The following is a 142,109-nucleotide window of genomic DNA, read 5'->3' on the forward strand; positions in this document are numbered from 1 at the left end:
CTGTTGTTTTATTATTAAAATAAATAGCGGGGACATTGTATAACGGTGGTATTGTAATTAAAATTTCAGATAATCTATCGATCAATTTTAAAATGAATCTGTCATGAGTTAAGCTATTAGGTTAATGTGAAATGTCTGAACATTTTTAAATTGTACATATAAGCCCACTATTACTATTAGTGGATTAATCTGATATATAACACGTGCATATACTTCTCACAATCAAATTAGCCTAAGTCGTTTAAAGTAATCTCTGATAAGTTTGCATGAGAAAATTTAAATTGTTTAAATTTAAATGTTTCGCCAATCATTACAATCTGGGTCTTTAGTGATCTCTAAACTTGCTCATTACGTCATAAAAATATAATGTAGCCATTAATAAAATTAATTATCATATGTCGTAATATTTTGCCATTTTATTTGTCATCAGATTCCAAAAAATACAACGTTAAAATTAAAGACCCGAGGAGTGCATTTAAGGGTTAAATTAAATAAAAGTTGCTTAAAATGCTCTGTTGCTTATTACGTCCAGATGTAGAGTCAGCATTTTTCATTGAGTCATGTTCCCACCTCGTGTGAACTTGCTATGATCACTGACACTGATTCTTCTTGTATGGGACGTAGGGATGGGAGATGATGCTGCTATGTGCTATCCCTGCTGATGTACTGTACAGCTCAATCCAATTAGGGTTCACCTCCGGGCTGTGATGATGCACTCCAGCCTCAGTCGATGCTCCTCGCTCGAGCTCCACGCGTGACACCACTTATCGTTATAACATTATCATGGCTTCGTGGCGAGAATAATCCACACTTTATACTGTTACCTTTTTACTTCATTGGCCCGAGTAGTTTGTGAGCTTTTCATACGAAAATGAAGAAGAGCGGCTGTCCGAACAGGGCTTCAACATGCATCTCTTCCTTAATCTGATGGAGGAGGAAATCAAAGGCTGAAATACTTCTTTTAGTAGGCTACTTGCATATAAAGAAGAAGAACGGAGGAGAGGTAAGATCATAATTTAATTCGCTTCAAAGATCGGTATATCGAAGAAGATGGTGCTATCCGAACGGCGGGTTGTAAGATTGTTTTCTTCGTGCTATAAAACTCCACGCACACGCGCGTGCCACAACAGTTACACTTTCACCAGGTGCACCCAAAATAAGCTACTAGTTAAGGATCAGACGGTTATCATGAAATACCACAATGAATTATTTTAGAAATGAACGGTTTTTAACCCTCATCCTAAAGTAGGCAACAATTTGGTTTCCCGTAACGGACATCCAAACGTTTCCTATTGGTTGGCTAGGAAAGTTTTCTTAACGTTCTCTTTAGGTTCCCTGGACGTTACGCTAATATCTTCATTTGAGATCTTTCTGTTCGCGCCTTGTGAATGTTTTTTGAACTTGTACACGAGCTGATTTTTACGATAGAAATTTGTTGCAATATTAGGGCACACCAATTTAACCTTGTGAGGATAAGGCATAAGCTGCTGCGGGATAAGATGGATGTGACAAAGTGTTAAAGCAAACTTCACCACGGGACAGTATAGTTTTGGTAACATCCCAGTAATGCACATTATGAAATGTTGGCCTATATAGTTTTCTCTCTGGTTGGAAGTTTTAAATAGCCGGCTGTTACGAAGTCTTTTAAGAGCAGGAAATAGAAGCCCGCTAAATAGTCCTACCGGGATTTATCATCAAGACATCCTTAAATACTCAATCGCATTATCGTCTGTCCTCAGAGCAGAAGTATAGCCAGCTTGACATTTAAACGCTCCATAAGAACCACACTGTAATTGTCATTCAATGGATTTATCTATACATTTGTTTTTCTAGATCTGTGAATCTACATTATGACTCTGGAAGTCATTGCATGTGCTTTAAAGTGTGTATTGTCTGTGTTACACTCTTAAAATTAAAGGTACTGTATAGAAACACTGTTTGGTTACATAAAGATTTTTTTTAAGAACTTTACATGAACCATACATAATTAAGAACCTTTGACTAAAAGGTTCTTTGGGGAACTATAACATGGTTCTTTAAGACATCACTGTGAGTAACTCATTTTAAAGCCTTCATTAAGATAATGTAACTTATACCACGGGACTGTTAAAGGAAAACACCACAGTTTTTCAATATTTTACTATGTTCTAACCTGAACTTAGACAAATGAATACATATCTATATTTTTCAATGTGTGCACTTAATCTTTGTACAGCGTGTTGTGAATGTGTTAGCATTTAGCCTAGCCCCATTCGTTCCTTAGGATCCAAACAGGGATGCATTTAAAGCCACCAAACTCTTGCATGTTTTCCCTATTTAAAGACTGTTACATGAGTAGTTACACAAGTAAGTATGGTGGCACAAAAAAAACCCTTTAGATTTTTTAAGCGGATAAAAAATGAGGAACTATATTGTATGGTGGAAGAGCACTTAAGGGGGTCGGACACCGGATGCTCAGCACAGTGCAGCACTGCGTCGAGTCGCTTCTAGGACTCAAAGGTATTGTACACTGGAAGTGCACATTAAATAGCGCAAGCTTTGTCAGATAGCGTCTATTTAAAAATGCTAAATATACGTTAGCAGCCAATGTTAATCGTTAATGATTTGGGTAAAATATTATGTTATTTAATGTTAAACTATGTGAGTGGGGTTCTGTGGCGCGACAGGGATTTGAGCAACTTTCTGAGTTGTAGCTGAGCGCCGCGGACAGGCGGCACCGCGTATACTCTTAGAAAACAATGCAGTGTTTCCCATACATTGATTTATCTGTGGCGGGCCACCACAGATTAAAAACTGGCCACCACAATTAGATTTTTCATGATTCCCATTTACATTTTAATTTTACTATTTAAAACGTCTTAATTCGTTGTAGTGTGCGCTTAGCGCGCCTCCTTACTCCCTCTCTCGTTGCGTGCAGCGCCTCAACAGTGTGCGGCCCTCCCCTCTCTCTCATATTGCATACAGCACGCTTCTCTCACATAACAGTGAAAAGTATTTTTAACTGCGCGTTTCTCCGTGTACTTTCTTTTTTGCGTAAACGTCAACAGTCACGGATGTTACTGACAGGGAGGACTGCTGATCGAGTCATCATGAGTGACTTAACAAAAGGTTACCCCCTTTAGTTTGCAGCACCTCGACCTCAGGCGCAGTAACATCATCACTCCTGACTACTCCCTCAAACTTTCGGCAATAGTATTGCGCCCGAGGTTGAATAGCTGCAAACTAAGTGCTCTTCCACCATACACTATAGTTCTCATTTTTATCTGGTTAAAAATCGCACCTTTTTTGTGCCACCATACTTACTTGTGTAACTACTCATGTAACCGTCTTTAAATAGGGAAAACATGAAAGTGTTTGGTGGCTTCTAAATTCATCCCAGTTTGGATCCTAAGGCATGAATGGGGCTAGGATAAATGCTAACACATTCAGATTGTGCTGTACAAAGATTAAATGCATGCATTGAATAAAGACAGGTATGTATGAATACATCTGAGTTGAGGTAGGAACATAGTAAAATATTAAAACTGTGGCGTTTTCCTTTAAATGCTTTATTCTGATTGGTTGAGAAATGTTCCAAGGGAATGCATTATTTTTTGATAAACGCACATCTAATCTGTCAAATGTCTTAACCACCAGAGCAATGTCTGTGGTAACCTTGGTATAAGCGGAATAATTGAGTCCGGTCCGCTTCACGTCGTGCCCCATTACCACCTTGGTTGTGCATTATTTTAGAATATTTCAACGTTGTCAATTATTCCATACATACATATAATCCTCTTCCATCTGTACATTGCGTGGTATACAGGCTGGTTTTAGCTTAAAAAAGTTTATTGGTATATTAATTTTTGGAGCATAAAGTCTATATAATAATAGTGTGTGGTTCATGGTTCTACAAGAAATGATTCTATTTGGGGAACCTCTAAATTGTTTATCTATGGAATCCATGTGAAGATTTATTAATACATTTTTAAAGCCTTCTGTCCTGTTTTTCAGTCACAGAGTTACATCTTATTTCATTTCAGGTGTGACCATGAAGGGCCTTGTCTGAGGTGGATTCACCACAGTTCTCCTTGTTGGCATCTTATATAGCATAGCATTCGAGTAGCACATTATGGCTGAGAGGGCAAACTTTGGGACTCAGAAAGTCTCAAGGCCGCAGGGCTCGCTCCCGCCGGAACCCATCGAAATAATCCGGACAAAAGCCAGATCCAGAAGAGTCCGGATCAACGTGGGTGGACTGGTCCACGAGGTTCTGTGGAGAACCCTTGACCGCCTGCCAAGAACGCGTCTGGGGAAACTTAGAGACTGCAACACCCATGAAACCTTAATGGAGATCTGTGACGACTACAGTCTGAATGATAACGAGTATTTCTTTGATAGGCACCCGGGTGCCTTTTCCTCCATTTTAAACTTTTACCGGACGGGCAAGCTGCACATGATGGAAGAGATGTGTGCTTTGTCTTTTGGTCAGGAGCTTGATTACTGGGGCATTGATGAAATCTATCTCGAGTCATGCTGCCAGGCACGCTATCATCAAAAGAAGGAGCAGATGAACGAAGAACTTAGGAGAGAGGCCGAAACCCTTCGAGAGAAAGAAGGAGATCAGGTGGACACAGGCTGCTGTCCGGATAAAAGGCAAAAGCTCTGGGATTTGCTGGAGAAACCAAGCTCTTCTGTGGCAGCCAAGGTAGGCCAAGCACATGGCTCATGCATACACCACGCACAAATATCTGAGTATACCCATCCCACAATGATGGCAAAGACATTTCCACCTAAATCTGAGCATCTGAACAACAAACCAGCACTTCTATTCACCATATGTAATTATAGTGCAAAAATATTCAATATAAAATGGATTATCAGATTGTCTTACAATGAATAATCAAGGGTAATGTTTACAGTAAAAATCCAAAGCTGCAGTGACATGATGAAATCTAAAACCCAATGAATTTATAAATATAACAGAATCCATATGCTCTTTCCTGGATGTCATGATTGACGTATTAGCCCAGGGGTTCATATTGTACCAGAAAAGAAGATGCATATTTTTTATTGGTACATAGTTCTTTGTATTATGGCCACACTAGAGGAAATTTGTATGTTCTTAGTTTGAAACTATTTTGGCTGTCAAATTCACCTGAGATGTGTGTCTGTTTATGATTTTTATTTTTGCAAATGTGGTGAAATGCCGAGGATCGATAAGGATGCATTACACACTATGATTTCCATAGCACTTACAGTTTGTATTTACATTTCAAAGCCATTCTATAAAACAATAACTGTATGGTGGTCATATTTAATTTACGGCAGAGGATATTGCTTGTTAAATAACAATGTTATCATCTAGAGAAGTTTTGGAGGAATTGTGCTTTCTTACACATTAATAGAACGCCTTGGTACCAATGCATTGATAGAAGGTTGTTGAGGAAATTGAAATGGTTTTTCACAGCTGCTCAGAGGGCTTGCCTTCACTCAGTGCCCAGTCCCAATGGCACTGATCGCCTACTTACCAGAATACAGCCAGGGAAAGCAGTCAGAAGAGCCATTAGTGAAATGCTTTAATGTACAGGATTTTTTTCGTGCCCTTTGGCTCGTGAAAAAAAGAAGCTTTCTTAGAGGGAAGCATCCTAAATAAACAAAGTTAAAGAATACATTTAAGAAAACTTATAGGATCCTGATAATGTTAGTAATAAAAACTCTATTGTGAATATTAAAGGATAAGTCCATTTTCTTAAAAAAAAAAAAATCCAGATAATTTCAAAATGTTGATGTCTTTCTTTATTCAGTCGAGAAGAAATTATGTTTTTTGAGGAAAACATTCCATGATTTTTCTCATTTTAATGGACTTTAATGGACCCCAACACTTAACAGTTTTAATGCAGTTTAAAATTACAGTTTCAAAGGACTCCCAAACAAGGCATAAGAGTCTTATCTAGTGAATTGATTGTCATTTTTGGCAATAAAAATCAAAATATTCACTTTTAAACCACAACTTCTCGTCTTCCTCCGGTCGTGTGACGCGACCTAATGTAATACGTCATCATGTCAAGAGGTCACAGATGACGTATCGAAACTACGCCCCAGTGTTTACAATTGTGGAGAAAGAGGACCGTTCTGCTTTGTTGTATGTTGAATGATAGTAATTAATGTCTTTGTGTCAATTTATTGTTTAACATGGTCTGCAAATGTGCGATTCATATATGTAACGTGCAACCTTTCGACGTCATTACACAATTACGTGAGGTTGCGCTGGCTCGTCACACAGCCGGAGGAATAAGAGAAGATGTGGTTTAAAAGTGCATATTTTTTATTCTCTTGTCAAACATGACAATCGTTTCACTAGATAAGACCCTTATGCCTCGTTTGGGATCGTTAAGAGTCCTTTGAAGCTGAGTTAAAACTGCAATTTTGTGTTGGGGTCCATTAAAGTCCATTAAAATGAAAAAAATCCTAGAATGTTTTCCTCAAAAAACATAATTTCTTCTTGACTGAACAAAGAAAGGCATAAACATTGTGGATGACATGGTGGTGAGTAAATTATCTGGATTTTTTTTTAGAAAATGGACTAATCCTTTAATAATAAGAAATATAAGCATTGCAATCATGGTAACAAGCATACTGTTATGGATAATATGCAAAATAGTTTACAATTAATTATGGAATCATTTTGCCTATAAATGTTCCGTTATAGGACATTTTACACAAAAATAGCGCTTAACCTTTGTGCCAAACATTTAAAGGGATAATTGTTCACCATAATTGTTCACTTGCACCCTATGTGAAACTCAAAAAAGTTTATATTTACATTTGTTGGATGTATTTTACAATTAAATCAACATATATGTTCCCAGGGCATCAAACCCATGACGTTTTGCACCAATGCTCTACCAATTGAGCTACATGAACAGGGGGAAAAGGGGCAATGATAAAGGGAGTATATTAGATCAACAGTTCAAGCCTTATTCACTTTGTATGGAAAAAGAGCCAAGTGAGCATTTTTTAATATTTTTTCTCTTCTGCTCAATATCAAGTAAGTCATAAAAGCTCAAAATTACATGAGCGTGAGTTTTTATTTTTTGGTTGCGCTGTCTCTTTAACATGAAACATTTGGAGTTTGCATGTTCCCCTTGTGTCCACGTGGATTTACTCTGGGTAATCTGGTTTTCAACCACAGTCCAAAGACATGCTAGAGTGTGTTTCCCAAAAGTACCATTGCTAACCTGTTAGCAACTTAGTTGGTTGGCAATGGGAAATTTCATTGCAAACAACAAAGTTGCTAACTTGGTAAGCAACTATTGTTTTGGGAAATGCACCCCAGGTTAGGTTAATTATAGTTCAAATTTAGGATGACCATACATGCCATTTTTCCCGGACACGTCCTGGCAAGGATTTTGGGTCTGTCTTCCAGAAATCATATTTGTCGAGCGCATACATCCTCAGGGTACTCACATTTTAGTTTAAAACATTATAAAGTAAAGATTTATTTCTCTTAAGACATACAATCATTGTATTTTTATTCTTACCTTGAAATGTAATGGTTGCTTTTTTTGAAATAGAACATGAAATATTAAACCTTGATGTATAGGTCAACCAATGCGACATCCTGAGGATGCACCCGAAATCCTGGACAGGATGTGTCCAGGGAAAATTGCATGTATGGTCACCCTATTCTAATTGCCCTATATCAAATTTTCTGGATTAAGTTGTGTATTGGTTCTTGCCATGAATATAGCCATAGATTCTACAATGGCGTTAAGAAATAATACATAAATAAATATGAAACACCGAGTGGATATGACGACACTGTAACTTGTAACATAACGTAAAGCTAATAAAGGAAAATAAGGTACAGCAGAGTAACATAAAGTGAAAGGAGCTGAAAAAGAAAGTTGGAAACTTTAGAAAGCAGAGGTGAAAGGAGAGACAGTAATACTCACAAACATACATTAAACTGTCATTATCATATTTAACTGCATCCATCTCTGCCACACATGCTTGCTCAGGCATTTTTGTTATTAATGTTTCCTGACCATAAAGGACAGGGCACATCATTTCTCTGTGATTTATTGTGTGTGACAGATCTACTTCAGCATTATTGGTAGGGGGTGCGACCGTGCACGTGGAGTAGCACGTTCTGCTCTAACAGAGAGGGATGAAGGTTAAGTCACTGCCACTATGATTTGTTGCCAGTCAATGGTTTAAATGAGTCAGCACAAACAAACAGCATCTATTCAGTCCACACATATCAGCTATAATGTATGCGGTGTCAGGTCAGGATCGGCTTTATATTGACTGAAATCACCTTCGACTAAGTTCAGTTCATCATATCACTGCCGTGTTCGTTGAAGGAGTATGTTGAGGATTGAGGCAAAGCTAAAAAGCGGGCACAAATGCAACAGCCCATGGCAGATATCTTCTCACACTATTATAGCCAGCAGCAGCATATAAAGTTACAAAGTAATTCAATTTAGTTAACTCCAGTTTACTGTCAGGTAATAAATGCAACTCTGAAATCTTTGTAATGTTTTGTGTGCATAGATCCAGGACGGTTTTATGGGAGACGGTTTTTACATCGCAGGCGTCCAGCCGTAACTCACAGATTTTATGTGAACACTGTCAATGACAAATTAAATTCTTAACCTTGACCTCTCTACCATCACTTCTGTTGCTTGGTTATCTGAGACTGGATGTGTTTTGAACACAACACGAGTATGACTGTAGGCTATAATTGAGGGGTTTCCCAATGTATGGTCACATCATATGAACTCAATGACCCTGATAATAATTTTCTATACTGTGACACTGTGGTCTTTAAAATGGCATGTTTTTGTACAGCTTATGTCATTGTTTTGAAAAATGAATATTTGTGACATTTCAAGTGTTGGGAAGTAAGCTGTTAAATTGTTATTGCTCATTTTAAAACACTATTCAAATGGTAATATACTGTATTTTCCTTTGGACAAAGCTAACAGTAACTTGTTTAGCTATCTCAGTGAGGCAATGGAGTCTTAATCTCCTTTGGTGATTTACTTATAGTCTGTTCCTACAAATAGACCGCTGAGGACTCTAGTTTGTCTGGCTTATGACTATAGTATGTAATATGGCCACGTGTTCATTAGAGGATGCATTTTTTTCCACGTTAGAGAGGATATTCCTGTGGTAGGGGACTTTGATATTTTCTAAACAATTTTCGGAGTTTCCGGATGCAGCAGGAGCCTTCTGAATTGCCTGGGGATGAATATAATCCTTTACGATTTCCTGTCAGTGGTTTGAGTTTGCTGGGTGAGGAGTACGTTTGGTTTCTGGTGTACTATGCAGGCTTTTTCTTCCTGTTAAGATGTCCTATTTCCCCTGATTCTCACCTTACACATGTATCTCAGAGTACTTAGTGTATGTCCTTTATAAAAGGTCAGAGACCTACACAAACAGTAAAGGTGCTTAAAAGGTTTTTCGCAGTCATGCCATATGAACCATTTTGGATACTCAAAGAACCATTCAATCAAAGGTTCATTAAGGAACCATTTCTTTCAAACCTTTTTTATAGTCTAAATAACCTATTTCATTACAAAGAACCTTTTGCAAATGAGAAAGGTTCTTTGGATGTTAAAGGTTCTTTATAGAACCCTACAGCCAAAAATTGTCTTTTTGTGGCATTGTGAAGCAACTTTAGGCTGAGCTACTTTAAAGAAATCAACTTGATTCTAAACCAGATTAAAAAGAAAGTAAGCTGGACTAACACAGAAAACAGAAAAAAATTCTAATCAAAATCTTACCTAAGACTTTATTTTGCTTATGAAAAGAACGTATTACAGTTTTTTTTTACAATCGCTGGATACATTTCTTGATACTATGGTGACTTTTTGCAAACTTTTTCACGCAGTTCTCTTAACCATCTTGACACAGCAGTTCATTTCATATGCAAAATGCATTCAAAATCTTCTTCAAACATGTTTCATCAGTTCATTCTTCCATAACACTAAAGGTTGTCAGTCAACAAACACACTTGATCATCTATAAAACAATGACCTAAAAAACACTAACAACTGGTAGCATTAAACAATGTTTTCTTATTTAAAAGATGGACAACTCTTTACTGTAGAATTCTCTGCAATATATGTATGTAAATATATAAATATATTTTTTTTTCCAGTTACTGCAAGTTTTTATAGATGGTAATGAAGTTAGGTAAAGTAGTAACACATGCAGATCTTCAACTATAAAAAGTGGATCAACTTAAAATATTACTTCAATTGGTAACACCTAAAAAGTTATTTCAACATACATTTTTCATTTTACGTTTTTTTATTTAAACATGTTAAAAAACAAGTCAAATTTTTTTTGTTTGTTTGTTTAGATGTTACCGACTGAATTAAATTTTTAAGTTGATCCCACTTTTATTTTTTACAGTAAGGCATGTTTGTTAAAACTAGTTATATTTCAACTAAGGTCTAGTCCTGGTTTAAGATAATCCCTGTCCGGGAAACCACCCCTTTATGATTTAATTGTAATTAATAATTGATTGTTTTTCATCAAATCTTAAACCCATGCAATTTCCTCATAAACCATCAGGGGCTCGGGAACCTCATGGAAAACCCTGCCCTAAACTGGAAAAAATTTCTGTAGAAATTACAGTTTTACTGGGTATTACTGGCAAGTAGCTGCCAGTAACTTAATGAAACATTTTCAGTATTTATCTTCTACAGTAACTTACTGGCAACCAGCTGCATAATTACAGCTAATTTTTTACAGTTTACTTTTGTGCATTTTCAGGCTAAACTAAGGTATGTATTTTAAGGTATGTCAGTGCAAGTTGTTTTCAATTTGGACAGCTCATTTATTTTAGTCTAGGACTAGTCTAACCGCCCTAAAATGTAAATAAAACACTTACATAAAATATAGATTTTATTAGTTTAATCTGTATGTCATGTGACCATTGCACAACACTAAAACATATAAGAAACTAAGAATTCCTGCAAACTTGAAACTAATAAAGGGTTAATTGTAACACAGAGCTTTACATACAGGGCCGATCAATCTGTGCTTTTGGTCTTTTTCTCTTACTATCAGAAGTTGATCTCCTGTGAATTTGTGGAAAGTTTTGATTTGTTTTGGTGAAGATATTGAACAAAAAGTGTTTAAGATGCCTGGAAGTAAATTTCGTCATCTTAAGTTTTTTTCAATTTCTGAGTTGGATGTGTAAGGCACAAAATCCAACCTTATGTTATTTTAATCACTGTCTTGTGACCTTAAACATAACACCATTTTGAAACATGTCAGCAACTCCTAGTAACTAATAGCTGGGATTGAAAACATTTTTACACAGCTGGGTTAGTTAATATTAAACCTCAGTTATACCATGATAATGAAATGAAGACAATGTATGTGTCATGGTCTTGTCAGACCTTCCGTGCTAGATTGAGGTCTGAGTACATCTGACAGGACCATGAGAGTATTATGTTCTTTGTGGGGGACATGTGGAGTCATATTGTGTGTGTGGCTTCCACATGTTCCCAGTGTCTTTTCGCTGTCGTGATCTTGCCAGACCTTAGTATAGGTTCAGGTCTATGTTCTGAGGGCAAGGTCATGGCAGCATTGTGGTCTGTGTGGGAACACGTGTTTTTCACATTATGTATCTGTGTCACGTGTTCCCAGTGTCTCGTCACTTTTACCCTGCTCCCTTATGTACTCGTGTCTTACGTAATTAATTATGTTCACCTGTTCCCCATTGATGTGGTGTCTTTATAATGCCCTCTTGTTCTCTGTCGTGTGCGCGTTCGTTTTGGAAAACTCTATGTTCATGTTGAGGTCTGTTCCTGTTGTTCCTGTGTTTTGTGTTTCATCACAGTATTGTATTTATCCTCTGTTTTACCCCCACGTGGGTGTTTATGTTCTGTTTCATTAAATACATAGTTTATTTTTACACATCTCTTGCGTTTGGGTTCGTCCTTAAGTTCTTCCTTTTTCGGTGTATAACACACCGTGACAGTATGTGAATTAAATACTATTCATCAGAATGATAATCAGGATAATACAATATCAAGGGAAATAACTCACAATTATGATTTTTTTTTTGTCTTAATTGTGCAGCCCTTTCAAAAAATATATTTATTGATGCATAATACAAGGATGGTTAGATGAATGATCATGGATGAATGAATGTGTGGATATCTATCTATTATATGCAGATATATAAACAATATCCACCTTTAACATATAAACAGAATTTTATTGAATTATTTGTGTTTAAACAAACCCCCTACTTGTGTTACAACAAACTCTCTGTTTGTTACAATTAACCCCAATAGGGTAAGTTGAAACATGTGCACTCCTCTCATGGTTGGTGTAATTGTATAATAACGGTAGGTCCCACAAACAAACTTTAAGTGTTCCTTTGTAGCAGAGATGTGTGTGTTGATTGTGTAAAAATGATCTAACTTAAATAGTTTTTACAGTTTGTTTTTTTGTAACTGGAACAAAACGTTGTGATTATTAAACCTCTTGATTACTTTGCAAGTTTTACGCTTAAATCAAACAGTGCTAAATAGCACTAAAAGTGGTTCTTGGCTCGTAATCATAGAGGAACCATTTTAAGTGCCATATAGCACCGATGAAGTACCTGTGTAGCACTGATGTAGAACCATGTTGTGCTATGTAGAACCATATGTGGTGCTATAGTGGTGCTGTATGACCCCCTTATGGTTCTTCATAGGTGCTTTATAGCACTAAAAATTGTTCCTCTATGATTACGAGCCAAGAACCACTTTTAGTGCTATTTAGCACCGTTTGTTTTTAGAGTGTAGTGTGCGGGATCTTTTTGTTTTTGTCTTTCTTCCTACACACCTATACCTACAGGTGTGCAAGGGTGGTTGCTTAATGAACCAATAAAAGAAATTACCAAATGAAGGTCCGATAACAGGTACTATGTCAAATATTATTGCTAAAAACGGATAAAAATAAATATTTTAATTGTTTTACATTTTTGCAAATGTGCTATTGAATTATTGAAATATTATAACTTCACTTAAAATCTCAGGGGGCACTTCAAGTAAATAATTTAGGTCAAGGGGATTCGGCTGACAAAAAAACCCTGATCTAGAGATATCAGATATCTTACAATATAAAGATGTGTTCACTGTGGATTGTGTTTGGTCCGCTTTTCTCCTGAAGCGCCTGAGGTGTGAATAATTTATGTGTATTTACGGTAATTGCTCTTGACATGATACTCTCAGCACCACGGATGGAGCGGATGCTCTCTTAACCCATCACAGTGATGGCAGAGGGGCAGAAAAGCTCTTTCTCTGTGGAGGATCTGTTACTGAATAAAGAGACTTTGGATTTTGGCTGAGACACTTGGTCTGCCTGTGGAAGGACATACCTGTGACATTATTCTGATGTAAGAGTGAATCTTGGATTCCCTCTCAGTTCAAGAGGCATGAAGCGAGCATAAAGGTTACATTTGGTGCTCCTGTAAGAGCCGGTTAGATCTTATTAACCAGTGAGATTGCATTTATCATTTTAGAATAATTCATCTTTCGCCCACTTCAATGGAGGCGTTATTTCGCAATACACTTTCGGACTGCGGTTGGTAAATTGATCTCCTCTTAAGATTATGGACTGGCCAGAACTGTTTTCCGTGCAGTCATGCGCGTAATGTGATGTAAAGAGAGAGATAAATGTTTAATATACTCTCTGACTCTGTATACTTTTTTATATGGTGCACCTCAGCTAACAAAAATAAATAAAACAAGATGCAATGCAATCGAAATGCAATTCTTTTTGAAATCCAGAAAAAATTATTATTTCACTTTTTTGAAAGTTGGCTTAAACAATGAAATTTAAAGTTGACATGTACTGAAATTAAAAGAGACAGCTCTGAATTGAAAGTAATTGTCATGTTATGTAATCCAGTACATTGAAAGGAAGAGATGAGCCTATGAGACTACTGTACATACTTGGGACAAATCCTATGTTTTTCTTTGCCGACTCAGAGAAGATTTTGTCCCCCACAATGTCACACAATTATGTTGTTAATCCTGAGAAGGGATTTATCTTTAGTCTGAGATCAACCTTCTGTTCCACTCAAAGGTATAAAGTTGCATTTAGTGGGCATCTGCTGCTACAAGTTATAGACATGATCTTATCTTCAAAATGAAGCTTTATTGAACTTAAAGCACATTTTACCTGTAACATGACTGACAATCAATAACTATAGAATCCACAATCCTCATTCAGAATGTCCAAATTCAAATTCACAGTATGAGTATTAAGACTTGAATTTAGGAAACATTTAAGGGGGTCTGAAATCTGCCTTTGTATTTTTTTGCAATGTGTAAAGCCCAATTCAGAGGTATGAATCTGTCATGTGACAGTCTTGAATAAGGATCTTTTCTGACATTCATCAAAATTGTACATTCAAATCTAAGTTAGGAGTTGAAAGACAAGATTTTCTAAATTGAATGAGTATTTTGATTGTGAGAATGCAAAAAAAAAATGAAGTAGGTTTTTTTACTGTACGTACTCCATATGATCATAGAAAATATAGGTTTTAAAGGGACATTCCACTTTTTTTGAAAATATACTCATTTTCCAGCTTCCCTAGAGTTAAACATTTGATTTTCACCGTTTTGAAATTTATTTAGCTGATCACCGGGTCTGGCGCTAGCACTTTTAGCATAGCTTAGCATAATCCATTGAATCTGATTAGACCATTAGCATCACGCCTAAAAAAAAATAACCATAAAGATTCGATATTTTTCCTATTTAAAACTTGACTCTTCTGTAGTTACATCGTGTACTAAGGCCGACGGAAAATTAAAAGTTGCAGTTTTCTAGGCAGATATGTCTAGGAACTATTCTCTCATTCTGGCGTAATAATCAAGGACTTTGCTGCCATAACATGGCTGCAGCAGGCGTAGTGATATTACGCACTGCACGAAAATAGTCTTCTGCGATTGAAAGTAACCAAGGGGACTATTTTCGGGCAGTGCGTTATATCATTGTGCCTCCTGCAGCCATGTTATGGCAGCAAAGTCCTTGATTATTACGCCAGAATGAGAGAATAGTTCCTAGACATATCTGCCTAGAAAATCACTTATTTTCATTTTCCATCGATCTTAGTACACAATGTAACTACAGAAGAGTCAAGTTTTAAATAGGAAAAATATCGAAACTCTTTGGTTATCTTTTAGGCGTGATGCTAATGGCCTAATCAGATTCAAGGGATTGTGCTAAGCTATGCTAAAAGTGCTAGCGCCAGACCCGGAGATCAGCTGAATGGATTTCAAAATGGTAAGAATCAAATGTTCAAGAATCAAAAAGCAATAAGCATATTTTCAAAAAAAGTGGAATGTCCCTTTAATAGGTGTAATTCTTTTTCAAACAAGAACTTTAATGAATATCAGAAGAATCAAATTGTTAACATATTGATGTACAGTTAAAAAACTGAATATAAAAAAACTTTTTTAAAGCATTGGTAAACCTAAATAACCTGATGTTTTTATATATGATAGATATGCAGACATGCATGATTTTCTTTTCCTGTGTCTTGTTGGGTCTCTTTAGTGTCTACATTAATCAGTTAGTGGGATTTCATTTCATTGCCTTATCTGCTCCTGATTCAGTGTCTTTCTTTCTAGCATTTCTTTTTATTAATTTAAAAATGTTCTTTCATGACAATTATTAAGGCATCAGTAGGTAATACTGTTGGGCTAACAGTGTTCTTAAGCAGTTTCTGTGCCATTCATACGGTGTGACAGCAAAACACATGCTATACACTCCACCCACCCAACCCCGCAGGAGCTAAAGCCTTGCCACAGGCAGTGGCGCTGCCAGTCTTGCAGGATAAGACAGAGAGCTTTATCCTCTGAACTCAACCTCACCTTGAACCCACTCGTGATTTCTGTACTGTGAAATGTGTTTACAAGGACATACGGCATGTCTGAAAGATTGTTTGGGTCTTGAATAAGGGCAGATTTCTTAGATTGTGTTTTAAAAATAGACAGTGCCAGTTGGACAGACTGAATAACAGGCTGCGCACTGTGTTTAAGTAGAAGCTGCCTGCCTACCCCAGTGAATATTTTGTATGTGAGGATGCGGCAGTAAGTGGTAGGCTGAGAGTAAGCCTGTAAATCACAAGCAGTCATCAGGGCTACATTATTGACTAATAACTATAATCGCGACCCCCTGTTTCCTCTCTCCCCCGCACATGTGAAGACACTGTCAAGTGCAGGCTAGTCATCGCACCGTCTCACAGTTTCCCAGTGGCTGGAAGATCCATTAGCTTCATATGTTTAAAGATAAATTGCCATACTAGATAGTATGTCCCTTACTCAGCAAACATCCCTTGAGGAATGTGGGGGTTTGTGCCATATAAATCCGTCCTATAAAAACCCACAATCATAGGAACACCGAACAGATCACATGTCACCGTTTATAAATAGCCCCTTAATATTGATCAAAACATTCTTGGGTTTCCAGGCAGAGTTTCTTCTTCCTTCGCTTCGGCAGTTATGCCAACAATGTTTTTTCTAGAAATAATTTAACCTTTAGTCAGCATAAGCATTGACTTTTGAAAACCTGGAGATTTAGTTTTTGTTGTATTACTCCAAATCATAACTGACAGTACATCAAACCCCTTTTGTAACCAGATCATTATTTAATCCTGAGCTTTTAAAGTTATATAATGCCTTTTAAATGTGTTCAGTTATGTGTCAGCAAAGTGTTGCTTTACTAAGGAGAAACAGAAGAAAAGAGCCAGTCTGGCAGTAGATGCTAATATTGTTTGTGCACAGCGTAACACCTTTCACTCAGAGTAGAGCTGAAAGCATGGCCTGTTATAATTGTTTTCTAAAGAACACATTACTAAGTCATCTGAGCACTAGAGAAAGGTTCGCAGATATGAAGAAGATGGATTTAACACTTTAATTCCTGGCCGGGATGCACTTCAGATTAGAAAATGGTGTCTGTGGAAAGGAGCTGTCCGTGGTGCTGGCCTCATGCACCAAACTGCTTTAGATATGCATTCGTTCTCTTAGTGAAAAAAATTCCTCATTCATTCATATTTCTTTAAAAAAATGTTTTAGTACAGTTGTAATCGATGACTCCCATTTGAATTTTACAATACAGGTAAATCCACATCACTGTGCAGATTAAAAGGCAAATCCTCATGTTTGGCCAGATTGCCATATACATTTTTTATGAGTATTTTCGGATCCTCGGTTTAACTGGGTGCCAAGACAATAACTCTTGTTGTTATTGTCTAAAAGCCAGATGTTCTCAGGACCAAAGAGTAGCTCCAATCCACAATGCAGGATATTTGAAACCAGCCCGACGCTCTCCTCCCTCACTTAACATCATAGCTTTACTCTATAACTCAAGATACAAAAACAATGTACAATTGCAAATGTAACACAAATATGTGTGTTCCCATAGCTCAGCTGTTATAGAGCATTGTGTCAGCAGTGCAAAGTCATGGGTTCAATATCGGGGAACACATATACTGATGATATTGTATATGCTCTGTAAGTTGCTTTGGATAAATGTAATTGTGATTGACAAATTTGTCAATGCTTCTGCATTGCTGCATTATGAGCATCTTTAAAGCAACACCAAAGAGTTTTTTTTTACCTTAAAATAACGTTTCCAAAAAAGTCATTCATCCACTCGAATCAGTCTGAACGGCACTTTCACATTGGCTTTGCAGCCCTCTATCGGCCAAAACCGCACTAAAGAAGTTTCCAACCGTCGGGTCGCGGTCCTGTAGTTCGCGTGAAAACTACAAACACGTTCTTTATGGCAGACCTACAATCCAATCAGAGCCAGCTTTGCTGCAGTAGGCTAAATTATTTACGACAGTGGCAATGGACAATTACGCTTCCAACCTGTAGGGGGAGCAAAGAGCAAAAACTCTTTAGTGTTGATTTAAAGAGGACATATTGTGAAAATCTGACTTTTTTCGTGTTTAAGTGCTATAATTTGGTCCCCAGTGCTTCTATCAACCTAGAAAATGTGAAATAGAACAACCTAGTTACTTAGTTTTGGTAAGCCATTCTCTGCAAGCATGTGAAAAAAATAGGTCACTGAAATTTGGCTTTCCCTGTGATGTCAGAAGGAGATAATACCGCCCCTTAATCTGCACTATCCAACCACGGCTCTGCCATTTAGTACAGAGATCAGCTCATTTGCATTTTAAAGGACACACCCCAAAACAGCTAATTTTTGCTCACACCTACAAAGTGGCAATTTTAACATGTTACAATAATATCTATATGGTAAAACTTTGAGCTAAAACTTCACATACATACTCTGGAGGGACCAACTATTTTTTTTTACATTTTAAAAAAGTCTTGTGAAATGTCTCCTTTAAAGGGATAGTTCACCCAAAAATGTCATAATTTCCTCACCCTTATGTGGTTTTGAACCAGATTTTTTATTCTGAAGATATTTTGATAAATGATGGTAAGCACACAATTGACAATTCCCATTGACTTCTATAGAATTCCTTTTTTCTACTATGGAAGTTGGGTGCTATTGAGTGTCGTCAACTGCGTGGTTACCATTATTTATCAAAATATCTTATTTTGTGTTCAACGGAAAAAAGGAACTCATACAGGTTCAGAACAGGGTAAGTAAATTATGATTTTCATTTGTGGGTAAACTATCCCTTTAAATCCATAAGAAACACACTTAACTAATGTAAACGAAAGTCTCTGTGACATCAGCAAGAGAGACGGGTTTAAAATAGGGTTAGGTGACTTGAAGGATGTCTCTGTGCTCCCTGTACGCACAAGCCCTGGTCTAATGCCAGAAATCTCCCAGTGTTGAGATCACTGGCCATGTAATCCGCAGATGAGGACAGTTAGCTAATCCACCTGCATCTCTCGTTCAGTACTTATCGTTCTTGTCTTTCGCGCGTTGAGAACAACCTCCGCTGCGTGTGTCAGCAGAGGCGTTACACTGTATGACGTACCTCCATATAAATGTTTCTCCTAGAGCCTCTGTGAATGTGATTAATGAGTTTGCCACAGCGACACATCAGGCTGGGAATTCATGTCCTTCAGACTTAAAGTCAAAACATTGAACTGGTTTTGTGGGACTATTCATACCTTCCATTTTAGTAAGAAGCCGTGAAATACAGCAGGTTTATTCAGGTTTTAAAAGTAATACGTTTATGGCAAATATTAAAAATAGACAGTGTGCATTGTTATAGTCATTTAGATATTTATTTTGTTAGAATTTTTAAGCATATCTAATGTGTGATAGTTGTGGACAACTGTTTGATATTTGGTCCTGTGGAGTTATCTCAGTGACACCTTTTTAACACTCAGCTTCATGTGTACGTTAACCCTCTGCCTGGATGTAGTGTCTTTACTTATAGGAAAACGCCACTGTTTTTCAATATGTTATGTTCTTACCTCAACTTAGATTAATTAATACATTCCTATTCTTTTTTTAATGTGTGCACTTTTAATCTTTGTACAGCGCTTCGTGAATGTGTTATTATTTAGCATAGCCCCATTCATTCCTATGGCTCCAAACAAATGTTTTATTTTGTGACACCATACTTACTCGTGTAACTACTCATGTAACAGTCTTTAAATAGGGAAAACATGGAAGTGTTTGGTGGCTTCTAAATTCATCCCTGTTTGGATCCCAAGGAATGAATGGGGCTAGGCTAACTGCTAACACATTCATGAGGTGCTGTAGAAAGCTTAAAAGTGCATGCATTGAGATAAGATAGGTATGTATTAATTTGTCTAAGTTGATGTAAGGACATAGTAAAATATAAAAAATGGTGGTGTTTTCCTTTAACTGAACCTGTACAATAACACACAGTTTCTATTCAGAGACTCTTTCCTCAGGTTTCCTGTGTATTAGACAAGGCCAATAACTTCCAACAGCCTTTATATGCTTATTGTCTGTCTGTTTACCAACACATTTGTTTGCCACCTATGAGCGCCTTCTTGACCAATATAAGGACTACAGAACACTGCAAATGCCATTTCTATATTTTAGCGATTTTTCCATTTAATTAATGTGTCTGAATAGTTTGGCTTATACATCTGTTTCTGAATACATCTGGCTTATGTTAATTGTTTTCATGCTGCTTTATAAATAATTTAATTAAAATTGGACCAAATTGTAATAAGTAGAGAAAACTTTGATTGTACTTAAAAATTTAAGTCAGCAATTAAACTTAACCCTCCTATTATGTTTAGGGTCAAATTGACCCCAAAGCTACTTTGACATCTCTGAAAAATATGCTAATTGTATTTTTAAACCTTTAAACCTACATTTTGACTTTTCCTTGATACTTTTGGACTTGAAGTTACTTTAAGTCACTTCGATTAAAAGTGTCTGCCAAGTATATAAATACACATACAGTACACACAGTGTTTCTGTAAAACTAAACCAATGAGTGTTATTTACTATTAATATGTGAAAAACTGGTAAAACTGTTCTCAATTAAAATAAATGTTATATTTATTTTCATTACTACTTTTTTATACTAAACATACACTAAATGTATGTGCTATAAAAAAGTATTGTTTTCATAGAAATGAATCTATTAAATAAACAATTTATGTATATAAAAAAACAAAAAGTTATGTTTTTTCCAACAGTTTTATTTTAAATTTGAAGCTATTTAGCATATATTAAACTATTTGGGGTCAATTTGTCTCCAAACATTAAAAGTGTTGCTAAAATTGTACCTTTAAGGTGCAGTACCTTAAAATTTTTAGAAGGATCTTTTGACCGAAATGCAAAACAATATACAAAACTATATTATCAGGGGCGTATAAAGACCTTTCATAATGAACCGTTATGTGTTTGTTACCTTAGAATGAGACGTTTTTATCTACATACACCGAGGGTCCCCTTAAATGGAAGCAGCCATTTTGGGCCGCCATGTTTCTACAGAAGCCCTTAACGCAGTGGTTCTCAAACTTTTTTAGCGTGCGGCCCCCCATGTGTAAGGCGCAATCCTTCGCGGCCCCCCCAAAGAAAATTTATGACAAAAAACTGTTCTAAAACTCAACTTTTAATTAAACGAAACATATTAAATGATAGAAAGTATTGCTGTTGGTTAGTAGCCTTATTTTTTTAGGTTTAATTGCACAGAATTCATGATAAATAAATTTATTGGGCACCATCTTGCGGCCCCCCTGGGGGCCCCGGACCCCAGTTTGAGAACCACTGCCTTAACGGACAAACTTTTTTTACTAAGTTGTCTCCGACGATGACATGTTTGTCCAGTGGTGGCTACAGTAGCTTCACTATGTGTTTCAAAAGCAAGGGGTGAGCTGTGGACTGAGCCGTTGGTTGCAATTCAACACCTCACCACTAGATGCCACTAAATGTACACACTGCACCTTTAACAGGAGTGTTTAGTAGTTAATTTTGACATAATTGATGTTTTTACATTGTAGATATAATAAATAACCCACAGTACTTGGGCAGCATTTGCTTTACAATTAAAATGACAGTGGTGTGATAAGCAAAGTGATGCCATCGTGGTTATGGATTTGTCCTATAGTTTCTCTACATTGAACAGAACCAGAGAACATCCGTGAGAGTTTGGGCATTTGATAGGCTTTCCACACATTTGGCAGACATTCACACTGCACATTAAAGCTATGAACCCTACCCATAAGAAACTTGAAGACTAACCCTCTTTTTAAACTCATAAAGGACTTTTAGTATATCCTATTTTACTGTAATGTTATTGTTGGAGTCCGAGCATCTTATTATTATTTAATTCCATTTGTTATAGAACCGTATGGACCTTGATAAGGATGTTCACATTGTCACCTGTGTGGGAGGACATTTCAGGATAATTGTAATAGGATTGAGTTTCTATGTATAGTAAGGATATGGAAAGGTTAGGGACAGTTAGTCAGTCTTTCCCCTCTCATCCACAAGGAAAGAATCAACGTGTAATCTCTTTAGTCTTTCTTAAACATTGTAATATAATGTACTATAGTAAAGGACAGTGAGCTTGTGGATTGCATCAAAGTGCTGATTGTGTGAAATCAGAGACATCATTTCCTGATAAATTATGCACTTTTATAGCAAAAAAAGACAGTTCATGGGTAACATTATAAAGAAGTTGGTTGCTGAATTTGATGTATTATGTATATGTACTATAGCATCTTTTTCATAACAGTGTTTGCATCTTCCATAATGAAAGAACTCTGTCATGGTCAGCAGTTTTATTCTTATTAATCCACCCTTAATGCAGTTCCAGTGAATGAGTAAGCGATCTTCACTTTATTGCGTGGTGACTTGTAGTACACCAAAGTTGTTAATTTTTTATCCTGACAAAATAATTTAAAAGGACATAAAGGAATAATCCACATGCTGGCTTTCAGTCTCTAACTCACATTTCACTTAATCACTATAAAATGTTAAATGCAGCACATTCTTACACTTTATTAAAGCATAAAAGAAATGAAAGTATGATGAATGATGTAACTGGATGGTGGCTGGCGCCATATAGGATAAAGTACATACAGCAGTTTTGTTTATACAACAGCTGAAATAAATACAACAGCTGAAGGCAGTCTAAAGAAGCCTGGCTTTTTCCTAAATTACAAGACATTTATAAAGTAAGAGCTGCTCCTCAGTGTGTAGTAAATATACACTTGGAGAACTTGCATTTGGTTTAATTTACAAGGTTCCCATTAAAGGCATAGTTCACCCAAAAGTCATCATTTCCTTCATGTTGTGTCTAACAATCACACAGTTAACGCTACACATTGACTTCCATGAAAAACAAGTACTATTGAAGTCCATGAACATTAACTGTTTGCTTACCGTCTATGATCAAAATAACTTCTTTTGTGTTTTTTTTTTTTTTTTTTTTTTGAGGAAATAATGACAGAATTTTCATTTTTGAAAATAATAACCAACATTATTTTTCACAAACATCCGTATTATACACACATTTTTTTAAAGAAAACATTTCACAAGACTTTTAAGATTTTAAATAAATATTTGGTGTCTCCAGAGTCCAGAGTACATATGTGAAGTTCTAGCTCAAAATACCATATAGATAATTTATTATAGCATGTTAAAATTGCCACTTTGTAGGTGTGAGCAAAAATGTGCCATTTTTGGGTGTGTCCTTTTAAATGCAAATGAGCGGATCTTTGCACTAAATGGCAGTGCCGTGGCTGGATAGTGCAGATTAAGGGGGCGGTATTATCCCCTTATGACATCACAGGGGGAGCCAAATTTCAGTGACCTATTTTTTCACATGCTTGCAGAAAATGGTTTACCAAAACTAAGTTACTGGGTTGTTATTTTTTTAAGGCCTTTCATGTAATCTTTAAAAATATTTCCTGGAATGTATCAAATGAAATATTCTCAGAATTAGATTTGTTTTTATCTGCAGTAGGATAACACATTTTTGCCAACTACAAACCCTAATGTATTTGACATTTACATTGCAATGTTTAATGCTTATTTTCTTTTTACTTGTAATGCTGCAAATGTAAACATTTATTTTGTGATTTAACATGATAGCCAGAGTTTAAATATTTACAAATATTTGACTGTTGTCAAAGCAATTTTTTGAATCTATGCACAGTAGGACAATTGGTGATGCACACACATTTACCCCCTTCTCACATAAAACATGATGACTGCTTTAAACCCTGGCTAGGTCAGGAAACTTTCAGTGTGGAGTTTGCATGTTCTACCCATGTCACTATGGGCTTATTCCAGGTACTCCGGTATACTCCCACAGGCCAAAAACATGCAGGTTGGGTAAATCGGAGATGGCAAATTTGCCATCCCTGACCTGTGTAAATAAACTTGTGTGTATCAACATTTATATGGATAAACTAGTTCTCATCATGAAGATAGGCATAGATGTTGGAATGGCGTTAAGAATAAATAAACACACAGATAATGATGGCAGGGACCCCCACATATGATAAAAAGTTAGCGAGGGACCATTTCCTAAAATATATATCCATATTTTCTATTAATAAACATTTAAACTGTGTAAATTAATAGTAGTTATGATATTATACAGACAGCAAATTGTTTACTAACTGAAATAATTGGCTTCACAGTCAACTTTTATAATTTTTGTTTGGTCTTTTTCTTGTGAAAATTTCTAAGGACCCCCTAGAACCCCTTTCACTTGGGCAGTACCATTTCAAAAAGTACACGTTTGCACCTAAAGAGTGTAAATAAGTACATATTGCTATCAAATGTGCAAGTGAAATGTATACAAATATGTAACTAAATGGTACAAATTATGACCTTGGGACCATTTTTGACCTTTTTCTAACAGTGCATTTATGTTTGCATGTTGTATTTTTGGTGATCCAAGCAGGGGTGTCGTCAGGGTGTGATGGAGGAAAAATATCATTCTTTTAAGTTAGTTTTAACTTCTGAATATATTTTACACTTCAAGTAACCGAAATGACTTTTTTTACACTTACACAACAAACCCTAGGGAACTGTAGTGCGTGACAGACTGCATCTTTTATACTATGCCACCTGCTGTTAACATTAGCACAAATATGATACTTTTACTGTGGGAATACCGACCTTATCTGCACTTAATATTTCCGTTCGCGTTCAGAATCGAGCCCTTTTCAAATAGTTTAAATTAAATGTCATTGTCAGTTGATATATTTTGTATTCTGTATATGTTTGACACCCTCCCCTCTCTTTTGTTTTACAGATTCTGGCCATAATATCAATCCTGTTTATCGTTCTCTCAACCATTGCACTGTCACTCAACACCCTTCCCGAATTACAAGTAATTGATGAATTCGGACAGTCCAACGACAATCCGAACCTCGCCCACGTTGAAGCCATTTGCATCGCATGGTTCACCATGGAGTATCTTCTTCGCTTCCTGTCGTCTCCCAACAAGTGGAAGTTCTTCAAAGGGCCGCTGAACGTCATCGATCTATTGGCTATCCTTCCCTATTATGTAACGATATTCCTAACGGAATCCAACAAGAGCGTCCTCCAGTTTCAAAACGTGCGCAGGGTAGTACAGATCTTCCGAATTATGAGAATACTAAGGATTCTGAAACTCGCAAGGCACTCGACGGGTCTTCAGTCTCTTGGGTTCACCCTCAGAAGAAGCTATAATGAACTTGGGCTGTTGATATTGTTTTTGGCTATGGGCATCATGATCTTCTCAAGTCTGGTGTTCTTCGCTGAAAAAGACGAAGATGCCACAAAATTCACTAGTATTCCCGCTTCTTTCTGGTGGGCAACGATAACCATGACAACTGTGGGATATGGGGATATCTACCCCCAAACGCTCCTAGGTAAAATAGTGGGCGGTCTCTGTTGTATTGCCGGCGTGTTAGTGATTGCTCTCCCCATCCCTATTATTGTGAATAACTTCTCAGAGTTCTACAAAGAGCAAAAGAGACAAGAGAAGGCCATCAAACGTAGAGAGGCGCTCGAGAGGGCTAAGAGGAACGGTAGCATTGTGTCAATGAACTTGAAAGATGCCTTTGCTCGCAATATGGAGCTAATGGATGTTGTGATAGAAAAGAATGAAGAGAAGGGCTCAGAAAATCACATTTCTCCAAGCAAGTGGAACTTTCAAAAGAGCTCAAACTCTGACTTGGGTTCAAAAATCTATGAAGCGAAATACGAAGAAATAGATCAGTTGGCCTCTCCAGATCGAGTATTCAAACCTTGCCCAAGCCCTCAGCGCCTGAATGCCAAATCCCTTGAACAGATGTATAACCAGGTGATGACCTCCTTACCCGTAACCTGTAGCGGACCTTCGGGTGGTAAAGGAGGCAGCGTCGGTAGAGAAGAAGTGATGGAGATGAAGTTGGTTCAGAGCGAACCTCTGCTGAAAGAAAGAGTCATCACAGACATCAGAAGCATTTCGAGTGTCGACAGCTTCGCCAGCTGCGCTACAGATATCAGCGAGGTGGAAAAAAGCGCACTGCTGCCCAATATCGCGCAGGCGAGGCATCCACGTGCCCCTCCTCCACTTGACCTTAGCCAGATTACCTCTCTGGACAAACGTGCACAAAGTAGCCCATCATCGAAGAAAGGAAAGCAGCCCACGATTATCAAAGAGGGCCTCTATGAGTTTGTCCAGTGCAGGCCTGAAAGCAGCAGCGGGTCACAGGGTGAGGAAAACCAAAGCTTCGATCCTAGCGGTGAAAATGTGCGGACCCCTCCAAGAGGAAATCAAGTGAAAGCAAAGGGACTTAAAGTGAACTTCACCGAATCTGTAGACAACACGGCTTCCGACGTGCATTTAGATGACACAGCAACTCTGACACCGAAGCTACCAGCGTGCGACTCCTCACTGCTGGTAGGTTCTCCTTGGGAGAGCCCGAGGTCACCGGGGAAAGGCTTTGAAGGGGTTTCGGCTGCAAGCTCTCCACATTTCAGCCTGTCTTCTTCTGGAAGCCAAGGTGGGAGAAACCATGTCGAAAGAGCAGCTGTTACTCCCACTTCTCCTAAAAATGCAGGAAACTGTGCTTCTGCAACGGTTGGTGCCGTTGGAGCGGAAGACAGCATTCAAAGTGGACAGAAGGTGGACAACCACCTCCTTTCCCCTGATATTCTCAAGGCGTCAGGGGATGGGGGCCGGTCACCACCGTGCGAAACTAGCATGTGATGTACTGAGTAGCATTAACATGTTAATGGAAGAAATGCATCGGGAGTATGTGTGGACAGAAAGAGGCATACTGATGTAGTGAAGAGGATTTTCTTAATCATTGAAGGGTCTGCAGAGATTGACTTTATGATCCCGAGAGACGTCTGCTGCTGACTTCAAGAGTTTAGTGACATTCATTGAGAAGTTAATGAACAATACATACTCTAATAATGATGATGATGTTAATATTATTTTGTAACAGCATGACCCCTTATGTGAAGGATTAGTTAGCTGTGTCATACCTTTTGAAGCATTAACACCCAGATAACTGATAAGGTAACAGAAATGGTTCACGGTAGCATTTACAGCCCACTGAGATGAGTATATGCATTTTTAAAAAGCTGAAATGTGTTGGGTATATTTGATAGCTTTGACCAAAATGGGAACAGTGCACAATAGTAATTCATAATAATTTGACATGAAATAATAATTTTGATCAAAACATGCCTTCTTTTGATGATTTATTCAGTTCTCTCTGTAAATGTGACTCTTGAGCAAGTAATAGAAGAAAAAAATACAACAAAAAACTTATTCTGACATCTATAAACCGATGTTGATTTCACATCATTTTAGTTGCCCTGCTTACTTAGAAAATTAATTCTTTGCATAAAACATTTAGCATGTTAACTGCTATGGACAACAACCCACATCAGCAAATCTGTGAAACTGTATGGAAAGATCTTTTTGATGTTTTTTGTTGCCTTTAATTCAGAATAAGCTGAGGGAAATAACTTAGTAAAGCAACTACGCCCTCTGCTGGATAAAGGAAATGGCACTTTATTTTTATGACACACCTGACTAGATGGGAATATTGTACATTTAATTAATTAAATAATTACATTCCTCTCTTAAAGTGCAATAGAGTTGCTCTAGTACCAAAAAATGGGATGGTTCACCCAAAAATGAAAATTCTGTCATTTTGTCTAGCAATTTCTTTATTTTTGATGAACACGAAGGAAGATGTTTTGAGAAATGTTTGTAACCAAACCTTTCATGGACCCCATTTACTTCCACAGCAAGAAAAATAATATGGAGGTAAATGTAAGTGAAATGACAGAATTTTCATTTTTGGGTGATCTATCCCTTTAATTGATGTTACCAGCTGGAAGGAGAACTTTGAGCGCTCCAGTAAAATGTAAGATTTGTAAATTAACTGTATATGCAACACATTACCGGCTACATTCATTTAGTGTGGAAACACAATTATCTGTTTGTGTGGCGCAAGTCGTACATTAAACGATTAAGACAAATTAGGCACGAGCACACAGCCTGCTTTAAGTATTTAAATCTGTGCCTTTTCATAAACAGTCATTTATGAGAAGGTGTTGATATATTTGGTTCAGATAATTCTGTACAGAAAATTCTACTTTTGATAGAGTAAAATATGCAAATGTAAGTTCTCAGGTTTTTTATGTATAACCTTGAAAACCCAAATGCCATAGTTCCTGTATTTTAAGACAATCTTATATTGCAGCATGATCACCAAGTGAACAATAATGTAATAAATGCCACCACAGTATCATCTACTTGCACAAGCACACCTTGAGCAGATGGCACAAATACATTGTATGTTACATGATTCACTTTCTTCTGTATTCAGTGTTTTTCATTAAGTTTGATTTCTAGTTTGTACATCGGTATGTAAAAATCATATGTTTATAGTTGTACGTCCTTTATTTTTTTAAATAGTTAATTGCATTGTTCCAGAACCCTAGAAGGACCATAAAAAATATTTTTACAGGACACCAAGATCACATTCTTGAGGTGAGAAGTTCTTAAAGTGACTCCTAAATCATCTTGGTAAGAAACTTCATTAGTTGAGAAGGGGGCCTTCAAACAGCTATTGCATCTTATACTGTACAGACTTCAGAGAGAAATGCTTCACAGTGCATCATTAGAAATATCTACCTTAATAGTGGCATTGTCAAACACCATTAAGGTCGATCAGCTTGTGTACAACTTCAATAAAGGGATGCCAAGTTCAAAGAAACCTCTCAAAAACTGTCTTTATGTAAATGGTTTTATTTTTTTTCACAGACCAACAGGAGAAACGTTCCAAAAACCTGTGGAGAGAAAAATAATGAGATGAGAGCTGATATTTAGCAATCACTTGAACTTTAACTAGAAGGACATTATCTATGTATTAGTTTTTACTCAAGCTAAAAACTAAAACCGCTCTTTAACCATAAGAAACTTACTGAGTTTCATGAATGAATCCCAATGATTTTTAAAGTGGCTAAAGCACACTTCATCAACTTTTAAAAGGTCTGAAATATATCAGTGCATCCTCTAATGTATTCTAGCCTATTGTTTACAGGTAAAGCCATGATCAACTTATGCCAAATCAAGTCATTCCTAAAGTTCATGGTTACGACACACAATCAAAGTCTAAATATTTACTAAACACATAAGAATAAAAACGCCTATAACCTCCTAAGACCAGAGCTTTAGTTTGTCTTTTTCAGATTTCTACCAGCTATTTTGGAGTAAGTAAGAACCAATAAATATAATCAAATATTTTTTTAAGAACATGAAACTGTATTTGTTCATGTTTGTGTACAACAGGTGGACATCCAGGTCTTAAGAGGTAAAAATAACGGTATAAAACTTAGCATGACGTTTATTAGCATGAAAGAATGTCCAGCTACTATACTGGGGTTTAATGCATGATGGCGCAAGTAACCATTGTTCTGCAACACTAACATCACTCAGATCATATAATCCCAAAGTCTTCACTTCAGTCTGCATGTGCAAGCAGTAATAAAGTGAATAACTGTAAAAAAATGAGGCATCTACCCCATGTCAGGTGCTCACCAAGTGCTCTTAGTTCATTCTCCTGATCATTCTGTTGATCTGGTCCTCCCTGTTTCCTGCATCACCACCTTCTACAAAGTGGGTGGTCTTCTTGTTCATGCCTCCTCGGGGAGAGGACAGCTTGAATGGCCAGAGAAAGTTGTTGGCAGCTTTGAAGTTCTTTCCGACAGTGTAAATCTCATGGATGAGATCCTCAATGCAGATGATTCCATACTGACCTGGAGGGATTTATATCATACCTTAATTGAATCTAGAAAATTTTGCTTAAACTAACATTGGTATTTGCTTGTTACAGTCGAATAGGTGCCTACCAAGAGTCTTCTCGATAAGGGAGTTATCTGTAAGTCCAATGCGCTGTTTGTTGATCTTGCCATATCCACGCTTGTAGGTAAGCTCGCGTACAGATTTAAGATTGGGGTAGCTGAAAGGCAAGAAGAGAGACAATCAAGCAAACCTAAGTTAAACTTAATATGCAAGTATAGTTATCATGACATCACAAACAATTTTAACTCTAAACATGAAACACCTGAAAAAAAAAAGGGTATCTGCATGTTTTAACTAAATGTATATTTTTTCAGTCATTAATCAATAAACATTGCCCTCACAAATGTAAACCTCTAGTTGATGAACTAAATCAGACCTTATAAAAACATGCATAATGACAAAATGTCCTCCTATGTCCAGGTTTTACAGGACCATATGTACATACACACTGTACAACAGTAATTAAAACTAATTAAAGACAGCTTCACATACCCCCATGCAATGTAGGGCTCTGCAATACGAAGCATGTTGATGGAAGCCTTGTTCAATTTGACAAAGACACCATTGAAGATCTGGCGGAGACGAAGAAGCTGAAGCACCTTGCGGACTTTGGGGCTGACACCGTTGATACTGGAGACAGAAATTGCATCTTATCAAAACTTTAAGATGACAATTTCATGCAAGACGTTATTTTTTGCTAGGTTGTGGTTTCAGAGAATTTGGCTTATTTTCAAGAGAAATCACCATGGTCGATATGACGGGGAAAAAAGAGCAACATCATTAACCACATGCCGTGTAATCTCATGCTCACAAATGGAACTACCAAAAATTTTATTTACCCTCTGATCCTGATGACAAAAGCCAGTTTGGGTTCAGCTGGGACGTAGAAGTTGCCTGCCCTGCGAGCCATTCTGCCCATGCGGATCTCACGTCTGTACATCTGCCTGTATTCCTTGTGGTAAGCTTCAGCTCGCTTGAAGATGAGCTTCCTGGTGACTTTGCGGGCCTGTGGGTCAGAGATGAGATGTAGTTACTTCATGATGATGCTTTGACACATTTTGATAGAGGTATGAACAAGGTTAGCGGGTAAAACCAACCTTTTTGTCGGCACGCATCTTCTTCAGACGCACAGCCTTGATTGCCGCGAACCGCTTGCGGCTCTTCAAAAGGCTTTCGGGGACTGAGGGAACCTTCTTCTCTCTAAAAAAAAAAAAAAAAAAAATGATGAAGCACATGTGTCTTTTTTATATTTAGGCAGACCAGGCTATCATGACAAGCATGTGACACTTACGACACAACCTATCTGTGTTTTATAATTTCGCTTTATTGTAATATCTGGCAGCATAACCATAATATTAGTATTAATAAAATTATCTAATGTGCTGCAAGCCAACGGAATAACTTAGCATTATGCTAATGCCACAATCACCTAGCATTTAGCTACTGACATTTAAACACTTATGAACTACAAAATAATTATCTCGCGACCGTACGCAATATTAACGAACACAAACAAAGGTTTGACACATCTTATTTTTGTCACACGAACAGCTTCCACATGTTGTTATACCGACTCGAGCCAAACAGACAACACGCCATTCATATCAAATGTATTGATTCATCATACACTTTTTGTGTCCAATATCCCTCTTATTATACTTATATAGACACACACTGCTCATTCAAACTCTAAACAGCATTGTATGAGCGATATTTTAACCGATGAAATAAGATTCAAACAGCACAGAATCTGACTTACTTTTCACCCGCCATTATCCCTACAGTAAAAGAGGATTCTACGCATGCGCAGCGGCGTGTTATAAGCTGGGTCCGTCATGCTTCCGGTTAACGTTAGGTGTCTAGTTCTGCTGCCTGTATTTTTAACTAAAAAACATACTATCCTCGTTATTAAACATAATTAAAATATTATTTGTGCAACGTAATGTGTTGTACACCTAAAAAGACATTAAGTTGAGAGATAATCTGAAAATAACATTACTTTGTGTAAATATGACGTACACGCCACTACTGTTTTGCATAGCTGGCTGAATCAACACATGCGTGGAAAGTTATGAAGCATGCCGATCGTATTTAAAGAGCTCGAGATCCGCAAGCGAACATTGTTATGTGTAGACTTCATCGTGAAGCTGTAGGAATTAACTTGCGTTTAAGTTCCGACAAGGTCTTTTTGTTTCGGCTGTATTTCTGAGGATTCTGTCTTGCTTAGATTTGGTTTCACACAAACTACTGGATCATGAATATCTTCGCTGAATTGTTCGTGGTCACTTTCAAAATATTCTGGTCATTTGTGTTGGCCGGAGGTAAATGGTTTATTAGTCCACGCGAGAAAAGTGTGGAGGGTCAGGTATGTGTTATTACCGGTGCAGGTAGCGGTCTAGGGCGGCTCTTTGCGCTCGAGTTTGCTCGGAGACGAGCGACTCTTGTACTTTGGGACATAAACAGACAGAGTAACGAAGAAACAGCCGAACTGGTGCGTGAAATCTACAAAGAGATAAGCTGCACTGAAGGTGAACTCCGTTTGAATTCGTTCTTAGTTCTGAATTTGTACTTTACATAAGATACTTAACCTGCACTTGTTTTCTGATTTCAGTGTCTTCGGGCAGTGTTCAAGAGTTGCCTCTTTTTCAACCAAAAGTTTATACGTACGTCTGCGACGTAAGTAAACGCGAGAGTGTATATTCTACGGCAGAAAAGGTGCAAAAAGATGTGGGCAATATCGACGTGTTGATCAACAACGCTGGTGTTGTCTCGGGACATCATCTTCTCGAGTGCCCGGACGAGCTCATTGAAAGAACAATGATGGTCAACTGCCATGCTCACTTCTGGGTCAGTTTAATCAGTCTTATTCACAAGTTTTTGATCTCACTCACTTTTACAGCCTTTTTTAGTGTAAACCAGGGGTGTCAAACTCATTTTAGGCTGAGGGCCGGATGATAAATAACGCCATGAAATGCGGGCCGAATAATTTTTTTAAACCTTAGTGTGCTGATAATTGTGTTAAAATTAACTAAACAAACCAATTAATTAGTTTGTTTAACAAGAAAACAAGAGAAACACACAGCTCTGTGAAAACTAGATTTCATAAGGTCACACTCATACTGTATATTATACACACAAATTTACATCTGAACAAAACCCACTGGCCTTATAGGTTGAAAAGCTTTAAAGCAACACCAAAGAGTTTTTTTAACCTTAAAATAACATTTCCAAAAAAGTTTCAGTGGTTCATCCACTCAAAACAGGGTGAATTGCAGTGGTGGACGAATTACACAAATCGTGTACTTGAGTAAAAGTAAAGATACCCAGGGTAAAATATTACTCAAGTAAAAGTAGAAGTACTTGCTTAAAATTTTTACTTGACTAAAAGTACAAAAGTATCTGCCTCAAAATGTACTTAAGTACAAAAGTACTGTGATTTATTATGGCCGTATCATTTTTGTCACAAATCTCAAATTATGTGAAATAACTCTCTTGGCTAACCAATCAATTAATAAAAGGACAATAATAAATCAGACACTGATGTCTATTAAAATTATCATAAGCCTAAAACCTTAAAAACAAAAAATTTCCTTTAGCATCAAATGAAATAATAGGATTTGAGAGCAGAAAGTCTCATTTCAAGATTTATTTGCTAAATAATTTATCAGTTTAAGTGTAATAAAAACTTGACTTAAGCACAGGTTCACAATAGTTTTCAAAACATATACATAACGTTATCTAGATATCAGTCTCCCTCTCTTTGACAAATAAAACAAGCCTTACAGAATATAATTTCAGAAACGTTTCATGTGGTTTAGCATGTCATATGTATATTGTAATACATAATTAAATCTATTTATATATTTTGGAAGCAAAACTTTTGAAAATATTAATAACAATCTCAGTTAATAGGGAGCACTCCAATCCACCTGCCTGTTTAAGCATCATACACTGCATGGCTAGTCAAAATGTCATTTATATTTTACAACAGTGTTGATAGTGATTAATTGTCATTTCAAAATAACAGAGCACTGAGCTTCAAATACAATGAACTTAAGTGAAACAGTTAACTAACTTATACGGCTAAAAATAGCTTCAGCCTGCATAGCTTAAAGTTCATTCATGATAACGTCGTATATATTTTAGCAACACAATTAACAGTTTTCTGCAAGCTACTGTTAAGACTGCTAATTTAAAAATATAACCAGAATAAAAATGGCTTACCTCTACGCGTTTCCTTAGATTTGAAAGAATATTATTTTAAAACGAAATAGCACAGTTTCAAGGCAGGCAGAGAAGACACGAATGACACGTTCTTTTATTCAAGGACTTAAAAAAACTTGCGTTAATAAGGCCATTGTTGTTGTGACGGGTCAGTTATCTCCTCCGTTGTTTTTGAATGCAGTTTCATTTTCCAAACGATGCATTGGCTGGCTGCTGCACTCGCGTGACTCGCGTAGCTTACGTAAAACAGCGCGGCAACCAAAACAAGTTTAAAACGAAGCACATGCTGTACCCTGATTGGTGGTTTGACGCATCACGTGTGCATCTTAGTTTTTTTGTGCAGCTTTAGTTTGCCCAGTTACGTTTTTATCCACTGATAAATAAAAAGGAACGACCGATTTTTTAAAATGTAGTGGAGTAAAAAGTAAGATATTTGACTTTAAAATGTAGTAAAGTAAAAGTAAAAGTCTCCCAAAATAAAAGTACTTGAGTAAAGTACAGATACGCGAAAAAACTACTTAAGTACAGTAACGAATTACATTTACTTCGTTACTGTCCACCACTGGTGAATTGCACTTTCACATTCGCTTTGCAGCCCTCTATCGGCCAAAACCGCACTAAAGAAGTTTCCAACCGTCGGGTAGTGGTCCTGTAGTTCGAGTGAAAACTACAAAAACTTGCTTTACGGCAGACCTACAATCCAATCAGAGCCAGCTATGCTGCAGTATTTACGACAGTGCTAATGAACAATTACGCTTCTAACCTGTAGGGGGAGCAAAGAGCAATAAGTCTTTAGTGTTGCTTTAATTTAACTTCTTTTGCCTTAATGCCAAAATTATTTATAAACCATTCACTTTTCTTTGGAATATATTTTTAATGAGAACAGTCATTTAGAAAATGCTAGATGGGGCAGTGGCCCAAACCAAAAATGGCACTATGGGGGGTGGTACTATTATTATGGTTTTCATAAAGTATTATAAATATTATGTGTTATATCACTAGCATCAACTTAGACAAGTGATTATAATGGGAAATATAATTAAAGTGTGACAATCTGCTAAATATTCAATATGATTTACCTGCTGGCTTGATGGAGCTTTGAATCCATGTTTGCAATGTTGAACTGCTGCTAAAAGCCTCTCTTTCCGTTCTCTGTCGTTATTTTGTGATGGGTTTTTTGTATTTTTTGTCTACAAAGTGTGCCAACAACAGCAAATTTAGTGTTTATATTAACTTAGATCTGATCGGGAACATTAAATCGATTAGACAAGCATTGTAACATTAATAAGAATGTGGATATTTTGTTTTTCTTAGCTTGCTAAGTTGTTAGCACTTTTAGAACACTGACTAGAACGAACTAGACACCCGCCTAAAAGGGTTTTTAAAATATGTATTTAATATTTAATAATACTGTATAAATCATCATGCGGGCCGGATTGGACACCTTTGCGGGCCGTATCCGGCCCGCGGGCCGCATGTTTGACACCCCTGGTGTAAACGAATCTTTATTATTTTTACAGACGACCAAAGCTTTCCTTCCCACAATGCTGGAGCTGAATCATGGACACATTGTAACTGTAGCCAGCTCTTTGGGTTTGTTCACCACTGCTGGTGTAGAGGTAAATTTTGCATTTCTGGTCTCCCTATTTCTTCAGTGCATCGTTACATTTACTAAACTGCGCTTTTCTACTTTTTATTGTAGGACTATTGTGCAAGCAAGTTTGGTGCCATAGGCTTTCATGAGTCTTTGAGCCATGAAATGAAAGCCGCAGATAAGGATGGAATCAAGATGACTCTCGTCTGTCCCTTTTTGGTAGACACTGGGATGTTCAAAGGCTGTAAAATTAGGTTTGTGTTCTACATATCTTTATTCTACTTTTGAGGGCATTTATGCTAATATCTAATGTAATTGCCTTTTTCCATTTTTATAAACATAACTTGATTAAATTATTTAAATTGATTTCTGTGTTTGTTAACTGTTTTCTTATTGATTAAAACAGGAAAGAAATGGCTCCATTTTTTCCACCACTTAAGCCAGAGTACTGTGTACAACAAGCCATGAGAGCTATACTAACAGACCAACCAATGATCTGCACACCACGGGTCATGTACATGGTCACCCTCATGAAAACGTATGTATGCCACGCATATTCATACATCCAGTGTTTTCTATTTTAGTTCTAACTGTCTGTTAACAACGGTCTTTAATCTTTTATATTTTACAGAATTTTGCCATTTGATGCTGTCGTATGCATGTACAGATTTATCGGTGCTGATAAATGTATGTACCCCTTCCTGGCCCAACGAAAGGAGTCCACAAACAACAACGAATCGAAGACCGGGATTTAACTGGTTCAACTGTGAGCAATGATGCTAAATTCTGTGTAGTTCCACTGGAACAGTGACCGTTTTTCAAATTATGTTAAGGTGGCAACTGTAAAATTTGCAAATTGCAAAATGACACATTTAGAACATAATGTACCAATAAGCTTTAACCTATGAAATGTATCGTGTTACCCTAAGATTGCACAAAAATGTATTTTCCCTATTTATATGTATTCAGTTATATTTGTTTTTCATGTGGTAATTTTTTTTCTCTTAACATTCCATGATCTTGTCACTTTAGAGGATTTATCCTCCATATAACATTAAAATATGCACTGTGTGTACTGAAAGTATTTCTAATTGCAACCTTTTGTGGTCCTCATGTGTTGAATTAGCCAAGTGCCAAATGAATGTCAAAAGATTTTTAGAAAACTACAACAATTTCCTATTGTTAAATAAATAGTCACTTCAAATAAATCGTGTGCTGTCTAATTTTCTGATCAAATATATACATTTTTGGTCAATAGGCTATAAGTTTTGTCAACGTTATTTCACTTGAGTTTATATAAAATAGTAAATGTTTTGTTTTCAGAAAATTGGTTAGCCTAAAAACATTATTTTCCAAATAAATGCAAGAGAGTCAACACTGTCTCTTTTTTATTGTTAAATGTTGGCAATCATGGTCAAAGTTTTCATCATCTATATTTGAATAGTGCTTCCCACTTATTTATTTAATAATACATCCCAATGAATAACTGCAAAAATAATTGAGCATATGAATTAGTGTAAATTTGAAGCATAGAGTATTAAGTATTACATACTTTGTCTCTATTTTCCCAACAACACAAAGTAAGTTGAATATTATCAAAGTAATTTATAGTTATACAAAATACAAACCGTTTATCTGGATTATGGTTTTGAAAGTTGGAAACAAGAGTCAATTTTTATTATTCCTTTCACCTGCACCTCTATGCGATCCTATCATAGTGATGAATAGGATACTAAGGCATTATGAAAATAAATATTTTAAATAAAGAGTCTTTTCTAGCCCACGCACATAAGATTCCATGTAGAAATCACCATAGAGAAATGTTACACATCCTTGTTAGTGAAAAGGAGGGAATCACATTTAAATACCAGATTGATTGTAAAATCACACAAGGATAAATGGAAATCTTTAGTTAGTGATAGTCAAATCAGGAAAACGCACATGGTGTGTAGAGCACCTTTGAAATGTGTGTATGCAAATATATCTGCACTATGGAATTGGTTTTGACAATAGGTGTTAAATTTACACCAAAAAATGGTGCTAAATAAAAGTAGTTCACTGGTTTGTAATCATAGGGTAACCATTTTTAGTGCTAAACAAAACCTATGTAGAACCTGTGTAGCACCTGTGTAGAACCTTATTATGCTTTGGTAATCCATAAGTGGTGGTAGTCATGCTTTAGCACGCTTTTTGGTTTTACAGAGGTGGTATATAGTGCTAAAATGGTTCCCCTATTTTTTTTTATTTTTTTTTTTAGAAAATAATACTGCTGATTATCAGATATTACAGTATACTGGAAGCTGGAATAAAAGCACAAATCAAGGTAAACAGGTTGTAATTTCTTTCCACGTTTGAAGCATTTTTATCATTGAAGTTGCATCATAATAATTTACATCTGTGATGGGATTATTATAATTTAAATAGTTTTAAACAATAATCTTTTAAAATATTCTCTAGAAAGTGTAGTGGAGGACTTTTATTATGCTTTTATTTTCATATTATTATGTTTTATTTTTCATCCTATTTTTCATTTTTTAATAACAATCTGAAGCTCACAAATTGTGATTCATATGGAGATCATGTTTTTCTGCTAACGTACAGAATTATGCTCTTTCTCTCTTTTCAGCAAGTACAATGTCCAAGGAAGGACTTAAACATCATGTACCAGCATGTACTGTCCTTTATGATTATGTTTAACGGTTTTTGCGCTTAATCACTGACAACTGAAGGCTATCTTCTAAATGACGTAGAAACAGATGATTGTACGTGTTTCAGCATCTTACTATAAATGTGTCTTCAAACTTGTGATCGGGGCTCTTAGGTTTTTAAACTTCTAGCACCATGGGGGTGAGAGCCTATTCTGCAGAATATATAAAATTCAGACAAAGAAAATTCTGTCGACAGTGTGTCTGTGTGATCCTTGACTTTGACTCTTAGTGAGTATTATTTGATGCGGCTAAAATTCCACGACAATAATGGCGACGAGGATGCGGATTCCACAGCTGTAGACTCCAGGTTTGGGAGAGACTGACTGATCACCCCTGAGACAAGAGGTCTCGGGCTCCGTACCCCAGGCCTAAGGGAAGGGAGAGTCTCAACCATTTCTGAAGTCAAAGCTGACGGAATCTGGAAAAGAACCGTTGTGGTGGCATCTGAATAGATAATACGGTAAGCGTTATTTCGTTCGTGACCATGGGTCAGGGTAATTCGAAAGGGAGTACAAAGTCAATGGATCTGGAAAATGGCGTGTATGCTCGAGTGATCAAATCAAAGGGCACGGGGGCGTTGGAAAGCGTAAAATCTGGGAGAAAAGGTATGATTTTCCTCCTAAAGGAACACTGAGTGTAAAAGCACTCATTTTATTAAGGATAATCATATCATTTCTCCATATCATTGCGGATGGCAGAGAAATGAGAGCACAGAGTAAGATAAAGACCAAGGACGAACTGACTCAGACTAAGTCAGAGCTAAACATTAAGCAAATGTTTTTCCTACATCAGATTCATTACATGATGAACCTAACTTTCTTTTTTTTCCCCTCCTCCCTATGCACCTGCACGTACCCCACCTGGGGTACATTTCCAATTCACAAGGGTACCGCTTCTGGACGATGACCTCCAACCCCCTCCACAACGTCGCCCTCCACCACCACCTGCTCAACAAATCGCACAGATACAACAACCAGCTCAACAAGCCGCACAGATACAACAGCCAGCACGACAAGCACCACCTTCTGCACCCCCGCCACCGCCGATGCAAGAACTGCCACGTGGACCAGAATCAGAGATCATCCACATCCTTGACAGCACTTTTGAAGAGGACAAAGATGATGTTCAGATAAAGACGGAACGGGAGGCAAGGCCTAAGGTAACAGCAGAGAAGCCGTTCACCAGAGAAACAGCTATCTTCAGCTTTTGCCAAGATAGGAGAATGGGCACAGCCACAACATAACAACGCAATTTCTCTTCGCAAGGACAACGCTCCCGAGAGAACGGGCAGCAGAGAGAATGAGAGAAGAGGAGAGGAGATCCGAAAGAAAATGTTTGCTGGTATTGCGGACAGAAAGGACATTTGAAAAACCAATGTTTCCATTTCCTGAAAACTAAAGGGACATCCGGAATCCCAAGGGAGCGCGGGAAACCTGCCGGTGTGTAAAGAAAGGGGCGACTGAAGCCAGGAGGGGGAAGGGGAGCATCGTACGGAGGCGGGTAAGTCCAATCTTGTTTTTTTCCGCGGTTCAAATGCCATATTATCTGCTTGCTAATTCTGTTTTTTCTGACGCTGATCTGTGTGAAAGGGAAAGAAACGCTCTATGCAATGAAGAACTTGCTTTGCTTGATGTTGAACGAGAGGCATACTCTAAACTGCCTCTCGAAGAAATAATGGTTGAGGGACAGGCATTGTTGTTTTTTATGGTAGACTCTGGTGCAACCAACTCTGTCATACGCAAAGATGAATTCCCATTTGTCACCTTGAGTGGGCAGTTTAACTCATCTATGAGTGCTACGGGGCATATAGTGAGGGAAGAATTTACTGCTCCACTCTGTTGTATGCATGACGGTAACAAGCTTATGCATATGTTCCTCTTATCTGACGCGTGTCCGGTAAACCTCATGGGGAGGGATTTGATGTGTAAAATTAATGCTAGCATCTTATGTAACAACCAAGGCCTGAATATTTCTTGTTGGGATCCCAGAATGTCATCTATGTGTGTGTCTCTGTTATATGTGTACTGTATGAATGGGCCTTTCTGAATGAAGAGTTGCATGCTGAAGGGAAGATAAGATTGCCACAAGCCAGCGAGGTCATTCCAGCTGAAAACATGCATTGCACAAGCTCATGTTGTTGACATAACAGAAAGAGAGTGGCAAGAGAGATGGTTTTCTGTAAAGACAGAGGGTTTTGACTTTAACCCATATATGCTGGAATGACTCATGGTGTGTGGCACTCGTTAAATTGACAGAAAAGCAAGAACAAATTTTTGATGTTGAAAATTCGGTACCCCATGTTTCTATTGCAAAAAATACCAGTCAGCCATGGGAAAAAGCAGGTGAATTTGCAAAAGCCTGCAGCGAGGCTGTTGATTGGGAAATGTTGTCAGATAACGTGCAGTTCTCAGAGCAGATAACGGCACACAGGAGAAGTTGTGTTTCTTTTTTCATTGCTGAGAGAGAGAGAGTTGTAATTCAGAAAGCTGTCTCTGTAGACTCAAATTCACAAAACATTTTGCCAGCGCACATGACGTGTGCTAGCATTGATTTACCGCAAGAGGTTTTTGACAATGTACCTGACCACCTGTGGGCTAAAGATAAATACGATGTGGGTTTGATTAAAGGGTGTGAACCAGTAGTTATCACCCCAAAAAGTGATTACAGACCATGTAAACCTCAATACCCTCTGAAAAGGGAGGCGCGTGAGGGAATAAGGCCAGTAATTTGAGGCCTTATTGGAGAAAGGGATAATTGTTCCCTGCCCACACTCACCTGTAAGAACACCAATTTTTCCTGTACAAAAGGTCAGAGAAGCAGGTCAGCCCACAGAGTGGAGGTTTGTTCAAGACCTCCAAGCAGTAAATGCTGCGGTACAAGCAAGAGCACCTCACGTGCCAAACCCTTACACAATTCTCTCACAGATACCAGCTGATGGCCAGTGGTTTTCAGTGTAGTGGATATTTCAAGTGCATTCTTCAGAGTTCCTGTCCATTCTGATAGCCAGTTTTGGTTTGATTTTACATTTAAGGGGTATAGCGAGAGCCGCACTATTTACAAACTCTGCATTGCATTGTTCATTACAGACACTTGTGTTGGATGATGATGTTGCTTTATTGCAGTACGTGGATGACCTCTTGGTGGCGGCACCGACTCAGCAGTCGTGCACAGACAACACCATACGGCTGCTCACTCATCTAGCTGAGGAGGGCCACAAGGTCAACCCCAAAAAGGTACAGTGCTCTGTCCAGAAAGTAACCTTTCTAGGACATGAAATTACACCTATGGGTAAGTCTCTCTCTCCAAAGAGAATAGAGGCAATAGCTAACATACCAAAACCCATTACAAAGAAACAGGTGATGTCATTCTTGGGTATGACATCATATTGCAGGACTTTTATTGCTAATTATTCTGAGATGCAACAACCATTGCATGACATGATTTATGAGAAACCTTTGGCACCATCAGAAAAGGTAGAATGGACAGAGAAGGCTGAAAGGGCATTTGTGGAACTAAAACAGACATTACAGCAGGCACCCACTTTGGGGCTGCCATATCCAAAAAAGCCTTTTATTCAAATGGTGGATGAAAGAAATGGCTATATGACATCTGTTTTGTTGCAAGAACATGGTGACAAGTTGAGACCAGTTGCATATTTTTCAGGACGCCTTGATGCGGTGGCCAGGGGCCTACCAGGATGTCTCAGGGCTTGAACAGCGCACATCTCACTTGTCTGCAGCAAGATGGCTGCGTTATTCCTGTGCATTGTTTCAGATGTCTAATGTCACAGTTGAAAGATGTACAGTGCTAAACCCGGCAACATTGTTACCTACACCTGATGAAGGTACACCACATTGTTGTTTGTCTGCCCTACCGGAAGTATGCACACCAAGGCCTGACCTTGCTGACACACCCATACCTAAATGCACCCTCACATATTATGTGGATGGTTCCTCTTCCAGAGATGACAGAGGCATAAATAGGATGGGGTGGGCAGTTGTGTCTGACTTTGAAGTAGTGAAATCCGGATGCTTACCACCTCACAAATCTGCAAAGGTGGCTGAATTGCATGCACTAACACAAGCTTGTCAACTTGCTACTAATCAATCTCTAACCATTTACATTGACTGCTGATTTTACTGACAGTTTCTCTCCTATAACAAATTTTACTCCTTTCTCAAATAGCTGTGTGCAAATGCAAAGCACACACCAAGGAACAGGACGTGATCTCCAGAGGAAATGCACGCACATATGCGGAAGCATCTCTCATGACTACTAACAAAAACGTTTCTCTTACACAGATTTCCCAGGAAAAGGAAGCCGAAACACCACAGGAGTCACTAATAAGCATGCAAACATTTTCTCTTCCAACAGAAATAGCTCTATGGAAATCGTGTGGAGCAACCAAAACTCCTGAAGGGATTTGGATGGGTCCAAATCAAAAACCTTGCTTACCTAAACATTTTTATTCCCATTTTGCTAGGTTGACACATGGGGACCACGGTGACATGCGATACTCTTCAAAATGAAAATGACATGTTGCAATATTGTATTTCTATGTCCTCTGTATTTCAAAATATCTCCAAAGCAGGTTAAATCAGCCCTACCCCGTCCAGTAGAAGAACCATTACACAACATCAAACCAGGGGATTACGTGGTGGTAAAGAACCTCAGGAGGAAATCCTGGAAAGCCAGACGGTGGGAGGGGCCATTTCAGGTTCTGCTGACGACTCACACCGCTGTGAAGGTCGCGGAGCGTGCCACATGGGTGCACGCTGCCCATTGCCGGAGGGTTGGTCCTGGACTGCAAGGTGTAAACCAAAGGGAGGACGGCTAGTCGACTGCTACGGACCACTTTTTCGTATTGGTGGGAACCACAGATACCTGTATACTGCAAGTTTATACGAAGAACGACACAAGAGAACTGCAACAGCTCACAAAGTATTGGAGGACGACTCCAGTATTCTGGGTTTGGTTTGGACACACGCACACGACATCTTTAATGTGGGTAATCGACACGACGCTTGCAGCTTAATAACTGTAATTACAACACCAGCTTTGAGACCCCACATTAATTTAGACACTAAGATAATTTCATTCGAACAAGAAAGCAGGATAGCTTGGCACGACTGCACCGTGTGGTCCTACCAAACCCAAACCTACAAAGGAAATTGATCAACAAGGGCTCACGACCCCAACTCTAACTGTGCTCAGGGCTCACGACCCCAACTCTAACTGTGCTCAGGGCTCACGACCCCAACTCTAACTGTGCTCAATCCGGAATCATCAAGGGCTCACGACCCCAACTCTAACTGTGCTCAATTTCTTCAAGAAAACAAACTATTTTTCTTCTTTCAAAAATGAGATTCATGATCATACTATGTGTGTGTGCATTTTTACTTTTGCAACTGCACAGAACTATATGTACACTATGGTTAAGGGTAATAACCAGAGCTCCGTAACGATGACAGTAAATGAAGTTATGAATAAATCATAAAAAGGGAGGAGTGTAGTGGAGGACTTTTATTATGCTTTTATTTTCATATTATTATGTTTTATTTTTCATCCTATTTTTCATTTTTTAATAACAATCTGAAGCTCACAAATTGTGATTCATATGGAGATCATGTTTTTCTGCTAACGTACAGAATTATGCTCTTTCTGTCTTTTCAGCAAGTACAATGTCCAAGGAAGGACTTAAACATCATGTACCAGCATGTACTGTCCTTTATGATTATGTTTAACGGTTTTTGCGCTTAATCACTGACAACTGAAGGCTATCTTCTAAATGACGTAGAAACGGATGATTGTACGTGTTTCAGCATCTTACTATAAATGTGTCTTCAACCTTGTGATCGGGGCTCTTAGGTTTTTAAACTTCTAGCACCATGGGGGTGAGAGCCTATTCTGCAGAATATATAAAATTCAGACAAAGAAAATTCTGTCGACAGTGTGTCTGTGTGATCCTTGACTTTGACTCTTAGTGAGTATTATTTGATGCGGCTAAAATTCCACGACAAAAGAATCTCTAAAATGTTGACACATCTGAAAAACTAGACCGTAAACGAATGGATTATTTAATAAAAAGCAAACAGAAGATCCCAGTCCATGGATTAGATCATTTTACTTTCAGCCTATCTAACACAAAACAATAAAGAACCTCATGTACAAATTCTCATTAGAGACAAAGGCGTGAATGAATGTTTGGTCCATGTCCAGCAATGTATTTGTAACATGCTCTCACTGAAATATGTGTTGTCTGTTAAATTATGCAACGGAAGATGTTGTACTTCTAATAAATTATGTATTTGTGGGATTTACATTATTAAAATGTATATATAAATGTTTACAGAAAGAAAGTTTTGCTGAAATACATTGGAATTGCTAATATGGTTAGAAGAATGTAAAAGAAAAAAATAAGCTTTCATGTACACGTTTATGCAACTAAGTAAATATCAAATGAATAAACAAATGAACTTTAGTTTATATCAGAGCACTGTTGGTATGTAACTCACTAATGATTCCATGGAAAGGCCATGGAAAGACAAACGTTGCTCTATGGGGCTTCCTAATCCATTGACTACAAGACTTCAGCCAGCAGCTGGAAAATGCTACAGAGAATAGTCCAACAGATAATAAATTTCACTGACATATACCATTCCCTTAGACAGGAAATGATGCTGACTCCCACTATACTCATTTGGATGATGCCATTACATTGCGATAGAAATGCAATCTCAGAAGTGGAGATATCACATGAGGAAGATCTGAAAGCATTCATGACTTCATAGGAAAACTTTTATGATGAATTTACTATGGAACGGTGTTAACCTTTTAGAAACAGCCTAGACTACTTATAGGCTCATCATCAATCACGTTTATCATACACAGATGATTCACAATTTAAAACGAATGAAGAATACATAACAGTAATAACCCCCACGCCATAAGTGTATAAAATACCAGGAATCACTGTATTTTGCAACTTCTAGTTTTTGTTGCCTAATGCCCTACTACAATATTTTCCCCTGGTTTCACAGACAAAGCTTAAGGCTAGTCCTAGACTAAAACACGTTTGAGCTGTCTCATCTGAAATTTGGCAATGACGTTGATTTGTCTCCGTATAACCAGTAACATCTTTTTCTAAGGCATGTTTATAAAAGATTGTTAACCCTCAAGAGATCCTTAAAAAAACTTACGTAAGTGTTCCTAAGGCCAAAAAATGCCACCTTCCCAAAAACTGCTCTTAAAATATCATACATCAATATTTTTTCACTTTAAACAATTCAATCTTTTAGAACTACTTCTGCCTGAAACATACATATGAAAAATTAATTACATTTGTGGAAATTTTAACCCTTTATATGCCCATTTGTTTACATTAACCCTTGTTTTTTACAGAAAAAAAACAAAAAATAAAAAAAAACACATTTGAACTACCATGTGATTATTATTATTATTATTATTATTATACACTGGGATGGGTCAAAGATTGGTAGCAACATTGATTTTGATGCATTGTTATTTTTTGAACAGGATCAGATTTGATAAAAAACTCACACTTGTGATCCTAAGGCCAAAGAATGTCACCTTCCCAAAAACTGCTCTAAAAATATCATACATCAATATTTTTTCCACATTAAACGATTCAGTCTTTTAGAACAACTTCTTCCTGAAACATACATATCAAAATTAAATTTGTGGAACATTTTAACCCTTTACATGCCAGTTTGTTTACATTAACCCTTGATTTTAACAGAAAAAACAAAAAAAACTTATTTTCCAAAAAACACATTTAAACTACAATTTGATTATAATTATTATTATACCCTAGGATGGTTCAAAGATTGGTATCAACATTGAAAAAAAGAAGTCACCAGCCGCCACTGATTTTTTTGTAAACACCGGCCAGAATGAGCAGCCCCACATAAGCCTGCAGTTTCTCTGTCTCAAGATCTCTCCAGTCTATGACTGTCTCCCATGTAGGTCTGTCATGGCCCCAATATGCTGCACGATTTCATGCATCAGCATCAATGAAAAGCTTGAATTTAGGGCACTGATTCGGGCAGTGGCATATTGTGTATCCCTGGGATCAAATCTCTGGCTGCTGGGAAGTAGCGGAGCGTCTCCGTGTTTGTGGGAGACCAGAAGATTTTTCCATTTTTGACGTCCAACCTGCCGCCACTTCATCCATCTCCTCTCCGCTCTCACCTTCTGACAAGTCTTCTGAAGATCCCTCTAATGAATTAGACTCCAGCTGGTCTACTCCTACCTCTGAGGCCTCCGTGTCGACATCAGAATCCTCGGAGGAAGATGAGGAGCCATCCTCACTCTTGAAGTGCATGATTATTTCTAGAGCCTTATGTGTGCTGTAATGCCTGTTCATACTTATAGCAGTGTACTTGCATAAACAACATGAGCAAGAACCAAATTGAAGATTGATTTTGTTTAGGTTCTGGCTTATCATCGTTTTTTTACTGAATTCGTTTATAACTAGAATGTGGTCTTCTAACTAGAATTTGGATATGTTGAATATGCCCCTCGTGCCCAACTCAACACTGATCCGGTGACCCCACCCCGACATCACCTCCACCCCTTAACACTCAGAAACACTTTTTTTAAACACACACACAGACACACACATTTTCAACATTATATCTTTTCATTAGCAATGCGGTCTGCAGAAAACAGCAAAAATTGTGACATTTTGATGAATGCATGAAATGGTAAAAATAGCGCCACCTGGTGGACAACTATAAAATTAAAACTTGAAGGCCATAGTTCAAAATGACATATTGACATAAAGGTTTTAGTTCATGTTAAGTTAAAAGGGGGGGGGGGGGGGTCAAAAATGGTAGTTATTATGGTTTTCAATGGGGCATTTTTGTCCCTAGGGTCACATGTGTCGGTTTTTGCGTAGCTTAGCCATTTTAAGCTAATGTAAAAATTGAAACCAAAATTCTAAAATTGATCAAAAATGATTAACCTCCGGCAATTTTGGACAATATTCAATCATCACTGTCAAGATGGTTTAAAAATCAAAATGGCAATAAATGTCCCTAGGATCTCTGAAGGGTTAAACAACTTAAATTAACTAAGACCTAGTTCTGGCTTTAGCTAAGCCTTGTCTCTGAAACCAGGCCTAAACAACATTTACTATAAATGACTTCTACCAAGCAACTCTTTCAGAAAACTTTGCTGACATTCTGCTCTTAACCAGAGCTATTGTACATTACAGAAATCAGAGTTTGGTTTAAAACTTACACTTGAAGTTAAAAGTTTTTTTTTTTTTTTTGTAGTTGTTCATCAAAGAACCTTCCGTATGGTTCTTTCTTTCTTTCTACAGTTTTCACATTTACAATCTTGAGTCCCTACAAAGAACCTTTTGTGCAACATTCTGGGAATGTTAAAGGTTCTTCATGGAACCACATCAAGTTTTTTCCAGACTTCGTGTAGTAAACTTAGCTACCTGCTTTGCTAAAAAAAAAAAGTGTCTGCAATATAAATGTTTATGTAATATATCGACTGACATAACACTACTTCCCTCTAGTGGACAGATTACCATAGAACCACAAACCAGCATTAATGGTGTCTTTTTTCTGTGTAGAAATGATCCATAAACCGAAACTTTTATCTATACACAGTTGTGCAATAAAGTTTGCCCATTTTAAAGAATAATATCACTATTTACACAATAATATGCGAAATTGCTTAAAGCCACACAATATATGCTTAATTAAATAAACAATTCAAACACATGAGAGCATTTCAAAATATATTACTTTAATAAGAACATTTTTTAAATAATGTTAAATAAAGTCAAAACAAAACAAAACCATGAAGAAAAGTTTTCTAAAGCTAAGTGTAGGGAAACGTAATCTTTTTAAAAGAATCTTTCCCAGCGCAGAATATATATAACCATTAAATCAAACAGACGATTTTAATATAGCTGGATAGAGAAACGTAAAGTGATTATGTTTAAAGTTTCTCTTTGTTTATACTACACAAAATTTGTCTGTCTACAAAAACAGTGCTTAAATCTTGTCCCATAAAGCATTATATGATCACGTGATATTATCACCCTGCATCAAATCTGTACATATTCATAAATTGTACATTTACCAAAATAGTACTATACATCATACCCAACTACAATATTCAACTAAATGGCTTTTCTTGTAAACGAAACTATGGTTACAATATTCATTAAAATTATGCCCTGTTTGAAGTCCACAGTGCATTACCAATCGAGGCAAACACAGACGTTTCGACTGATCCATTACAGTAGTTATTTGTCTGATTTGCACCGACCTTTCGTTTATTTCAAACCCAAGCTGAAGTTATTATTGCACAAACAGTGAAATCCCTTAAAGATTTATGAAAAAGAACAAAACGACATGAATCCAACATAACAAAATTGGGAAAAAAATGTGCTCCTTATCTTGATTCCATCAAAATATGCTTGCTGGGTGGGTTACATTCTTGCAGCTTTTATGCACTTTCTCCAGTCAGCATACAGTTAAGTGTATGCCCAATTCATACACAAATCGCCAGGGTCTGCTGGTTCAGTCTTTATCCAATGACTTCAAAAATACTTGATGTATCTTGAAAGTCTGTTTGTTTAATGTAATACAATGGTACACTTGGATACTAGCATGTATCATCTGTATAGAAAAACAAAGAAGAATAAAATTTGTATACAGACTCATAACTTTATGTTGCTCATAACTTGGGACAATTAATGCATGAAGCATACAATTAAATATATATAGGCGGTTTCCCGGACAGGGCTTATCCTAGTCCCAGACTAAAATGCATGCTTGAGCTGTCTCCATTTAAAAATACCTTGTACAGACATATTATCTGTGCCATTGTTTTGTCTCAAGATGCACACCATGTTCTTTTGAAAGGTTTGTTTGTAAAAACCACTTAAATATCATAATATAAATAAGGCCTATCCTGTATTAATCTAAACCCTTTCCAGGAAACCACCGCATAAGTGACAAGACTCACCATGATACCACCACTTTGTTTTCTTTGGATTTTTATTACACGTCTTTACATAAAATGAATTATCTGGAGGACGTCGCTGAAAAGGAAACGGCTCATTAGACAATCATAACAATGAATTTCATTAACCTTCCCAATTCTCATAGATAAAATGCTGTTTACCTTTTCTTTGCAGCTAGACAGCATGCTAATAATGCTTAAACAAACAGACTGCACAGACAGAGCCGGTGACCAGTCCTCCGTTAAAATAGATAAACAGATGTGACCGTTGCTATAGACATGTGGATGGACCGGTATATTCTCTCCAGTAAACATTACCTAAATTAGAAATAAATGAAGAAAAAAAATGATTTAAACAGAAAGTTTGATTTAGGAAATTGCTTTTGAAGTATTTCATGATTTAATTACATTTTAAAAACATTTATGCTTTAATATTATCAAATTGCGTTGTATAATCTTTTGCTTCAATTCAGTTTCCTGTAAAATGTTATGCAGAGATGAGAAGTACACACCGACAAATCAAATATTTGCAATATGCACTGAACCAATAACAAGCTTAATAAAAGCAGACAAATAAAGAGAAAAACAAAAAAGATCCCAAATTTACCTGAGGTGAGTCAAAGGGATATCTACCACTGAATTTAAAGAGCAGCTGAAACTTCTCGCCCTCATAGAGAGTGCCAGAAGCCCCCTCCATATCTATAAACCACCTGGACCAAAACAAGAGTTTTTATGAGATTATAATCATTGACTTGTTGGTTTCACTTATGTAGATATGAATGTAACCATTCAAGATAGAAGGTAAACTGGTTTAAGGAATGTAGACTGTCAAACATGTTGTTAAAATGTAGCTAATTCAGCCTGATGCTATAGTAAATCATCTCTCAACTTACTCCGTGATTGTGTTTTGCACACTTTTTTCATTTAGTGTCATGCCTGGTGGTGGATCACTTTGTAATGCCATCAGTTCTTTCTGTAATCGTTTCTGTAGAAACAAAACAACTTTGGTTAAAACACAACTGAGAAGTAAAGTCAGGTCCACACCAGTTTTCTTTTTAGTCTACAGCGTTTACAGTACGATAGCAAACAACTTAGGAGTCTTATATGACCTATTGTTTTAACCAAAGTCCCATATTATCAGTAAAGTATTGAAATGTGAAACTAAACAGACACATAGCTGACTGCTAACAACAAGAGCTGATCAAGCGTTGCAATGATACTGAAGCAAGCTATTAAGCATCATTTATAAAAAGTACAGCTCAGACAAACATTGCTATGTAATTCCTGTGACGCACCAGGTTAATAAATACCGTCTTTATTTGACACAACAATATATGCTGACAGTTGTTAGGCTCTGATTGAACGTTAGCCTGTAAACAAACGTGCTGATGATCGCAACAGATAGAGACACAACATCCCAACCCGAAAATGTCTTATTATAGCAATGTTAAAAACGATCAGCATTATGAACTGAAATGAGTTCCTTGTGTATTTAGGGAGACACTCACCTGCATAGACGCCATGATAGAAAACCCCCGTAAAGAGGCGATTGGCCGAGTGACGTGTGGAGCCGCAGTGAGAGAGGTGCGTATAGTATCTTCTGCGCAGACCGTTAGGTGCATGCCATCAAAGTACCGCGAGAGCACAGCTTTCCAATCGCTCTCGCGGTACTTTGACGTCATACGCCAATCGGTCTGCGCAGCGTCGCATGAAGTCGAACGCACCTAACAACATTCACAGTTTAAAATTGCAGAGGTACTACCGATGGAATATTTTTTTATTTTGACAAATAAAGATTTAAAAAAGTTTAAACATGCAAACACGGCATAACTTTAATATACAGTATATGGACAGATTTGCATATTGTCACCTAACAAAACTGATTAATTTCAAAAATTGCAATGATTAATTGTGAAAATAAAGAGACACACACAAACAATATGAAGCATAATATATTTTCTTAAAAATAGCCGTTAAAGGGGCATTTCACAAGACTTTGTTAAGATGTAAAATTAATCTTTGGTGTCCCCAGACTAGTACAGTACACTTATAAAGTTTTAGCTCAAAATACAGTAGCCTACAGATAATTTATTATTGCATGTTAAAATTGCCATTTTATAGGTGTGATCAAACATTTGCCGTTTTTGGATGTGTCCTTTAAAATGCAAATGAGCTCATGAAATGCAAATACTAATCACCCTAATGGTGGTTTGTTGAAATTGATTCTCAATTGTCCTGTAAATTATTTTCTCTCTCTTTCTCTCTGCACTAAACGGCAGTACCATGGTTGGATAGTGCAGATTAATGGGTGGTATTATTATAATAAGATCCCCTTCTGACATCACAAGAGGAACCAAATTTCAATGACTTATTTTTTCACATGCTTGCAGAGAATGGTTTACCAAAACTAAATTACTGGGTTGTTCTTTTTCATATTTTCTAGGTTAATTGAAGCACTAGAGACCTAATTATAGCACTTAAACATGGAAAAAGCCAGATTTTCATTATATGTCCCCTTTAAATGTTGCTAATCAATTTAGCTTGCCATATTATGTGAAAATGTAACACTTACACATTGTTTTACTGTTATTATGGATTACTCTAAGGGGTGGTTTCCTGAACAGGGTTTAGATTAATCCAGGAATAGGCTATGTTAGGACATTTAAGCAAATAAATAAAAAAACATACCCTACGAAAAAACAATACTGGTGTTCATACTGAGACAAAACAATCGTACAAGGTGTTTTTTGATTGAAGGCTGCTCAAACATGCATTTTCGTCTTGGATTAGGATAAGCCCTGTCCGAGAAACCACCCCTAAAAGTTTGGCTGCATGACAAAATTTTACCATATACAGTACCTCCCCTTAATAGCAGCGTAAATTTTGTTACTGTATCTGCATTTAGAAATACCCCTTGGTGTTGTTAAATTTTTTAAATAGCAGTAGTGGTAAAGGTAAAAGTGAAGAAGATAAGTCAACAATTTAAGTGTTTGACAAAGAGGTTTCATTACACATATCTACCCATAAAAGCATTTACATTTGTTAGAAGTTGCTTTTATCCACAGAGAAAACATCACAAACAAAACGGATAAGCTGAGTTTATTCATTCAACAACTGATGAACAACTATTGACAATTACAAGACATTTCTATGACCAGAGTACTGTATAACAAATTTATTTCAATTTAATTTTAAAATTGTTACCACAAAGATGATGAAAATGTAAAATTACATTTCAGTCTGGTTTACTCTGGTTTATAATGAGAATATTTCTCCCGGCATTTTGTTATTTAGAAATAATGTAAAAATTAATACTGGGTCAACACAAAAAAAAAGATAACCTGAACAGAAAAAAACCCCAACAGATTTATCGTATAAATAACCAAACAGGTAATACTCTTAACTTCGTAATCTCAGTACAGCATCCTTTTGTTGGCAAACCGTATTTTGTATTTAAAAAGGAATAAAATGAACCAATAATATTTAGCTTTCTTTCATATTTATTTTCCAGCCAGATGAACTTATGAGTCTCTATTTGTATTTTTAACAATCTAAGAAGTTTGCAGCCATCAGAAGCTCCAGTGCTATCTCTGGGGCAATGGGAAATTCTGGGATTTCTGTAGAACTATTAGTATAGCGAACTTTGTATGTAAAATACATGCAGACTTTAGAAAGGACATGTGATGGTATCTCTCGAAAGTTGACTTCATTTGTTTCGTTTTCAGCAAACTGGCCTGAAAAAAAAAGAGAACACTTTAATATTTAAACAAATTCAAAGAATGCAAATCAGGTAAGAACTGAAATCAACACAGCACACAATTTCTTGTTTTAAATACTCACCAGGACCACTAAGCATAGCTTTGATTGTTCCAGATGTCAATGCATGTTCTCTCTTCACAATAAACTCATGGCCATCAGAGGAGATCAATTTCACATACATGGCGTCTGGCCCCTCACAGCCACCATAGGTCTTTTCTTCAGTATCTAGAAATGCATTTAATACATTTTATTAGAACCTGTTTTACTGTCAAAACTTACCATGTACTAATAAGAAGTTACAAAGTAACAAAAACTTTAAGGAGACTGAACATCCCAACATTGCAGTAGCATCTTCATTTTCAATAACCAATAGTTGCTTCAAATTCTTAAATATTTTATTGATGTGTCCTGATCAAAAGAAAACAACTCAATAAACGTCAATAATTTCTTACCCATTTTTACTGCGTTTCTTTGTCTCTCACTGAAATATTAAAAAAGAAAAACAGCAGTGAACACACAAATACATAATGCAACGTTTTGATAGAATATAATAGGGTGATGATAAGACCCAGGTAATAATCAGAGAACCTATGTACCTACACATTAATTTTTGGGCAAACAGGGAACACCGTAGTTAATGCAGCTTTGTAATGCTTTTGCAGCAATCAGGACAATGGATGCAGTAAATGTCACTTGTTGTGCCCTAGTTTACAAGATATAAAATAAGATGCACACAGTAAGCATCTTTTGCAGCGATTTTTGTGTGAGCATATCAGTGAACACTCCTGACCACTCGGTGAGTTTCACGTCTTTGTAAACTAAAGTTTAATGCATTTTAGGAAGGATTGTTCCTGTGCACCTATACAGCCATTGTAGAGGTGGGGGGTGACGCAACAAACGCCTGAAAATTCTCAGGCCAGCATCATATGTCCAAATTTCAGTCAAAACCGTTCTACCGATCTGAAAACAGGGCTTTAAGTGTAAAATACCGAACTTGTCCTTTAAGGAGGATAATACAGTCGCATTGTGCTATCAATCACTCTCTCTCTCTCTCTCTCTCTCTCTAAATTAATCCTCATCTTTCATCATAACCTTCAAAGCAACAGAACATACAATTGGTGGAGACCATTGTAAAACTCCAGCTTCTACAGTGAAGATACGACAATGGCAAACTCTGTGCTTCCCACTAAGGGCTGTGTCTATGTAAACAAGATCGTTACTGTTGCTCGGCGGGGCTTTCCCTGATGATGTCATCAATGGGAGAATCTCAATTTAAGTCTAAACTAAAGATATATCTCTTTAACAAAGCATTTACATAATTGGTCTAGTAAATATACTTATGCTGCAATAGTTAGCTTGTCACGAATGTCGCTTGTTTATGTTGTTACTGAAACCGTCTATAAGTTACATTAACTCTTTTCTGCCACTGAAGAGTTACTGACGGGTTTTTACAATAATCTGCTATTATCCACTAGATCAGTGTTTCTCAACCCTGGTCCTCAAGGACCCCCTTCCAGAAAGTTTTAGATGTCTCCCAATTTAAAACATCTGAACTAACTCATCAGCCTCCTTCCAGAATGCCTCCCTAACAAGCTAATAATTTAAATCAGGTGTGTTAATTAAGGAGACATCTAAAACATTCTGGAAGGGGGTCCTTGAGGACCAGGGTTGAGAAACACTGCACTAGATGAAGCAAGTTTTATAAAAAACTGAAGTAAAAACTAATTAAATTATTTTTAAACTCAATGTATGTTTTCATCATCGTTCTGAATTTGATCTCTAACAGAATTCCTTTACAAAAATGCAATTATTTCATTTTGCTCAAAATTTTGTATTTTTGAAGAAACCTACCCATATTTAAGAGGTTATGAAAAGAGAACAAATAAGGTTAGGATGAAACGTTTTTTTTTTCAGGGTCTGTTCTTTCATTTGATATTTTTGTATGTTTATATATTTATAGAAGAAAATGTTCCTGCAAGGAATTTTGTAAAACGTTTTTTAAAAATAAAATGCTGGCGGATAATACTCTGCTCACTAGTATGGTTTAATCTAATTTTCTGTGCTTTCTCTTGTTTTTAGCTTTGTTTTATGTAAAGCTGATTTGGAAAAATTAAACAATTGTGAAAAGCGCTATATAAATGAAATTGAATTATGAGGCCTTCATCTGGTAATTTTCTTTTAATGGTACATTAAACGTATCTGTCTAATTGGCATGAGTTCTCAGTTTTCTGATATATTTTAAAGTTGTGTATTGGTCACATGACATGCAGAATGAACAAATATACGATATGTTTTTTGTTAATAAGTATTTTTTTAGTTTAAAATGATCTATTTATATGTAATGATATAATTGTAATTAATGAATCGTTTTTATAAACTCACGAACCCTCTTCAACTCCCTAGTACCCTGTTTTAACACATTATAAAAGTGAATTATCGCAATAATTCTCATTTAAAGGAACTGGAGTTGCCTGCCCATGTACCTCAACTGCTCTGACACAATCGGTTTCCATACATATTTCACCTGACATGGCACTTAACAATAAAAACACATACACAATGAACTAAACGCTATAACTACTCACCTTCAGCCAGTGTTTTAAAGAGTCAATACGGATTAATCTTTTCCACTTTTGTCTCCGGTGAGCTCTAAATGGCAGCTGCTCTGTTGTCAGTAGACAACAGGAAACAATTGTCACGCATGCATCGAACTTCCGTAACGTATATTACAAATTAAAAGTTACCGTGCCCCCTCAGTATATTTCAATATAAACCTAAATTACAGTAGAATTCTGTTAAACTTGTTGTGAATGAGATACCGTTTATTTAATACGATGTGCGTAAAATTCCAAATAAACTGTAGATATTTTCTGAAGTCATTCAATAATTTTATGCATCTTTTACCTCTCTCATATGACATAGTCAAAACCATAATGCTTCCGGAGTTGGTTTGCCAACCGCCAATAACCACCAAAGAAGAAGAAGAAGAAGAATGCTTTCGGGTTTGCATGGTCCTCTGATAAGTGGGAAGCTCTTAAGTAAACCATAGAAAATGTATCAGATTGGAGTTTTACATTCACTGCGTCGTCTGCCAAAAAATCAGCAACAGATTGTTAGAAACATTCAAGTCGGTTTTCGCGCGACATCAAACAGCAAAGACAATATTTACACAGATGTCCACGCGCTCGCTGTACCATTAAGGAGCCAGTGTCATTCACTACATGTCATTCAAAGGTCGTTTTTAAAAGTATCTGCAAAAAAGGTATCCGCTACATATACAAATACATTTAACTCTTTCGTATGTTCCTCTTGATAGTCTTAATCATATGTAAACTTAATTCATTTGCAGTGTTAATAGTAGAATAAGAGTTTGCTTTTGTTTTTTAAAATTATCCATGCATTATTTTTTGTCTATAGGTTCAACCTTGCTGTGCTGTTAGATGGTATACATCGTCCACAACAGCACTCTCTAAAGATGGAGAATTGATCTACACAGGAAACATGGGCAAGGCTGTCCTTGGTATAGCTTTTGATGTGTCGTTATTTTTAAACAGTTATCATATCATAATCCTTAACCACATCAGATTGTTAATGGTTGCAGTGATTTCTTTGCTTTAAGCTTTATAAATAACTTGTTAATAAACTAAACGTCTCTTTTTCTAGGTGTGAAATTTTTCTCCTATTCCAGCAGTATGTTCAGTCTTTGTGTGATGCCGTACATCCTCTTGAAAACAGGAATCGGTGTAAACAGTTTTGCACTGCAAGTGGCCTTTTGTGGCTTTATAGGTTTCTTCACATTTCTGACCCCTGTTCTCCTCCATCTGATCACAAAAGGCTATGTAGTACGCCTGTACCACAACAAGGACACAGAGACATATACGGCCATTACTTACAATGCCCTTCTTGTAGAAAAACGGACTGTATTCCACCAGAGTGATGTCACAATCCCAGATGTGAGCCGGATGTTTACCAGTTTCTATGCCAAGAAGAAGTCCATGCTGGTTAACCCAATGCTGTTCGCTTTGCCCCACGACTACAACCACCTCATGGGCTATGATCGGCCCTTTACATTTGACACAGATGATTTAAACAAACCAGATAAAAGTTAGCTCGTTTCGGTGGACAGTCAAGTTTTCATATACTGGAAAATCTCAAAGATTTAAATAATTTCAGTGTACTGTAAAGTATTGAGTTTGCCATTTGTGTTGCTGAAAGTTGTATGAATGTGTAAATAAATAGACATATTTACCCTCTGTACCCTTCTGTTTTCCAGCAGTTTCTGATAATGCAGTGTATTGGTATAACCTATGATCATTTTTTTTACTTTAGTTGGTTCAGAGTTGGCCACTTGTTTTATGCACAGCACAGAAACATCTTGTGGCTTCTTTGTTTGATTCAGCTTTTTTAAATATTTAGCTTTTTCCCCACAATGTGCTGTTATATAACTGTGCAATTCCTTTATTAGTATTTAACATTTAGGGTCAAAACATTAGATACTAGTAAAATATTAAGTGATTAAATGAAAATGTTTGCATCACTGTAAACAATGCTCTTTTTCCTAAAAGATAAATTACAAGACAATCACTAAAGTATTAATGACTTTACCAGTTGCACTTTTGGGAATCTCTTCTGAACAATTTTGGGTTACATTGCTCGAGGACACAATGGCTGTAGCCCTGCATACGTCACTGTGGGATTGCCCTGTGGGATTTTTCTGTTTTGTAGCCCATACTCAAAATGCGACCTTTGCATTTAACCCATAACAGTGAATAGTTACCCAAGCACACGGGGCAGATTTTTTTAAAGTGCCCAGTAAGAAATGTTTAAAAAAATTCTTGCATAAAGAGACTCAAACCACAACCTTCAAGTTACAAGCCTGACTCTCCAACTATTAGGCCAAACTGCAGCCCTTTATTGATTCTTTTTGACGTCATTATTTTTACATTAAACGGCCAATGTACTCTTTAAACTATAGATAATTTCTGCATCTTTAAAAGAATGACCACATAAAATATAATTTACACCTTAATCCAAAGTAATTTTATAATAGATTGCTTTATTAAATAAATGATTTTGAGCTCACATTTAAGCTATTTTAAATTTGAGGTGAGCTGTAAAGTTTGCTTTGTTTATTATTACGTGTTCATGGCTGCTCTTATTGTATATTGTGCTGTTCTTAATTACAAAGTGCAGCTGTGGTTTGATCACAAACAGCCAGATGTTGCTTGTGATGATGCCAAATTATGTTATCAAAGAAAATACTACAAAGTTTTTACTTCTCTCTTATTGTAGTGCAAATATTGAGCGCATGTTTATAAAGTGTGTGTAAGCAAACGCCCTTAATCATATGAAGTGTGCTTTCAATGCTAAAACAAATAGCAAACCAGTAAAGCATGGACATTTAAAAAATTGAGTCCTAAGGAACACGCATAATGAAAATGTGTATGAACAAGTAAGTTGGTTGAATGAAATGAATAAATATAAATATATTCCTTTGGAAATAAAAGAGAGATTTAATTTTTTTTCTTTGCAGGGAGAATAGATATTTTGTTATGGATGTGAAAAGTATTCATGACCTCAAAAGACAGTATGTTTCAATATCATTGTGCATAAGAAAAGCACTGTTAGTGAGAATGCCATTTTTCAACAGTTGGGAGGGCTAAAGGACAAGCTATACATATGTGCTGCAGAATCATCCAGAGGTGTGGCTTTAAATTTTGTTTGGGACTGGTGTTTATATTTTCTTATGTAACATTATGTTTTCATGATCAAATGAAAATCTGTATCTGTTCTGACAATTCAGTTTATTGTGCTTGATGATCTTGAAACACTATATTTCAGTGAATGCTTGTGCTGTACTGAAACAGGCCTTTCATTTATAATACTTTTATAAAAAGTGTAAATAAACATAGCCTAATATAAATGTACATATAAATTCCCTCCTTGTTTCATGATTCTATCTTATAGCCAAACTTCTGCTTTTAACTTGTTCTTTATTCACATTATTGAAGGGAAAAGATCCAAAAGAGAAGTTTTACAATAATGCAGTGCATTGTTGTCTTGCAAACAAAAGTCATTGTGAATGGTTATTTGTGCATCTGCCAGGTTCTGGACAGTACATTGCCACTGGTTTTATCTCATTAAAGGTTAATAGTTATGAAGCCTCTATACCTTAAAGTTTTACTTTGTCATATTGTTACACTGTCTCATGTGTCCACAGCTGAGAGACAATTATTTTGCTCCTCAGAAAATATAAACATTTGGTACAGCTATGATGGTGAGTTCATTTTTTTATTAAACACCTATATTTATTGTGTTCACTTTGTTCAGGCTTGATTTACATAGACGTTCGAATGTGAATACAATGAAATACAATAGACTAGAAATGTAGCCGTGGACAGGCTAAAAATGAATATTGATTGGATTTAACAGCCAACGTTCTCTTTAATCAGGACCATTATATTACCTGTCAATAACCGGATCTCCATGCTCTCAAGGAGTCACAACATACAATATTAATTATACAGTAATCCCAAGTAAGTTTAGATGAATGTTTCTTAAAGGTTAAATTATGCAGAATTATGAGTAGCACTTTATTTTACGGTGTCTTTGTTAATACACATTACATGTATCGATAGTAAGAGTAACTTACAAGTATAATTAATCTGTAACTAGATCACAGTTAAATAAAGTGTTATGCATAATATTTAACTACAAAATGTATTTCACATAACAACACTTAAGAATTATATTAAATCTTATGTGTAATCCCTAAAATACAACTTAATCTTAGTATTTTATTGACATTTGTCTTGTTTTATTAGTGTTCGCAATTGCTCGTTTAGGATTTAGTGTTACTGTATATCACAATGGTCAACTGTGGCTGGAGCACACCAAGCCAAATGTTCCCTGTGAAGACTTCAAATTATGTTATATCATCAAAGGAGGTACAACACATTTCACATTTTGATTATTTTTCCTGACAGTTTGCTTTAGCTTTGTATGCATCTTAGTAATTGCGTTCTTCTTATAGAAACACTTCATGACAGCTTCCCACTGTATGTGTCTTCGTATTACTTTCCTGAGGTGAGCAATTGACAGAAATGCGTTGTCCATTTTATTATGGTAATTTAGAAAGGATAGTTGGATAATAAAGTCAGTATAATTTTCTGCTCTATATATCTCAAATGTTTATTTCTGGATCTGATGTGATCTGTAATATTAACCATTCATAATATGAGGTGGTGTGTTAGATTAATTATTTTACTGAATTATTTAATTATTTTCCAGGGGGAATATCAGATTTACTTCATTGGGACGTTTGTTGATGAACTTGAAAATGCACTGACGGCACGTTTCAACATTACTACACACGTAAAAAGTACTGGTAATGATAAAAATGTGTTTAATCAAGTGTGACAAAGGCAAGCCACACATAGTATACAGTTTTATGTTTAATTTTGCAGATATAAATACATATTCATGTATTAAATTGTTATCAAAATGCAACAATTATTGATATACAGACATTGGCATGCATAGTGTTTGTTTGTATTGTAGAGAGATGAATAACAAATAAAATTCTGTGAATTGCTGTTCCGTGTTAAATATATGGGCAAGTATATTATTCAGTATATTTGCAATGAAACTTGTTTATCTCATGACCAAACTTCCCTTATTTCAGCAGTTCCTGTTCACACAACCACTGGTATTAAACTACGGAAAAACCTATTATGGTTACAAAAAGAGAAGTTTATTACAATAGACTTCATTGTATTAGCAGTTGTGCATTGAGCTTAAAAGCAAGACTTGTTATAGACAAGGGGTATTTTTGAAATACATTTTTGTGTATATCTCAGCTTTTAGGCAGAAAAAATAATTCAGACAGAGAGCTTTTGTTCATAAAGGTTCATAGTTATGGTGCTTTGGAAACGTTTAGCTTTTCTTTATTTTATTGCGGTATGGTCTTGTATACCTGCAGCATTTGTAGAGAAAAGATTACTGTGCTCCTCAGAAAATTTCAATATTTGGTACACATATGATGGTAAGTTTGATATAATTCATAATAACAAATACAGTTTTGTTGCATTTATGACATGAGTGTTACAATTATTTTCAACCCAGCATTGGGTCAAAAAGGGACGAACCCAACCTGCTGGGATATAATTTACAGTGTAAAAAAATTCTGTAGCAATTACAGTATTACTGGGTATTACTGGCAACTAGCTGCCAGTAACTTACTGTAGATTTTACATTTAATGTTTTTTACTGGCAACAGTTTGTTCAAAGTTAAATAAACATGAAACATTTTCAGTCTTTATCTTCTACAGTATTACTGGCAACCAGCTGCATAATTAATTTTTTACATTGTAACCTATAGTTGTTTTAACCCATTGTTGGATCAAATATAAACATTTTCTGGGTTAATTTATCCCAGCATTTTTTAGAGAGCAATATTAGAAGTTTATTTAATATACAGCTATAGATGTTATAATTCGATCATTATTACTGCAGTTAACAGTAAACAAACTCTCTTTAGGTCCCTTGTATTACCTGTCAGGACAAATCTCCCCCTGTTCTTTTGGCTTGTCACTGTACACAGTAAATTATACACTAATCCCAAGTAAGTTGATGAAAGATAAATGCTCCATATTTTTCCATATTATCACAATGTATAATGGGTAACACTTAAGGTTGTATTAGTAAACATTAGTAGAATGCATTAAACAAATAATGAACAAAATAGTTTTTCTATTCTTGTTAATGTTAGTTAATGTCATTCATTCATGTTAGTTCATAATGCATTAAGGTTAAAACACTTGCCTTTATAAATGTAATAGTAACTGAAATTAATATGATTATTAAAGGGGCCATGACATGAAAATCTGACTTTTTCCATGTTTAAGTGCTATGATTGGGTCCCTAGTGATGCTATCAACCTAGAAAATTTGAAAAAGATCAACCCAGTAACTTACTTTTGGTAAACCATTCTCTACAAGCACATGAAAAAATAGGTCGTTGAAATTTGGCTCTCCTTATGATGTCATAAGGAGCTCTTATTATAATAATCCAACCCCTTAATCTAACCACAGCACTGCCATTTAGTGCAGCTAGAAAATAATTTACAGAACAATTGAGTTTCAATTTCAACAAACCACCATCATTGTGATCAGTGTTTGCACTTGATCTGCATATGTGCATTTTAGAGGACACACCCAAAACGGCACATTTTTGCACACACCTACAAAGTGGCAATTTTAACATGCTATAATAAATTATTTATATGGTATTTTGAGCTAAAACTTCACACATGTGCTCTGGGGACACCAAAGATGTATTTGACATCTTAAAAAAGTCCTGTGACATGGGCCCTTTAAATGCTGTAGAAGTATTGTATAATGCGTAATTGTTAACAAATACAACCTTAATGTAAAGTGTTAGTGTTTAATGCTAGAATGCAGTTTATATCTTACTTACAAGTGAGTTGTTGACACTTGCCTTTATGTTTATCAGCGTTCACTTTAGCTCGTTTTGGATATCACGGCATTGTTTACTACAATGGTCAGCTGTGGCTGGAGCACACACAGCCAGATCTTCCTTGTGAGGATGCCAAAATTTGTTATATCATTAAAGGAGGTACTATACATTAGAACATTGTGTCATTTTATTGCACCATCTCTCACTGTATAAAACAACTGCATTGTTTTGTTGTTTTAGAAACTCTTCATGAAACCATTCAGTTGTATCTGAAAAAGTTTTTTGGCCCTCCGGTGAGAAATCAACCCATTCCAATATAAAAAAATTGATGTGTTTTATTACAATGCTTCAAAAATATTACATGAATAACTGTTTCTATAATTATAGTATGATAACAAAGATTGGCTAGAAATAGTTATGTTTATTCTAATAATCATAATTCTATTTACATTGCAGGGAGAATATGAGATCATTGTAACAATAACTATTATTGATGACCTTCAAGGACCCTTGACACTACAATTCAATATCACTGTGGATGTAAAATCTTCTGGTAGTGAGAAAAATATATTTTTCCCACAACTAGGAGGGCTATAGGACCAACTACATGTATTATACATCGTAGTCTTTCTATTATCTTTGGGGGAAGATTTGTAATTTTGTAAAGATTTTCAGAGGTCAAATAATATGAGTATAACTGTAATATTTGCTCACGGTGTGACTGCAGTCGCATCTGTTTGGTTGTATAGTATTTTGAAAGTGTTGTAAAGAACGTCTAGATTTAGCCTGCAAACCCCCGTCTACCATGTTTGGAACTTCTCAGCATTATCAGCTGCTGAGCATTGTCATTCATTGAAGAACAGGCCGCTATTTGATTTCCAAGTGAACAGACTGAAATAGTTAAAGTAGGTTAAAATAGGAGCCCTGAACGACTTCATCCACGGGAATGAATGTCCTTCAACAGCTACCAGCAGCTCTTGGTCATTTCTTGTAAATGTGTGAGTCATTACCTTACAAGAGATGCTATCAGACCACGAGTCATGATGTCACATACTCTGTTATGTTTATGTTATGCAAGGCTGGGTTTACGGGGGTGGGTGTGCAATGGCTCCCAAGATCCCCCCCAAAAAAGTCAAGCCAGCCATAAAACAGTGTCTCTTTACACAACTAGCATCCCTTGTTGTAATTTTTTTTACACTGTAAAAAATTAGCTGTAATAATGCAGCTGGTTGCCAGTAACTTACTGTAGAAGATAAAGACTGAAAATGTTTTATGTTCATTTAACTTAGAACAAACTGTTGCCAGTAAATAACATAAATATAAAATCTACAGTAAGTTACTGGCAGCTAGTTGCCACTTATACTGTAATTTTTACAGTGTATATATTTGTTATATGTATATATTTTACATTGAATGTTATGGCTGCCCACTCAAAATTTCCCGCCTACCACCAGTCCAGCAAGCCTGGTACCAACCCTGATGTTAAGGTTAACAAAAAAAAAATTCAAGCCAACATTGGTCAAAAAGGGACAAGCCCAGCCGTTGTCTCCAATAATGGGTTTAAACAACCCCCTTTTTGACCCAAACATTTTTAAGGTATAGTCAGTAAATACTGTATTTAGTACTGTACACAAGTGTTTTTGTATATATATATATATATATATATATATATATATATATATATATATATATATATATATATATAATATTAGAGCTGGACATAGATTAATCTAGATTAATCTCATACAAAATAAAAGTATTTTTTTGCATAACATATAAGTTTGTGCAGTGTGTAATTATGTATATATAAATACACACACATTCATGTATGTATTAAAGAAACATTTACATGTGAATATATATTTATTTATATTTTAATATGTTCATTTTTTTTTATAAATAAAAAAACGATATTTAAATAAATTATTTCTTAAATGTATATATATATATGTATGTGTGTGTGTGTGTGTGTGTGTTTAAATATACATAACATTTACACACAGCACAAACTCAAAAAAATACTTTTATTTTGTATGAGATTAATCTATGCCCAGCCCTAATATATATATGTATGAAGAGCTCAGATGCAAGCACCCTCCTGTGTTCTTATTAAGTACAGTCTATTAAGTATCCCTTTAAATGATGAGTGACATTTCTAGTAAATGTTGTGAGCATTGGACAGCAGACATATGTTCACTAGTGATATTTGTGTACGCTGAATGTGCAGGGCCTGGTAGAGCTCTTGTGAAGAGGGTTGGGTGTGAGATGGCATATTCGCAATGGGAGCTGTGTTGCATGCATGACGAGAGACAGCAGGTGTCTCAGGACAGGTTGACCTCAGTTTTGACTCTGAGGACCATTCAATCTAGATTTAATGGCGGGAGGTGGGAAGACTAAATGTATACTGTTAATTAAAGCCTCTCTATACACCGTCCTTCAAAAACTCCTCTAAACCCACTGAAAAGGAAGTTGAGGTGCAAGAAATTTACAGTTTTATTCCCTCACAAAAAAAAGTCAGATGGGAAATCTTATTTCTATTGTAACAACACCCACATTCTCACAGTAAATGTGTTACCTGTAATTTTAAGAAAAAGTTTTACAGTAAATTCTCATGTGCATCTATGAAACTAGAATACCTGATTTCTGCTGACCATTATTCCAAAGTAACAAAAAAAGTAGTTTTAAAAATGTTTTGTAAATTGCTCTTTAAATCTGGACTTTTCTTTAGAATAAGTGAAATATGAGCTGGTGTATGTAGTCTGAGATGATTGAGGATTTTCACCGTCTTCCATTCGCATGCCATGAATTCCCTGTAACCAATGCTGTCTGACCTTGGCAATTCCCGCCGCAATTTTTCTGAAACTACAAAGGTTCTAAATTTATATCAACCAGTTGTGTGAGCACCTTAAAAAGTGATGCAAATTTAAACATGAACTCAGGTCTTTGTCCCGCACGATGGGGCCATTTCATTGCTGATGCATGTGTCATGTGAACTAGGTGACATACCTTTCTACGTTCCTCTTGTGCGTCATTGTGATGATGAGCTATTTGCTACCACTGATGAAAAATCTAACTCGGTGTTGGTCGAAAACACATACTGATAAATAAATGTATCAATTGAATGCACTGTATGTTTTTTTTTTGCTTTGGATAAAAGCGTCTGCCAAATGCATAAATGTAAATGTTCCAGTTTAACCATTCACCTCAATATCTCACTTAAGATTAAAGACTAAAATTATTTTATACTACATCAATACAGTGCACACAGTGTATATTGAAAACTTTCAGCAGGCTCTTTCTGTAAAAACTTTAGTGTACTACAGGGTCCATGTTCACATGCAAAAAGAGATCAACGAAGCAGCTGTTGGGTGACCTTCCACTCCTTGCCCTCATGTGGGCTCAGTGGAGTGGAGATCGGTCATAGGCTGGCACGACCCTCTCCCCGCCAACTGCAGCTGCTTTACGCTATTTTGGTCTTAGGATCACCACAGCAATCATCCAGACAAGGAACAATTTTCACACTCGAGGGGGAAGGACTGCTCTAAAATAAAACATATATGTAAGCCTATAGGAAGACTACATGAAAGCATTGGGAGTCCCTACCCAAGCTCTTGACTGTCTAATCATTTTATCTTTATTAACATTGGTCATTGCATGAATTGAACTCTACATGTGAGACAAAACAATGTTGGGACATGCTTCAAAATTGTGCATTGTGACATTTTTAATTGTAATTCAATTTCCAAAAAAAAAAAAAAAATGATGTATGTACATATAATGTTGTGTGCCGTGTGAGTCAAAATCATTTATTTGTGTGAAGCAGATAATATCAAAACATTTATCAATATTTTTCCATGTTCAACCTGAAAATGAAAGTAAATTCAAATCAGTTGAAAATGTCAAGATATTAAATAGACAAATTAAAGCATATCAAATACAGTATTTAAGTTAAATACTATTTTACATTAAAACATCCTTCTTTTTTTTTTTTTAGAAAAATACACTGTTTTGTATATATGCTCTCAAACAGAATGAAAAAAAATGGTGGAAGAAAAGCCAAATGTAATGGGGATCTTTAATTTAAACTTACATTTAATATTAAATAGGTTGGGATGGAATAAAAACATTCATAGAAAACATAACAAACAGCAAAAAAAAAAAAAAAAAAAAAACTAGCCATGTACATAGCCAATGCATGTAAATCAAAAGTTTTTCAGCTCATCAAAAAAAAAAAAAATCCATTACAAATAAGCAATTTAAAGATTAATTTCCCTTCCATTCTGATGCTCTTCTTTCCCTCCTCCTTTTCTCTCACATACTTTCGCAGTCTGACAAAACCTCTGAAAAACAGTCACCCTGTTACTCACATACAGCCCCATATCCCCATATGTTTATGAGCCCCAAACAGAAACCAGAGCCGCAAAAATACACCATGCACACAGGATGTTTAAATCAATCAGCAAAAGATACAGTGCTGTAAAGTAACTCTAGTCAAGGCCATTCAGCATCCAACTGTTCACTAAAAATATTCCCACTCTGTATATAAAATAGATCTATTTATATGTATACATTTTTCATTGAAACATCGGTGCAACATGTGCACAATAACTTAAATCACACTTTCTCCTGCACCACTAGACCAAAAATAACAGCAAGACTTTTGCAAAATTCCTTATTAAGACAGCATTTAAAAATCACTTCTTTTCTGAGGTAAACTATAAAGCTGTTACAAATGCTTTTTAAAGGCATCCATCTCTACATTCGCGTTCAGAACCAGTGGGTCGACCTGAATGTATTCAACACAATTTAGCAGGCATAATATAGAGGCAAGTATACCACTCTGCACATGTCAAGTTAAGGGGTGGTGCGAAAGGGTGGGGGTTAGAGAAGACTCAGGCCATGAGAATTAAAGGTGCAAAATTATGTAACAAATACTCAAAATGAAAGCCATGCATTATAAATTTACAAAATCAAACATAGTCCCTAGCTTTCTAAAAAACAACACAATTCTACAATAGTATTTAGAATAAATAACACCAAACCACGCACGCTACTCTGTTTCCAAAGAGAAAATCTTTGAAAACAATTTGTGAATAAGGATAAATTATATTCATTGGTTTTTTATGCACTCTCATTGAAAAGTAACAAAGGCTGAAACTGGGACGTACCCTTTAAAAAGGTCCTAATATGTACAAGGTACAAGCTTTTGTAGTTTTGAAAGGGTACCACCCCAGTGACATCTTTTGTACCTTTATTTTCGAGAGTAATATGTCTACCATATTACCGCTAACATGCTTTTGTTTGTAGAGTGCGAATCCAAAGCACTAGCGATAGTTTTGTTATTCGTAGCTAGGATAAAAGTACAGAAAAATACCACAACAGAAAAAAAAACAAAGTCAAGACAAAGTCATTAAACCAGTACCATGCACAGGCATGTCACGGATAAACCTCCTAAAACAGGAGCAGGAGATGTTAGACAAGGCTGCAGAGATGGGTAATGGAATAAGACTGGCAAGTGACCCTTTCAAAATGTGCATGGTGTTTTCAACCAAGTGGAAAGCGGACACTGGTACAAACTTTTGCTGCCCAAACACACTCTGGCAACCCACCACACATCTCCCTTTAAAAACGTCAGTCGGTAAATTAGTAAGGCAGCTGTTCGCTTCCGTCAACTAAAAGTGCATCTCCGAACATATCCAGTTAAGTCCCCCCATTCCACCCCTCCCCATAGCAGCGGGGTGGTCGTGTACTTGACTGGGTACGGCTTGGATCAGCAGATTCTGTTTCTTTCCCAACGACTGCTTGCTTCAGCTTTCAGAGCCCAAGCGAGTCACAAATCATCGCCAGAGGAACTGGGCTGGCTCATGGCGAATGGTCCAGGTTTCGTCTTTCTCCCATGATTTGCTCTAATTCCAGTCGTCCAGTCCTTTGCCTGTGTCTGAGTCTGACTGGCGCCATTTTGTTTTAAAGGCCATTGACGCAACTGCGGAGAATTAGGTGCCTACGCCGCTAGTTTTCATGAGCTCACTGAAGGGTCGAAACAGTTAGAGGGTAAGTAATTATGTTGAATAACATTCAGGCACAGCTGAAAATACATGGCAAGTGTAAGGCAGACTACGTTAGTTGGTGACTGACATGGGGGCATTAAAAGGCCTAGGGCTCTGCTGGGAATGCAGTGTACCTGCCAAAATCCTTTATATGTGTACGAGAGTCTTACCTGAGTTTAACGTTCCGTCAAGTGAGAAAATGGACAAAAATAATTGCCAGTCCGATATTTATCAGCATCACTAGTATGACCAATATTGAGTTGGGACCCTGAAAAACCAACAGAAGAGAGATGCACAACTGAATGTCATGACACTTAAAATGGCACCCTAGAGATGCACCGATATATCCACCTATAATCGGTATCGGCGGATTAAAGTAAATAAACTAGCTATGTTTCCATCTGCCTATTTTAATGTGAGGATTGCATAAAAAAATGCTGAATGGAAACAACAAGATGCGCATAAATTCTGAAAACGTGCACAAAAAACTTTAAAAAAAAAACACACAGCAATATTCCAATTGACCCTTTGCTAAGCCACACCCGAAAACCGCCAAAGGCCAATCGTGGTTTAGCAAACGTACAAACTTCCGAGCGAGGGAACTTGACGAAGTGTTGTGAATATGGGTTGTTTAATTCTGATTCCCCATATCCTTACCCTTGAGTCACATTAGCTACAAAAGTCAGCAACACTGAGCGACATGCACTCGCTTGATGGGCGTTTCTTGGTATGCCTACTACTGGTCGCTTGGCAACAGTAAAGCGGTATCAAAAGTCACTTCAGATGTATTGTTAAGTTACAGGTATTGTTTTTGGATTTAAAAGTATTTATTTCGTGATAAAAGTAACAAAATTCATGAGATAAAATGCCAAACTTATCAGATATATACAGAAATACGCATTTTCTGCCATCTTGAATTATTTTCTTCGACTCAAGTCACTGACCTACGTCACGCTGCCCCTTCACTCCGATTGGCATGTGCTTTGTCGCATCGCTCTGCATTTGCATAAAATAGCCTTCTTGTCTATTTTGGCCCCACCTTGCTCGGCGCAGCGGTGAGCCCGTCGCTGGTCGCTAGCAAACGGCCACTCCCATTGAAAATGAATGGTTTGCCTGTTATTCTGTCTCTTGTAGCTAATGTGACTCTAGGGTTAGAGTTTGGATGGGGTGATGGATTTTTCCCCCTTTTCCAAAACTTAAAACCCAAATGGAGAAATGTCGGACGTGCATCAGGCAGTGTAGAATTCACAACTAAATATCGACAGGATTAACAATAACACATACGTTTGCTCCAATGTAAGAGCTTGCTAATGTTAGCTGGCTAGCTAACTCAGTTCATCATTCTTGCAAATAATGACGGTTCATAATGCATATATTTAAATGTAAAATAGGACAATTAAATGGCAAGATGGAGGCTACGCTGAGACCTAACGTTATAGGCTTTAGCTTCAATTTTGATAAAATTATTATCTAATTGGTTGCATATTATGTTGTGGATATATCCCTTAAATGCATACTGCAGCCCCTTTTGTCTTGCTTTCTCATATATTTACCTGTTCGCCAAAAATGACTACCGTAATTATCTCCTTGGGAATGTCTGACACCGGTGCAAACATACTGTAATATACTTGCCTGATGCGAAAGCTTGACAGGCGTAGCAACAGTAACTAAGGAGGGCGGGGCTTAGCGAAGGATTAATTATGTGCTATGTTTAATACGCAACTTTGGATGGAAACATAGCTAACGAAAACAGAGTTGCAGTTTGAACTGTCTGCACTTCTAATAACAATAGGAGTAAAAAGCAAAACTATATAGGTATATGTTGAATGTACTGTACATAATTTTAGTATCAAAAGAGAAAGCTATATAAGATAATAAATATCAAGAAAGGAGGTCTTGTTTAGTTGACAACAAAGTATTTCATATATTTTAATCTTGATATGGCCAAAATCTAAAAACAATTACCTAGGCTCACACACCGTACATATCGCTGCCTATATTATAAAATACTTTAAAATACATTGCTCCAGGTACATATCACTGCATCTTTTCATGAAATGTCCACTAGTGGCCCTGAGATAGTGCCAGGGGGGCCCCAGTTTAATGACATTTTATAAAAAAAACTCAGATAAAATAAGGCTATACTAACCAACAACACTGTATTGTATAATTTAATTAGTGATGCACCGATGTATCGGCCGCCGATATTTATCGGCCGATTTTTGATGAATTTGAAACCATCGGCATATCGGCAATAGCACGAGAAAGGCCGATACCGATTGTTTATTAACTAACTGCATAAAGAAATCCATTATATTTAAAAAATGAGTTAATATTGTTAATAAAATAAATGCTGAATAGCAAAAACCACCTTTGAAGGTTGTCATGCTGTCTTATTATCTTATTTGTTTTAGCTTAATTTGTGCCTCTCTTATTATGTTGGTCAGTTGAATGTTAATCAGATCCAATCCATGTTCAGTAAAAATAATTTGATGCAGAAATAAAATAGCTAATAGACCAACTGTATAGTATTGTATACAAGTGTTTAATATCGGCATCGGTATCAGCCAGAAGTTGTCTGTTTAAATCGGTAACGGCCCCAAAAAATCCTATCGGTGCATCCCTAAATTTAATGTTTTGTTTAATTCAAATTATGCACCGCACACCAAAAGAGTTTGAGAACCACTGCACTAGTGGACACTTAACCGAACCCTAACCCAACCCATGCAGCGATTTGTACCAGGAGAAACATATTTCAGGCACGTAATTCAAATGAGCCTTTGTGGAACAAAATGCAACATTTATTTATCCAGTATATATATCAATATTAATTATTATATTTTATACCACAGGTCTGTTGAATGCTTTATTCTGATTGGCTGAGAAATGTTCCATGGGTGTTGATTATTTTTCTGTAAACCGCACACCTAACCTTTTAAATGTCTTAAAAAAGGCACCAGATCAATGTTTGTGGTAACTGTGGTATAAGAGGAATAATTGACGACGGGCAATTGAATTATAAGAAAATAATGCACATCCGCTTCGCGTCGAGCCGCATTGCACCTTGGGTGTGCATTATTTTCTTATAATTCAATGGCCCGTCGTCAATTATTCCTTACTTAATTAGCACACATATCAGTCCTTCCAGAAAAACGTGGAGTTTTTTTGTGATTGTGGGCAAAAATCCTTGATCTTGCAAAAATTTCGGAAACTTACAAAAACTGCGGGAACTTTTCAGCTTTTGCAGCTTTTCAATGATGTTCACGTCACATAATCACGTCACTTCATAACATTCACACAGGGGACATGGCTGGGCTTGTGTTAGGTAAATGCAATATTTTCAACTTTCTGGTAAGATATATGTGATTTTTGCTACGCAAATGCGGGGATTATGAAATCATGCAAGCCCCGCATATTTTGCGCACAGAAATCTGCAATTTATGCTGTGAAAGTGCGCCGTATTTGAAAAAATGCATCCCCCGCATAAATATGCGGACTTTGGCTGATTATGCGTTAAATCATGATTATGCGTTAAGACATATGTTCTTCTGAAATAAAGAAAGAGTATAAAAAATGTAAAATATATACTGGATTAGAATAAATTGGCTAATGGTAGATGGAGGGAGTCTTTGAAGATCTGTACTTATTTTTGCATTTACATTTGGTGATGCTACAGGTGCCGAAATTACACACATAAGCTATATTTAGGTTTTTTAAAAACACTATTTTTAGGAATGTTTCCATCACTTACTGATTCCTCCTCAACAACGTTGGTCGTAATTTCCATGCTGGCTTTCTTAGTTTCTGCTAGGCTCTTTGGCTTCAACGATTCCTGTTTCTTCAGTTTTGGCTCAGGTTTGCTCTCTTTGGCCATCACTGGTTTGGGGGTCGGTGCACGGTACTGCTTCGCAGGCGGGGGGATCCTGGCAAGGGCAGTTGAAGTTTCGTGATGTTTGTCCATTTCTGGGTCATCAGGTGGGACCATTACATCAGCCTTGACAAAGTAACCATGATACTGAGAATGCAGCTCACCATTTCCAGGGCTGGAGGCATTGGAGGCATTGGCGACCGGCGCCGGCGGCTTGGAGGGTTTGGGTATGGCAACTTCTTCCTGTTTGACTTCCTGAATGACTTCCTGTTTGTCTGATATCCTGGAAGTAGCATTGCTGACACCCGCTGCGTGGCTTTCAGCAGCTGGGGGCTTGTTTTCTTTCGTGGATTTTGGGGCACTTCTGTTAAAGAAGGGCTTTTTCTTGCTGACGGGGGGTGAAGGGGGCGGTGTAGGATCTGGGCTTTGGGTCGGGGACTGGGTTGGGGTCGTGCCTTTGCGATAAAAGTGTGGACTTTCTGTGGGCGTTTTCTCTTTCTTTTCTTCTGGAGCTTCTTTGATCTCGATGGGCTCGCTGGAAAACTTCTGCTTGATGTAGTCTGGGCCTTCGAAAGGACATCAGGAATATCAGAATTAATGTATGCAGATAATCAAGTAACTCATCAGATAACAAAGCTCAAAGATGAAAGTTCAGTAAATAAGGCTAAAAAAGGCTTAGGCATTAAATGTTCAGACATAAAATGTCCAGAGACTTCAAGCTCGGAATGAAAAATGACACCACAACAGATGCAATTTCACATTTTTACAGTCTCAGTCTGTTAGTGTTTATGCAGGGATGGACATTAAGAACTCTGCCACTTGCTTTATGATTCAAGTGTGAGCTTCCAGGCATTCTTCAGATTCTCCAAACAACAGATATGGCCTCACAGCTGACACGGTTGAGCTTTTTAGATCTTGCACTGGCGTAGGCCCAGGCAATAACATAAATCGCACTGTTTATCAGCCATTTCACAAAGCTGAACCCAAAGGTGTGCTACACATACAACTCATCTGCTAAGAACATAAATGACAACCATAAAAGAAAGTTATTTTGAAGCTGACTTTGGGTAGAGAAAGTCATTTATGAGATGGAGATTCTGTATCATCCTATATTCTGCACTGTAAAAAATCCAATTAATGAAATGTTGGACGGGCAAAAATATATAAGTTAAACCAATTTTTTTGTTTGAGCTAGTTGAGAAGACATATTATTTTAAGTCTAGATAAATCTGTGTTTAAAACATTAAATGAATGGTTATTTTCAAATCCAGTCAACATTCAGAATGGCTAGTGTTGACTGAACTAATTAAAACAAATCAGGTAAATATGTGGAGTTATGACAGCTATGTTTCCTGACAACAAAATGCTCATAATATTACTGTTATTTGGTCACAAAATATAATTGTAAGAGTTTTTCAGGCGTAAATGTATGTGCTTAAAGTTTAAATATGCGGTCGGTTAATAAAGATAGCGTCTATTTAAAAATGTGCTCGGACACTTTCGGACGGAGATTAGCTCCATATGAGCTCCAGAAAATCACCGGCGCTTAAGCGCTCACACCCCGCCCAGCGCAGCCTCGCCTCGGCAAGCGCATCAGAAATCGACTGCTGGCTCTGATATCTCTGTGGCGTTTAAACGTGATTTAATTCATTTTAATTTCTCATACTTAACAATGAAAGGGTTATGTTTTAAATCATATTTTAGGATTGCACTTAATTGATATCGCTGTTGAGTGATGTTTCATATCTTTTACATTTGTTATAACCGGACTGCAACTATAAAGCTAGTTGAGCAAACATACTTTTTATATTTGAGTCAAGTTTGGGCCAACTAAAAAACATCAATCCAGGTAACACTTTGGAGTCAGAAATTGAGTGAACGTAAAATTTCTGTGGAACTAGTTACTAAAAAATAATTCATTGAGCCAACAATTTATTTTTTACAGTGTGGTGTGAACTAAAAATGTATAAACTATCAACAGACCATTTAAGTTAAACTGCTTTGACATTGCTTTAAAACTAAATTTGCTGACCCTGCTTAGGACAAATGATTTTGGACAATGGATGAAAGGAAAAACATGCCAATCACTGTTCGTGTAATGGTTGAGAATTGCGTCATGGGTTCGAACCCAGGGAACACATACTGAAAAAATGTATACCTTGTAATGCCCTGTAAGTCACTTTGGATAAAAATGTGTATTGAACATAAACCTATGTTTCTGATACACATCATTTTTGAGGATGTATTTCCGTAATGAATTATTTCACATAATCTGGAGTAAAATGGATTGGCAGCTGGTTAGATCTTACTAAAACGAAAATGTGCAGACAGTGGTACAGTATTCTAAAAAAAATATTTAAATGTGCTTCTAAGAAAAAGTGCTGGTAACACTTTACAATAAGGTTGGTTTAGTTAACATGAATAAATGGATTAACTTATAATGAATGAACAAACAATGAACAATATAGTTTTTTTATTGTTTATTAATTTTTGTTAATGTCAATAGTTATTCATGTTAGTTCATGGTGCATTTAAAGGGACACTCCACTTTTTCCCCTAGAGTTAAACATTTGATTTTTATGGCTTTAGAATCCATTCAGCTGATCTCCGGGTCTGGCGGTACCACTTTTAGCATAGCTTAGCACAATCCATTGAATCTTATTAGACCATTAGCATTGCGCTCAAAAATAATCAAAGAGTTAAAATATTTTTCCTATTTAAAACTTGACTCTTCTGTTGTTACATCGTTTACTAAGACTGACGGAAAATTAAAAGTTGCAGGCGTAGTGATATTACGCACTGCCCAAAAATAGTCCCCTTGGTTACTTTGAATAGCAGGGGACTATTTTCGGGGCTGCGTAATATCATTGCACCTCCTGCAAATGGCGTGTCCCTTTAAGGTGTATTGTGTAACTTTTAGAATGATGTCTTGACAGAAATGCGATATAATATACATAACTATATTATCAGTGGTGTCTAAAGACCTTACATAACAAACTGGTTTGTTTTTATTACCTTAGAATGATGTTTTCATCTACATACACTGCAGGTCCCTTAACATGTAAGTCGCTGCCATGTTTCTACACATGTGTCCTGTGGCGGCTACCATGCGTTTTGAAATTGAGGGGTGAGCTGTTTGCTTGCAATTCTCACCACTAGATGCTGCTAAAATGTACACACACCACCTTATGTTAGCTATAAAGTTTAATTAAAAAAATTAATTAGTAAATGCTGAAATTAACATAAACTAAGATTAATAAATGCTGTAGAAGCATTGTTCATTGATAATTCATGTTAGCTTATGCATTAATAAATTGTTAACAAATACAACCTTATTGTAAAGTGTTACCAAAATGCTTATATTTCAATAGATAAAAACAAGTATGCATTATACTTTCGCTATTACGGCTGTAGTTTACACAGCTAATTTGACTTTTTGAAATAAAATGAGAATATATACATTTATAGAGTTGCAATAAAAATGTTACACACAGTACACATTGCAGAATCTGGAAAATGCAGAAAGTTTTGGAATTTTGAAAATTAAGGTTTGTTTTTAATTTAGTCCTGTCCGGAACAAGTTGTTTTGCATGATAAATGTTAACAGAAAGTTTGCAACATACTGTATATAAAATATATTAACACAAACACTCGGGGTGTCTGTAAATTATCCTAAAACCATTTGGCACAGCATGGACAAATGCCAAAGGTTTAGTAGGAATATAAATGAGCAGAGCGGTGGAAAAAATTATTGTTTTACTAAATAAGATGAAAATTGTATTTTTAAATTAAGGAATATAAATCATGCACATGCATACTACATGTTACAGGCAACAAACATGAAACGGATGTTTCATTGCTGTTCCTTAAAACAGGTTACTTAAATGAAATAGGTGATTGGACATTATATAATATCTACTTCCTGCCACACACACACACACACACTGTGGCCCTCATGTTTTTCTAAAATAATTACCAGGGGTTCTGAGTCTGAGAGAGAGCGACAGGAGATAATTCATGCAAATGATATTCCTCCCCTTCACTACTCATCTGCAATTGTATCTGCTCTCTATTCATCTGCTTGACAGTAAAGCAAAAAGGAGACACTTGACCCAGACACAAAGAGAAAATAATTTAGGAGGGGCCGGAGGGCGGAGTAAAGTGTCTATGCATGACTGTGTATACATATGTATGAGCGAAAGTTAATTTTTTGTTATCAGCATGTGCTTAGCTCACCATGCAAGATCATGTGTTTGCCAGTGTGTGTGTGGATGATTGGATACCTGGTTGATGAAAGTTGGGGGCCAGATCTCTTGCTACAGCTCTGGCGATATCAGAGTCTTGACTGGCAGAGAGGGCGGCCTGGTCTGCTGCCTCCGCTTTGACCCTGGCGTGTGCGGTTCTAGGCAGAGCAAAGTGACAGAGCTTGAGTCAGACAGCTTGGAAGATAAGACACAGGAGGACACATAAGTGAAACACTGCGCTTGGTACCATCAGTTACCAGCAGTACTACAGTAGCTCTATGGGCACAGTCTACAGCACTAAAAACACACAGGATCCATTCATTCACAAATAAACAACTACTACACTTACTACTGGTATAATATTCCTATTCACAAAAATATCTAATCTATAAAAAGCTTACTTAGTTGGTAGGATAATGTAATTACATATGGAATAAATATTATTACTTTTTGATATATGCATACCTATATGAGCATCTCCAAGCCTTTAAATGTTAGTTTGTTTTAGCAATGTGACCAATTTTAGGGTAAGTCATATTCGTCCAAGTGGACTGTATTTATTTTAAACATCACACATGCAGAGTAAAATATGAATAGCAGTGCTGTCTCCCCATTACAAGACTTTCGTCCAGCATTGGAACCAACTGTGCTGTCTAACTGTGAATATATGGTGCAGGAACCTTGTATGTGTATCATCATAGTGTTATTAGGCATTTAGGTCTCGACCCATCATGTTACATTTCATGCAAAGTATCTTTTGTCCATTCACATCACAACTGTAATGCTAAGCTTGCTTTTAAAGGATCATATTGTACTTTTGGAAGAGCTTTGTAGCCATCACTTTCAAAGAATTAATAAATGAAATTGAGTCTAATGCTTTAGATGAATGATCTATAGCCGATTTTCTCTTTTCCTTTAAAAGTAAATCTTGTGCACTGTAGTTTATACTGTAACAGCTAGTACATTATAAAGTAATTTACAGATTTATGCAATGGATTTCTGCAGCAATGGGGATAAATGAATGCTTGAGAAAGACATACTGCAAGCTTGATTTATCTTGTAGCACTAAAACAAATATACTCGGATGTTCATATAGTGCAAATGCGGATCTAATGCACTGTGAGAGCTGAATTAATGCTTTATTAGGGCTTCTGGCAGTCAGCCCAGACCATGCTGATTCAGCTCAGCTTCCTGAGGTGATCCATCTACCTGGACTTCTGCAGGTCTAAATGAAGCCTCTTACAACTTTTACAATAACTCTTTCAATGAAAGAAGTAATTTAACAGCAACAAAATATGGCACAGGTTGGATATTAATTAGGGATGCAGTGCACTGATATATTGCAAAAAAGCTATAGAAAAGGAATTTCTCCACTATTGGACATTGGCTAAAAACAGCCGATGATCAGTGAAGATTATATCCTGACAACAAAATTGCAGTTTGTATGATCTGCACTACTAGGATTTCAGAACATAATAACTTGAAACAAGGATGTTCAAAGTAAACTTTTCGGTATCGGTAGATGTCATTAAAATATTGGTGTCGGCACAGTAATTTTTTATAATGTTAATACATGCAAACCCATGCTATTGATTTGATACAAGATCTGCGGCAAATCTGTTTACACAAAGCTATCGTATGACTTCAGAAGACTCAGAATATAGTTTAAAGGGGACATATCACGGAAATCTGACTTTTCCATGTTTAAGTTCTATCAACCTAGAAAATGTGAAAAAGATCAACCCAGTAACTTAGTTTTGGTAAACCATTCTCTGAAAGCATGTGGAAAAAATAGGTCATTGAAATTTGACTCCCCTTGTGATGTCAGAAGGGGATAATACCGCCCCTTAATCTGCACTATTCAACCACGGAACTGCCATTTGGTGCAGAGATCAGCTCATTTGCATTTAAAAGGACACACCCAAAACGGCAAATTTTTGCTCACACCTACAACATGGCAATTTTAACATGCTACCATAAATTATTTATGGGGTATTTTGAACTTGAACTTTACAAACGTACTCTGGTGACACCAAAGACTTATTTGACATCTTAAAAAAGTCTTGTGAAATGTCCCCTTTAAGTCTATAGATAATCTATGTGAAGATTTAGTACACAGATGAAAACTGGAAAAATTCAGTTTTGTTTAAGCAAAGTACATAATGACAGAATTGTTTTTTTTTGTGTTAAATCTTTCTTTAAATAACTAACTGTGAATAAATGCACAAAGCAGTAGATCATTTAAATATGAAAACTCTCTCAAATTTTACTCAACCGAATGCCATCCCAGATCTACATAACTAAATATATATAAAAAATCATATATCATAAACAAATAACTTTATATTAAAATGGCATCATGTTATTTTTTTGAGAATTTTTCAAATATTGGCAAACTCTTTAAAGGTCCAGTGTGGGTTTTTTAGTGACATCTAGCGGTGCGATTGCGAATTGCAAACAACCCCTAATTTCAAAATGCAAAAAGAAGCTACGGTAGCTGTTACCCTGGGTTCACACCAGCCATGGTAGAGGCGTCGAATTCGGATCTACTACGTCTGGTTTGCCTCTTGAACATTTTGAGTTTACTCCATTCGCGCGTGAAAGCTGAGCATGAAATTCTAGCCATTGAGGCATTCACGCGGAAATTCGCGTCATGGGAGGAGCTTCTGCGACTCCGCTCGCTTTCTGTAATCACATCCCTACTAGAGCAAGCTCCTGATTGGTTAACGGGGCACGTTTTCCATCAAAGTAAAAAAATTTCAACTTGCGCGTTTCCAGCTGCAACGCTCAATTCGCTCAAACTAGACGCTCGAATGAGGACGGAATCGCATCTACCACGCCACACTGAAAGCCTATAGCCGAAAGTCGAAAAAACCTAGGGATGTCCGCGTATGCGTGCCGTCCGCATGACGTCGTGCGGACAGTGCGCGGACAGTCCGCGTACAACAGCGCATGCGCGTGAAAATATTCTGACAGAACACTCCACTATAAACAATTATACAAAGGAAATAGACAGCATTTGCAAAATTTCTTCTTTAACTTTTACTTCTTCCAAGAACAGAAAGCTGTGGAGCATGTTTGTTACCATAATGTTTGATTCCTGTTCTTTGTTGTTTTGTTGTTTGTACTAAACTGTGTTTGCAATGGTGGATCAGTTACTTTTCTTCACCTATCCTAATGTTTTAATGTATTGTAAATGTCGCCAAATTGGTGCTGCCCTGACTGCCTGTTAGACTAGTAATTTGAATAAGAAATCATTTGTATTGCGTATAGTGTCGAACACGGCCATCCGCGTGTAGCCACGGGGAGTATACTTGGAAAGCTGCGCGGAGGCGTGCGCGCGCAAGCCGGACGCGGAAAAAGTATACCGCGGCCTTATTTCGCGCCGCAAGACCTCCAGACGCGCGTCAACGCGTCTTTACATTAACTTAACATTGAAATTACACGCGATTGACGCCTCTACCGTGGCTGGTGTGAACGCAGCATTACAGGACAAACATATCATCATCTGAGACAGCGTAGGCACAAAACACACTCTGTAAAGCAGTTTGTCCATTTAGAGCTAATGTAGAAAGATGATGGTGACTTCCATGTAGATAGTATGTAGATAAAAACAGCTCATTCTATGGTAATAAAAACAATATAGTTCATTATGTAAGGTCTTTATACACCACTGATAATATTTAGCATTTCTGTCAAAAGATCCTTCTAAATGTCCCACATCATACCTTTAAAGGCCATAAATTGCTTACTAAACAGAAAATTCAATTTTTTTCAAAAATTTGAAAATATTCAAAACAAAAAACATTTAACAGATGGCTTCTTTAAAAATACAAGGTATGTAATAGAGAAAATCTATATATTATTTGTCAGCCAAGTAAAAGGCAGCACCTTCTCTAGGTGTTAATGGACTGAACCTAATGCGATATTCTTTGGAGTTTGAGCCAAGGAACATCTCCTTGACGACAGATGGAGCACTTGCAGAAATTCAGAAGGTTTTAATTTGGCAGTCTCGCCCCACACTCGCCCACTCTCTCTCTCTCTCTTTCTATCACACACAAGAGCTCAGATAATGATGTGAAGAGGATCACATCCTCCTGTTTTGAGTCCACTGATCTTAATCTGTCCAGTCAGCCACAAAATTATTCTGTACATTCTTTTTTTTTTATGTATGTTTTTGGTAATGAGCTTGTAAACTGACACTAGTATAAAACACTGTATAAAAAATTATTAACAAACAAGGAAATCGGAAATTTAGAGCATGTATGGTTTGGCTTAACGTCAACAACTGATGTCAGCAGCATCAGATTAATTTGCAGATTCACCACATTTGAGCTAAGATTGTGAGATAACATATGGAGCAGATTACTATGGAAGAAAACATTTCCTACATAAACTGCTATGGAGGACAAACAGAAGATTAAAGATGGTTGGTAATCTGTGCAGGTAATCCTTTGCAGTTATGAAATGAATTTTTATATGAAATCATCTCAGTACCCAACAACTTAACTGCAATTAAAAATATAATAATAAGCACATTTTCCACCAACATTTTTTAGCATTTAACATTAAACTGTTAATATTAGCTTTCACTGTCGTCAAACAAATAAACTAAGAAGCAAAAGAAAAATTTGAGTTACAGTATTCACAATAACAGTAGTGGCTATTTTAGCAAAAAAATGAAGCAGTACGCACACACACACACACGCACACACACACGCAGCTCTAAACCTGAGTGCTCTAACAGATGATAAGAGGACACGGACTGGCTACTGTATCAGTAACAGCTACAAGACTATATTCTTGTCAGTGGTTGAGAAGTCAACTCTTGCCTGGCCTTATTTAGTAAGTCTCAGTGCTGACACAAACTGCACACGTGTGTGATAAAGCACAGAGCTGAAAGATCTCTCCTTCTCTCTCTCTCTCTCTCTCTCTCTCTCTTTCCTAGGCTCCTTCAAGGCAAGCCAATGCCTTCTCCGAGTCTCCACACATTCCCTGAGCCCTCGCTGTGCTTATCACTTCACTCCACATAACAATCTTCAAAGGCACTGCAAGATATTTAATTCATCCCGGTGCTCTGGGACATATTACTATTTCATTAGCTACATGGCCTGTGCAGGCCTTATTATAGCAGCTTTCATTAAAATTCATATTCTTTCAGCTCATCAGAACGAGGCGCATGGTAATGAATGAGTCTGTTAGGCAATTGTTCTAGTGCTGACGGAAAGAAGAAAATAACTGCAAAACCAAACCGCATGAGGTCTTCTGTACTACAAGCGTTTTGAATACAAGAACCTGCAAATGGAAAATGAATAAATGATACAGCAGCATTAAGTGCTGCAGTGCTTATAACTCTCTGACACCTTTTCAATTAAATGCCCATATAGAAATCTGATACGCCATATTTCTCATGTACATACATATTAAAGTTTATATAAGTTAATGTATAACGCAATTCTAAATCAACTATTTGTAGATTATTAAGTGCAGTAAATAAAAGCAGGAAAATAATTTTTTACACTATATACATCTATACTTGTCAAATGTAACATTGTATTTAAGCTGAACAGAGAAATGTATCATCTATTCGACAGATATATAAAAATGACCACTTTTGTAATATTGTGCAATGTAAATGTATTTATGTACACCTACTTTTTTAATCTGTGAAATCTATACATGAAGATGCATATGACATATATCAGATTTCTATAGGGGACTTAAAATTAGTCAGGATGAGAACCTCTGCCACGTCAGAATCAGGGTTCAATACTAGTACAAGCGTTAGCTATAGTTTAATCCTGTGCATGTCCTTACACGAACTAAAAGTGGCACTCATCTTAAATAACAACATTATAGAGTCAAAATTTTAACACTCTCAGATCTTCATGACCTGCTTGAGCTTGCAAAAAATCAATGTATGCCTTGAGCCAACCGATTGTGAATTTATGGAAGGGTAAAGATTTTTTTAAATAAATTTGACAGTTTAGACATTGTATAGTTCAATGTAAACAGTGGTTCTCAAACTGGGGGACACCAGATTGAGCCAGGGGGTTCTTCTCAGTTTTAAGACATTTAAAGAAACATACATAAAGTTATCATAAATTCTGTGCAATCAAATTTTAGAGAAATATAGGCATCAAACTACTACATTGTATAATTTAAAGGAGACATTTCACAATACTTTTTTAAGATGTCATATAAATCTTTGGTGTCTCCAGAGTACGTATGTGTGAAGTTTTAGCTCAAAATACCCCATAGATCATTTATTATAGCATATTAAAATTGCCACTTTGTAGGTGTGAGCAAAAATGTGCTGTTTTAAATGTCCTTTTAAAGGCGGAGTCCACGATGTTTGAAAAACGGTTTGGAAAAGGAGACGGGCCGACTACCAAAACACACTTATAGCCAATCAAATCAAATCAAATGCCGGGTTGCGTATGTGTGGGGCGGGTCTATCAACGGAATGTCCAGATTCTATTGGGGTAGGGGCGTGTTTGTTTAGGCGATTTCAAATATCAACACTGGCTTTCAAACATCGTGGACTCCGCCTTTAAATGCAAATGAGCTGGCAGTGCTGTTGTTGGATAGTGCAGATTAAGGGGCGGTATTATCCCCTTCTGACATCACAAGGGGAGCCAAATTTCAATAACCTATTTTCCATGCGGAAAAAGCCATATGTCCCCAGTAATATGTTTGTTTAATTCAAATTCTAAGTTTGCGATTTAAACTTAAAGATTTAAGTTTGAGGTTTATGTCTGAAAAGTTTGAGATCCACTGTTATAAAGTGACCACACGTGGGCTAAGGTGCCTCATTGCTTGGCAACTGCAAACTCTTAATTAGGATAATGAACTAAATTACTTGACAGAAGATTTAATTTGGCTTATTTCAGCTATAATTACTCATTATTGATTTATTAAATATGGCTGCCTGTTCGTTAAATTGTTGTTGTTGCCGTTTTACAAATGCAACAGGTTCTATCAAAAGTATTTTTACCACAGTTAATAGTTTTTTGAAAACATGTTAGCCATGGCAAAACCTCTAACATATTGTATGCTGTATAAAACATTTTGTGATTAATTTTTTATTTATTTAAAAAACAAACAACTGATTGTAATTCAATCTCAGAGGTACTATTTGATTCACAAATACAACCACATCAGGTAGTTGCATAAGAAGCTCCTTTAAATTTTATGATCCACCAGTTTTTAACTTCCCTTTCTCTTCTATGTTATAAACCGTCCTATTACACAATAAACGTCTGTGAAACACTTTTTATATGATCACGACTGGCGGCCCTGATTCCTCTCTGACTTCATTCAGCACATCCTGTTGGCTCTGCATTGATTATGTGATCAGAATGAGAGCTATGGCCGAGGGGCATGTGATGGCACTCATGCAAACAGACTGTACAATCCCCTCTGTGTTTCCCTCATTCACATGAAGAAAATAAAGAGTGAATTTCAGCTACCGTATTGTGAGAAAACAGCACGTATGTGCTATGATAGAACTGGGATGTAATTACTGTGATAAATATAAATGTTATGTAAGTGATGTGTGGTCTCATTTGCAAGATAGAGAGAGTAACAAAAAGCAAAAAGGGAAAGATGTGCTAACACATAAGATGTATCTGTTTATGTGGTGTTGGGGAAGCATTAACCTTGAGGTGGCAATTTCTACTTTTGTTCGGGCAATGGCGGACGCCCTTATGGCTCCCTCCACGGCACGGTCCACCTTCTGCCTCGTCTTGGTGTTTTTAAGGGGAATGAGCTGCTTCTTGATGCCACGCACCAAAACATTATTTTTGTACTTCCCCTCTTCTTTTGTCCCGTCTGGGAATATTGTGCACCCATAGCCATGCCGTTTGTTGTTCAGCCACTCTCCCTCGTATTTCATTCCGTTGGATCTCTCGCTCACACCGAAACCGTTGCGCTTGTCGTTCTTCCACTCGCCCATGTACGACTCCGTGGTGGTGGCATCCACGTTGTCCTCAGCCGGCAGGTATTCGTCCGGCACCTCGCCGTCGCCGAAACTGATGGTGGAGTTGGCGTCGCTGGAGCTGATGCGGCTCATGGTGGCGTCACTCCGTGCCGAACTGCGCTTGCTGGATATGGAAGAGCGGGAGTCCGACTTCCTCAGCTGTTTGAGGCTGCCGAACAGCGAGCCCCGTCTGAACAGGCCCTTTTTTTTGCCCGAGCCCATCTCGCTGTCGCTGTGGAAGTTCAGGACGAAGCCGCCGCGGGTGCCAGCTGGGCTGTCTGACATGTGGTCTTGCAGAACGGAGCCGTTGCTCTGCTCGCTGCGGAGAGATGCCAGTGAGGTTCGGAGCGGGGAGCGGATGACAGTGGCCATGCCGTAAGGCACGCTTTGACGCACGCCGCAACCGTGCCGCATGCCACCCATCCACTGCCCCTGGTACGTACCTGGCAAAGAGATTAGGGAGACTTTAGACTAGCTATTGCATAACACATAATACAGGGATTACAAATGAAAGAATACACCAGAGGAATTGACATGCCTGCCTGGGTGCTTTGATGTTTTGCATTTATTTATTGAGGCCATTTACAATAACCTCCTAAAATATTTCAATCTTTTTCTTTCCAAGTTTGAATCAGTTGCAGTCGTAATCATTGTAATTTAATTAACGCTTGAATTAATGTCTTTTCTCCCCTACTGTTTTGTTTAAGCAATTGTTTTAAGTGCACTTCCAACCAAAGTGCTTTAATGCACACATATAATTGCATTCCATTATAATTGAATAATTGTCAGGGTAGTAATACATCTAAGTGTAATTTAATCCACGTTATGACGAAGATGTGACGAAGCCAACGGCTCTCTCTCCTATATCTCATATGCCAGTCTGTCAGACCTAACAGCTTCAACAGCAAAGCCAGCACTATTTTAAAACATGGAAGTAACCTGAGACATTGTGAAGTTTGTGGCTCCAGTCAATCATAACTCTTGTGTATTATTTACATATTTATGCACTCATTTTTGGGATTCTGCATATGCCTGTAGAGTACTAATGCTGAGGAGCCAATATTCCAATAATAAGAAATGACTTAAACAGAGAGTAAAGGAGTATCTGCAGTTTGCATGATTTTTAGCAGAAGATGACAATGAGTTAAGAGTATGTGGTGGTGATGATGTGTGACTGTACCTCATAAATTCAACAGCAGGCCTTACTTTCAGACAGCAATTCATTTTTAAGAAAAATGTCATGGTTCTTGCCAAAGTCTTATTCACATGTAAAACTACTTTATAAGTCTTATACAATGTAGTTGTTTTAAATGTATTGTTTAAACACTTTGTTTAAAGGGTGTTGAAACTTATTTAACTTACATTAAATAAAAAAATATTAAATCTGGGCTGGCCAATTCTTAACTATTCTTTAACTAGCTTTTATTATTTTGAAAATTATTTTGAGTAACTATTATTATTACTATAATAATTATTATAGTAATCATATAATAAAAACTACAACATCTAATATTTTAAGTTATTTTAAAGTTCATTTAATAAAAAACTGATTATGTGAAAATGTGTCTATAACAGGTGGAAAATTCTTCACTTAACTTCATATGGTCTGAAGCAAAAATTTGAGCTTGTGTTTGTCTTTGTGTGTCTATCTTCACATGTAATTTCCAGGGGTTTAAAGATTTTTTTGTTTTTCATTCAGAAATAATTCTGTCAAAATGAAGAAACATACAAGAGCTGACCTGTTGGTCTGCTAGTTGACAAGAGCTTTGATTTGACATGTTGCAGATGTAACTATTATTAGACATGACCTCTGTGAGCAACTACTGCTGACCAGTCCAGTTATAAACCATACATCAAATCAACTCTGCATGGCTTAACTACTTCATACATACTGATTTTAGGGCCCATTTCTGGGGGGGACCAGTCGCCATACAACCCTGGCACTTGACTTGACAGAGCAAAATCAAGACACTCTTTCTCAATCTTTCAATAAAAAAAATGTATATAAGCGTGACCTCAATATTTTAACAGCTTAAATGACATTATATTACATGACGTACAGTAGATATGTAGATAAAATAGGTCAAGGCATGTTTAGCCAAACTCACCCCCATCCCCGTAGGTCTCGACCCCATATCCATCTTGCAATCCGTTACTCCACGTGCCTTCGTACCTGGCAGGTGTATTGAGACTCTGTCGAACCCCGTACCGACCCTTAAATCCGTGACTCCACTCTCCACGGTACAGCCACCTCCCCTTGGACTCCACGCCGAGCCCGTGTCGCTTTCCCTGAGCCCAGTAGCCCCTGTATGTATTCCCACTGGGCCAGGTGTACATCCCGACTACCTCGAACCCGTTGGACCAGGACCCGGAGTATTCGCCCTGACCCTTCGGGCCGGTGCAGATGCCGTGTCCGTGGGCTTTTCCGTCCTCCCATCCACCGCAGAAAGTGCCGCCATCGTCGAAGTCGAACCGTCCGCCCGTCATTCAGATTCAGGGTTGAAATGAGAGCGCGGGCGTCTCGATGGCTGCTCGTATGACGGATGCTCAACAACGACAACAAAACGGGGGGAAATGTTAGGATGCGCGCGCGGTGATGCGATGTGCTGGTGTCTGATGGAGACGGGCGAGAGCGCGCATGGGTGCGAGTGTCGGCGGTGAGTGAGAGGGAGAATCGCGCACAGGCGCCGGAGCCGCGGGCGCTGTCACTGTCGCCGTTCCTGGCTTTTTTTATGATCCTCTCCCCCCTGATCGAGAGAGAGAGAGAGAGAGAGAGAGAGAGAGAGAGAGAGAGAGAGAGAGAGAGAGAGAGAGAGAGAGAGAGAGAGAGAGAGAGAGAGAGAGAGAGAGAGAGAGAGAGAGAGAGAGAGAGAGAGAGAGAGAGAGAGAAAGACAGTCGCCCAAAGCCGGGCGAGTAACACCCAGTTCGTGACGTCAGTACTACAACCCCGCCCTCGCTTGGTACCTCAATCAAATATCAGCATAGTTTCATATAAAAGGTGACTGTATAAGACAGACAGGCAGACAGACAGACATATGGATGGATTTTTGTTAAGACAAAAAATGGACTGCAGGAGGACCTTGGGAGGGTCTGGCACAGACTTTAATTGTTTCTAAACTCTGCCAACAGTAAAACCAGTTTGGACCAGCCGTCCACAATTAAGTCTATAATTATGCTGCATTACCCAGCTCATATCTGTGCTGTATCATTGCATCTGCTGAAGAAAACAATGGTAATGTTGCCACAAAAAAGACAGTTAGCCAAAGTTAGTCATGTTCAGATATACCCACACTTGTTTGTGATGGATTTACAACAGCGTTAATGGTGATAATGATTGACAACCAAAATCTGAAATTGTTTTATGTTTCTGTGGATTTTAAAATGTATTTATGTTTTATTTAAAGGTGCAGTGTAAATTTAAGAAGGATCTCTTGACAGTAAGGCAATATAATCTACATAACTATATTATCAGTGGTGTATAAAGAACTTACATAATGAAATGTTTTGTGTTTATTATCTAAGAATATTTTTTTCTACATACACCACGGGTCCACTTACATGGAAGTCGCCATCTTGTGCCACCATGTTTCTATAGTAGCCTTAAATGGACAAACTGCTCTACAAAGTGCATTTTGTCACTACTTGTAATTTGTCTTAAACACCAACATGTTTGTCATTGTGGCAGCTACCGTAGCTTCTCTATCCGTTACGCTGAACGGTGGACTGAGTCGTTGGTTGCAATTCACAATTTCACTGCTAGATGCCGCTAAAATCTACACACTGCACCTTTAAAAGCAGAATTCAGTAAGTTATGCAATATGCATTAGAGATTGCTGAAAGATGAACGAACTTGTGCCATGTGAAAGGTGACAAGGAACATCATCAGTCCTCAGAATATTTTACAACCACCACGCTAAAACAATGAATGCAGAAGCACAGAGCTTACTGTCATTTTACAACTACACTCCATAAGAAGTGGGTGATAAGCTGAGTTACATTTACACCAAACACTTTTTGACACGTATTTGTATCTAAATCAGTTTTCAATCAAGTTAAATGTATCATGTATATGTAATTGTTCAATGTAATTTTAAAGCACCATACCTGTGTTATTTTGAACTATTCAGAATAACTGTGAATGATTTTAAAATACCACAAAGGTATTAAATTTAATACATTTTTTCTTCTAAGTTGTCTACTCACCCTTTATGTTAAGACAAATAATATGTGTTAATCTACAAATGTTATGCATAAAAATGTGTTTATTAAATAACTTTATTATTAATCCAATTGCTATTATTATTAATCCATTATTAATACAAATATATTATTTATTTTATGTATTATAAATGTTTTATTCATAATTAATAAAATAAGGGTGTGTTATCATAATTCACCAGAAGGTGTCAATGTGTGCTTGGTACATTTCCACTCATAAGGTTCCTTGCTGTCTTTGCCTTTTCAATGCCTGGAAAATGATAAATTACATTTACTTTAGATTTCCTTTCTCATTTTGGATACTGCTGTTTGTTCTGTATTCCCATTCTATTTATTGTCATGTCTGTCTGACAACTTACATTTTGTAAAATTAGTATATAAAGGGAAATGCACATCTTTCTGGTTCCATTTGAATAATATGGAGGACAAAATGTGGTAATAGTTCAGAAGAGAAAGAAACACTCATAGAATGTTTTTTTATTATTATTTAAAAGATGATGGGTAACAGAGAGTAAAGTTAAATAAAGAACGAAGACAAACTGTACAGTCTATTTAAGGAGAGGAATGTAAATATGTCATGCTTTATCCAATAGTCCTATCTTGGAAAAATAACATTTGTGTTTTGAAGTTTCAGCAAAGCAAATGAATAATACTTGCTTGCGTCATTAACCAAAAACAAAACGCAATCACTTAATCACTTAAAAATGGTATATATGTAAGCCACATATAAGGAGCCAATTCAATTGCATCATGGTTATCCAATGGCTGGGCACATAGTAATCCAATACAATATTTTTCTTATAGGCATGGCCACCTGTCAAAATAAAGCATTCAATCCCTCAGCTGTTAGATGGTCATTTGCAAGAGCTGCTTCATGCCAGGCAGTGGCGCTCACTGGCTACAGATTTTACCCATGTGTTTCCTGAGAATCAAATGATGTTAGATTTGCTACTGCCAGAGCTAGAGGATCAATATTATATATATACCAATACAGTATATATAATGCATAGACAGGTTGAGATATGTTCATCTTTTTTTAAGGAAGAAATGCTTGTATTAACCCCTTCTCATGGAAAAGCCATAAAAACTGGATACACGGATATAAAAGACAAAAAGTGACACGTAAAGGTTTCTTTTCATAATGCTGGGGTATTGACCCAAAAAGTGAATACACATTACGTTATGAGGACATTGAGATATGTAGGTCAAACTAAAATACACAAACACATACATCAGACAAGCCTGTTTTGTTTTGGAGTAGTATTTCTTTAAAGTTGGTCAGTTTCCAGTTGGCCAAATAATTATGTCTTCAGCTTTGTTTTTCAAGTGAAGTCATGGTTTACGCTAATTCAAATGGTGCAATAAATTAACAACAGAACAATAGACCTGACATAACTGCACAGAAACGAAACTGTCCGGGTCATTTTGTTTTTGATTTATTGCTGTTGTACTGATTTATTGCATTGTTTAGGTGATGGGGTAAATATTCTGCTTCTTATCAGACCTCTTTAATATCAGCTTGAATAAACATGGTTGCATGACATCATCACTTTTTTGAGTTCAACCAGGACACCATGAGTTCTTGTTCTTGTGATTATTGTTCAAACAAACCATTTCTTAAAAGTGTGGGTAGACACACACTTAAAAAAAAAATGCTGAAACAAGAGTGTAGTTTAGTTTCATTTTTATTTGCTTCAAAAATCTCCTATGTGTCATTCCTAAAACTGGTTGTAGTTGTGGATGACGATATGTCAAAGGAATTATCTTCTGTTTTAATAGTTTGAATGATTGTAAATCCAGCCTGTAAGTTAGGTCTATTTATGTAGTAAAATGCTATATATGGTACTAAGAGCTCATTTCCTGGCATACATGTGAAAGTGGATGAAAAAAGTTGTTGGAATGCTGGAAACACACACACACACACACACACACGCACGCACGCACGCACGCGTGCACGCGTATTGAACTTCACAACTATCAAACATTTTATTATGTTGTATCAAAAAGCTCAGGAGATAGATGTCAAATTTAGTAAGCAAAATCATTTATTGACCTACTACAACTACACTTTCAAAAAAAGTACAAATGCTATCACTGGGATGGTACCTTATTAAAAGGTCCAAATATGTACCTTTGAGGTACCAGTACATGTGAGGTAATAGTATGCACCTTTTAAGGTGCACTTTTTAAAAGGGTATACCTCAGCGACAGCTTTAGTGACATTTTGTGCATCACTTGGAGCAATACAGTATAAGGACATAATACTGCACCCTTATTTTGGTTTGTAAGTGTGTATGGAATGCAAGTTTTGAAACAGTGTCTGTTAAAAAAAACTTTACCTAGAATAAGTGTCCATCTCTTACGCCTACAGCACAAATGTGTGCCATTACCCAATTCCCGTTAAAACCAGACAAGTGTCCAGCCTAGCACACCATCACCTATATCACTGCCAGCAGTCCATGCCCTGCTCCATCAAGACCACATTAAAATTCACATTGATGCAACATGACATTTTACAACATTCAACATCAGCTTGTATGTTATTCCACAAAGTACACTATAATTCACATTTATTTAAAGCACTTGTTCTGGTTTCTGTTGAGCAATGCTTTGGTCAGAACAGAACCAGACTACAGATTCAGTACAGTACAGGTTTGTTACATGAGGTTTCGGATGGGACTTCCCCAAAAGTCATTCAATGGGCAGCATGCTTGACTGAAATAGTTTAATTCAGTTTGTACTTTTTTGGTTTATTTGATTTTTTCTATTAATAATAGACAGTATATGATTGCAGTCTTACAAATTTCATAGCATGTGTTGTATATTCTTTCTCATTTAGCTCCCTCAAAGGTAAAAAGGATGTCATCCTTTAATTGAAAGCACACAGTTGATGGTACCCATTGAATTCCATAGTAGGAGAAACAAATATGTGAAAATGTCTTCTTTTGTGTTCAACATATATAAACATATATATAAACTCATACAGGTTTATAACACGAGGGTGAATAAATGATGACAGAATTTTTATTTTTATGTGAACTATACCTTTAAGTGACGTGTCAAATATTTAGTACCAATTATGCAATTTTTTCTCTGTATACTTTAAATCGGATGGGGGCACTGAGTTTACAGGAAATGTATACTGTAAATAAATCTTATGTGTGAAATCCTTGTAGACTCTACTGTTAGACCACACTGGACCTCCCCGGTCTTGGTTTTGGTCAAAGACCAAACCTCAAATGGACATTTGGTGCTATAAAACCACAATAGCTGACATTCTATACTTCTTTTCACTTTATTTAATTACAGATTTTCATAAATTTTTTATGAAAAGGTTGTGTGGGATTCATCCCTGGTGAGAGATTTGATTTACTAGAGAACATTTGCCATTAAAATCATGATTAGGAAAATTTTCCAGTGCACCATGGTGGTCACAAAGTGATGACTGATCCTAAAGAAGGCCTACATTAATGATATCAGTTACTGTAGGGATTACATTAAGATTTAAGAAACAGATACTTAAGCACAGCAAACTAATAAATAAAATAAATTAGTGTTAATGCACTGAGAATAAAGCAGGCTGCGTTTGGTGACCACCCAACATATTTGAATTGTATACACTAATGGGATTCTGCAAATACAACTGATTTAATTTTAAAGGTCTCATTCTTTCTGATTTTTAAACCCTAGTTAGTGTGTAATGTTGCTATAATAGCATAAATAATACCTGTAAAATAATAAAGCTCAAAGTTCACTGTCAGGCAATATATTTTCTTTAACAGAATTCCCCTTTCAAAGCCTACAGCGAACGGCCGGTTTGGACTACAGCCCTCTGTTTCCTGCTTTAATGACATCAATATAAGAGTTTTTGACTAAACTCCGCCCACATGAACACGTCAGTCACCAGCTAAGCTAACAACAAGCTAAGCTGCTGTCCAATCACAACACACTAAACAAGCTACACAATCATAACTCAATACGTATTTCTGAAGGAGGGACTTCATAGAACAAGGAAGACATCAGCCTGTTTTGAGGACAGTGAAAACAGCGCTATACAGATAAGTCAATTGTGTGAAAAATACTGCGTTTTTTGAAACATGAACACATGTTATATTAATCAAAGCTTTAAAAACACAGAAAGAACGGGACCTTTACATGCTCATGAACAAAGTGTAAGCATGTTCAGCTGTTGATTTAGATTGTGTGTTCTTTCTAGCACTTGACGTTCTTAAGCGAGTTCACTTGTGATCCAGGGAAATCTATTGAGTGACTCATGATGGTAAGGGAGGTCCTTAATCACTGTTTTCATTTTCAAGATGAAGTCTAGTGCTTTTATGGAGTACCGAGAGGGATGTTGTGCTTGGAGGTTCCCTTAAGGGGCTTATCTCTCCCTAAAGGGGCTTTACTCTCCCTACTCCTGACATCTTATTTCAATAACAGTTAGATTTGTTATTAGCATTTCCCTTTTGTCATAATTGGGGTGATGTAAGAAATTAGTGGCTTTTTTGGGAAATTAACCTAATGGTAAGAAAGTTGGGCTTGTAACCTGAAGGTTGCCAGTTTGCTTGCGTGTGTGTGTGTTTACTACTCCCAGGCTTGGGTTTAAGCAGAGCTTACATATCAAGTAGGCCTATGGGTTATCATACTTGACAATCATGTCACTTCATTTCAAATGATGTGAGATGTGTTTTTAACTTTTGCAACTGACAATGACAAGACAGAGAAAAATTAAATCCATTTGTTTCTTTACACCAAGATGGTTTGCCTTTAATTACACTAAAGTTGTGCGCAATGGTATGTATGGTGTCAGGCAGATATGGCACTAAAATGTTTTTCTGAAGCAATTTACAGTACTGTACACTTATTGCAGTAACAGCCTCCCTGGATAAACCTGCACTTACAGTACAGTATAAAAGCCTTGGACACAGACATTGATGATTGCTCATCATGGGTTGTACCTTGAATGAACCTACAGTCTTTTAAGATAGCTTAAAACTTGAACTCCACACACTACGCCAAATAAGGTTATATGAAATATACGAAATATATACAGTATGTGCAACTTCAAAAAATGTATACTGCTTTCCTTTAATAGGAAGAAATGTGTAAATATTATGCAGTCAGGTCCATAAATATTGGGACAGAGGCACATTTTGTGTTATTTTAGCTGTTTACCAAAATGTATTCCAGTAACAGTCATATTATGAGCATTAGCTTACAGTGCACACACTCAGCTTTATTTTGAGGGTTTTCACATCCATATTGGCTGAAGGATTTAGGAATTACAGCTGTTTAATATTTAGCTCCCTCTTTTTATTGGGATCAAAAGTAATGGGACAGCTGACTTAAAAGCTGTTTTATGGACAGGTATTGTCTATTTGTTAAATAATTTCCTCATGAATGACAGATGTTAAAGCTCTGGAGTTGATTGAAGTGTGACAATTGCATTTGAAAGCTGTGGCTGTGAACCCAAATCATTCGATTCAGGGACATCTCCATGCAAGTGATTCAGACCATATTTATGTTGCAAAAACACAACAAATCCATCTTTGAGATAGCAGGAACATTAAGAGTGACCAGATCAACAATTTGGTACATCCTGACTAAAAAAATAACACACTGGTGAGCTCAGCAATATAAAAATCTTGTACGTCTATATAGGATTACAGTAGTGGATGATCGCATTATCCTCTCCATGATAAAGAAAAACCCCTTCACAACGTCCAGAGAAGTGAAAAATGAATCTGGATGATTCTGTCTTCTGTTACATCACCAAAAACACCAGCAATCCAGTGCCTTAGGAAACCATGCATGGAAATGCAATCCCACTACCTGAACACTATTTACTGAAGATGTTGTCTGTTGATATCATGAGATGTTTTTGGCCTTCTCCATCATTTTTATTCTCATTAGTCTTATACAGGTTGATATTAGTTTAATCTCCCCAAATAAAGCTTTTTTGAGAGCTTGTCTAACTTTTTTGGAGTCTAATCTCCCCTTCCTATTCTTGTGGCTTTTGTGTCTTGTGGTGAACCCTCTGTATTTCTTCTTGTAATATCTTCTCTTTATTGTTTTGATTGACAATGACATCTTTTCCTCCTGTAGAGTGTTCTTCATTTGTCTGGACGTTGTGAAGGGGTTTTTCTTTATCATAGATAGGATAATGCGATCATCCACTACTGTAATCCTATATAGACATTCAGGATTTTAATGTTGCTGAGCTCACCAGTGTGTTGTTTTTTTAATCAGGATGTACCAAATTGTTGATCTGGTCACTCTTAATGTTCCTGCAATCTCTCTGATGGATTTGTTGTGTTTTTGAAACCTAAATATGGTCTGTATCACTTGACAGAATGATTTGGTTTCACAGCCACAGCTTTCAAATGCAATTGCCACACTTAAAGTCAACTGCAGACCTTTAACATCTGTCATGCAACAGGAAATTATTTAACAAATAGACAATACCGGTCAATAAAACAGGTTTTAAGTCAACTGTCCCATTACTTTTGACCTCTTTAAAAAGGGGGAGCTACATATTAAACGGCTGTAATTCCTAAATCCTTCAGCCAATATGGATGTGAATACCCTCAAAATAAAGCTGAGAGTGTGCACTGTAAGCCAATATTCATTATATGACTTTTACTGGAATACATTTAAACAGCTAAAATAACACAAAATGTGCCTCTGTCCCAATATTTATGGACCTGACTGTACATAAATGTCTTTTTAACACATTTTATTTATTGTGCTTTTACATGTGGTTTTGAGTTGGTTTGGGGTCAGGGGTAGATTTAGGGTTTGGCTTAGGGTCAAGAGCATAACTACATTCAGATACCTTAATTACGAGTCGTGTCTGTCTGCGTCCTGCAAGACGGAGGCGTCAGTTGTAGTAGGCGTGTCTTGTATTAGGAGGCGTGTCTTGTACTTTTTTAAATCACGGTCCACCACGCGAGATCTTCCCGATCCATTACCCACAGTAGATGGCGGTAATGCTCTTTCAAGAATGCTAGCCGCCAATAAGCTCGAAGAAGAAGAAGAAGAGAGCTCCCTCTTTCGCGGTAAATTTTCTAGATCACGCATCACGCGAGGAAGTTAAGATGATGTCGGTAAGTACGAAAGAAGTGGATTAACAAGAATGAATGTTTTGTTTTTACAAGCTGTTTTGTTTATCTTGTGTTTGTGCTACTGTTTAACATTCTTAACGAACTATTTTAACGTCGCCATAACCGAATTATGTATTTTGCATCATATCTCCTGACCTGAACCGAACATAATAACACAGAAAATGTGTTGTCTATGTTTTGTTGGTCAAGGATTATAGCGATAATTAACTGTTCAGGTGAATAGTTAATGGTCAATTCAGTGACGTTGTGAGCAGGGGGTCACAGTATCTGAGAACCTAGGCTAGACTTTATAATATATAACTTATGTCATGTTTAAGGTCATATGATATTGAATATTGTTCTACTCTTTACAGTCACTGTATTGTTAGTGTTAATAAACAAAGGATTGCGTTTTACAACTCTACACAACATGCATGATATTATAAAGTCTAGCCTAGGTTCTCAGATAGTGTGATTTCCTTCTCACAAATTCACCATGAACTTTGGAACATTTGTAATTAACAGTATGCACCTATTTTCCAATAAGGGTATGGCCCTTAGGAGGTGGTGGTGTATCATGTTGATGGAGAACTTCCAACTAGACAAGTACTTATTTAACCTTAGGGCATTTACAGATTCTCACATGATTTAACACTTAATAGCAGGATTTATGCTTCAGGTTATTGCATTTCTAATAATATTTGTATTTCACTCTTATTTCCCTCCACTACCTCATTTAGCCACGACAAGCATTTTGCACATTGGACCAATAAGTCCATGGATCTCCTAAAAGGTTATCGGCAGCCTGTTATGCATCTGAGGAAGTGCAAGTTAAAGGAGATTGAGGTAATGGGTTTGCCTTTCATAGAATGCTTGGTCGTAAACACAGATGATGGTTGCTTGTACATTTGCTAGATGAAAAAGTAAACATTGTGAACACAAAATTATTGGCTTTTATTAGTTACACCTGCGCTTACTTTGCTACTTCCTGGAAAAACTGACTTAACTGCCTGCTGCAACATGGGTCCATTAACCAGAAATTATACCAGGAATAGAATTAAAATAGTTTCAACACACTATACTAAGTTTTGCACATAGAACATCAAGACCTAGCTAGGCCGCGCCGCCTAGTGGCTCCGCTCGACTTCAATTTCATTCCACCACATACGTAGTGAAAGCGGATGGTCATATCAGGCTAAGTAAGGCCACCCTCACAATATACACAGTACACTTACCCCCCCACCCCTGCCACAACAGCTCTGCCCATCCTCAGTAAGCCCCCCTCCATTCTTTGTATATTCGTCCCCTCTTCTGTATTGTATTCCCTTGAATCTGAAACTATTGTACAAAGTACAATTCACAATAAACATAAAAATACCTGTTGTAACTCGTCCTTTGTATTCTATCAGGCCTTGAGCGTGGAAGAGCAAGGACAGAGGCTTCCTGTGACTTTGGTTGATGGCCCCAAGGTCACTTTTCTTTATTATCAAATAAGTTTTCTACTGCAAAAGCATCACAAAATGCAAACAAGTTTGTGTTGTCTGTTTCAGGCTTTGAGAGTGGAGGAAGAAGAGGAGCCACCACCAGTGAAAACAATGGTAACATATTTTACTATTTAAGACTGGCAAATAGCACAAAGGATTAGTAATGGTATAAAAGGACATACAGTGAATTTTGTCAAACTTTAGATCTAGTTATTGTAAACAGAATGTTGACCCAATTCTGAATGTTCTCTGCAAAAATGTAGTCATGACCGTGATGTTCCACTTCTGATTTTAGTCAGCCTATTTCTTTGTTGGTATGACACATAGATCTTCCAGAATAATTGAAGTTTAGTACAAAAATTACTGTTATGGAGAAGCAATATTTAGTATGAAAGGTGGTGGTGTGGCCAACTGGTAAATGTTATTATAAATGCAAAATGGTCACAAATTAATGCCAATGAATAGATGACATGTGAAGGCTTTCTCATAACTATCCTCCTGTTAGTGAGATTTTTCTTGTCTTGTTTCTATCATCAGTAATATTTATTTTAATTCATTGTTTTTTACCTCATGCAGAATATTGAAGACATGCAGGAAGCGAGCAATTTGGTAACACAGCTGAAGGAACAGAACCTCTTCAAAGGTGAGGTCCAGGTGCCACGCTTCCTTGGCATGGAAGACAGCGAGGCTGTAGAGTCACTGGAGAATTTCATTTTTAATGATGACACCTTTAATGCTGATGAAAAGCATAAAATTATGGATCCGTTCGTTTTTAATTTTGAGTATTTTGAGGACATGGAATTGTTTTTTTTAAAAAATTGAAAATACAACGATTAAAGTCCATTGTGGCTTGTTAAACCATCTTAAATGAATGTGTTCAATGAGAAATGTGTTACATGAGAAACGTCTTAAATGAATGTGTTCAATGAGAAATGTGTTACATGAGAAACGTCTTAAATGAATGTGTTCAATGAGAAATGTGTTACATGAGAAACGTCTTAAATGAATGTGTTCAATGAGAAATGTGTTAGATGAGAAACGTCTTAAATGAATGTGTTCAATGAGAAATGTGTTACATGAAAAACGTCTTAAATGAATGTGTTAAATGAGAAACGTCTTAAATGAATGTGTTAAATGAGAAACGTCTTAAATAAAAATGAATTATTAATCTGCTGTCTGTTTGTTAAAGGTGTTTATTATTATTAAAACGGGGACATAGGGAAGGAGGTTGTTGTAACGCATTGATTTACAATCATTAATTTGCAATGTTTACGTGTGTGTGTAAACACTGTGTAGTATGTAAGCTTATGATGTTTATGCATGTTTATAATGTACAATTGACTGTGTGCTGTGTTTGTATCTCATACCGGTTTGATTTGTAAATATACAAAGAACAAGATGATAAATAGACTCATAAGGCACTTCTTTAATTTATTGTTAATTATAATAATACCCCTGGCTTAGTGTCATTTTCTTTTGTGGATTTAAATATCTGATTGGAAATGCCACTTTCACTTATTACTTATTAATAAATATATAGATTTTATTAATACAAGGAATTAATAAATTAATTTATTGCTTTTTAATTAACCAGCAGAATCCCAGTGCAAAAACACTCCACCCATACGTTTTATGCATAAATATGCACAATGTACCGACACCGTTTTAATAGCCTCTCTAATTACACAAAACTGAATGAATCTGCATTAAGAAAACGAAATTTACCATTAAAAGGCTTTTCGTTGTTGATGTGCTTCTGACTTCGAGGAAGATCTCGCGTGGTGGACTGCGATTTAGAAAAGTACAAGACACGCCTCTTCCTACTACAAGACACGCCTACTACAACTGACGCCTCCGTCTTGCAGGACGCAGACAGATACTGTTGTTAATTACACCTTGATAACACATGTACACAAGTTATTGTATGCTTTTTATTATGTAAGTACACAGTAATTAAAGACGCCTAATATAAAGTGGGACTAATTTATACCATGAAATATGTTCTAAATGTGTATATCTTTTAAAGGGTTGAAACATCCCTTTTTTTTTAATCAATGAAATGTGTTTTGCACATTTTGACTGGTTGTTTCAACCTGGATAACAGTTTTGGCAATTCATCTACTGTACAGTATATGTGTTATAAAACTACATTATTTCAGTTGTACAAAGTCACAAAGTATGCAACAAATCTCTTTGAACCTAAGATATAAATATATTTTGGATGGTCGAGGAAAAAATCACTTGATTGTATTCATATTACAATGAAACATATTTCTTCTATGCAAATGAAGGCGGGCCGCAATACAATAAAGACTCCTGATACCAATAAAGAGTCAGATTCATTTCAATCCTTATATGCATCACTGGCCAAGGCATATGGTCATAATATTTCAATAATCATAAATCTGTTGACCTGCCAGCTGTCCGGGAGATTTTCAAATCTAAACATTTTCATAATTAGTCAAAAAGGATGACCGAATGTTGTTATGAGCACAATGCAGTGTTTCAATCAAAGTTTATTTAAAGTGCATGTTTGTACTTTTAGGTTTAAAATATTAAATAAACTTTAGTAAATCACATTGTGTATCTTTTTTTAATTACATAATAATTTTATAATATTTCGGGACATAATAAAAAAATGTAACAGAGCTGACACTAACGTGAGCAAGTAAGCAAGCAAGTTCATTTTTTTAGGAAAATAAACGAAGGTTATACATAGAAAACATTGGCTTTGGTGAACTGTCTCCTTGATTACAAGTTTGTCAGTTGGATATTTTAACTGGGACAGTATTTACCTTCTAAACAGAGCCTATGGTAATAAAGCAGTCTGACTATGAGCTGCCAATTTGTAAGAACATCATTGGGTGGAGCACACAACTGCTAAGCAAGAATATGAAGGGTTTGGCAGTGTAGAGCTCCTCATTTCACTATATGCTGATCCACAGCCACTAAAGTGTACCAGTCAGTATCAATCCAAAATACAAAAAAAGGTTGCTTAAGCTCAGTGTCGAATCCAAACTGAAAGCCTAAATGGTTCTTTTCATTAAGAGTACAACATAAATGCAAAAGTGAAATAAAATCCATTAGGTTCCAGATGAGGTTTAGTAATTTAACACAATCCATTTTCAGATTTCCTTTATTTCTCAATGACTATGAAATATGTGAGTGATGCTAACAGCAAAGGTAAGAAATAAATATTACCACCCCGATATATTCCTAAGCATTGACTGTGCATTAAAAATTGTTATACAGAAAAATTAACACCAGCCAGTTCAGCAGTGTTTCCTCTGAACTGAAAAAAGTATGCACCGATTCCAAGAAAACTTGCAACTTCACAGATGAGAAGAAGAGGGGAGGGAAATTAAAGGAGAGTGGGGTCATACGTTTCCACTTGCCAAATAAAACAATATGCTTAGCTCTACACACACATGCTGGCAAACCTGAATTTTTTGGACTCAAACACTGAACAAGTACATTTGAATAATTTATTAAACGAGAGAAACGAACACAAAAACTGTATCTCTCAGACTATGACTTTTTATGACTACATTGGCTACACTGACAGAGGTTTATTATGCTCAGGGTGACACCGCATAAAGCAGAGCTGAGCACCTTGTGCTTGCCTCCTGCATCCCAGTATAAAAGCCAGAGGCAGCTGTGGACGGATGGGAGATCTTCATCACGGATGTAACTGAGCTCATGTTTCAGCACAAACGAGCATGCTAAAGGTAAGATCTTACAACAATACTGCTTAAAATAATTGTAACACTTAACAATAAGGTTGTATTAGTAAACATTACTAAATCCATTAACTAACATAACCAAACATGTATTAATTCTTGTTATTGTTAGATGGTGTTAATACAGTTGTTTATGATAGTTCTTGGTGGATTAATTACAAATTAATAGAGTTACAACGCAGTTATAACAATGTTATTTAAACTTCAAATTTCACTTAAGTTTCACTTCAATTTTTTGTTGAAACAATTACATTTTTAGGTGTTACCAATTGAAGTAATTTAAGTTGATCCAACTTTTCAATTTTTACAGTAAAGTAACATAAATTAAATAAATGCTGTAGAAGTATTTTTCATTGTTAGTTAATTGTTAACAAATACAACCTTATTGTAAAGTGTTACAATAATAATAATAATAATAATAATACATTTACCTACCATTTTATTTCATATTTAATTTTAAATGCTAATTTATTTTTGTCTTATTTGCAGATAAAAATAGAAAATAGTCACCAAAGAAGGATGAAGAAAAACGTTTTTACCGACCTGTTGCTTTTACTCGTGGCTAGTGATGCAGGCGCGTGGACTGTCAAAAATGCGACTGATACCCTTGCTGGAGCCAATAGCACTATTGATAAAACTAAAGTGGAAGATAACGGATTGACATCTTTACCCAAATCAAGACCAAAACGTTTCATTTCCCAGCATGACATGATGGCTATTCTGGACTACCACAACATGGTCCGAGCAAATGTTTTCCCACCTGCCGCCAACATGGAGTACATGGTAAGTATCACTCATTACTTTCCTCTTATGCCTCACAGTATATGAAGAGTTTGGTTCATAACAATCACATTTTTTTTGAAAATGTAACAAACGTAGTTATCTCGTTTTGGAACCAAACTCTTCATATATAGCCAACAAAACACACAAAACACAAACTGTATGTTATCGATAATTACACTCGATGCATATAAATCATTCCACAGCTCCACCTGCTGGATGCAATTAACTATCATAGCAGCTTTTAACTGGGTTAACTCACTGCCTTACAAGGGTAAACAGTGCTCGTGCAACATTTATGACACACAATGAACAAAATGTTTCAGAGTTGCAGTAAACTGTCTGAAGTTGAAACACTGTTTTGGGGAAATCATGTGTGCAGTTCTAGAGCCAGATTGCTAATGGACTTTTGGAGACATATTTATGGACTTATACAGTGTAAGTATTTTATATGCGTACAGGGTTTATCATCATAATAAGATTTTTCATAATTTCATCTGTTATAGGTTTGGGATGAGGGCCTGGCCAGGTCGGCAGAAGCTTGGGCAGCAACCTGTATTTGGGAACATGGACCTTCATATCTTCTCCAATACATAGGTCAAAACCTCTCAGTTCGAACCGGCAAGTAGGTATCGCTGTACTGTGAGAACAGCACTTTTATCCAATTTACAGAGGAATCACATAGGTCTTTTCCTGTTTTTTTCTTTATTACCTCAAAAAGAATGGTGCTCATTTAAGACCTCAAATGTCACTATCAAATTGCAATCGTTGAATGAGGTTAAAGGCAATGGGCCAGATTGGAAATTTGTGTTTTGGATGGCGTCCTGTAGGCTATTCTGTAAGTTTTTTTTTCTCAAACTCTGTCTGTTCTTGCCAGTTACCACTCCATCATTCAGCTGGTTAAACCGTGGTATGATGAAGTCAAAGATTATGCATTTCCATACCCACGTGACTGCAATCCCCAGTGCCCCATGCGCTGTTATGGACCCATGTGCACACATTACACACAAGTGAGTTTGGTTGCGAGTCATGATTCAGATTAAGCAAACATTCAGACCCCCTTCCCTCAGATGTCTATCTCTTTCTAAATATTACAGATGGTGTGGGGATCAACAAACAGAGTTGGATGTGCCATTCAAACCTGTTACAATATGGTTGTGTGGGGCTCTGTGTGGAGGGAGGCAATATACTTGGTCTGCAATTATTCACCAAAGTTAGTCACTGTCACTGGTTTAATCTTACCACTAGGGCTATTATTTTGGCTTAAAACTCTTTTTTTATGTTAGGTTTTAAAAGCATCATATTTTTCAGGGGCAACTGGATTGGTGAAGCACCTTATAGAGTTGGTGTACCGTGCTCAGCCTGTCCTCCAAGCTATGGGGGTTCATGCAGCAACAACATGTGCTTTCCTGCCATCAACTCAAACTTTATGTACTGGTTTAAATAAGCTGGTATGTTTATAATAACTTACTGTATAATATATATGTGCCTTTTGTTCTGCATATGTCTGTCTTTTTGTTCATGATGATGTAGATTCCAGATGGTGCTAATGTTACATTATGCTCACAAACAGGTTAATTAACTGGGTTAATTCTCTACAGATCACATCTGTGCTGATCACCATGAGATTAGAACAATTTTGTTTTGTTTGGTGTATTTATTTGCTTGTTTTTTTTTTACAATTCTTTACCATCAAGGGTTTCAAAGGTGCTAAATAACATATTTAAAGGTGTGTGTTTTAGCGGCATCTAGCGGTGAGATTGCGAAATGCCCTTCAGAGGCAGCATTCCAAGGCAGGAAGGCATTATAAAGGTGCAAGTTAACGTTTATAAACCTTTATAAATATCATCAGAAAATCGGAATGGCACATTTATTCAAAGTCAGGTTCAAGGTGCTTGTAATGATATCCTGTATTTTGATGTATTTTCAGTAATATTTTGATCACTAGTAAAGTTCTCATTTGTGTTATATATGTGTGTTTTACATTGTATCATGATAAAATGGTTCATGATGATGATTAACTAAAAGTATTGAACATTTCTAGCAAATAGTAGCAATATTGTTTTGTTCTTTTTTTAATGAAAGACAGGTAACTTTGAGACTAGTTATTTCACTCCAATGTGCAATTTTATATATTAACTGCTTCTAACGTGTGTGTGCTATAAATATATCAATAAAGAAGTCTTTACTACTTATGTTTTTGACTATGATTGTGTATATGTGAAAAGATTGCACTTAAAACAAAAAAATGTTTGAGATCTTTGAATTTAGTTATTTTTTATAAGAATTTTCCGCCATTGTTTGATTAGTTATTCCAGATGTTGCAACAAAACAATGATTGTATTATAAACATATAGCACCCAGATTCATAGTACAGTTCTTATCTCTAGCTTGAGGAGTAAGTGTGATACAATATGGTTCTCAGCACTTCTGTATGTTGATCAATTGTATGTTTGCTCAGGAAATAACAACAGCCCATTATTTTTGCAATTGTAAAGACCATAAGTATTGGGAAAGGATCTAAGGGAAAAGAAACTGAAAGACCTAAAGAAAATTAACATGGTTACGGTAAACCACAAAACCAAGGTTAGTGTAGTAAAATCATGATTTTGCTGATCGTAATCAATACACCAAAAAACTATAGGCTATTACACTTTTACCATGATAAAGCCATGGTTCATTTTCATAAGGGGCTCTTAGCACCACTAAATAACAACAAACTGAAACTACAGGTCAAAACAACTGCATACATTAAGGGTGTATTATGTATGTATGCTGCAAGTTCTCTCAACCTACAGATTTAGGCTACACTCAAATATTGTGACATCTAAATAAAGCCTTAACCTCATGCACTTACTTTTAAATAGAAACAATGTTAGAAATAATATCTACACATCTAAATGCAAGCGTAGATATCAATTTTTACTGTGTTACGTTATTATACAATTCCTTGTTAAAGCAGTTTTGGAGTTAAAGTTCATGGAGTCGAAACTTTGTATCCACGCAGTGAGTAAACGCCTTGGAAAAGTTACTTAACACTGCCATCTAGTGTTTGCTTATGCAATATGCACTACGTTGTGTAGGTATTTTCTCCACTGTACACTGTAAAAAAAATACGCAGCATTTTTGTCGAATCGACACACATTTTTATGTTATTTTAACTTAAATTTAGTTTCAATTTCAACTTGAATTTATAAGCTATGTCAACTTTTTTAAGCCAAACTTAAAATAGTAGGTTGAATTGACTTGCAAAACCAATTTGCTTTAACTTCATGCTGCATTTTTTTTTTCATTTACAGTATAGTGGTCATTGATGCAACTGGCAATGTAATAAAATGGGTAGTTTTTTAAGTGTCGACCAGGTTTCATCTTATACAAAATCATACCCTTTACACCCCTATAGGTCCCACAGGAGGTTCTAAGTTAGGGTTCCCCAGAAAATTTCAAAAGATAAAAGACAAAGCAAAAATTGTTAAGGTCTACTGTGTAAAGCCAATTATTTAAGTTTATAAACATTTTCTGTTTTAATAATATCGCATTTAGTTATCTAATACAGTTAAAATGTTTCTTCATTATATATATATATATATATTCATCAGATGTCTGGGTCCCTGCCATCATAAAGTTTGAATAGCCGTGGTCTTGTATGTAGTGGGCTTTGGGTGTGGGCGTGGTCTAAGAAGTCACGCCTCACTGAACTAAAATCTTCAGTATAAATATGAAAAGCAACCCACAAATGTAACATTTGACTGCACGTTATGTTACCGCGTAAAAATACTAATTATGACTCGTTATTTAAAATTCATAAGGATATTTACAAGCCGATTAAAATATATGACTAAAGGTGTTTGAAGTCATTTTTAAATTGATGTGATATTGCTTCAGTAATTCAGTAAAACACCGGACCTTGATCCACGCGCGGAACTGAGGACAGCAGGTAAACTGCATCTTGGTTTAAATGTAAAGACAACGTTTTAATCTATATTGAAATACATAATCTATAAGATATACTCAGATGCAAGATTTGAAAGATGTTTGCGGTTAGTTTTAATGGAGGACACGAGCGTATGAAATATAGCATGTGTGTGGCAAAGGCATACAGAAGACAAGTGGGAAACTATCAGCATAGCTGTGAAGATGCTGACGAGACAGCAGTTTTTATTCAGTCAAACTAATCCACAAATGATAGTTTATTGATTAAAACGCATGTAAATATATTTTATAGACCTGTAACAAATGCTTTGATTTTACAGGCAAAGGAGAAACACTGCTTGGATTTTGTAACAGAAAGTACAGTATGAGTTGTGGACGTGAGGATTTCCTCAGTGGCTTTGTGCTGCTTCTGATCATACAAACTGTAGTGTCCATGGTGGTTCCTAATGCCACACATTTAGAGTCTGTGCTGGGAAAATACATGGATAAGGATGAAGCATGGTGGCAATCCAAATCAAGAGGCAAGAGAGCGATTTCACAGAGTGATATGCAGCTTATACTTGACCTACATAATAAACTTAGGGGTCAGGTGTACCCCCCTGCCTCAAACATGGAATACATGGTAAGATTAATCTCAGTCGTGATAAATCATTCTACTTATACCTCATTCAAGCTTGCATACTATAGTTTGTAATCAAATGTTTATTGTAAAATGAAAAATGTAAGCTTGGAAGATTGCACAGTTCAGAAAATCACACCGTTATCTTTTAGATCTGAGACAAATAAGTAAGACAATTAAAACAATTAGTAATGTTAGGGCTCTTATTTGTGAAATTGTTTTGTAAAGTGTAAAGTTTTGTTAAGTATTGTAAAGTGTAATTTGACTAACGATAGTTTAAAATCAAATTAAATTATGAATACATTTGGAGACAAAACATTGGCACCTTGTTGAAAATTTGCCAATTTATACACTCTCAGAAAAAAGGTACAAAGGTTGTCACTGGGACATTATCCTTTAAAAAGGTCCTAATATGAACCATTTTGTACCTTTGAGTTACCAGGTACCAATATGCACCTTTTAGGTACAAAAGTATACTTTTTGAAAAGGTACGGCCCCTGTAACAACTTTTGTACCTTAATTTCTAAGAGTGTTGGTAGTTTTGAAATTTTATTACATGCAAACTTATTTGATTTCATCACAAAAAAGACAGAAGAGTAAAAAAAAGTGAAATGTATGAAGAGCTCTGTTCATCGCACCATTATGCATGCAATTTTGCATTATAATAAAAAAGGCACCCTCGGCATACAGTAGATGCTTTCGAAAACACTGAACTACAGTCAGGTGAGGTCTGTGGTCTACAACAAACAGTTCAGTACATCAGGGATGCCAAAATGCAGCTTCTCATTCCCACATGCTGTGGCTCACCTACTGTACATGGCACATAGCCAAACCTCTCATTTGATCCTTCACCAAATATGACCTGATTCTTCTAAGAACTTTCAGTGGTTGCAGCTTCCTGCTGCAGTGGCACTCGCAACAATAAAGACAAATGTTGACTTAGCCATCCAGATAATAAAAAAATATATAAAGAGCACAGTGAAGAGTTTTGGCTTCTTTCTTGCCTTAATGCAATAAACAACACATTTTTACTTATAGTTCTTAGGTCCGGCTTTAATGCGCAGCTAAACAGTGAATTAATTTTCTGGCAGCGCATGTGAATTATTACATATGACTGACGCTCGCAGTCAGCTGTAAAAGAACAGTTTGAAAACATTCTTCTTGGTAAATTACATTTGAGCTGATAACATCTGTGACGCTGTGGGACTCTGAACAATTCAGTGTTCAGTCTGTCAAAGCGCAGCAGAACCCTGTATCCCACAGCAAAGTTTAACAGAATGTGACTTTGTGTGGGCACAGGTAGGGGAGGAGACGTCTCTGCGCTCCTCTGTGTAATTACTCTGAAAAGAAAGTGAAGTCAGTCACAAAGGATGCAAATCTCCTTGGAATGCACCCAGATGGTTGCAATAGCAAATTAGGCATTACAACATTTAAACAATGTCCAGACGTGTCTCAAAGGACACATATGAGGGGCTCTGATGCAAAAGCCCCTAAATGCAACCTATGTCAAAAATAAATTAATGATATTGACCGAATGCTCTCTGCACGTATTATACATTCACATATAAATACTTTCGCTTCAAATTTGCTTAATCCCGGCCTATGGCCATTCAGAAATACTGGTTTGTTGGCAGAATCCATTAAACGCCACATTCATTTTTCAGCAAAGTCCTCTAAGTGCTAAATAATTGAATGAACGACGGCACGCGTATGTCGGATTTCAATTGTCAAGATGCAAGAGTTTTTACAGTTAAAAGAGGTTTACAGAATACATTAGGATTAAGGATATTGACTTTTTTAGCCTTTTACCTTTATTCAGAAGGACAGTGAAGAGTGACTGAAGACTATTAGAAGTGGAGGTTTTGGCCAAAAAAACAAAAAAGCTTAAAGACTAAAGTGACATTTGTGAAAATAAGGCATTTCAATAACTGACTAATAACCTTTTCATTGCCTGATAAAAAATGTTCATTTACAAAAATGCAGGGTTTTGCATTTCTACATTTTTAGATTTAGAACTTAAAGAAAGCTATGTTAAACATTTATGCCTTTACATGGTTCTGTGCCTGCAGTGGTCATGCCATTCAAATACACAGACTTTATACAACTTGTATTTAACGTCATCGCTGTAATCACTAAGAATACATCATTTGTGGCTTCCATGTAAAGATTCATATGGAAATTATTTCGGGTGACTCGCTGCAGTATGTAAAAGTGAATGAAGAATAGTATTTGTTGAGGACCATCCGAGTGGAATGTACCTTAGCTCTGAACACATGGAACAGATTAGCACAGGGCAGCAAACTACGCATATGTAATTTTAAATTAGTCGCCCTGTATAGAAACAGCAAAAAGCATAGATTTTGCAGTTAAAGTACACTTCGAATTAAAGTACACTAAGCTTATTCTTTTTTACAAAACACTTTTAACTCCCTAGGTAAAACTTTGGAGATCCTAAACACGGTTTTAACAGGTCTTTGGTCACAAGCTAGTGAAACACAAATCTTTATGGTTTTTAACTTCAAGTGGCCCAGGTTTAGATCTGTATCAATCTATTGGTCAGTACTAAACAACCATGCATTGACGCACATACTGCAGGCAGGACCAGTTTTAACCATTTGCCAAAAATTTTATCAAAATCTTTTTTATTTGAGGTGGAGGATGTCCAAAATATTTATACTTTCATTAAACTTACTATGAAATTGAAATTAAAAACCTTTATTTTTTTTACAAATGACTTATTTGTGCAGTTTCATTATTTATAAAAAAATCATGTACCTTCATAATCATTAAAAAGCACCTATTGTCCGATTCACGATTTTACATTTCCTTTGGTGTGTAAGTTTGTATTAGTACATGACATGCAAAAGGTAAAAACCCCAAAGTAAATGATGACGCGAGTTATCGTCTCCAACGTAAATTTCTTTTCTTGGACTGCAACAAACACACAGATTGTAGGCAACAGTTTACTTCCTGGGATTTAAGATGTAGACAAGACAACATTATCATAATTCCTCCTACTTGGACTCATGTTAGCTAAATCCTGTTATTACACGGCTCTCTGGAATGCTTGATTCTGATTGGTCAGTTGAGACATTTGCAGGTCCGTTCTTTTCAAATAATAACCGCTCCAAAGTAATAAAGCATAGCCGGTACTATTTGTATGTTTAAAATCCCTCCGCACCAACAAAGATTAGGCTACTGTTTGGCGCCATCTTGTGTCAAACACTGGACAACAACAATTAACAATGGAAAATGTTGACATTAACATGTACGGTAAAATCAAAACATTTAAACAGTGGATAGAAGAACGAACAATGACAAGACACAGAGAGCTTACTGAGACTGAACTTGACAAAATAGACCATGACAGCTACGAAGCCAACACACAAAAAAATACAGAATGGGCATTAAAACTCCTCAAAGACTGGCTAAAAGAGAAAAAAATGGAGACAGACAAGTATGAAGCAGAGGATCTTAATAAGGTATTACGATCATTTTAGGCATCTGTGCAAAGTTTCGCGGAAGGATAAAAATGTTAATTTAAAACAAATATGCCAATAAAATGTTTCAAATTCATATTCATTTCCAGTTTTTTTTCTTATGTGGCAAGTAGCCGTGTAATAAGCGGGATAATGTAGAGGCAGTCGGTAGTTATCGGGAAATAAGCTCCTGATCACACTGTCGGGGCTTATTTTCCGATAACTACCGGCTGCCTCTACATTATCCCTTACTTAGCATTGCATTGCAAATCTTTCAAACATGGTAAGGAGTGTCACATTTCCGGCTGACATCAGAGGTATGCAGGCCAATCAGAACGTACAGATTATCTGGCCAATCAGTGACACAGAGCTTTTCAAAATGTGTTTCCGGAAGAGAGTGAAATCTGGACCACACAAACACATTGTATTATAACAAATAAACAAAATAACATTGTTTTTAGCAATGAAATAGGTGTTCTTTAATAAAAACCGTTATACTCGTAACAATCTCTTTTTACTTCCAGTCACAAGGAATGACTTGAAGACGGGGCCAGGAATAGATAGAAGCGCTTACAATTTACAACATGACCCAACTTCCAATTATCCAATCACTTTTCGATGGACAAATTCAAGTCCTACCCTACCATTTTTTCTCATTTCGGAAGCTGTTTTAGTCGGATATACACTCTACGATGGGAAAATAAGACAATTGCTGTTGCTCAATTTCATTATGACTTTAATTTATTTTTTACTTTGAGTATAATATGACTGCTATAGAGCAGTGGTTTTCAAACAAGGGGCCGCGAGATGGTGCCTGGGGGGCCAGTTTTATGACATTTTATGAATTACATTAATTTATCATGAATTCTGTGTAATTAAACCTAAAAAAATAAGGCTGCTAACCAAAAGCACTACTTTTTGTATAATTTAATGTTTTTTTTTTATTAAAATGTTGATTTTTAGAACAGTTTTTTTGTCACAAATTTTCTTTGGGGGGCCGCGAAGGAATGCACCGTACACAAGGGGGGCCACACGCTAAAAAGTTTGGGAACCACTGCTATAGAGCACAATGGTGGGATTTTGGAAAGATCAATCCCTTTCAGACCAATGTTACTAATGTTTGTAGTTTAAATGTCGCTGGCACCAAACAAAGGCGGTCTCTCTTTAATGCCAAATTATCTTTGATAACACTGATAAAGTTATCTCTGTGCTGTGACAGGTGTGGGACACTGAACTGGAGAGGAGTGCTGAACAATGGGCACACACCTGTCTATGGGAACATGGACCCTCTCACCTACTGACCCGCATTGGCCAGAATCTGGGAGCTCATTGGGGAAGGTATTGTTAAACTGACTTTTAAACAATTAACCCTTAAGAGGGATCTTTGAAAACGCAGCTAAAGTAATTTTAATGTTTTCTAATATCATCATACATAATGTAAAGAACATTCTGTGAAAATATATACCCGTGAAATCATTAAAGGAACAGTATGTAGGTTTGTGGCCAAAACTGCTATTGCAATCACAAAACTTGTGGCTAAAACTGGTACTGCAATCACACAACTGGTGGCCAATACACACAATGACAACATAAACATCAGTTGAGGGCTGCAACTCCAATTTTTAAATGTTGTGAGTGATATAAGTATGTGAAATGAAAATGATTTCTTAATGTCTAGTGACATATCAGGGCCATTTTATGATTAATTAATATAAATTTCTTACATACTGTTCCTTTAATCTTGACTAAGTGAAGTCAATGATTAAAAAATTCAAACTTTGATGATCAGTAGTTTATGAGATTTAAGCCTGAATTTCACAGGATTTATGAGTTCCTACACGCTTACAATGTTTGGTAACTGTTTTTTATTTATTTATTTAATGATCAATAGAGAAAGGCCACCAACCTTTCATGTCCAAGCCTGGTATGATGAGGTGAGAGATTTCAGCTACCCCTATCCACAAGAATGTGATCCTTACTGCCCCTACAGATGCTCTGGACCTGTCTGCACACATTACACACAGGTAAAACCACATTCATATAACTAGCTTAACAAGACTCAAGAGAAAAGTGTACCAGTGTGTATTGTGTTCTTAAGTCAGCTGGTGATTTTACGATGTGTTCACAGCTCGTCTGGGCCACAAGCAATAAAATTGGTTGCGCCATCAACGTGTGCTACAACATGAATGTATGGGGCATGATATGGGCCAAAGCTGTGTACCTGGTCTGCAATTACTCTCCTCCGTAAGAAAGCGAGTTTTGTTTGGATGTATGGAATAAGCCGTGATCGTAAACAAGCTATATTTGTTACTTTTGTATTACGCATTTGTTTTCAGAGGTAACTGGTGGGGACATGCGCCGTATAAGCACGGGTCCCCATGTTCTGCCTGTCCTCCCAGCTATGGTGGCGGTTGCAGAAACAACCTCTGTTATAAAGGTAACAGATATGACATAGTTTGTTTATTGCACTGTAAAAAATAAATTGTTGGCTCAATGAATTATTTTTTAGTAACTAGTTCCACAGAAATTTTACGTTCACTCAATTTCTGTCTCCAAAGTGTTACCTGGATTGATGTTTTTTAGTTGGCCCAAATTTGACTCAAATATAAAAAAGTATGTTGGCTCAATTAGCTTTATAGTTCATTCAACTAAAATGTTTTAATCAGTTGAATCTTTAAAAACTTACAGCAAAGACTCTGTCAATTAAAATGTAAGTATTTACTCAATGTTTTGTGTGTTACTTCAATTAATATTTATTATTTGGAATTTTTTTTAATAACATTTTTAAATTATTTATCAAATAATTTATGCTGGTGTTGTAAACAAAATAATTAACTTCAGTCACATAAAAACAAAAGCTTTTTATTCACTTATCATACAGACTGAACATACAGAATTAAGTCTTCTTTAAAGAGAGGGCATAAAACAGTCCAAAAAGCCTCCAAAGTCAGTCAGAAGTTCTCCAGGGCCATTTAGGAGACTTTCCTCAGCCAGTCCAAGCGGAGACTGTCTCGCTATGTCTCGGTGCTCGGGTCTGCCTCTGACATCATCTCCGCTCTGGTTTGATAAACAGAGGAATATAAACACACACATACACATACATAAATAACATGTTTAATATAATAAAGTTTGACGGTGAAAGACTTTATTCCCTAAATAACGTTAATGTTAGGCCAAATTTCCCTCAGCCATCACACATAATTAAACACTATTGGGCGGTTTTCTCGGACAGGGCTTTTCACTGACTAAAATAACTTACTGACATCTCTTAACATATGAGTGCTATTGTTTTGTCTCAAAATGCACGCCAGTATTGTATTATATAAGGTTTGTTTGTAAAAATGTCCCAATTATAATAAAGACCGAGTTCTAAACTCTGTCCGGTAAACCAACCCTATATCCAGGCTTTTTATCTTAACTAAAATAGCTCCACTTTACTTCGGTCACATAACATAACACACTTCTAATATATCTTTACAAAAATATAATTACAAAAACGTCGAGTATTTGCGTCTTTGCCAATTAATATATTCTAAAATTAACATTTAATTACAAACACTTACCTGACGTGAACTTGAGGAAACGGCTGACTTGTGTCCTTCCTTGTGTGAATCAGTAAGTGATTCCAGCTGTTGCGTGCGGATTGATCTTAGATGAAATGACCTGTGATCCAGATCCTTCCGAGTTATAACATTTTAAATTCAAAATACACAGACGCACGCGCATACATACATACATGCACACGCGCGAGTACGCGCGCGCGCACACACGCACGCCCCCGGGTACACACACGGGTATATTTAGAAGTTTGTTTAGAAGTATATTTAGAAGATTGTTATGATATTGGGACTATTTCTCCACTCGCACCTTCGCTCTGAAGTTCAAATTCGCAGGCAGTACGCAGCCCAGTTATAACAAATGTGAAAGATATGAAATATCATTCAACAGCGATATCATTTAAGTGCAATCCTAAAATATGATTTAAAACATACCGGTAAACCTTTTATTATTAAGTATAAGAAATTAAAATGAATTAAATCGCATGTTTAAACGCCACAGATATCAGAGCCAGCAGTCGATTTCTGATGGGCTTGCCGAGGCGAGGCTGCGCTGGGCGGGGTGTGAGCGCTTAAGTGTCTGTGATTTTCTGGAGCTCATCTGGAGCTCTTCTCCGTCCGAAAGTGTCCGAGCACATTTTTAAATAGACGCTATCTATATTAACCGACCGCATATTTAAACTTAAAGCACATACATTCACGCCTGAACAACTCTTAAAATTACATTTTGTTACCAAATAACAGTAATATTATGAGCATTTTGTTGTCAGGAAACATAGCTGTCATAAGTCCACATATTGACCAGATTTGTCTTAATTAGTTCAGTCAACATAGCCATTCTGAATGTTGACTGAATTTGAAAATAACAATTCACTTAATGTTTTAAACACAGATTTATGTAGACTTAAAATAATATGTCTACTCAACTAAGCCCAAACAAGAAAATTGGTTTAACTTATATATTTTTGCCCTTCCAACATTTCATTAATTGGATTTTTTACAGTGTGCTTGGTTTTTAAATATATATATATATTGTTTGAAAAACTAAATTAATTCGTACTCTCATCAGATGACGGCAGTCACATGCATTACACCCCTGAGACAGAGGAAAATAACTATATTGAGCCAGAACCTGAACCAGTCCGAAGCCATGGCTCTCATCACAGTGATCAGTCCATTCCCACAGCATCTGCCAGTGAGAACACTGAGAAGAATGATGTCATCAGTACTTCACAGATGTGTAAGATTATATCTAATTGCCTTTATGAGTTATTAAGAGATCAAGCTTTTAGGACTGACTGTTATTTTGAAAGTAATGATACTTGATCTATTTGTAAATATCAACATAAGTGGATATGCTGGAGTAATAATGTGAATTGGAGATGTCAAATTATCCTTTCTCAACTTGTTTATGGATGAACTTGTGTGTTGATTACCCAGTTCTTAAAGGTGACATAGAATGATTGAACGGGGTATTTATCCTTGTTCTGTGATGTGACATGTGGACAAATTTTTTTTGTTTGTGTCTGTAATGCCTTAGAAGCTTCCTAAAAACCTCTCTCAGATAGCTCTATTAGGGTGGGGGATATTAAACAAGTGGTTTTGCACCTATTTGGCTCCCCCTACTGGCTTAACTTGCAATCTCATTACTGATTGGCTGACTTTGCCGCAGTGAGATGCCTGTGATGTCATAAGCATCAGTTTTTCAGATTGGGCCGTTTTCTGGCTGACATTTCTAAAAGAGGAATTTCTATGAGACTGAGATGTTAAGCATGTCTAGCACTTTTTGTATGTTCGTGAATGCGGGTTTACTACCATTATTCAACAAAGACAAGGTAAAAATGGTTTTTCATTCTCTGTCCCCTTTAACATGTATATATCAGAAGGTGAGAACAATCCGGAAGGGAACACAAGATACAGGAACATACAATTAAAGTCTAAAAGGAATAGGGGAGAGCGGGGCACAACCTTTTTGGTTTTGGCTCAATCATTCAAAAAAATATATATGAGTTTGATTAATTATATTTTTACACAACCAACACACAAATCTCTGCTACAAATGAACATTTGAAGTTTGTTTCTAGTACTTTTATTATTTGTTTCTACCATTCTTGGACAATTACACCAAACATGACAGAAGTGCAAACGTTACAACTTACCCCATAGGTGGGGTTAGTTGTAACACTTGCTAAAAATTAAGTTTGCAGGCAAATATTTCAATACTATTTTGTCTATATACTTGAAGTGGATATTGTTTATATATCTGTCTATAATAGACAGGTATCCACACTGTATTCATTCATCCAGCCCTTTTCTAACAATAGTTCAATTATAAATGGATACAAATGTCTAAATATGTGAGGAAAAGCAACACAATTATGACAAAACTTTTTTTTATATGTGACCCAGTCTGTAATAACCATACTACAGTTTCAAAAATCTAATTCTGAGATAATGAGCATCAAAGTCTGAGTTTAGCCATTCATTTCATTATGATTTTAATCTCTGACGTGACCTTTATTCAATCAATATTAAAGATATGAACAAAAATTTATTTGACACACAATTTTTGATAAGACAGGCACATTTATTTTGTTGGCAGCCAGCAATCATTCGTGTGTAGCCTATTTAAAACAACGGCAAGAATTACACTTACGTTAGCGGTTTTCATATCGTTAGTGCTGAGGGGTTAGTTGTAACACAGCGTTACAATTAACCCCGCTGGGTCAAAATATTTTCAAGCCCACCAAAAAAGTCGCTAAGAGCTGCAGACATATTTCAAAACGATGCTATGTTTTAGTCAACAAAACACTGATTAATATGCAGTGCTCCAAACTAACTTTTTTCACTAGGAGCACAGTGGCCCCCAACTGAAAATTTAAGGGGTGCAACCACAAAATTTAGGGGCACACACTGTAAATCAACATGCTAATTGCTAACCAAATATTCACATTTCTACTTATTTCCACTGTATTACTAATAAATACTTTGATGATAGATGCAGAAAGTACAATGTGCTATTTCAAATTCAGTGTCACATAAAAAAAGGTCATATTAACTGGTCGCACATGTGCACACTCTCAAATTTTGGTGGCAAAATGGCAGTCTAGAGCCCTGATATGACATAGCATTGGATTTGGTATCTTACACACACAACTTAGAAACCGAAAAAAACATATGATGAAAAATTTTACTTACATGCCACCAAAACACTCGTTCATCAATAACTCTATGGAAAAACATTATACCTTTCCAGTAATTTGTGGGAGACTGTCTTTCGGCAGTGTGAAAAAATACCGGAAAAACAAAACGCTCAACCTTGTGCAACTTGTGTAACAGTCCGTGTTACAACTAACCCCGTGTTAGTTTTTTCCCTGCACACCCCTACTATTTAATTCCAAATGATGGCTAAAAATATAATATGTTACCTAGACTGTCAAAAATACATTCTGTGAAAATATAACCTTGATATCTTTCATATTATTAGAGTAGGGCCATGTCAAAGATTGAAATCAATGTAAAATATTAAATGCTGCTCCTAATCTCATTATTATGAGGCTTCAGTCTGGATTTCACAGGCCCGGGTCACATATTCTTAAATTTAATTAAATAATTAAACCAACTGAATGATATATGACACACTTGCGTTTATATGTTGACAACACTATATTTGCTCTTTTCTAAAGCTCAGCAAGTAGCGTGTGATACTAAATTACGTGATCAGTGCAAAGGAACTACTTGCAACAGGTAAAAATGAGTTTGTTTTCACATTTTGTGTAGTTGGATCACAATACTAGGAATCATTCATGACTTATAAATCTTTAAACAGATACGAGTGTCCACCAGGCTGCTTGTACAACTATGGGAACGTTTTTGGATCAGGTTTTTATGACATGGTAGGTAAATACATTGTTACTGCATATTCAAAATGCCATTGCATAACAATCCTTGCACTTTAATTGAGCTAGTCATGCATTTTTAGACTGTCGTACTGTAATATGGATGGAAACTCAGTGCTTGTTCTCTCACATTAATGTTTTTCCAGCAATCTAGTATCTGTGGCAGTGCCTTGCATGCTGGAATAATAGATGATGATGGAGGCTGGTTAGATATCACCAGGGTGGGCAGAAGGCAACGATTCTCCAAGTCTTTCAAAAATGGAGTTCAGACTCTGGCGTAAGTCCCAGACTCCCTGTGTTTCGTACTGCTAGTGACGGACTCAGCACTGCTCTCACTTTTCATTGTCATTTCATTCCTCAGCAAAAATCAGAGTGCCAATGCCTTCACGGTGTCAAACGTCCCAGGTCAGTGCGAGCGTATCTGATCATGCTTGTTAAAGTTGCAGCACAGAAATTTAATAAGAAATGTTTTGTGACTTTCAGTGAAGGCAATTAATTGTGATACCACCGTGGCCCAGTTCTGTCCTTTCAAAAAACCAGTCCGGCACTGTCCCAGGTAAACTTACGTTATACAGAATTTATCTTGAGTTTTGAAATTAAATAAATCAATACATATTTTTTTATTGTAACAGCAGCTAACAATGTATTTTTTGTCTCAGGCTGTATTGTCCGAGTAACTGTTTGTATGACAGCTACGTCCGAGTAACTGGAACCCGCTATTATTCAGATGTAAGTCCATAGCTTTACCTTGCAATGTATGATCATTGGTCTAATACAAGTATTATAAAGTTACTGGTCTTAAAGTTGCATTTAATGTCTGCTTTATCAAAACAATAGATTTTTACCAAGAGTCAAAGTTTTTTAATAAATGTATAAAATTATTCAAATATCTACCTATTTTAAAGCTGTACACTATTACTGTATGTCAACAGGTTTCATATTTGTGTCTATTTTAATTTCACCAAGAGAAATATCGACTAAGGCGGGCTCACACTACAGGATTTTTTAAATCCTGGCTGATTATGAGATCTGGTTGGTGCACACACATAAGGAGAATCTTGATAGGTTTTCTTCTCTCAAATCTTAAATGTGCTCAAACTACAAGATTTAAAAATCAGGACACATCACACACTACAAGATATTTGTGCCAGAGCAAACCCTTTACGCCACCTCACGGGGAAGCGGCTGTAAACGCATCAAGATTTTGACACATTTATTATTATTGCAACGTTTACATTTGTTAGCTAGTACGCTAGCAGCTACCTACACTCACTCAGCATGTTAAAAACCAAGGCGATTTCTTCTTCGCTCTTGTTTTTGAGGTCATTAAGGTCAACGATCGTGATACGTTTTCACAGACGTGATATTCAGGCAGTCATGTTGTTTCCACACAATCCAGTTTCTCCATTTCCACTATCTACCGGACATATACAACAGCTTGTTTTATGATCGCTATTTCAAATTCACCTCCATTCTCATTAGCTAAATATAACAATGTTTGATGTTTGGGGGGGCCCCATTTTGCTTTCAAGCATATCGGGAGATGTACGATTTGATCTGTAAACATCACACATTACATGATAATCTTAGCTAAATGTCAACCAATAAAGATCCAGGACATGATTTTCTCTCAGATTCTCAAGACAGAAAAATTGGGATAATTTGGATCGAAAATCCTGTAGTGTGACCCTATGTATTATAATTCAACCCAGTATCACAAAATTACGTAGCCTACCTTTAGTCACGTAAATTTGTGAGTAATTTCTGTGACACTGACACATTTTTCCGCCTTTTTGTGTGAACATGTAACGTATTTCTGTTTATGTGTCATTATCACGTATTTGTTACTCAACTGTTTTATCCTATTTTCTTACCATTGTCGCTTTAGTTTAGGGTTAGATTTACATAAAATGACATCCTTACCCAAACCCAAGTCTAACCCTAATGCCAGGCGACAATGGTTTAAAAATCATAAAATTAAAAAAAAATCATGAAAAAAGGTATAAACCAATACTTTTACCAAATCTAGTAACAAATACATGACAGTGACACGCAAACAGACATTTGTGACATGTTCACGCAAAAAGGTGGAAAAACGTGTCAGTGTCATGGAAACGACTCAGAAATTTACGTGACTATAGGTACAAAATTTTGTAATAAAGGGTTGTACAATTACATCTACTAGGAAGTCATCGTTCTGTTAGGATCTTACAATTGAATTCCAGCGAAAAACTATGATCTCTTACCTTTGTGCTTTTTATTAAAACAGGACTCCAGTATTTGCAGGGCAGCCATTCATGCCGGGGTGATCCGGAGTGACTCTGGAGGTTATCTGGATGTCATGCCTGTGGACAAGAGGAGGCAATACAAGGGATCCTACCAGAATGGAATCACTACAGAGAGGTAATTTGTGCTAGGTCAACTTTTGCATTTCTGCGGCTGAGTAATAGGTAGTTTGCTGGTTAATGCTGGGAAGCCACTTGACTAATTATCCCATATCCATCTCATATGACCTCAGTGGATAACCTAATGGGTTTTTTTATAGTGTGGCCGAACCGGAATCTTATAGATTTGAGCAATTTGAATAAAGACCACCAAGACTTTCTGGTTTTATGTTGCGTAACTTTACAGTGTGTTAAGGGTATCGCAAGCTTCTAATGGACGATTAATAAATCAAATAGCATTTAAATGTCTTTCCGTCCTGCTTTAACTGTATTAATATTGGCCATTACTCTTCCATTTAGCCTCCAGAATCCCACAGGAGGTAAAGCGTTCAGAGTGTTTGCGGTCATTTGAAACCATCCTTCAAGGACAGATGCAAAGAAATAGAGCTCTTGGTAATGTAGCAGCCGGTTATTATTGCGCATTTGGTCAGTGCTGTCACGAAAAATCCCCTGAACAGGAAAATGGCATTGACTTTGGTCGACACCATCTGGTCGATGTTTCTTATTTGTCTGCCTGTACATGTCATGTATATACAAGTTGTAAATATGGTTGATTTTTATTCATTATAACACTAAGAATATTCACGTTTTTATGAAATATATATGTTGCTTGTATGTTGTCTTTCTTTTTTTCGCATGCAAACATAAGTGTGAACACGTAGAAAAGGCTATATTACAGTTTTTATTTTTGTAAACGTATTTTTATCAGCGTCGAAGGCTGCTTATTGCTGTTTTGCTCTTTATATATGTTCAGAAGTTGATACTGTAACAACCTGGCAGGCCAGGAAATCATTTAGTGCTTGAGAAGAATTTAAAAAATGTACCACAAAAGCCATATGGGAGAGCAGAGAGACATTGTTTATGGGATATTTATTATTATGCAATATAAAATAAATATATGCTATCATTTAGACTCGTAATCGTTTCTTCTGTTAAAAAAAATGATTTGTATTGTGCAACGACTTTATTCTAAACAAAAGTAAAACTTCCACGATCTTGATGTGTATTGAAAGATTTCACAATGGTCCCAACACAATGCCCAGTTTTAATGTTTAAGAGATTTGAATTTGTGTGATTGTTGGCAACAGAAAGGCTGTAAGGTTATTTCAACTTTGGAAAGCACAGACTCTGCACCTTGAAGAACAAAAACCCAACATACCTCATGTTAAAACACTCAGCTTCAGCTGGCAGTGCACAGACGCCGCAGACAAAGAGGCACATTGTGTGTATGTGAGTGTGTGATGATTACAATCTCACTTCCTGGAGTGCATTTCCTCCATGTGAGGCACAGATGTGGTTGAGTGTTAATAGTGAGCTCTCTGACGATCACCTTGACCTTTCTCATTTCCCGTCTGGCCTCTCGGATGCCTCTGTTTAGCCACTTGATCCCAAGATCATTACCCTCAGGGTAAGAACCCAGTGCAGTTTATCATATGTATTTACCTGGCTTCTTCATAGCTGTCATATCTAAATTAATATTCTCACTTAAAACAGTTGGACTTGTAAAGTGAGAGTGTTTTAAAAGCACTTAAGAACAGTTATTAAATATTTTACAGTCTCAGCCCCTTTTTGAGATCATATAATGCGTGATGCATAATTGCTCCATAGAAGTGTTTGGTTTTAGGACATAAAACCTGAAACATTTAGCATTTTAAAGCCCTGGGTGTCGATTTATGAAAAAATTAAGTTTCAACTTCAACTTGTTTTTATAAGTTCTGTCAACTTATCACAGGTCAAAACTTAATATAGTTGGTTGAATTGACTTGCAAATCCAAGTTGTTTTAACTTCATGCTGCATTGATGATTGTTGGGCTTTAAAAACTTGATAGTATTTAAAGGGGCAATAAGTAGGATTTTAAGTGTTTTATTAATCAAAATCAATGTCTTTATTCATAAATATGTCCTCGTTGGTGTCAAATGACCTCTGCCAGTGATCTGACTTTGTAATGATTCTTTGTAAGCTTAGAATTTAGAAGACCTTTGTTTATCATACTGGAGCCATTTGGATTTAATTTGTGAAGGATGGACGCACTTTTTTTGGACTTGAAGGTCGTGGACCCCGTAACATTACATTTAATCAACTGAAAGATCTGAAACATTTTCTAAAATATCCGAAAATGTGTTTGTCTGAAAAACGATGGACATTTGCAACTCGGACAGCTTGGGGGTGAGTAAATCATGGGTTTAATATCATTTTTGGCCGAACTATCCCTTTAAGGCTGTCAATAAGTATATACCCTTAAATGCTTAAGTATAACCTTAAGTTCTGCTATGCGTTGCTACAAAGTTCTTAAGTCCCATTTTTCCTTAAAAACTTAAGGGACTATAACAGGTCCCTTAACGTCACATGCGATGGCTGATTTTATGGTTATTTAAGAAAATGAAGTACCAACGCGCATTTCTAACGTTCGAAATAAGAGAAAACTTAGAGAAAACTGATGCGCATTTATAAGGAGAATAGTGGTTTGATCGCACGTCAATCTAAAGGGTTTCTGCCGTCTGTTGAGCTGCGTGCGTTGATTTGTTTACGCTGTGAGATTTTGTAATTATAGCAACCGCTTCTCTGCTGCCGTGTTTTGGCAGAGACTACCGTAAAATACTTAGTATTAGGGATGCTAAACAATTAATCGCGATTAATCGTTAGCAGAATAAATTAAATAAATCCCTTACCTCAGGAATTTTTTCTCCCTCAGGGAAACCCTCACTTAAGGAGTGTCATGCAACCGGGCACTGATTTACTAAACAGGGCAAATTAGCACAAGAGCGCACTTCCAAAAAAACACTGATGGAAGTGGTTATATCTGCGGGTTATTTACTAAAAAGGTGAAATAACATGAAAATAACATGCACAACAGCTGACTTCCATAATAACTAACGCAATCTACTAAGAGCCGTGCAAATTAGTTCAGGTCGCAAATAAGCAGAGCTGACGAGGTGCGGGTGATCTAACACCTGATGCACTTGAGTTCAGCACCACGGACATCCCAGCTAACAAAGCCATAGTACACTGAAAAGAACTGGAGGACAAAAAGATGAAGGTTTATAAGAAGTTTTAAACACTTGGTAGTGTGTGACTTCTAGTGACCCCTTTTTTATTTCATCTAGCAAAAAAAATAAAAATAACATGGCTTGGCAAAAACGTAATTTTGAATAATATGTTCCTCTGGCATTCCAAATAAACTGTTATGTTTGGAAAAAAAATCCTCTGCTTTGTACCATGTGCTCTCTTATATCTCTGCACTGTAAAAACAGCTTTGTTTCCTTAATTTTTTTGTTGAATCAACTCAGATTTACAAGTCATGTCAACTTACTATTATTTATCTTGACAAAAGATGAGTTGCTACAACTTATAAAATACAGTTAAAAAAGTCAACTTCATTTTATAAGTTATTACAACTCATCTGTAGTTATAACAACTTTTCTCTAGTCAATATAAATAATAGTAAGTTGAAATGACTTGTAAATCTGAGTTGTTTCATCAAACAAATTTAAGGCGTTTTTCTATCAACTCACTTGCTGCCATTTCAAGAACAAAATGATTTAAGATATGCTTTTTTTCGGCGTTAAATAATGCCGCAAATATTAATGACACACGCACAAACCTTAGTAAATCGCATTGCGTGAATCATTTAAGCAATCTCTTCCCATAAATTTGGCATCTAAAAAGGAAACTCCTAGAAATGCAATCTGCAAAAATAACTAGACCACACCTTTTCAGCGGTAATTATCGACTGCGCGTCTTTGGTAAATTCTGACTGTCGTTATTTAAAGCCAAATGATGGTTTGCACTGGCGCAAGCTGTAAGTAAAGCTGGCCCTTAAAGGATTAGTCCATTTTCTTAAAAAAAAAAAAAATCCAGATAATTTACCACCATGTCATCCAAAATGTTGATGTCTTTCTTTGTTTAGTCGAGAGGAAATTATGTTTTTTGAGGAAAACATTCCAGGATTTTTCTCATTTTAATGGACTTTAATGGACACCAACACGTAACACTCAACTCAACACTTAACCGTTTTTTCAACGGAGTTTCAAAGGACTCTAAACGATCCCAAACGAGGCATAAGGATCTTATCTAGCAAAACGATTGTCATTTTTGACAAGAAAAATAAAAAATATGCACTTTAAAACCACAACTTCTTGTCTATCTCCGGTCCTTCATCACGTCAAGAGGTCACGGATGACGTATGCAAAACTAAGCCCCAGTGTTTACAAGTGTGGAGAAAGAGGACCGTTCCGACGTTGTTGTATGTCAAATGATACTAATTAATGTCTTTTTGTCAGTTTATTGTTTAAAATGGTCCGCAAATGTGCGTTTCATATATGTAACCCGTGACCTTTCTACGTCACTAACTACGCTATTCCTTTAAGTACAAAATGCATATCCAAATAAAATATATAGTTACTTTAAACAAGCTAATTTTATGTTCCAAACGGAACAAACGGCTGGCACAACACTATCCAGGTCTTTACATACACATCAGAAGAACACGTTAAAATACTTTATCAACCCACACCTCTTGGACTCAATCCCTTCAAGCACAGTAACCGGTAGATTTACCAGCAAACTGAGCATTGTCAAGGAACCTCCCAGAAAAGGTCAGAGGGCTTAGTAAAACGTGTCAATCTGTATGATGGTTTCCAGAGAGAAGAGGCAAGCATCAGAACTCTGTCAAAATTCACACGCCAGTGTGGCAGGATCAGAAGCTGTAAGGGCACAAGGACATGCCTGTACTCGGACACTGAGAACTCATTCTGCACGTGTAACATTGCAAATAAAATAAACACAATAGCATTATGTTATCCATTATATCGATATTTCTTCCATTTTGACAACTGGAGGTTCTTAAGGAGCCGCATGAATGTGTCACATAGATGCGACCTTTGAACTTTTGGCAAGGATTGTAAAGCTAAACATGCTCATTTCACACGCTCATGTGTTCTTGGTTGAAGTCCAAGTTGGGAAACAGTGTTAGCTTATAATTTATACTGGCACCTAGCAGCCTTTTGGCTGGAAGCTTACTAAACTGTAATGAAAAACCTTGATGGTTCAAATTGTGGTCAACGGTGAAATATCAATGTCAAAAATTCACTTACCTTAACCTTTTTCATGTCAAGGACCTAGTGGTGGATTGAGAGAGACAGGGAGAGCAGGGACCCCCATTTGCGTGTCAAATAAGGTTTAGATTTGCATTTTAAGCCTGACCTAAAATATAGAGATATATGAGATCTTTTGTAACCAATCCATTGAGCGGTCATTTTGAGTCCGTTTCTAGAAACGACTCACATGTTCACATGAATTCCCCAACCTGCTTATGTGGTTGGAGGTCGGGTGGACGTATACGAGTGTGTGGTCAACAATAAGTACTTTTACATAAGGGCAGGCAGAGGCAGTTTGCTAGCTTACCGCCACAGCAAATTTTAATGAGTATTATTCTAACATACTTACAGCAGGAAGTTGGTAAGGAGGGTGCTTTTATTTGGATCGCTGGTTTTTATAATGATAATGGAATATTTTTAACAGTGGATACATACATAAATATCCACACCAGCTAAAGATCATATACAGTACCACAGCAGTGTGATATCTGTTTCCAGATGTTATAATTCTATACATCTATTTTTCTGTATAAGTGTATTTCTGAAAATAAGACATTGTGCTTGTTGGACAGAATTACAGGAAAGTAACCTAATGTGAGTGTAGAGTCACATTATGATTATACATTTAAAAAGCAAAATTTGGGTTCACGTTGTTGATGTCCATACTGATGGGTTGTACTATGAATACCTAATCACAGAGTTAAATAAAGATACAAAAGCTGTCACTGGGCCGGTACCCTTTTAAAAAGTACACCTTTGTGCCCAAACGGTGCATATTGGTTCTTCAAAGATACATATCTGTACCATCTGTATCCATATTACAATGTTTTTAAAGGTACAGTCCAAATGACAGATTTGGCATCCTCTTTCTGACAGTATAGATCTTTTAAATGACAGAAAAATAAAATTATATTTAAATGAGCAAAGGCAGATGTTTTCTCTCATGAGATGTGTCTCAAATTTGGATTCAGAACAAAGTACACTGTCAGAAGAAATGGTCAAAATATGTACCACAGCTGTCACTGGATGGTACTCTTCCAAAACGTATAGCTTTGGACCTAAAGAGTACATATTGGTACCTTAAAGTACATATTTATACTGTACCAAATGGTGCACATTAGGAGCTCTTTAAAGGGGATATTTGGCAAGACTTTTTTGCCAAATCTTTGGTGTCCCCAGAGTTAAAACTACCACTTTGTTGGTGTGAGGTGTGTTTTTGTCCATTTAAATGCAAATGAGCTAATCTCTGTACTAAATGGTAGTGGTTGGATAGTGCAGATTAAGGGGCGGTATTATCCCCTTCTGACATCACAAAGGGAGCCAGATTTCAATGACCTATTTTTTCACATGTTGCAGAGATGGTTTACCAAAACTTAGTTACTAGGTTGATCTTTTTCACAGTTTCTAGGTTGATAGAAGCACTGGGGACCCAATTATAGCACTTTAAAATGAAAAGTACCCCTTAAAGGGTACTGCCCGAGTGACAATTCAAGTCCATGTATCCTCATTTAAATAAATATGAAGCAAAAGCAATAGAGATGCTTTTAATAATTAGTATTTTTAAAGAAAAGAAAAAGCTTTTCCATGTAAAGACACACTATTTGGTGATAAATTATTCACCTTAGAGGTTGACTAAAACACGCACACACACACCTTTTCCTAACAGTCCCCTTTCTCAGTCCCCTAAATCTTCTGCACTTCATCCTCTGAGAAGTGATCTTGGCCGAGCTGTTGGATGTATTTGTCAAGATCCCACACAGAGGTGGTGCCAGGATGGTGGTTGTGCAAGTTTTCCCTGTGTTAACACAGAAGTATAAACCAAAAAGCTCTCTTCCCACTCCCCTGCACCCCCACAGTATGCCCTCGAAGAACCCGTGGAAAATTTTCCTCCGTTGCCTAAATGGGCATATTGAAGTTTGGCACAAGCTTCAGGTGCCCTTCTGTCGCTGACCTGAGCAAGTGCACACAACCCACCCTGCTATTTTTATCTTAATATTTATGAATTTCATTAAATCTTATATTTTGCTTCATCAAGAGTACACACCGCGTCTTGAAATGATGACAGGAGGTTGTTTTCACATGTGTTTGCATGAAGTAAACTAAAAGAGAGAAATTTAGGATTGAATGAATTTGATTTTGTTAAATGTCATCCAGGTTGAAGTCTCATAATTTAATTATGAGAATTGGGAGAATCAAAGTTTCAATCACTGATTTCAATCTTTCACATAACCTACTCAGTCAATATTATATATTTTCACAGAATGATCTTTACACTATGTAAAGAATGATTTTATAAACCGTAAATCACTAAATAAATGCAGGGTCACATATATTGTAGCTCTATGTATTCATTCCCATATAAACATATAGACTAAATTCATTTTCATTAATCATACTAATTTTGCAATCATTGTCATGGTTTCAAACCTAAAACTGGCACATTATAAATCTGTCACATTTTATATCACACCATCAATTATTCTACTAGAGGTTTCACTAACCAGTTTAGAAAACAGATCATAAACTTAAAATTTGCTGTGCAAGTGTCTATATTGAAATATAAGCTCCGCGACTGTGAATGCTGACTGCGCAGTACATACATAAGTGCACTGTGCAGTGTGTACACTGCGATGACATGATTTCATCCAAGTCGTGGTGTTTATGTGGGTGCTGGGGTTTCGTTCACCAAAAGTAAACAACAAGAGGTGCTGCTTATAGAATTGGGCTGCTTAATGATATGGTCAAAAGAGGGGATACAGCATTCACTGTCAACGTCATCTCTGACCTTTTTTCTGTTTGGAGGAGGTGTTTGATTTCGCCTCTTTTTTTTTCTCACGTTCACACATAAACCCTTGTGGACATGCAGCGTAAAATAGAGACGTTGTCTTGATATGACGGATGTGAAGGATTGGAGGAAAGCAGCCAAGCCATCAAGTAATGGCATGCGACCAACAAGAGCGCCCACTGATACCTCTTATGTTAGCTATGCCAGCTAATAAAATCAATTCTGTGCTATATTTTCAAAAAATGCAGAAGTATTGTATCACAGAAGAGACTGGGTGGCATGAAACATGCAAGGGTCCAAATGACTCTGCGAAATCATTTTAAGATTTTAAGCATCAAAGTTTGATTTTAATCATTGATTTCAATATTTGACATGGCCTCACTCAGTCAATATTAAAGATATCACGATCATATTTTCACTAAATGTTCATTTAGAAAACAATTAAGCACACATACAATTTCGTGAGATGGGGTTTGACAGTCTGGGTCACATATTTCTTTTTTTTTTTTCTTTTGTTTTGCAGTATTTAAAATGCCAAATTAAATGATCAGCATAACCATTTAAGTGAAAGTCTAATATAAAAACATATTTCATTGTTTTACAGTTTACTGTTTTTGCAGGTTTACTTTAACTGTAAGTCAAATGTTCATGTTTTTTTCTTGTGTTGCTGCTCTGCTGTCATTAAAAGAAGGCTAATAAATAGTTTCAATGAACTATCAATGTTTAATTGCCATGTATTTATTAACAGGGTTCCCATACCTTATTTAACTTCAAACTCAAGGACCTTTCAAGACTTTCCAGGTCCAATTCCCTCAAAATAAAGGACTAAATGTGGGGACACATTTCAAGTGAGAGGGTTACATTGTGTTACCTTTTAAGATACATTGTTACAGTTCCCTTTTGAGGGAACTCGTGCTGCGTCACTACGGTGACACTTTGGGGACACCTCCAAGGGTAAGTGCGTCTGAATGTGTATATAAATTCAACCAATGGTAAGGCTTAATGACAAAGACAGGGTGACGCGAGAGCCAGGAAGTATATCACTATCTGAAATATTGCCAAAGACGGAGTTACAGGGACGCAGGAAGTATGGCAAGGGAGACGCAGCGCCTCATTCCCTTCTCAGGGAACAACAGTTACATACAGTACGTAACCCGAGATGTTTTCATTTTTCAAACACAAATGAACTATGCAAAAAAGCATTTTGATATGAATCAACATTTGCATACAGAAAATATAACATTTAAAGCGAACAGTTTAGCACGTGTGCTTAAAAAGTCCAGAATTTTTTATATTATCCTACACTACACAGGGAATAATATGGATTTTTTTCCAGAAAACTTCTTGCATAAAATAGATTCAAGCACTTTCAATGACCTGTATATGTAGGTATATTTTCCTAAACGTCCCAGGGCCTTGATTCCCCCCCCCAGATTTACAAACTTTCAAGGATTTCAAGGACCCGTGGGAACCCTGTATTTATTTAATATGTAGTGGGATGATGTATGGTCAACCTGTCAATATATCAACCAAAATTTAAACTTTTCAGGAACTTTTATAAGACTGATCATTATCAACCCAGTACACTATACATTTTCCTGTCTATACCCTTAACTCATTACCCGCCAGCCTTTTAAAAAAAGATGCCACCAGCATTTTTTGTGATTTTCACAAAATGCCTTTCAGGAAAATTTTCTTCTGTAAATATATAAACATACAAAATATCAAATGAAAGAACAGACCCTATGCTGTCAAACAAACAAACAAACAAACAAACATACAAAACGGGGGGAAAGTCTCATTCTATTTTAATTTTTTCTAATATAGGTTTCTTCAAAAATACCAAATTTTGAGCAAAAAAATAATTAATTATTAACTAATTAAATAAATTATTTAAATTAGTTTTTGCTTCATTCTTTTATAAATTGGGTAAAATAATCCAGAATAATATCGGAATTACATATTACCGTAAAAACTCATCAGGAAAGCGTCATTAGCAGGGAAATGTTTTCTCTTAATTGACGAGATAACCCGTCAATGGCGGGGAAAGAGTTCATTCCTTTGTAATGTAATGAAGTATGCATTTAACCTGAAATCTGGTTGTGGAAACTGTTGAAAACTCATGATAAATGTAGGAAGAGGGGAACACAACATGCCTGCTCATCTGATTTATTAATCCTATTTCTAAAATGTTCACAATATGTCATAAGAGAAACAAAAAACATACAATAGTTGGTGGTCCATCAGTATAACACATCATCTCCTCATGCAATAGTGTTGCCATATTATTCCCTTCAGCAGTTTAAAGCAACACTGCCCTCTTCAGGACATCATCACCATCATTCTTGACAATTATGCACAAAAATGCATATGAAAAGATCAAAAGATCTGAATCGCATGAGTAATGTTTTATAAACCGACTGTGACGTTGCTGCTGAATTTTCAAACTCACCTCATTGTGTTAAAAAGATTGGAATTTATCCGGTATGTGTTTCAAAAGTCGCTAAGTTTCATATTGTACAATGGAATGCTCTAAATGTCTATCGTAAAGGCTTGATAAAACATTATGCTCTTTTGCCCCTGTTTTCAACCTCTCGTCAAGTCTCGGATAACAAGGGAGCCCTTTATAAGGGGACACTGGGGGCACAGTCAAAGCAGGTCTGTGTGAAAGAAGCCAAATTTTGTCTCGCTCCACGAAGGTTTGGCACAATATATACTGCTTTCTTCCTGATAATCAAAGAAAGAGCAAATGCAGCAGAACCGTGTGTGCAGACCACAGGGAACCCAATGGGGTTAAGCTAAGCAGAAAGAAAATAAACCCCATTTCAACAGACTGGACGCGTATGGCCTGGTGGACTTACTGTGGCACTCCAGATGTGCAGCTAAGCTACAGTACTTCTCCAGTTCCAAAATATATTTAATGAGGGGCCTGAGTCTGTTATTTCTGCATGCTTTTGAAGAATTTGCATCCATGATGCTTTCCAGAATGCTGTGCTGAAGATTTGTTATTAAAAAGATTATCTCTTAAACATATAGAGACTGTCTTGCATGGTTTGTTTATTATATCACATTGTTAAATCAATAGGCCAGCTCCTGATACACAAGCAGTTTATTGAATAAAAACAAAATAATCACATATGACTTGTGATTATTTACTCACTATGATTTATGATCGCATTTGTGGGTGGCAGTGGATCACTGTGCCTACTAAAGCCCGAGAGGAAAAAAGTTTGGCAAGTAGCCCTTTTTTAAGATTGAAATGTTTTCGTACCTGTAACCACCTGAACTAAAGCCAGTTTCAGCTGAGGTGACCTAAACTCACTTCCTCTGCACTTTTTTTAAACCGGGCAAAATGTGTAAAGGTCCTTAATACTATTATTTACTGTCACTCATTTTCTCAAATGTTGATAGAATGTCATATAAAAGTAGAGTTAAATAAATCGTCTACTAGCAGATATTAAATGTGACGCAGTCTGTGAAAACCAAGCCTGATTCTTTTTTTATATAAACATTTCTACATAATGTAGATAACCTTTACTGTATATATTTAAAGGGACATTCCATTTTTTTTGAAAATATGCTCATTTTCCAGCTCCCCTAGAGACAAACATTTGATTTTTACCGTTTTGGAATCCATTCAGCTGATCTCCTGGTCTGGCGCTAGCACTTTTAGCATAGCTTAGCATAATCCATTAAATCTGATTAGACCATTAGCATTGCGCAAACAAATTACCAAAGAGTTTCAATATTTTTCCTATTTAAAACGTGACTCTTCTGTAGTTACATCATGTACTAAGACAGATGGAAAATTAAAAGTTGTGATTTTCTAGGCAGATATGGATAGGAACTATACTCTCATTCTGGCGTAATAATCAAGGACTTTGCTGCTGTAACATGGCTGCAGCACGTGTAGATATATTACACACTGCCCAAAAATAGTCCCCTTGGTTATTTCCAATAGCAGGGGACATATCCACCAACCCATACGATTGCTTTGCTCGTTTGTCCATTTCACTTAATACAACCAATAGATGCATTCACTAAATCAGCGCCTCTAACTGCAGCAGGTGAAGATCCGGATGTAAAACTGCCACCAGAAGAAGCGATGCTACGTCATCTATGATTGTGAAAAGGCTTTCGTGACCGATCGCATCATTACGTCAGCTAAGACTGTGAAGCCCTATTGGCTCTTTTTTTTTTTTGCCCTATTGGCTCTTGTGACCGACTACGTCATGCTGGTTTATGTTTGAATGAGATCTAACTGTGCGTTTTGATCACAGAGTTCTTCATATAAGGTAATCGTATGGCTTCAGTTCGCAAGGTTTGCAACGCGAATGATTTGTAATACTTTTATACTGTTTTAAGCAATAAATAACCTACTGTACTTTCACCTGCGTGTTTTATATGGTTGAGAAGTGGTTGGGTTTAGGGTAAGGGTGAGGGATAAATGTTTATGAAACCGTTTCTACATTTACAAATTCATAAAATTAAATGTGTCTAATCTGATGTATAAGGCAATCTTACAACAGATTGACACTAATGCCCTAATACGTCACTTTACGTAATAAGGTGCTTACACAAACAACTTAAGAGGTTGTTTTTTTGGAGGACAGAAATATCACTACGCCTCCTGCAGCCATGTAGATGTAACTACAGAAGAGGGCAAGTTTTAAATACTAAAAATATCAAAACTCTTTTGTTATTTTTTAGCGCGATGCTAATGGTCTAATCAGATTCAATAGATTATGCTAACAGTGCTAGCGCCAGACCCGGAGATCAGCTGAATGGATTCCAAAATGGTAAGAATCAAATGTTTAAAGGGATAGTTCGGCCAAAAATGATATTAAACCCATGATTTACTCACCCCAAGCTGTCTGAGTTGCATATGTCCATCGTTTTTCAGACAAACACATTTTCGGATATTTTAGAAAATGTTTTAGATCTTTCAGTTGATTAAATGTAATGTTATGAGGTCCATTCATAATCCACGACCTTCAAGTCCAAAAAAAGTGTGTCCATCCTTCACAAATTAAATCCAAACGGCTCCAGGATGATAAACAAAGGTCTTCTGAGGGTAATCGGTGCGGTGTTGTTGTAGAAATATCCATATTTAAAACTTTATTAACGTAAATAACTACCTTCCGCATTCAGGATGAGAGTTTACGCAGCCTACGGAGGTTACTCTGCTGCTGCTCTGTGCCCCCGCCCTCCGAATTTGTCATACGTCACTAAGAAAAGTACGTACACTACACTAATACTCTCTCCTGAATGTGGACGCGACAAAGATGACGGCGCTACCGGAAGGTATTTATTTTCGTTAATAAAGTTTTAAATATGGATATTTCTACAACAACACCGCACGGATTACCCTCAGAAGACCTTTGTTTATCATCCTGGAGCCGTTTGGATTTAATTTGTGAGGGATGGACGCACTTTTTTGGACTTGAAGGTCGTGGACCCTGTAACATTACATTTAATCAACTGAAAGATCTAAAACATTTTATAAAATATCTGAAAATGTGTTTGTCTGAAAAACGATGGGCATATGCAACTCGGACAGCTTGGGGGTGAGTAAATCATGGGTTTAATATCATTTTTGGCCGAACTATCCCTTAAACTCCAGGATTTTTTTTTTTTGATAAAAAATAAGCATATTTTCAAAAAAAATGTGGAATGACCCTTAGTAAGGTCATGTCAAGGATTAAAACCAATTTCATATAGGTCAAAAATAAAAAATGTACAAGTAATGTCTTAATTCCCTCCATTGTTTATACTGATACTATGAATGACTATAGGGAGATTAAACCCTAAGACTTTGACAGAATGCTGTGTACAAGAGGTTAAAGATGCACCTCTATAATAAAAAATACAAATACGTTTTTATATAAATACTGGCTACATCCTCTAACTTTCATCGTACTTAAAAGTCTCTTTGCTCATAGGTAACTCAATTTATTAAAGCACCTCAAATGTCATTTTGTAATATACATGATAAAAATGTTTTGTCTGTAATATTAGGATGTTAATGTTGATGGAAGGCTAACAGCTTATATGCTTTAAATTGTATTATGTAATTTTGTACATGCAGGTCACTTCGTACAGCACAAGCTTAGCACATTCGTTGTACAAAACTGTAGAGTTTGCAAAAGCTCCTCGGTCTAGCAGCAGTGCAAAACACCATTTCTATGCAGCCTTAATATTTAATTCCTCCACAGAGATACAATCGGACCTCTTGATGGCAGCATCCCCCTTTCCCTAGATATTTCAATATCAAGAACAGACAGGCCCCAGGGTAGCAGTGCCAGTCAGGAGGAAGCGGATACAAGAGGGGGGCAAAACAACAAACAAACCCTAGAACCGGTATAGGAAGCTATGAAAATGAACCGTGCCCATTCCTGCTGATGTTAGTTACTTTCAACTATAGCCTTAAGCACTCTGTTGGAATGAATAATATAAGCAGTGGTACAGCTGTAGGAGAGAATCGAGATGGTACCTGTTGGAGAAACTGAGAGGTGCAGGTGAAATCTTAATTTTAGATTTACTTGCACTTGCAGAAAAAGAGGAAATCAAGAAATAATGAGGGATACATTGAATTAATCAGCCTTTATTAAGTATAAACTGAATGAATATTTAGGTGAGAGATGCAAACGTATTCTGCTTCTACAAACTAGATGTTGTTTAAAGGTGCACTGTGTAACTTTTAGAAGGATCTCTTGACAGAAATGCAATATAATACATAATACATAACTATATTATCAGTGGTCTATAAAGACCTTACATAATGAACTGTATTGTTTTTATCACCAGAATGTGCCGTTTTTATCAACATACCCTACAGGTCTCTTACATAAAATTCGCCATTTTGCGCCACCATGTTTCTACAGTAGCCCTAAATGCACTAAGGCTGCGTCCGAAACCGCCTACTTCCATATATAGTGGGCGAAAAGCAGTAGGCGAGGCGAGTTGTATGTCTCAATTTATAGTATTCCAAAAGCAGTATGCGAAAATTACCCTGATAATATCCTGGCAATATCCTGAAGTGTTCATTCGACGGGCACTTTGCTATCCCGTGAGCCCCGGGAAAGGAGTTATTCAACGAAGAAGACGGAGGACGTTGTTTTATTCAAAAAATGTCCAAAAACGATAACGCAGCTCTGTTAAAATGCAAATACATTTATTAAACAGAACATCATTCCAGTTAACGACTAACTTGTTGTTAGGACGACATATGTCACGTGATATTTCAACATGGCGAAAGTACTACGTCCGAATTCATTCATACTATATAGAATGTAAGTACTTCACCTAATTCAGACTGTCACAGTATTGGATTTCGACGTAGGCTAATTGTTTAATAGAGCGCGTTTTGTCACTAAATTGCATCAGACAATGACATTTTTGTCCTGTGGTTGCTACCATAGCTACACTTTGCATTTCGAAAGGTAGGGGTGAGATGTGGACTAACGCCGGTTTCACATCGCAAGCATGAGCAGTGCATAAGAGGCGCGTGTTTTTTTCGCCGCCCATGTTAACAAGTTAAAGCATGCACACCGCACGCGTGAGCAGTGCATGCTCGCATGGCAGGAGCGTCGCTGAAGCAGCAGTGCTACGATCGTTTCGGCGTCAGCTCTATTTTTGCTGCGCTGCTCATGCTAAATTAAAGTGACAGTGCATTGTTTATGCTTTAAATGGTCGTGGATCGGCCCAAAAAATGTAATTTTACCATAAAATCATCAATGTGATGCCAAGTGTGAAAAACGCAGCCGGTTTGAAAGCACAATGGACACGCACAGCAAACGCTCTCCTCACGCACTGCCTACGCTACGCATCTGCGCTGCTCACACTTGCGGTGTGAAACCATCGTAAGCCATTGGTTGCAATTCACAGTCTCACCACTAGGAGCCACTAAAAATCAACACAGTGGACCTTTAAAATGTTTATTGTCATTCACGTCTTAAAGGTGGGGTGCATGATTTTTGAAAAACACTTTGGAAAAGGGAGTCTGGCCGGGTACCAAAGCACACTTGTAGCCAATCAGCAGTAAGGGGCATGTCTATTAACTGACATCATTGCCTGGGTTGCGTATGTGTGGGAGGGTCTATCAAAAGAAGGTCCAGATTCTACTGGGGTAGGGGCGTGTTTGTTTAGATGATTTCAAATGTCAAAACGTTCAAATGGCTTTCAGGGATCATGCAACCCGCCTTTAATTAGATTTTGCTGATGGGTCAAATATAATAATTTTCTGGGTTAATTTAATCCTATGGATAGGTTTGTCCCAGCGCTTGGGGTTTGAAAATATCCCAGCATTTATTAGTGCGTTTACGCTTTTTAATTCAGCTGTTTTTCAAATGCCATCTTGCAGGTAGGTCACATGTTCACCAGCAAATTGCATCTATCATTAAGATTTTCCTTTAGCGCAGCTGAAGCACAGCACCACAGCCACTTTTGTCTCCAAAACAATCAAATATTTTAGTGCACTTTTAAGCTTTTCTCCTATGCTAATGCTTTGTGGTAACAGATGTGTGCCGCTCGAGCAGTAAAGGGGACTCGGGTTAGCGCTCTGTCCCTTGAAGACTGAAATAAAGCCTTATGTCGACAATCAGCACTGATTTGTGATCCATCATTCACATCACTTCATCTCACGGGGAAGACTTGAGCAGCAAATGAGAACAGCCTGTTGGTTGAGTCATCACACGTACCCTCACACCGGGCTCCGTCGCCCCCAATCAAATGCATTGTCCTGCTGCTTACCAGCCCTCTGCGTGCACCTGTTAAATGTCTCTGCTAAAGGATGGCCTGTCATGACTGCTTAATATGACCTCCGACCTTCACCGGCATGTCAATCACTCTTGCTCATGTTTTCCATCTGGCTTCGCCGCCAATTGAGGCATGAAAACATGTCAGATGACATTGAGTGTGAGCCAGTTACTGCTATCTGGGGAAAGTAAGCAAGCTGTCTGTACCGGTTTTTGTCACATCGCTGTTCAGAACCACTGGAGAGGTTCATTTGACATAGAGACAACAAAATACAGGTCTATTTTGCACAGCTAAAAGTGTTTACAAAGCAGATTTTAAGGATATTTTAATATTCTGCGATTTAAAGGTGCAGTGTGTAATTTTTAGAAGGGTCTCTTTACAGAAATGCAAAATAATATACAAATCTATATCATTAGTGGTGTATAAAGACCTTTTTATAATGAACTGTTATGTTTTTATTACCTTAGAATGAGACTTTTTTATCTACATAGACCGAGGGTCCCTTACACGGAAGTCGCCATGTTGTGCCGCCATACAGAAGCCCTTAACGGACAAAGTTTTTTACTAAGTTGTCTCTGACGATGACATGTTTTTCATGGCGGCTACCGTAGCTTCTCTAGGCGTTTCAAAAGTGAGGGGTGAGCAGTTGACTGAGCCGTTGGTTGCAATTTGCAATCTCACCACTAGATGCCGCTAAAATGTACACACTGCACGGTACAGATATGAACATTTGAGGTACTAATATGCACCCTTTAGATACAAAAGTGAACTTTTTGACAGGGTATCGCATTCTGAGAGTGTAATAGCAACATATGTACACAGGGAAATAATAAAGAAGGGTGTGATTTTCTGAAATACATTATGTTCCTAGCTCAATAGGTAGAGTTTTGCATTAACAGTACAAAGGTTGTAGGTTTGATCCCAGGGAACAGTCATGCTGATTAAATGTGTACACAGCAAAATCACCAGTGTTAAATTTTCAGGGATGGTGTTAAATACACAGTGTTGATGCTGTTTTAACACTATCTGGTAATAAAATAACACTGCCATTGCTAGGCCAGTGTTATATTCACAACAGTGTCAGTGTTAAACAAGGGTGTTATCAGATTTCACTCTGAGCGGTGTAAATCAAGCCACGCCTCCACTAAACATATCCTCTCAGGGATTTTACCGCCATTTTCTTTCAGAGGAGAACTGAAGAGATCAGGTAAATCAGTCTCATAATATTCACATGGTTTAGCTAAATTAAACTGTTATTTCTCTGTCTGACTCTACGCAGCCATATGCCAAAAAACCTAAATAAGATATTTTTCCCATTTTATTTCCCCTTTGTTCGTTATTTGGTTCCGTTTAATCAGAGCTACCTTGTGTTACGTTGTTCCCTTGTTAGTTTAGTATAAAGTTAAACTGCTAGCTAAAAGTTTAAAACCAAGAAGGATAATATTAACAGAGATATGAACGAAAGAATTGTACCAAGATAAAACGCGACATGCACTACAAATTGAAGGTATGAAATTAAGTTAAATGAAAGCTCGTTTATTCACCATATGATGCTCGTTATAAGGTAATCATATAGGCTAGATACCGTGAGTTAACGAGGTCGTTTACATGCACGTGAGTGCACGGATATCGGTTAATTATTCAAATGACTGAAAAACACGGAGAAAACCGCAACCGCATCGTCATGTGTTTTTCTAAGATGTATGCAAACAGGGGAAATATCGCCAAACCAACAATTAATTTGACCAAAACCTCAAAATATATCATCATTTGTATGCACAGATTGGATGCATTGTGTGTTGTAAGCTTTTCGTGGCGCTAGATGTCAGACAGATGCAAATGGCAAATACATACGATAGTGTAAAACGTGTATGGCAAACATTTGTTTTTTTCTGTCATTATAGATGCTAGTTTGGTGAAAGTTCACACTCAGTGCTTCAAATCATTCAGACGAGATGCTGTTTTTAGGGCAGTTTATTAAAGAAGACCTGACATGGATGACTTCCAATGAGAAACGACTGCTAATACTTATATAAATTCATTACAGAAGGTAAGTTTATATATTTATACATATAAATCATTTTATTTGACATAAATGAACAGTTAACCAATCTTTTTAGTATATGTAGTTTTGTACATATTATTATTATTATTAATCTGGAAAGAAACTCACATGACCTGCTGCCAACTTTAATAAAAATATATTATCTTCTCATACATCGTTTTGCTATTGATGTCATATTAAATAGCAATCAAATTGATTACTATTTTGAAAATGTATAAATGAAGATTCATATTTTGTCTTGAGTGCTGTTTTTAATATAAAAAGAATGTTGAGTTTTCAGAGTCTTTATTGTCATTTTTGTGATAGGACCCTACCTGACTATATTTGAATACGGCATACCCATGAATTCTGGAACTGTTATTCCTTAACCCAGTTTGGAGGATAAGAGCTTACCAACTAGTTATGTGAGTACACACAGTACATTTGTACTGTACACTGTCTCTAACATGATTTATTATACTGAGATGATTTTGATTCAAATAACGGTTAAAACTGCACCCTTTTTGGTATTTTCTTGACTCTTTTTGTCTTTGAAAATCTGCAGAAATATGCTGAGGTGATGTATTGCAAAATAGCCAACATACAACAATATGGATGACCCTCTGTCTGGTCAACAGGAGTTTAAATATGGTAAGTGTACATGGGTTTGCTACTTTTACGGTTTTAAAGTTTAACTGTATACTCATGGTGTTTAAATTCTGTTTTGCTAGGACGGGACAGTGATGTGGCAGCTCTTCCCTGGCTCATTCACCTCTTGCCTTCATTTGTGAAAGGAAGAAAGAAGAAAGACTGGAGAGGGTCAATGTGCAACTGAAGCTACTGATTGTGCTATGTAAGTTTTTTTTAGTATTTTGTTCTAGTTATTTATTCAGCAGTTAGTTTGCTTGCATTGTTCACCCCATGTAAATGCATACAAGTTCATAAATACACATCAAATACATTCATCAAATACACTCTTTTAAAACACTTAGGTGATGAGCATCAATCCATGCTTTGAGGGGGGATGAATCAGCACAGCCCTGCCTGCACTGCGTTGGGAACAGAAGTTGCATCCAGAATTTTTGCATCATTCTGGACCAAAAAGCCATTCCCTCCATGATGAAGACCACTGATGCAGCCTTCCACTACATCATGAGTAAAACAACTACAGAACTAAATACCAGGTTGGAACGTATTTAAGAAAAATGAAATGTCTTTTGAATTGAAATGTCTGTTTTGTTATGGAAAAATCTTTAGTATTGTGAAGGATAAGCATTTCTGCCTGCCAGTAAGGTAATTGCAGTGTATTTTAATGTTCAAGTTTTGAGTAGGGTGGCTAATTTATTTTAACTCTCATTTGATTTATTAAAGACCTTATAAGTGGTTTTCATGTCACTGCGCTGTGGTATAAGATAACTTTCATTATTCCATACTGTATTCTGTTTCTAATTGTAGCTGAGGTATTTAAATAAGCAGTATTAAATGCAAAGTGTTGTGTGTATCAATGTAAATATTAAATGTGATGTACTTTAATAAAAAGAGGTTTTGCAATATTTCTTGTCATTTGTCTTTTATAGAAACAACCCATTAGCAACAAAAGTGGCTATTAATCAGTTTTTTAACACTTAACATTGTTGAATTCACATTACACCGGTGTTGACCTTAAATTAGGAGTGTTAATTTTTAACACTGTATTTCTGTGCCAACACCAGTGTAGTGTGGAAACAACAATGAATAGTGTTGAACAAAGTGTAAAATTTAACAATATTGAGTGTTAAATTAACATATAATGAGTGTTGTTAAATTAACACTACACTTTTGACTAAATTAACACAGTGTAGTGTGGACACATATACACACTTTTCCAGTGTTAAATTTGACACCCTGGGTGTTATTTTAACACCAGTGATTTTGCTGTGTACTTTGAATGCACTTTAAGTGGCTTTGGATAAAAGCATCTGCAATGCATAAGTGAAATATGAGCTGATTAAATGCATAAAAGTAAACAAACACAGCTCACTGTTTTATAAAGACCAAATGTATTGTTAAAAGCCCCACAGAAAGAGCAGAGTGTATTGTGAAGTGTGTGAGAGAGATCGCTTGGTTAATAGGGCGGTAATTATCCCTCAGCAGAGTAACTGTCTTCTCATTCAGTACACCTGACCACAACAGCCCACAGCTCTGTCAGTTAAACAGGGCAGAAGAAACAACCGAGTAAGAGTATGACATCAATTAGCCTGGCCATGGCATGCATAAGTGCCCTCTTTAAAATATTACTGACACTAATTAGACCACATTTTAATCATCTGAAAGTCAACAAAGTGCTGGAGACCTTGCATTTTCCTGTGAATTGAAGCTGGAAAGACTCTTAAGCTCCTTTCTTCTAAGCTCATCAAAGAACTTATTCATCACAGTGTCATCAAAAACTATCCTAATATAACCATATAGTGTAAGTCTGACAATCTTGTACATTTTTAGATTACATTTTATTTAAGGGCATCACTGTTACAGTGTAATAATACATTTAAGTACAGAGTATTCATAATTATTTACATTTCACTGCAGGTGATACAAACACATTTCTTATCTTGAAAATTAACAAGATGTAATTGCTATAGTTAGATTTTGGTTTAGGGTTAGTTGCATGTAATTATGCCTAATTTACTGTTATTACTATAATAATCACATGTAACGTGCAACAAAGGTACTGTAAAATAAATTGTTACCCTTTTTTAAATGTAAAAAATATTAATGTAGACATTAATGATAGGTCAAAATATTGTAGAGGCTGATATTTGGATTTTTTTATTATCGGCCGATAAATATTTTTAATCGGCAGTAAATTTCTCTATTACTTAAATTTGATGTTTGTAATGAAAAGACACCCAGTGTCACTCAATGTAAAGCCAAAATCTGACAGACAGTATAATGACCAATCATTATTCACTTTTTAACATGACGTTATGTTGTGTGTCACACAACACGCTAGTTCAACACACTTATTCAACAGTACCCGTGAAATGTCAGATCCACATGTATTGTAAATGTGTTTTAAGTACTTTAAAATGGTATATTTATAAATGTTATGCATAACAAATGTTTATTCAGTTTCACCAATTTTCTGTTTGTCTCCTTACTCTAATAACATTTGTGTTATATCGGCCATACAGCTTTCTTAATATTGGTATCAGCAATGGTCATAAAAAAAAACCCATATCGGTCAACCAGACATACAGCTCACCTGTAAATAACTAACATCATTTCCTTCACTTTAAAACAGAGATAGACAGCGTTTGGGGTCTTTTGACTTAAAAAAATAATTAAATGATTTAATGAATCTTTTACAAAGGCTCCATATTTTTCCTTACAGTCTTGCAGCTTGTCCCTATTTGTCAAGTTACCAAAGCTTGCAACTCAAAGGTCAGATCTTGTATTATGAACATTGCATTTAACAGCTTTACCATGTTAATTTCACTCACATCTTCCGCTCTGTTTTTAGTGAATGTACAGTCAT

The 142,109-nt window shown here is 36.6% G+C and overlaps 10 protein-coding genes, 1 long non-coding RNA gene and 1 other non-coding gene across 16 annotated transcripts; 7 read left to right on the forward strand and 5 right to left on the reverse strand.

Moving 5' to 3' along the window:
• Positions 1-717: 717 nt before the first annotated feature.
• kcnb2a (potassium voltage-gated channel subfamily B member 2a) lies at positions 718-28,526 on the forward strand. The gene is made up of 3 exons (XM_065276439.2): positions 718-1,003; positions 4,023-4,687; positions 24,701-28,526. The coding sequence occupies exons 2-3, from the start codon at positions 4,112-4,114 to the stop codon at positions 26,624-26,626; spliced, it is 2,502 nt and encodes an 833-aa protein (XP_065132511.1). The 5' UTR covers positions 718-1,003; positions 4,023-4,111; the 3' UTR covers positions 26,627-28,526.
• A 141-nt stretch (positions 28,527-28,667) lies between these two features.
• Positions 28,668-31,559, reverse strand: rpl7 (ribosomal protein L7). The gene is made up of 7 exons (XM_065276441.2): positions 31,503-31,559; positions 30,841-30,943; positions 30,583-30,749; positions 30,236-30,373; positions 29,791-29,900; positions 29,480-29,697; positions 28,668-28,728 (listed from the first exon to the last, which is right to left on the reverse strand). The coding sequence occupies exons 1-6, from the start codon at positions 31,514-31,516 to the stop codon at positions 29,489-29,491; spliced, it is 741 nt and encodes a 246-aa protein (XP_065132513.1). The 5' UTR covers positions 31,517-31,559; the 3' UTR covers positions 28,668-28,728; positions 29,480-29,488.
• LOC135767535 (small nucleolar SNORD12/SNORD106) lies at positions 30,445-30,534 on the reverse strand. Its single transcript, XR_010542070.1, has one exon. It is a non-coding gene; the product is annotated as a small nucleolar SNORD12/SNORD106 (small nucleolar RNA).
• Positions 31,560-31,613: 54 nt separating the features above from the next.
• rdh10b (retinol dehydrogenase 10b) lies at positions 31,614-36,902 on the forward strand. Its single transcript, XM_065276440.2, has 6 exons — positions 31,614-32,271; positions 32,355-32,590; positions 35,488-35,586; positions 35,670-35,815; positions 35,968-36,099; positions 36,193-36,902. Exons 1-6 carry the CDS (start codon positions 31,998-32,000, stop codon positions 36,314-36,316), a joined length of 1,011 nt encoding a protein of 336 aa, XP_065132512.1. The 5' UTR covers positions 31,614-31,997; the 3' UTR covers positions 36,317-36,902.
• An 11,130-nt stretch (positions 36,903-48,032) lies between these two features.
• On the reverse strand, positions 48,033-50,877 carry ube2wa (ubiquitin conjugating enzyme E2 Wa). The gene is made up of 6 exons (XM_065276442.1): positions 50,788-50,877; positions 50,173-50,264; positions 49,887-49,989; positions 49,442-49,597; positions 49,283-49,358; positions 48,033-48,933 (listed from the first exon to the last, which is right to left on the reverse strand). Exons 1-6 carry the CDS (start codon positions 50,800-50,802, stop codon positions 48,920-48,922), a joined length of 456 nt encoding a protein of 151 aa, XP_065132514.1. The 5' UTR covers positions 50,803-50,877; the 3' UTR covers positions 48,033-48,919.
• A 1,484-nt stretch (positions 50,878-52,361) lies between these two features.
• Positions 52,362-55,752, reverse strand: elocb (elongin C paralog b). Of its 2 annotated transcripts, none has more exons than XM_065276444.1 (4): positions 55,624-55,752; positions 53,491-53,519; positions 53,120-53,263; positions 52,362-53,013 (listed from the first exon to the last, which is right to left on the reverse strand). In XM_065276444.1, exons 2-4 carry the CDS (start codon positions 53,492-53,494, stop codon positions 52,823-52,825), a joined length of 339 nt encoding a protein of 112 aa, XP_065132516.1. In that variant the 5' UTR covers positions 53,495-53,519; positions 55,624-55,752; the 3' UTR covers positions 52,362-52,822. The 2 variants fall into 2 exon arrangements, with proteins under 2 accessions (XP_065132516.1, XP_073671092.1); XM_073814991.1 differs by having other exon boundaries at positions 55,628-55,728.
• Positions 55,753-55,998: 246 nt separating this feature from the next.
• Positions 55,999-57,295, forward strand: tmem70 (transmembrane protein 70). The gene is made up of 3 exons (XM_065276443.2): positions 55,999-56,300; positions 56,456-56,558; positions 56,702-57,295. The coding sequence occupies exons 1-3, from the start codon at positions 56,091-56,093 to the stop codon at positions 57,145-57,147; spliced, it is 759 nt and encodes a 252-aa protein (XP_065132515.1). The 5' UTR covers positions 55,999-56,090; the 3' UTR covers positions 57,148-57,295.
• Positions 57,296-57,430: 135 nt separating this feature from the next.
• LOC141282298 (uncharacterized) lies at positions 57,431-64,142 on the forward strand. Its single transcript, XM_073814990.1, has 9 exons — positions 57,431-59,315; positions 59,491-59,574; positions 59,863-59,985; positions 60,072-60,124; positions 60,329-61,082; positions 61,578-61,661; positions 62,552-62,674; positions 62,756-62,808; positions 62,972-64,142. Exons 5-9 carry the CDS (start codon positions 60,956-60,958, stop codon positions 63,110-63,112), a joined length of 528 nt encoding a protein of 175 aa, XP_073671091.1. The 5' UTR covers positions 57,431-59,315; positions 59,491-59,574; positions 59,863-59,985; positions 60,072-60,124; positions 60,329-60,955; the 3' UTR covers positions 63,113-64,142.
• A 1,984-nt stretch (positions 64,143-66,126) lies between these two features.
• jph1b (junctophilin 1b) lies at positions 66,127-87,413 on the reverse strand. Of its 3 annotated transcripts, none has more exons than XM_065276447.1 (6): positions 86,764-87,413; positions 84,336-85,098; positions 76,714-76,832; positions 72,314-72,996; positions 68,733-68,830; positions 66,127-66,378 (listed from the first exon to the last, which is right to left on the reverse strand). In XM_065276447.1, exons 1-5 carry the CDS (start codon positions 87,140-87,142, stop codon positions 68,750-68,752), a joined length of 2,025 nt encoding a protein of 674 aa, XP_065132519.1. In that variant the 5' UTR covers positions 87,143-87,413; the 3' UTR covers positions 66,127-66,378; positions 68,733-68,749. The 3 variants fall into 3 exon arrangements, with proteins under 3 accessions (XP_065132519.1, XP_065132518.1, XP_065132517.1); XM_065276446.1 differs by having other exon boundaries at positions 66,291-66,855; XM_065276445.1 differs by having other exon boundaries at positions 66,291-68,542.
• Positions 87,414-101,073: 13,660 nt separating this feature from the next.
• On the forward strand, positions 101,074-104,080 carry pi15b (peptidase inhibitor 15b). Its single transcript, XM_065275399.2, has 6 exons — positions 101,074-101,189; positions 101,691-101,984; positions 102,488-102,606; positions 102,859-102,991; positions 103,079-103,194; positions 103,293-104,080. Exons 1-6 carry the CDS (start codon positions 101,181-101,183, stop codon positions 103,426-103,428), a joined length of 807 nt encoding a protein of 268 aa, XP_065131471.1. The 5' UTR covers positions 101,074-101,180; the 3' UTR covers positions 103,429-104,080.
• A 1,662-nt stretch (positions 104,081-105,742) lies between these two features.
• Positions 105,743-120,771, forward strand: crispld1b (cysteine-rich secretory protein LCCL domain containing 1b). The gene is made up of 15 exons (XM_065275400.1): positions 105,743-105,918; positions 106,235-106,536; positions 111,232-111,350; positions 111,904-112,036; positions 112,141-112,256; positions 112,349-112,449; positions 114,639-114,809; positions 117,256-117,316; positions 117,399-117,465; positions 117,615-117,745; positions 117,830-117,873; positions 117,952-118,024; positions 118,128-118,197; positions 119,738-119,871; positions 120,213-120,771. Exons 2-15 carry the CDS (start codon positions 106,279-106,281, stop codon positions 120,262-120,264), a joined length of 1,530 nt encoding a protein of 509 aa, XP_065131472.1. The 5' UTR covers positions 105,743-105,918; positions 106,235-106,278; the 3' UTR covers positions 120,265-120,771.
• Positions 120,772-137,507: 16,736 nt separating this feature from the next.
• On the forward strand, positions 137,508-140,148 carry LOC135766936 (uncharacterized). Of its 2 annotated transcripts, XR_010541848.2 has the most exons (6): positions 137,508-137,758; positions 138,456-138,601; positions 138,923-139,020; positions 139,161-139,246; positions 139,327-139,448; positions 139,588-140,148. It is a non-coding gene; the product is annotated as an uncharacterized lncRNA (long non-coding RNA). The 2 variants fall into 2 exon arrangements; XR_010541847.2 differs by having other exon boundaries at positions 137,508-138,601.
• The last annotated feature ends 1,961 nt before the right edge of the window (positions 140,149-142,109 follow it).

The sequence above is a fragment of the Paramisgurnus dabryanus genome, chromosome 6 (genome assembly GCF_030506205.2).
Source record: "Paramisgurnus dabryanus chromosome 6, PD_genome_1.1, whole genome shotgun sequence".
Classification (NCBI taxonomy): Eukaryota; Metazoa; Chordata; class Actinopteri; order Cypriniformes; family Cobitidae; genus Paramisgurnus; species Paramisgurnus dabryanus.

Bases quoted from the DNA above. Each gene is read 5' to 3' on its own strand.
- kcnb2a (XM_065276439.2), top strand. From the start codon at position 4,112: ATGGCTGAGAGGGCAAACTTTGGGACTCAGAAAGTCTCAAGGCCGCAG. The intron at 4,688-24,700 runs GTAGGCCAAGCA...TTTGTTTTACAG, and splicing joins GCTCTTCTGTGGCAGCCAAG to ATTCTGGCCATAATATCAAT.
- rpl7 (XM_065276441.2), bottom strand. The intron at 30,374-30,582 runs GTAAATAAAATT...TTCTGTCTCCAG, and splicing joins TTTGTCATCAGGATCAGAGG to TATCAACGGTGTCAGCCCCA. The intron at 29,901-30,235 runs GTATGTGAAGCT...CTTGCCTTTCAG, and splicing joins GAGCCCTACATTGCATGGGG to CTACCCCAATCTTAAATCTG.
- rdh10b (XM_065276440.2), top strand. From the start codon at position 31,998: ATGAATATCTTCGCTGAATTGTTCGTGGTCACTTTCAAAATATTCTGG. The intron at 32,272-32,354 runs GTGAACTCCGTT...TTCTGATTTCAG, and splicing joins AGAGATAAGCTGCACTGAAG to TGTCTTCGGGCAGTGTTCAA. The intron at 35,587-35,669 runs GTAAATTTTGCA...TTTTTATTGTAG, and splicing joins TCACCACTGCTGGTGTAGAG to GACTATTGTGCAAGCAAGTT.
- ube2wa (XM_065276442.1), bottom strand. The intron at 49,598-49,886 runs GTAAATTTGGGA...TTTCTAATTTAG, and splicing joins ATCCCTTTGACTCACCTCAG to GTAATGTTTACTGGAGAGAA. The intron at 49,359-49,441 runs GTAAACAGCATT...TTTCCTTTTCAG, and splicing joins TGTCTAGCTGCAAAGAAAAG to CGACGTCCTCCAGATAATTC.
- elocb (XM_065276444.1), bottom strand. The intron at 53,014-53,119 runs GTGAGTATTTAA...TTTTTTTTTCAG, and splicing joins AGCTATGCTTAGTGGTCCTG to GCCAGTTTGCTGAAAACGAA.
- tmem70 (XM_065276443.2), top strand. From the start codon at position 56,091: ATGTATCAGATTGGAGTTTTACATTCACTGCGTCGTCTGCCAAAAAAT. The intron at 56,301-56,455 runs GTATCCGCTACA...TTTTGTCTATAG, and splicing joins TAAAAGTATCTGCAAAAAAG to GTTCAACCTTGCTGTGCTGT. The intron at 56,559-56,701 runs GTATAGCTTTTG...CTCTTTTTCTAG, and splicing joins CATGGGCAAGGCTGTCCTTG to GTGTGAAATTTTTCTCCTAT.
- LOC141282298 (XM_073814990.1), top strand. From the start codon at position 60,956: ATGGTGCTTTGGAAACGTTTAGCTTTTCTTTATTTTATTGCGGTATGG. The intron at 62,675-62,755 runs GTACTATACATT...TTGTTGTTTTAG, and splicing joins TTGTTATATCATTAAAGGAG to AAACTCTTCATGAAACCATT. The intron at 62,809-62,971 runs GTGAGAAATCAA...TTTACATTGCAG, and splicing joins AAAAGTTTTTTGGCCCTCCG to GGAGAATATGAGATCATTGT.
- jph1b (XM_065276447.1), bottom strand. From the start codon at position 87,142: ATGACGGGCGGACGGTTCGACTTCGACGATGGCGGCACTTTCTGCGGT. The intron at 72,997-76,713 runs GTATCCAATCAT...GTCCTTTCGAAG, and splicing joins CCCCAACTTTCATCAACCAG to GCCCAGACTACATCAAGCAG. The intron at 68,831-72,313 runs GTAAGTGATGGA...TTGGTTTTTCAG, and splicing joins ACGTTGTTGAGGAGGAATCA to GGTCCCAACTCAATATTGGT.
- pi15b (XM_065275399.2), top strand. The intron at 102,992-103,078 runs GTGAGTTTGGTT...TAAATATTACAG, and splicing joins TGTGCACACATTACACACAA to ATGGTGTGGGGATCAACAAA. The intron at 103,195-103,292 runs GTTAGTCACTGT...CATATTTTTCAG, and splicing joins GTCTGCAATTATTCACCAAA to GGGCAACTGGATTGGTGAAG.
- crispld1b (XM_065275400.1), top strand. From the start codon at position 106,279: ATGAGTTGTGGACGTGAGGATTTCCTCAGTGGCTTTGTGCTGCTTCTG. The intron at 106,537-111,231 runs GTAAGATTAATC...GTGCTGTGACAG, and splicing joins CCTCAAACATGGAATACATG to GTGTGGGACACTGAACTGGA. The intron at 118,198-119,737 runs GTAAGTCCATAG...TTATTAAAACAG, and splicing joins GAACCCGCTATTATTCAGAT to GACTCCAGTATTTGCAGGGC.